The following is a 144,179-nucleotide window of genomic DNA, read 5'->3' as shown; positions in this document are numbered from 1 at the left end:
TGCAGCCTTGCTGGTTGAATATTTTGCAACTAAAACACTTTATGACTTAAAATGAACATTAGAAACGTTTATCTAGAAATGTTGCAGTGCAGTACAGTGAAGGGGGCGAGGCTGCAGGGCGAGCTGTAATCCCAGAATGAGAATGCCCGCCCTCCCTCCCTCCCCGGTGCAAACATTCACAGATCAATACCCTCCAACCCTCTCATTCACTGTCCCGCCATCGACCCACTCTCCGAGTTAATCACATGATACTCTAACTGGTAACATTCAATTTGTTCTAGTTACTCAGCCGACCTAATAAAACGATTGATCACAACTCAAAGCGCCGTTTTAATTAGGTGCAAGTTAATTAACATTTTAAATGAGTTCCCCTCTTGACTGGCACGTTCGGTCATCGCTTTGATTTTTCCAATAATCTGTTAGACAATAGATAGGATAAGAGAAGCAAATACAAATTGAATTGGTGTTAGAATAATTGATTTGCCGAGGAAGGGGGATGAGAAAAACATTCGGAATTTATTTCTGTTAAGTGGAGTTCTGCCTCCTTCTACCTGACGCCTCATTAACTGCTTTGTTTCACAGTGCGCTCCCATTAAGGGTTTAATTATGCACAGATAGATGTGTCAACTACCATATTCCTATTGTATTAATAATATAGTCAATCAAGGTGTAATTAGAGATACTTATGCAAGCAAAATTCTGCACAGCACGCATCTTCAGTGTACACACATGATGCGCACATAGGACCAGATAAGCTAAAAGACCGAGTTCAACAGGTGTTTGTGATTTGCACACCGACTTTGCGACCAATCCTTAATTTTGCAATGTCACCTACGTAGCATTAGGTCGCGTTGCAACATCTCCAGTCAGAAGTGGGGGACAAAATGAGCTGCCTAATTAATTTTAATTAAGCAGGTTGCTGTTTCTAACTATGGGGGGGAGGAGGGAGGGGGCTGAATTTGATTCAGAAGAATTGCATTAAAATTCTGTCATTTGGCAATATTTTCTTAGCACAAAATGCTCCCTTACATTCAAAATGGATGCAAGGATGCATTTTTGCGCTACGAAAATAGCGCAGACAAATACCACTCAGCACCCCTGCGTACTCTGCAGTGATTACTGCAGAGTATCTAAGAGCGCCATCACCAAGTGGTATGCAGTGGTTTCTAAAAAATGTTTTCTTGTCAAATCTTTTTTATTTCACCCCCAGAACAGAGAGTAGCAATAAGGTGACTAGTACACAGCGTTAAGCCTACAACCCAACAGGGCCGGCCGCGTCATGGCATGAGAAAATGCACTAACATTGACAGTGCTCAAACTAAATATTTGTACACAGCGTTTCACCTACAACCCATTAGGGCCGGCCGCGTTATATTCATCCAACGGGCGCCGTGCAGTCACCGCCTAAGATGACCCGGTCCCAAGACCATTTGTAACCATTAAACCAAAACGGTTAGAACTATAAGACCACGGGGGTCTAAACTTCAATAGAATGTCAGCAAAGATGACAGCAGAGCAGAGAGGACAGTAGGAGGAAGCAAAGAGAGAAGACTAGGAAAGAAAAGGGTCTCAGAGCGCCGCGAAGAAGACAGAGGGGGGAGAGGGAAGGACATCGTGCCGGCCAACTGAGCAGCTTGTACCATTGACATTATTCGAGGCCTCACACACCGGGGCTTTACACCAACAGCCTATCTGGGTCAGGGGGGACCACTGCATCCTCCACTAATCGCAGCGCCTGGAGCTTGGGGTGCATGTGGCGCGCATGCTCTGCTGCGCATAAATACTTCACCAAAGGTTGCCACACCGCTTTGAAGCGTGCGTCTCGGGCCTGCAATCGAGCTGTGAGAAGTTCCATTGTCATGACATGCCAGAGGCCCACAAACCACGCAGCAATGGGTGGTGCTTCCGTCTTTTTCCAGTATAGAGCAATGAGCTGCCTAGCGGCTACCAGCATTTGAAGCGCCAGCGCCCAGTCGCTCCGGGTGAAGGCCTTCAATCCAGCAGGCTTGACACCCAGCAGTAGCGTGCTAGTGGCTTCAGGCAGAGGAAACCCCAGTACCCCCCTAATGTGGCTCAACACCTCCTTCCAGAAGAGGGTCAGCGAAGGGCAGGTCCACAATATATGTAAGAAATCCCCAGTCGCAGACCGACACCTCCAACACTCAGGGGAAGAGGCCGGAAACATTTTATGCAACCGCTGCGGTGTGTAATACCACTGAGTCCTCATTTTATATGCATTCTCCTGTTGTGATATGCTACGGTAAATTTGGGGTATAGCACGCCATAGTCTGGACCACTGCGCCGGAGTGATGTCTACGCCCGAGAGGGAGTGCCAGCGTTGCTGATATGCATGGGAGGGCGGTGTGTGTGGGTGCTATAGAATCTGATACATTTTGGAGATCAGTCCCTTCGTTTCCGTAAAGGAGCAAGCTAACCGCTCAAACGGAGTAAAGGCGCGTGTGGCTGCTTGATATGTGTCATCTGCCAACACCCAATGTTTGAGTTGAGCGTATTGCATCCCGGCCTCGGGCGGCACTCGGAATTCCTCCCTGCAGTGGGCGAAAGTCTTGAGGGAGCCTCCATCAAACAGGTCCGTGAGTACCCTACAGTTGCCCTGAGGCCACTTGCGGAAAGCCCCAGTCCGATGAGCCGGGGGAAAACTTGGGTTCCCTTCGATAGGGGTGTGTGGTGACGGAAAGGTCGTAAGGCCCTTGCGTACCGCTATTCTGTCCCAGATCTCCAGCACCGTTTTCGTGGGCACCGCCAAGTATGCGCTCGGAGACCGCCCCGCCCTAGGCTTCCACGCCAGCTCCCAGATGGTGCGCCCAGTCACGGCTCTGTCCATGTGTAGCCACCCCTTCTCGCTCTCTGTTACACCCCATTCTACTATAAACCGAAGGTGTGCAGCCCAGTAGTACTCTACCAGGTTAGGGCAGGCCAGACCCCCCCCGATCCCAAGGCACCATCAGAAGCGAGGCCTCTTCCCCCCCAAATGAAGTTGATCAGGTCTCGCTGTAGACCTCTTATGTTATGCAGTGGTATAGGAGTAGGAAGACACTGAAATAAATACAGGATTTTGGGCAGGATGGACATCTTGATTGCATTGATTCTGCCCAGCCAGGACGGCACAAGCGGTTTCCACCGCCGCAGGTCTTCAAGGACCGATCGTCGACACTCTCTCCAGTTGGCTTGCGTCCAGCCGTCCAGCGAGGGGGTCAATTGCAGGCCCATGTACCGGATGTGTTGGGTCGACCATTTATAAGGGGCTATCTGCTCTAAATAGGGGATTTCTGATTGCGGGATAGTGAGGCTGAGTGCCCAAGACTTGTTGTGATTGATTTTCAGGCCAGAAGCACGTTCAAAAAGGCACAGCGCTGTATGCACTGCCGGCAAGGACTCTCGGGGCTGTGTGAGTGTAAGGATGAGGTCGTCCGCAAAGTGCGCTACTTTGTTGTCTTGGCCGCCTAGAGGGATGCCATGGATATTAGGGTCCCGCCTTATCATATCCGCTAAGGGCTCTACTGCCAGGGCAAATAATAGGGGCGAAAGCGGGCAGCCCTGCCTGGTTCCCCTCCCAATGTTAATTGGCTCCGTGAGCTGTCCGTTAACTCGTATCCTGGCTCGCGGTGCAAGGTACGGAGCCATGATCCTAGAAATCATCTTCGGGCCGAGCCCTACCCTGTGCAGCACCGCCCTTAGGAAGGACCAGTCCAACCGATCAAACGCCTTCTCCGCGTCTAGCGAGAGAAGGCAGGCTGGGATCTTCCAGTGGTGGGCCTTCCCCCCAGGTGTGCAACCCTGCGCACGTTGTCCGCCCCCTGGCGATCGTGAATGAAACCCACCTGATCAGGGTCTATCAAGCCCGGCATGTGAGGACCCAATCGCTTTGCTAGCAATTTGGTGTAAATTGCAAAATCCGTATTTAGTAGAGCAATCGGGCGGTACGACGCGCACAGTGCAGGATCCTTCCCAGGTTTCGGGATTAAGGCAATTTCCGCTAACCCCATGTCGGGGGACGGTCCCACCTCGTCCGTAAAGGAGTTGAATAGAAGTAAAAGGTAGGGGCCGAGCTGCGCCTGATACATGCAATACAAGGATAGAGGAAGCCCATCAGGCCCCGGTGTTTTCCCCAGGGGAAGCTCGCGGATCGCCGACGCTATCTCCTCATGCATGATCGGTTCCTCTAATGTCTCCGCGTGGTGAGGGTGCAGCGTCGCTCCCCCATACTGCCCCAGTGCTTCCTCCACCAGCTCCGAAGGCGGTTTCTCTTCTGTATACAGTGCCATATGATAGTCCCGAAAGGCCCGACACGTATCCTTTGCCGCCGTGCCTCTGGACCCATCCGGTAGTTGAACATTCGCTTTATGCGCTTTAGCGGCTCGGGCTCTCAGCCTCCTCGCCAGCAGCCTCCCACCTTGTCCCCCCCTTCAAAATACCTTTGTTTCAGTGCCTGGAGGGATTTCTCCGCCCTATTTGCGCGCATCAGCCTGAGCTGCCCTCTAAGATTAGCTAGCTGTCATCTCGATTGGAGAGTTGAACAACCCTGATCCTGCATTTCTGCCTTCTTCAAGTCTCCCGTAAGCTTGTCTTCCAGTGCTCGCGCCTCGCGCCCTCGCGATTGAGAGGGATGTGATATGTCCCTGTATGGTTGCCTTGAAGGCGTCCCAGACCACCGAGAAGGGCGTTTATGGCAGGTTGTTATTCTCAAAGTAAGAGACAATGGCCCCCCTAATGTCCTCAACATCTGTCGCGTCCCGAAGAATACTCGGCCGGAGACACCATCTCCGTTTCCGGGAAGGGCATGCAGCCGGGTCCTGCAGTAGTAATTCAACGTGGGCGTGGTCGGAAAGAGAGATGTCGGACATAGCAATCCCTAGAGCGTCGCGGATGAGATCACTAGAAACAAATAAATAATCTATGCAAGAGTAGGATCGATGAACATGCGAGTAGAACGAGTACTCCCTCTTGTCTGAAGAGAAGTAATGCCAACTGCTTCGCAGAGCCGCCGACATTGCCCCCGCACCACTGAAGGAGCTCTCACTCCGCTCCATCTCAGGGCTCCATACCAAGTTGAAACCCCCCCACAATGAGCGACAAGCCTCCCTGCGGCACTTGCCCCCCTAGAAGGTCTCGAAGGTAACGGTCCTGCGCCTGATTAGGGGCATATATATTACACAACGTGATGCTGCGACGCCCAACTTCTACACCCACTCGAAGAAAGCGTCCATCACCACCCCGGAAGGGCCTGTCGTCTCCCCGCCTGATGCCAGCCCTGCACAAGATCGCCACTCCCGCTGTCTTAGTGTCAGCCGCAGCCCAAAACTGAAGCGGGTACCTAGGGTGCGCCATGCGCGCAGTGTCAGCCTGCAAAAGGTGTGTCTCTTGGAGAAATATGATGCAATGGTTCTGCCGAAGAAGATAGTGCCATACCTGCTTACGCTTGTTGGGCGAGTTAAGGCCTTTCACGTTAAGCGTCAGGACCTTCAAAGGGCTAGGTGTGTTCACTGCCATATCAGGATCTTATCGCTAAACAGCCACACTCTCTCAACATACACCCCGCATACCCCATGTGCACCATAGTCACGCATTCGCACAGTCCCACTCCAAGCCATCAACCAGTGCCCCCACCCCGCACTCTCCGGGAAAAAGAAAAGAGAGAGAATACAGAATAGGAAGAAGCAAGAGAAGTAGGAAAAGAGAAGAGAAATAAGGAGCAGCCAAAGAGGCCACTCATCGGTACACAACAACTGCGGCCAACAGGGCCTCACTACACTGTCCCGTTACAGAGCATCCTGCACCCACAGGTTTGGACGCGCTCTGGGATGTAACTCCCTGAGGGACAGACTAAGAGGGGCTTGTGGCGGTCTTAGAAAGTCAAAAACCAAGGAGCTCCCGCAAACACTCCACCTTGCACATCGGGAGCCAGGGTAATGTGAGAGGAGCCGCTTAGATGTGGGGCCCCCCATTTCCAAGAGGGGAAATACAAACGTCCCGTAGATCAAGGTGTTGGGGAGCGCCCGTCGTGCTCTTCTTTATCCCCCTCGAGGGACCGAATATGGGCTATGATGTCCTGCTTGGCCTGTGAGGGCGATCGCTCAGCACCGGAAGGTGTATGATGTTGCTGGCGTACTGTAGTCCATGAAGGTGCAGCCGCTTTCCTTTCCGGCCTATGAGACTGAGACGGGCTCGCCGGCGGGGTTGGCGGCAGTCGGATGAGTTGGGCCACTTCCGTGTATGTCCGTATGACTCTACGCTTGGATTCCCACTGAAATATGAGTGCAAACGGATGACCCCATTGGTATACGATGCCCATATTGCGCAGTTTTTCGGTCACCGGCCGGAATGCCTGTCTCCTCTTCAGGGTGTTGGGCGCCAAATCTTGAAAGATCTGTTTTCTGTGTACCTTGTAGCGTAGGTCCGGTTTATCCCACGCAGCTTTCCAGATCGCCTCTTTTTCAGTAAAGAAATGGACCCTCGTCAGAATGTCTGGAAGAAGTACTGGTCGGCCCGCCGGGCCAGACACACGATGCGCCCGGTCTAAAGCCGGAGGAGAAGCGTTCTCGTCCCCCCAAATCTCATGAAGGAGCTGCGTCACGTATCCCATGATGTCCTCCCCTCTTCTCCAAGAGGAATCCCCCAGATGCGGAGGTTGTTGCGGCGACTTCTGTTCTCCAAATCCTCCTGTTTCACTTGGAGCTCAACGTTCTGTTCCTCAAGGCCCGCCAGACACTGCCATAGGTGTTCCTGGTCTTCCGTGTGCGTGTCCATCATCCGCTCCAGCCCGTTTACGCGGTCCCCGAGTTCCGTGACCTCCCTCCACAGCTCCTTCACACACGTAAAAACAATGTCAAGCGCACACAACCTGCATAAATGTTCAACAGTTAAGTTTGGTATTCATTCAATGGAAAGGATAGGATCAAACTCCAATGTCTTTGACTCGTAAGGTGTTTTATTCATTCAATTTAAGTATTAATTTCACAAGAAAAACCAGCCGACACGTGTTTCGTCAACACCGGGGTAAACCCGTGACTCTTCAGGGCTGTAGGGTATAATGATGTGAGCTGTGTCGTCTGACCGGTGATAATTCTGACCCGGTCCTAATCGGGTATGTGCGAGGGAGGACGCGAGGAGGAGGTGCTTCTAAGCGTCTCAGTAGTCAAGGTATTTGGGAAAATCCGACACCGGATGAGCGATCGGGGGGCAAAGGGAAGCAAATCCGCTTGCCCTAGCCTTTGAGCTTGTGGTCGTAGTATCGAGGAAGGAAGATGTCCTTCACACACGTATGCACCTCAGTACACAGCAATCCTATCTCCATTTTCAGTTCCGACATGAAGGTGGACATGAATGCCTGGGTCACTGGCGGGGACTCTTCAGCAGTCCGTGATGACCCTTCCCCGGCTGCCGTCGCCCCCGCCTTCCCCCACATTGCTATGACAGTATTGTCCTTGGGGGCTGCAGACGACTCAGCTATGTTCCCTTTATTGGAGCGTGTCATTGCCAGTTTCAGCCGCTTTCAGCCAGGAGGCACAATTACTCCCCACTGTGTCGTAGAGGGCAGATTAGGGCACAGAGGGCTATTCAAAGGACCAAGCACGGGGCTGCACCCGCTCCAGCGCCCCCACTACACAACAGCCCAACAAATCCTCCCCTCCACCCGCAGAGCACAAGCCTGCACCGCAGGGTCACTAGCGCCGCTCCCAAGAGCCCGGGGAGTGCAGGGTCAGAGGAAGCGACCCGGCCAGTCACCACTCCAGCAAAAAAAGTCACCAGCAATGTCCCTTACAAGTGTGTCCAGGCAGCGGTCATTGCCCGCCTATATCTAGACCGGAGGCCTTGCCGCTATGCCCCCCAGGCGCCCCACCAGCTGCTACTCCAAGCACCACACTGACCAGCCACCCACCTAGAAGGTCAGGAGTCCACAGGTAGATGGTGAGAGACAGTCTACGTCCACTCCACCCTAAGGTACGTGCTCCCAGCCACCGGACTCACAGGGCAATCCCACAGTCTCAAAGAAAAATGGCGGGCCGTGCTTTCCACCGCCACCCTGCTCGCTGGGTCCGCACTGCTCACCTTGATGGCCGACGCCGTCTCAAGTCGCGCCCAGGGTCAATGGTGCTTCGGGGTCCGGACCTCTCTTGCAGTAGGCGCTCGCCGCTCCAGGCCCCCTCACCACTGAGCAGGGGCCCCAGAAAGCCGCACACGCTGCAGGCCTTACGATGCCCCAGCGGCGGGGGCCCAACTGCCCAGCCACCACCGTAGCGCCCACTGCCTGAAAGATGCCCCCAGGTTCGTGCGCCACATCAGGAGCCTGTAAACTGACGGATGGTGGCTGTTAAGAATTCACCAGGCCCCGGGACCGGGCCACTGCTGGCAAAGGCCCAGGTCGCCAGGCACCGCGACGGCTCCCTCGCCGGCTCCGCTACAGTCAGCTCTCCACCCCACACTCCAGAGCCGCCTCTGATCCACACCACAGCACAGAGAGGAGTGCCGCCGTCTCCACAGGGGCCCCCAAGCGCCCAGACCGCCGCCGCCAAACCTGTACCTCAGGGTCCCAGGCTCACAAAATGGCGGACCGCAGCTCTCCCGTCTCCCTCGCCAGTCAGCCTCACAGACCCAGGTCCGAAGAGTTGCCGCTCGGTCGTGCCGCTCAGACCCGCCCCGCCAGCACCGCCCCAGCGCTACCACTGCCTGCAGAGAGGGGGGGGACCGATCGGGCAGCCGCTCCACTCAAGGCCTCCAGGAGAAAGTCTCAGGCCGATGTGCCCGCGGCCGCGGTGTCCAGTTGTCACACTGCGCCGTCTCCAGGGGGAAAGTGCCAGCAAATCCACGTGGGTGCTCCAGCAGGGGCCCCCTTCAGCACCGGAGCCCCCACCGCCACAAGCAGCCCTGGGCACACCGCCAGCAAAGGTTCGCGGTCCCCCCGGATCCAAGCAGCAGCCAGAGGTCAGGGAGAGCTTCAGGTGGGAGAAGATGGCGGCCCCCGTCCGAGGTCTCCAGGCAGCCCCAGCCAGTCAGCCACTGTACCGCAGGGAGGGCCAAGTCTTCTTGTTTCCCGCAGCAGGACCTCCGCAACGGGCAAGCACCCCCGGGGTCATGCACCGGCGCCCGGCGGGCCTTCCACTCGTCCTCCACGTACTGGATGGAGCCTCAGAGCACAGGGCTCAAGATGGCGGCCGCACTGTTAGGGCCTCTGCACCGTCTCCGTCCGTCGATCACTGTCGCTCCCCGGGGGCATGACCACTACGTCGCTCACAGCCCAGGTATCAGCAGGGCACCGGCACCTCCCAGGTGGCAGGTAAGAGCCCCCAGCTCCGCGATAATGGCCTATGTAAGCGGTGAGCGGCGGGAGCTCCTCCGGAGCACGTCTCACCACATCGCTGTCCAAGCCACGCCCCCTTCTACATTTTTTAAAACACATTTCCCATAGTAATGATTTTACTGGCCAATTTCCCAACGTGTGACTTTATTTTGCTATGTGCATTGTTCAGTGTTGCTTAGGACCATCGATTCCTTTTTTGACTTGAATTTTAAGATGTTTTACATTTTTATGTGCTTTTATGGCTGTAATAGCCGAAATAAAGTTTCAAGAATGAATGAATGAAAACAATGTATATCACTCAGCAATCACTGGAGAGTATGTAAGGGCTCCGAGGGGTATGCATTGCTGTGCTGTGCAGTGTTATTTACACAGGATCGAAAAAGGGAGCCGTCCCTCTATGTTTAAAAACCATGGCAGATTAAAGTTTAATCTGCAGTGGTTTTTAGACATAGAGAGATTGCTCCCTCTTCCCACGCTGTTTAAAAATCACTGCAGGGCATGCTCCTACGCGCCCTTACACGCTCTGCAGTAATCACTGCAAAGTATGAAAGCAGGTGGATGGATCTGTATGCACTGCTGTGCATACCCTTCGGCACCATGTAAGGGCACCATGGGGTATGCCCCGCTGTGATTTCTAACCCTTAAACTTTAATCAGCAGTGATTTTTAAACATAGAGGGGCTGCTCCATCTTCTAGTATAATTTAGATCAAATTTCCTACAGACTAATTCTGCCATCGAAGAGGTGGAAATTTATCAGAAATTCCATGTTACAAGAGGTGGAATTTCACTCGCAATTCCATGTTATAAAAGTTAATGCTGTTAGAGTCATCTTTTTGCCCTGTTTACCCCCATGTTTGGCTGAATTATACTGGTGGTAACTGACTCTGACTATACCCTGAGCTCTGGTAACTAGTGCCAGGGCCAGTGCTGTGTTTAAAAAGGTACATATAATAGGGTACTCTTAGAATTTGCAATCACTGATCCTATAAGTCCCAAGTAGATAATATGGCCAGGTGGTGCAATCTACCTATAAATCTCTAGTATATAATGGGGCATGGAGGTTTAAAGGCCCAGCAGCTTTCCTGCACTTGCATGTGTGTTCTGCTGTACACCTTCTGTCCTTTTAAAGGCAGTCCTGCTGCAGCCTATCTTTTAAAGTAAATTCTCAGCATTGGTATTGACAGACACTCTAAGTCACTAGTGCCTGCTGTAATTTTAAAGGCAGCCTGGCTTTGCAGATTGTTTTTAAAAGTAAATTGTGTGCAAATTCGACTTTGGTGGTATAGGCACTTTAAAAGTTATAATCTACCTTATTTCTACATATTAGGCACCCCCAAAATCTACCCTAGGAGTCCCAGTGGTGGGGGACCATGCAACTGTAAGCAGGGATGTTATAAAATATGTTTTATATGCCCTGGTGAGGGAAAAACTGCCAATTTAATTTTTCCCCATTGTAGATACTCAGCTCCAAAGGCTAACATTGCAATATTTTATTTAAGTATAACTATTGCTAGGAAAGAAAGGAACATATAATTCAAGGACTTAAAAGACTGGTATTGATAAATTCAACAACTTGCAGCAGTTGAATTGATCATAACAAGTACAGAAGAGAATTTATAGAACATACTATTCTGTATGCCAAAGTCCAGTCTTCTGGCGGTCTCTGTTGATTGGTCGCCTTAACAGGCTTAGCCACACTTCTTTGATTAGGTGATAAGTGGCCTGGCTGGAACAGAGGTTATCTGATGGAGAGAGCTCTGAAGCAGAGGACAACAGGTCATACAGAGGGGCTGATAAATCAAAATGAGCTCAAAGGGAGACAAGATCAGTAAGCAGTAGGGTTTGCCAAGCGTACCTATCCTCATATCCTGCGCCGACCCAGATGGCAGGCTTAGGTCAGGAATTTGAGGAAGTTAGGCGTAGGAGTGCTAAAGGAAATGAGCCACACTGTGGGTTGGTTTAGCCAGCTCTTACTCCTCAGGAAGGAAGTCATCCATGTTGGATTTTAGAAGTGCAGTGCTTTGTAGGAAAAGAAGATACCGCACTTTGGAGGAAGTTGCCAAGGTTTAGGCTGGCACCCAGCATCTCATTAGAGAGAGGTGCCCTCTGTTTGTTGCCCCAGAACACTGAATAAATATGTGAGAGCTGCATAGTCTCTCATATCTGCTGCCTGAAACTCCAAAAAGGAGAAGGACTGCTGTGCTGCAATTTGGACCTGCACCCAAAGGCCTGCCCTCTGAATGACTGCAACCGCTGCACAATCTGGAAATACAGCCCTGAGGACTGTTCTTTGCTTCAAGAAGGATTATGGAGTGGACACCCCGCAAGATACAGGTTAACAGAGCTCATCTGCATCATCTCTACCAAGAGTCTCCATCCTAGAGTCCACCCAGTGGACTTTTAAGGATTTGTCCAGGTGCATTGAGGGGATTGTAGTCCAGTCATCCCAGAGACAATCTAGGAGATTCCAGCCCTTTGGATCTGTGGTTTGGACACTTGAACCTACAAGAAGACCTTCAGGAAGCGCCTCCTAAAGTTTGCAGAACGTTTGTGAAAAAGCTCCATGAGGTGACCGACCCGACATCAAGAGTCAAGCCAACTACCTTCAAACATGACCTGCCCAGGATTTCAGGTTTGTCCCACTGAAAGCTCTGGCGCTCCAGACTTCTAGGATTTGACCAAGGCCTCGCACAAAGTCAAGTCGGTGAATCCTCACCAAATACGGCCTTCTGTGGGGGGTCAAGCGACTTCGGAAGAAAAAGCTCCAGAAAGGTTTGTAAGTGTGAAGGTGAAATTTCGAACAATCAATCAATCAATCAATACATTTGTAGAGCACGCTACTCACCCGTGAGGGTATCAAGGCGCTGACAGGAGGCGGGGTGCCACTACTGCTCGAATAGCCAGGTTTTGAGGTTTCTCCTGAAGGTGAGATGGTCCTGGGTCAGTCATAGGTGTGCGGGGAGGGAGTTCCACGTCTTGGAAGCCAGGTAAAAGAATGATCTTCCTCCGGTGGTGGTTCTGCGAATCCGTGGGATGGCGGCGAGGGCGAGGCTGGTGGAGCGAAGCTGGCGGGTGGGAGTGTAGAACGAGAGGTGGTTGTTGAGGTATTCGGGGCCCTTGTTGTGGAGTGCTTTGTGTGCGTGGGTGAGCAGCCTGAACGTGATCCTCTTGCTGACGGGGAGCCAGTGCAGGTTTCTCAGGTGGGTGGATATGTGGTTGTGGCGAGGATGTCGAGGATGAGTCGTGCAGAGGCGTTCTGTATGCGCTGAAGCCGTTTCTGAAGTTTGACTGTCGTTCCTGCGTATAGGGCGTTCCCGTAGTCCAGTTGGCTGGTGACGAGGGCCTGGGTGGCCGTCTTCCTGGTTTCGGTGGGGATCCATCGGAACATCTTTTGGAGCATGCGCAGGGTGTTGAAGCTTGAGGACGAGACTGCGTTGACCTGCTTGGTCATCGTGAGGGAGGAGTCCAGGATGAATCCCAGGTTGCGAGCGTGGTCTGTGGGTGTTGGTGCCAGGGCCTCCTACTTAGTGTATCCAACCAGGGCTCCATCGCGATCGGCCTCAACCTTTGACTTTGTCACTGTCAAGTGTGACCAGATGTCACAGAGTGGCGCTATATGTTTTTAAGCAGTGTAAAGTGGTTAATCTTTAAAAATTCATATCTCTGGTTCCCTACATTGGGTGTTTGTCATTTTGGTATCTTGTTAAAGATAACAATATTTCCTATATTTATAGATTGGTGTAGGATTTTATTGTGTGTTGTGTCTTACGTATTTGATGTATTGTTTTTTTTATACTTTACATACCTGTCTCCTAACTTAGGCCTGACTGCTCTTTGTCAGCTACCAAGAGTTGACCCCGGGGCAAATATAATGAGACCTTTACTGTACTTTATACTGGGTTGGTGGCCTTATTGTCAGTGGTAAGTTCATACTTACCCCTGCCAATACCCCACTTTTCAACAAATGAGTAATTAGTAAATTCCTCTGATTTAACAATTTCGCCCAAGCCTATTTCCAACCCTGGGATTGAGTACAAACGCTGGGATTGTGGCCTGCAAGGAACTGCAGACCACTATTACTGAGTTTACATTCCCAAAAAGTACTTTTTGTTTTTAAAGCACCCCATGTTCCTTAAAGGAACTGGTGCCACTTTTTAAAAAGTGTTTCATTTTGAGAAAACATCAGGGAGCAGACAGCTGTCCAAGGCATGGTGTTGACAGGCATGAGGGGAGCTCTTAAGGTTTCTTCAGACACCATTGCACACTTCATTCACAAAGGGTAAATTGTCCCAAAAGGACATATTCCTCCTTGTGAACCAGTTGCCACCTCCTTTGAGGCGTGGTAACCGATCAATGGTTTCGGACTACAACTGTGGTTGCAAACCGTTCCAAATCACAGTTCAAAGGAACACCCTTTTCACATCCTCCTAATTGCTATAATACATTTGAGATATCCCACCCTTCTCTAGAATTCCCTTGAAGACTATGGCTTTCACTGGACTAAACTCTGGAGACATCGTACCTGCGGGCACATGGAGCGTGATGGCTTATTGAAGTTGCAGGTATTTGTAGAATTAAGTAGAGTGAAGAGAGTAAATGTGCTGCAAGTCCTGAAAAGAGCGTAGGTGTCCCCCAACGAGACATCCCCTAGGTGTGTGATCTCAATCAGGTCCCATCTTCTAAATCCTTTCAGTGCCGCCACCTCCCCCAGCCTGGTGCCTGCATTAGGGGTGTTTGCAGTGCAAGTTTTGCGTCCCATTGTGTGAATCATAATGCCGAGCACCATGCGAGCAGAGCTGCTCGAGTCACTGCCCGAAGAGCATGAGGGACCAGGGAGCCATACAGCATCTCCTGGATCCGGGAGAACCCCAACTTTGCAAGCTCCAATTGATACACCAGGTCGGTCCATTCCTCAGAGAACCAGTCGAGTGTCACGAGAAGGCGAGTGGCTATGTACAAGAAGAAATTTGTCATTCCCACCCCCCTATTTTATGGGGCTTGTTGGCAGTGGATAAGGGCCATGTGTGGTCTGTAGTTTCCCTAACAAAAATCTGTGGTCATTTCATCCAGTTGCTGCAACCACCTTCTTGGGAGGTGGAGCAGGAGGTTTTGAAGTATGCAAAGGAAGCGAGGAAGAACCATCATTTTGAACAGGGCTATCTTTCCCAAGGGAGTCAGGGGGAAAGATTGCCACTTGCAAAGATCCTTCTTCATTCACCTAACCAAGGGGGTGATGTTCAGTGACCAGGTGAGTCCTTAGAGGAGCGCCGCCTCCCAAATTCCTAGGTACTTTTAACTTAAGGCATCATATGAAGATGTCTGTTTGCCAGTCCATACAGTCCTGTAACTCATGGAAGGGCACCAGAGTTGATTTGGCTGGATTCAGACGCAGGCTGATGCAGCTCCGAATAACTGGAGGATACAGAGGCATGGGAGGCCGGATTTTGTCGGGTTCACAAGGAAAATTAGGATGCTGTCAGCGTATAGGGCAATGTGGTCCTCATATGATCCCTGCCATTGACATCACTGCATTTGTGCGTCGCATTGGATAAGCCGGGTGAGCGGTTCTATTGCCAGGGCAGAGAGGAGGGGAGATAATGGACATCCATGTCTCGTTCCCCGATGAATTGGGAAGACCCCCGAGAGGACACCCTTTATCAGGACCCAATCCAAGGGGTTAGAGTAAAGTACCAGCTTTTGGAATTGTGGCCCAAATCCCTCAATTTGTAGTACGCTCCCCAGGTACCGCCAGTCAACCATATCGAAGGCTTTTTTGAAGTCAATAAACAGCAAAGCCATATACTGGGAGAGGAGATGGTGATGGTGATGGGCCAGAGCCATGGATAGGCATTGCAAGCAATGCCCCATACTGGTACAGGGCACAAAGCCACATTGATCAGGGTGTACTAGGCTGTAACCCTGGAGTATGCGGAGTGGCACTCCGTGGAGTTCTACAGAGTGAAAAAATAACTCAGTGGAACTCCACTCCGCTCTGCCACAGTCCCACCTAGAATAAAAAAGATTAAAAACCCACTTACCTGCTCTCTGGTGGTATCTGCAGGCCATCCTCCACCTCGCCGTGGTGTCTCTCCTCCTTGCTGCCTCTGTCCTCATCATTGCCAGTCGCAACCCCCTATGTTTTACGTCTAGCGTGGCCTGCGCATGTGCAGTCAATGCAAGACTTAAAATGAGGTTAAATATAGGGGTTTGCAGCATCAGCAATGAGCAGGTGGCGGCGAGGAGGAGAGACACCACGGCGAGGTGGGGGACAGCCCGCAGACACCACCAGAGAGCAGGTAAGTGTTTTTTTCTTTCTTTTGGCACAGGGGCTGAGCTGCATACTCTTCTCCGCCACGGAGTCGAAGTTTTGCATCAACTCCGCTTTCCCAGCAAAGTGCGGAGTTGGTAAAACTCGGCTGGCGGAGCGTAGTACGTTGCCTGCCCTTACTAGGCTGGCAAGTTCTGGTTTAAGGTATGTGGCTAGGATAGTAGTGTATATTTTGACTTCGGTGTTGATAATAGAGATCGGGCAGTACACCGAACATGACGCGGAGGGGGGGTGTTTTAGGGTTGAACACTACTGTGGCCAAGTCGGTTTCGGCTGGGAAGGTGCCTGTCCCTACCACTTCCTCATTGAGGGTATGGAGGCGTGGCACTAAGGTTTCCCTAAATGCAGTGTAGTATTCCGCTGGGAAGCGTCTTGACCTGGTGTCTTCCCAGACGCTGTAGACAAGACTGCAGCTTCGACCTCTTCTAGTGTAATGGGCTGGTCTAATTGCTGTGTCTCTGTATCAGACAGTCGTAGAAGGGGAACTTCCTTTAAGAACTGGTGGGTGAACTCTGGGTCTAGGCGTTGTTCTAATGAATAGAGGGATGTGTAGTAGCATGCAAAGGCCTGTGCGATAGCTACAGGGGTGTGGTTTGTGTGCCCTACCGTATCCAGAATCTCTGGAACTATCCTATTAGCAAGAGGGAGGGAGGCCAATCAGCGAAACATTTTTTATCGCCCCATCCATAGACCCGTGCTACTGAGGACCTCCACGTTTGTTTGGCTGACTCAAGGGATAGGTGTTGTATTTCCTATTGTAGTCATTCTAGATGACAGCGGTCAGCTTCGCCGTTCGCCAGAGCAGCATTTTGCTCCAAGCGAAGGGCTTGAACTTCCAATTGGGAGAGGTGCTGTTCTTGTTTCAGTCATTTGCACTTAGGGGTAGGCCTTGGCCACCCACTGTGTAGTCTGGGAATCTAACATCCCCTCGTTGCACTGGAAACAATGCTTGAGTTCTTCCCCAATGGCCTGTTTATAGTCCCTGTCCTGGAGAAACCTGGCGTTAAGTCTCCAAATGGGGTGCAAAGCAGAGGAGGGGAGAGTGGTCGGATATTAGCGGGGCACGGATTTGAATATCAGTGACTATGCGACAGTCGGGAGTGGGCATACCTATTAAGTCAATGCGGGATTGAGTGTGGCGTGCGGCAGAGGTGTGGGTGTATTGGAGTGTTTTGGGATTCCATATTCACCACATGTTGCATAGTCCCAGTCTGGATGTACAGTCTGCAAGGCGTTTTAGCGCCCTGTCTCCTATTGCATCACAGCTGGGTTTTTTGGACTGCATTGAAATTGCCCTGATCACAGTCAGGCCCTGGGGAAGAGGAGATAGGAGCTCTCCAGTGTCACGAAGGGTGGTTTCAAGGGTTGCTGGAGGCACATAAAGTGAGACTATGTTGAAGACAGCATTTCCCAGACTCCCAGTGAGAGCTACAAACCGGCCCTGAGGATCCCTAATCTCACAGGAAATTGTGAAGTGAAGGGAGCGACGCAGGAGAATCGCCACCCCGCTGGACCCTCAGGAGAAACCCGATTGACAGGCCGTTGCATAGCCCAGGCATGCAAGAAAGGGACAGCAATCCCCAAGAAGATGTGTTTCTTGGAGTAAGAGAACATCTGGGGTGGATCTCTGTGAGTAATTTAGGAACGCTGTATGCTTGATCTTATCTAGGAGCCCAGCGGTGTTCCAGGAGAGGACTTGAAGAGGTTCTCCGCTATAGTATGGTGTAGTCGTGTCAGCTGGGTGTGGGTAAGAGGTGGCGTCCACATTTGTTCTTCAGTGGACTAGAGCTCCCAGGGTCAGGGGATGTCCATGAGTGTCTCACTATATCATAGAGCCAATGTGTGTGGGGACCAAGAGTGTCATGCCAAGTGTTACACTAAATAAAAGAACTATAACAACTATATGAATGTCAGTTCCCAAACCCACCCCCAACCAACCCTCCACCCTATACTTCTTGTTAGGCAGCATCTGTCACTCGATGACAAGAACTCAAAACAAGGCTAAACTATTAAAGCTATGAAAAATACATGAACTAAGTTAGGAGCGGAGTGGTGGACCCCTCCACATTGCAGGCTTTAACACATATCCAGTGGAGAAACAAGGATGTCAAATGAGTCTTTATTAAATCTTCGGGTTTCAAGAAAGGTCTGTATCATCAGAGCCGACAGCAGGGTGCGTGAGGGATTGTCTGCAAGATGATTCAGTCTCAGTGCTCAAATTTTGCAGGCAGCTTGAAGATTTGATGGACCCAGGTAGGTTGTTCGGTCTTTGCATGGTTTCAGTGGGCGAGGCGATACCACTCTGCAGGCATTGCATCCTCTGCGGGAGCGGGTGCACTGCCGGTGGGGTCTACTGCCTTTAGGTATTGCCGACTGTGGCAGGAGAGCGGGTGGACAGGCATTCATGTGAGGATTGAACAGACTTTCCTCAGTCACCTAGGTCCATGCTGATTCGGGGGAGTCAAAGAAGTGGGTTTTATTCTGGAAGACCACTCGGCCAGGAATAAAAGTCTATATTGAAGTTTGAGGGCTCACAGCTTCTATTTCACCGCAGTGTATGATCTTCTGTGGTACAGTCCACGAAGATCATCACTTTGTTGCCCTGATAGGACAAAGTTGATTGGGAGCAGGCTTCTTGCAGGATGTCGTCTCTATCCTTGAAGTTGAGAATTTTGGTGATAATTAGTCTGTGTAGGTCTTCAAGTGGTGGTTGTGGTGCAAGAGCACGTTGGGCCCACTCCACGACTAACAATGCAGAGAGGCCGTTGACTGGCATCCAGGACTTGATCCAGGTCTCTACGAAGGTTGCTACTTGCTCGGGTTCCACTCCCTCAGGGATGCTAACTAATCGGAGGTTATTTCGACATGAACAATTCTTTGCATTTTCTGCGTGCGTGTGTAGTTCATTAGTGTGGGACAACAGCCGCATGACCTGCTCTTTCAGGTGGATCACGTCATCTTCCACCATGGACAGGCGGGATTCGGCTTCCGTTATACTGGCTGTAGCATTATGGAGGTCTTACATTATAGTGGCCATATCTAACCACACTTCCCCAATTTGTTCTCCATGGAGTCTTGTGAAGATTGTATGGCTTGTACAATCACTGCAAAGTCTCCTTCTGGGTGGGGGGCCCTGGTGAGTGCAGTTTCTCTAGCATTGGTTCCACTCATAGTATATTGTTCCATATGGGTTTGAGATGGGGGCTGCATGTGAATATATGCACACCAAATTTGCCCTAGGAAAATTAGGCCTAGGAAAATGAATTCCATAGTAATAGTTTTTCAAATTGTGCATTTTAGAACAAGCCTTAATCACATAGTGCATGCAGAATACATTGGGAGTATCCCTACACAACTGCCCTATTCGTCCTTGGCTCTCTCTGCAGGGTTATCCCCAAACATTTTACCTTCACTTCATTTGTTTTCTGAATTTGCTGTTGGTAGCGTTAGGCCTCTGCACGTTACCACTGCTATCCTATTTGTCCCTTTTTAACTTGGCTCTCTCTGTGCGGTTATCCCCAAACACGTTGCCTTCATTTCTCCTGTTTTCTGAATTTGCTTTTGGTGACATTAGGACTATGTGCACTGTGCACTTTACCACTGCTAACCAGTGCTTAGGTGCTTGTGCACTCTCCTTAAAACATGGTACAATTGGCCTGCACCTGATTGTCACATTTAATTTACTTGTCTGCCTCTGGTATATGGCACTGCATGTAGCCAGAGACTGTAAATTAAATGTTACTACTGGGCCTGCAGCACTCATTATGCCACCCACTAAAGTAGAACTTTATAACATGTCATAACATGTCTCAGGAGGGCTATTGCAGCCTGTAGGGCAGTTTTAATCTGCCAATCCGACATAGCAAATTAGACCTTTTGCCAGGCCTAAGCCTTCCTTTGTAATACATATCAATCATCCCTTAGGTGGGCCCTAAACAGCCCGCAGGGTAAGGTGCATTGTATTTAAAAAGTGGAAAATGCGTTTTTAAGTTTGACAGGTCCTGGTACTGGAAAATCCCTATGTTAATTTGTCACTACTGTATGGCCTACCTCTCCTATAAGAAAATGTTGGGTTACCCTATTATATTTAATAAGCACTAATGTTTGATTTGGAACAGGTAGAAATATTATGTTAAGACTCAGATGAACTGTAATTTATTTAAAATCCTCTTCAATTGTAAAGTCATTTTTTGTATTGCACTTTTGAAAATACCACTATTAATACATTTTGTAAAGTTGCCATTTTCCTGCCCAAAAGCTACTAATGATTTCTAATAGTTTCTGGCTGACTGTGCCTGTTAGTTGCTCCCCCATCAAGAATGCATAGTCGGCCCTGGCAGTGAACAATAAGGGACTAGCTGTGGGCAGGATGGGCCATCCAGCCAGGATGGTTGGGGGCAGGGCTGTTGCCTGCCCAAAACACATTTCAAAGGGCTTGCCTCCAAGATGTGGAGGTAGCCTAGAAAATTCCCCCACTTCAAAGGATATCACTAGGTATAAATATTGCAAAGCCTTTGCACAGGCCAGGAGGAAATGGATTGTCCCAGTATGTAAAAACCTGGGATTCTCCCATTGCTCACACGCATATAGGGTCTTTAAGACTGACCTTTCTGGCTATATAGTTTTTGCACTAGCTAAATATTTGGGGACTGTTTGGCACAAGAGAAGATATTTTTTAGCTAGGGATGAATGCTAAATGTCACTTTTAACTTTATGACATCGTCAAAATGCAGTATGTTTAATGGCTGGTTCTTATAGTTCGAACATTGGTTTTATATGTTTTAATTTTTTTAATTCTATTACCTGTTGTTTCATATGTAATGTATTTTGTATCTTTTATGGCACAAGTTGCCGAAATAAAGATTATGAAACGAAAAACTAAACGTATAAATATTGGCCCCTGAACCACCTTCCAATATACTCCTGGACCTGGACAGACATTGCAGAGCAAGGACTTCCTCGTTCTCCAGAGGAGTGCCCTGCTTCTTGAAGCTTGCCTTGTTCCCCATATAACTGTCCTGCTGCTTGAGGCTTGCCTTGTTCCCCAGAGGACTGCCCTGCTGCTTGAGGCCTGCCTTGTTTTTCAGAGGACTGCTCTGCTACTTGTGGCTTGTCTTGTTCCCCCAGAGGATTGCTGTGCTGCCTGAGGCCTGCCCTCCTCTCTCGAAAGGAAGACTGAACCTACTCTCTTCATCCCAGGCTAACCTGAGTGACTCCAGTAATCAGTTGGCTGACCACCTGTTCTAAGCAACTGCACCAGCCTGAGCCCTGCTGAAGTGAGTTCCTGTTCCACAAGATGTACCTCCAAAAGTTCTGGACCCATGATTGGCATCTGTTGAGCTCCTCCTGAGAAATGCTGAAGTTTTATACTCTTTGCGCCGGACTTTGAAAATGTAACTTTTTCAGTGGGACTAAGCTGGTCCCTGTATTTGGCCTGCACTCCATCATGATCAGCCTGAAATTGTAACTTTTCCCCAGTATAGCTCGACTTGATGTCTGAGAGTGGTGCTTTCTGCTTTTACATGCTATGCTTACCTCGAATTTGAAATTGCATAGCCCTGGTTCTACTAATTGGATTTTTGTTGTTCTGGGCTCATTTTATTACTAAACCCTTTACTTGATTGTTCTAAATTGGGTTGGCATTTTTCTTGTGTTGTGTTTTCACTTTATTACCATTGATTTACTGCATACATACTTTAAACATTGCCTGTAAGGTAAGCCTGACTACTTTTGTGCCCAGCTACCAGATGGTTAAGCATAGGTTGATTGAGTGATATTCGTCGCTCACCCTGACAAGAACTGTGGTTGTTGCCTGAGTGGGGCTTCCTTTCCCTCAACCAATAACACAATTTCTGACATTGGTTTTCAGTGGTAGAATCTAGTACTTGTATTTGTGCAGTGCCTTTCAGTGATTTCGTTTAACACTAAAACTCCCTGTGAATACCCTTATACCAGATTGAACCATTTTCAAATTTTTCTTGAATTACGTTTGTGCTATTTCCAAAATCACATCCATTCTACCTGACATTTTGCAATTGTAACTCTACCTGCAAACATGGAGTTTGAGCTGAACAACCTGGAGAGCTACATGGTGGCTGAGCCCAAGGGATTCCGTAGGAGGTGACAGTTACAGACAACACCACAGGAATAGAAGGATGAAGAGGCTATGTAGGAAGAAGAGGAGGACATGATTAAGGAGGACGTGTGGAGAAATCCAAGGCCCCCGAGAAGAAGGTTCCACAGGAGTGAGGTCAACTGCCAGATCCAGAGCAGGCAACAACATCACTTCCTGCAATCTGTTCCCAAAGGAGCTGAAAGATAGCAGAGCTGAAAGGGAGTTTTGGCTCCAGCTGACCAAATGGAAGCAGCCAAGGAGTAGGCTGCTACAAAGAGGGCTGCAGAGTAAGGTGCTACAAGAAAAGGGGAAGAGGAGACTGCTGCCCTGAGGGCCTTGGGTGAATAAAAGGCTGATGCTCTCAGGGCCTTGGGAGAAAGGAATATGATGTTAGCTCAGGAAGTGAGTGTTAAAGAGCTGGATATAAAAGCAAAATAAGCCTCAGAGTTCTGCAGCAATAATGGTGGGGATACCCCAATACCTAGTAGAGAAAGGAGGGTCCACACCCCAAAGACCTTGTGCCTTACATTGTTGTGGGAATGATAAGAACAAGTGGTTTGAGGCTAATGAGGTTGCCTTGGAGATGCACATGGTCCCTAAGGAGAATTGGGGAGCCCGACTCTGGGGGCATATTCCCAGTGCAGGGAAGGATGAATTACTGTCCCTACGAAAGGGGGGCTGAGGTTCCTTGGTTTTCGACTTCGCTCCGTATTCAGCCGCTATTTTGTGATAACCGCCATTTTGTGTTGCCTTTACTCAGGCAGCACGGCGAACGCAGTGTTTTTGCTTTTCTAGCTGTTATGCGTCTCCGTAGCTAAAAAGTAAACCCTTGTCCTTGTTTACGAAACCGATGTCAGGGTATTGCCGAGTTCGTTAATCCATGTCTAGACTGAATAATCCTTGTCTTACTCCACTGTTTGGTCCCACCATTCTTTCTTACTTTAGCTTATTTGACTGGCCTTCGCTATTCTCTTCGTGTATTCTCCTATTACGCAAATTATCCTTTGAAACACGCAAACATGTTCTACCACCTGCAAATTGAATTACGGGCACTAGTGTTGATTAACTTGAGAGGAGGAGAGCACACGGGGTCTGAAAGGAGAGCATGTTTAAGATACTTGATAGCTTGTTTTCGAACTTCTCTTATTTGTCAATATTGTATGTTTTGGGAGTAGCCATTGTAGATATGTATACTATAAGAGTCTGTGAGCCACGGAATTAAGTGGCAGTCTCCTGAGAACCTACCCTTGTTGTACTTCTGGGACAACTGTGCTTAGCTGCAGCTAATAACCCTGATTTTCTACGCCTAACAGAGTGTCTCGTGTCTCTGTCCGACAAGGCAGGTGAACCCGGGGATTTTAGGCGTGCCCTGCGCCCCTGAGCCCATAAGGCCCGGTTCTCCAGGGCAGGATGAGATATCCCCTCATGAAGTATGCCCTTGTCAGGAAGTATGGTCTCATCCCTGAGAAGTATTGGCAGACATTTATGGACAGCCAGAAGCTGCCCTATTAGTTCTGGATGGATTGTGTGCATCATCTATGCAAGGCACTGTATGGTTGGGTGAAGGGCAGTCATGTGAGAGATTACTTCCTCCCGCGCTCGCTTGGTGGCTGAGGTGATTTCTTACACGCGCTCACTGACCTAATGCTATTTTAAAAATCAGAAATTGGAACGCATTTTATTGTGACATTTTAGCCTGTGCATTGCGGTGATTACAACTGTATTTGCGCTCCTTAGCGCTCGCCTTACCTGAAGGGGCTTGCCTGAACTCAGTGACCTGTCCCACCCGCCCTGGTCCGACGCGGTAACTAGTACCGTTGCGCGGAGGGCGTGGTGGGTAGAGTCAGGCACTTCCGGTTTGGTGGGTCAGCGTTCTAGCTGCAGGCGGCGCACCAAAGGAAAGCCCGTCTGTGCCCGTCCGTGGCCGGCTGGGGCCTGGGGCCAGGACTCCTGCTCGAACTCTGGTAGACCTATGCTACTCTCGTCAGGAGCTACTTGATATGCGCGTGGGTACTGAGTCCAATTGCATGCATGTTGGGGATCTCGATGCCGATGGCCCCGGGAACACATGCAGATGCTGTGGTTACTCACTTATTTAAACAAGACAAGGAAACCCAGGGCGCAATATGCTAAGGACCTTGGGTAGGTACTTAATTTTCAAAGACAGTGGTCCTTAGACAGGAAGAATTTTTTTAAAGGAAATGAATATAGACCAGATGGAGCTATATTTTTTAAGAAATGTCCAGCCGGACAATTTAATATCTTGATGAGAGTAATTAAACAAGCAATAGGACACAAAGTGTGATAGAAGTGGGACACCAGCCGATGTCCGACTAACACACTAAGGGAACACAAACACAAGGGAAAAGTAATAGGCAATATCAGGTCATCTGAATATCATAAATCATAAAACAGATAATCCACAGTATACACATATGCATAAAAATTGTTTGTCAGCTATGCATTTAGTGCATTTAGGTCGACGACGTTTCGAACCATGCAAAATATTGGTTCATCCTCAGGACAGAAAATAGTTGCCTAAAGAGTTAACAGTTTTGCCCACTGTGCGGGAATCAATATGCCACACAATAACAGGAAAAATAAGAAGAAAAGGAAGACACAAAAGAAGAAAACATGTCAGTAAATCAGACCATTATTACAACTGCATATACAATGCAAGACTCAACCAATGCCCACGTATCGGCGGCACCGGAGTGTGATGCATGCAGGGCACAAGCAGTGAGCTGGAAGTCATGGGAGAGAAGTGGGTGGCACGGAGTCCCGAAGGGAATCGGACTGACAGGTTTAATTGAAAAAGGGGGGAGGAAGTGAAGCGGATCGCTGAGATGACCTTGTGAGTTGTGACCAGGGTAAATAACTCTACAGGAGTGTGCCAATAAGAAACGGTGTGGGATAAATCTGAATGCTGCGTAGCAACCGATGGCTTACCAGTGAAGTGAGGCTGATAGGGATTCAGCACAAAACTCAGTATAGAGCAATAATATGGGGAAGGGGAAATTGAGATTGGATCAGTGAAAACAAAAATTGAAAATGGCCATGGAGTCAGTGGTCGTAAAAATGAAGGCAAAAACCTTACCAGTGGGTGGGTCCGAGGCTGTTAAGGAATTAATCTATGAAGAAAGATAAAAAGTGAGCTGGGTGTCGAAAAATGCACACCGGGTGAAAAGCAACCGCTCGACTAATTATGCTTACCAGTGGGAAAATGCCCTTGTTGGAAATTCTGTCGGAAAGGAAATGAAGATGGAACATTAGTTCCGAGATAAGCTGACGGATCGTGTCAGTAGTCTTGATCCTGCCACGGCACCGCCTAAGCTTACCTGACAATATGGTACGCAGGTCCACAATGGGGGTCCTTGCGAGCGTGAGAATTCTACACGGCTTGCACTCCACAGAGTGTAATTACAATAAGGATGTCAGTCGTGATCACATGGGGGCTGGGGACCAATAGGAACGGGGCCGAAAATGTCGGCCATTTTGGGTTGGGTACAACTTGCGAGAGGCTGCTGTGATTAAGGGGTGAATGTGACGGCCATCTTGAGTGTACTGGGGCAAAAAGGGTCCACAGTGTAAAATAGAGCATATAAGTGCATAATCGCTCTAAGAATCAACAAATACATTTCATAATACCAACATGATCAAGACACATATTTACAAGGTCAACCAACACTCACAGAAATTTTTTTTTTTGTAGTGACATGAAAAAACTGTGTGCAATATAGAAAGAAATTAACAATAGAAAGTTGAATTAAATCGAAATAGACCAGTCAGAGTCATATACTCCTATACAAGAGTCAGTAAACCAGTTGAACCAAAGGACATTAGAAAAGTTCCATTAAGCAAGGTTGTCGCTAGGGCCTAGATCAAGGAGGTCCAATCCTCGGTGCGATTCAGGCCAGTGTGCAGACTCTGTGTCTTCAGTATCCAACGTAGTTCCTCCTTGTTTAGTAACTGCTGTAAGTTACCTCCATGGCTGGGGAGTCTAATCACAGAAATAATAGTCCATTTGAAGTCCATTTCAGTGTGAGACAGTTCAGTAAAATGATGCACAAGAGGAGCATTGGGAGTCCTGCAGCGTATTCTACTCCTATGTTGGCACATTCTTGTCCGTGCCTTCTGGGTTGTCTGCCCTATATAGATCATAGAACAGGGACAAACAATGGCATAGATGGCATTTGTACTATTACAATTAGAAAATTCCTTACGCGCATACTTGATATCATTGTGCGTGAATTCCTTGCCTTCTATAGTACTATCACACATAGAACAGTTGCCGCTCTTGGCATGCCCAGTGAGTCTCGGGAAACCCCAGAGTGTGTCAATTGTGGTCATTTGTTCAGTAGCAGGTAATGCTGCGCGCACCAAATGATCTCTCAGATTCTTCGACTTCTAGAAGGCAAACAAGGGTTTGTCTAATTGGAGTTGGCCTGCATTCAACACTGGCCAGTGTTTTTTGATACTCTTAGTAAGAGAATTGGATGCTGGCGAAAAAATGGTCACACAGACCAGCCGGTTCTGTGCTTTTTTGGGGTCCAACAGCACTTCCCTGGGGCAAAACCACGCTCTTTTGAGTGAAGTTCTTATCAGTCTGCGTGGATAGCCTCTAGCGCTAAGTTTGACGCTAAGTATTTGTGCTTCCTTAAAGTAATCATCTCTAAGGTAGTAATTTCTTCTCAACCTTAAAAATTGTGAATAAGGGAGGGAATCGCGGAGCGCTCTGGGATGGTTGCTCTTGTAGCTTAACAGAGTATTGCGCTCCGTGGGCTTCCTGTAGAGGCTGGTGATTAGTACGCCCTCATTATCATGTATATTAAGGTCTAGGAAGGGAATGCTGTAGTGACTTGTGGTTAAGGTATAAGTGAGACCACTGCAATTACAATTAAGCCAATGTAAATATTGGGGTAAAAGGTCATCAGAGTCATTCCAAATCATAAAAATGTCGTCAATATACCGCTTCCATAGGGCTATACCACTATGGAAGGGATTAGACGAAGTCAGAATACGTCCACATTCAAGGCTGTCCATGTAAAGTACAGCCAAGTTGGGGGCAAAGAGAGCCCCCATGGAGGTACTTTTGATTTGGCCGTAGTATTGACCATCAAACAAAAAATAATTCTTAGATAAACAAATTTCCAAAAGTTGTAAAATAAACATTGTAGGTATGCGATGGGGTCTGGGACGACAGTTCAAAGTGTCTTGAATGACCAGCATTGAATCATTCTGTGGTATATTAGTATACAAAGACTCCACGTCCAGGGTACAAAGTACACTAGACGTGGAGTCAAAAGGGCACTCTTCTATCAGGTTGATCATGTGCATACTATCCCGTATATAACATTGGGTAGCAGGCACAAAATCCCTAATTAAATAATACACAAAGAGACCCTAAGGTTCTAAAACCGATCCGCATCCCGATACGATGGGACGGCCAGGGGGATGTTCAGTATTCTTATGCACCTTCGGTAGCGTGTAAATAACCGGGGTGCGTGGGGATCTGGCATTGAGAAAGAGATGTTCTTTTTTACTGAGAAAGCCAGAATCTAGCCCCTCCTTGGTGACCAACTGTATCAGGTTCTGTATCTCAATAATCGGATTTTTTGTAAGTTTAACATAATGTGCAGGGTTGTTTAATTGTCGCAGAATTTCTGTTTTATATGTATCAAGACTTTGCAAAACAATTCCCCCACCTTTGTCTGCCGACTTAATGATAAGTTCAGAGTTTTATTTAAGGTTAAATAACGCTCTTTTCTCATCCAATGATATGTTATAGGGGATGAAAGAATGCCGTTTCTCCAAAATGGAGAGATCCTGCAAGACAAGTTTTTCAAATGTTAAAATTTCTGGAGGCACCATATTGCCAATGGGTGAAAAAGTGGAAGGTGGTCGAAAAGGAGTGCTAGATACTGGTAAAGGTTTAGGATGGAGTAAAAAAAAGGCATGTAATCTCAGTTTTCTGAAGAACCGTAGTAATTCAGTCTGGACATCCAAATAATTCGGACGCACAGTTGGGACAAAAGAAAGGCCCTTACTAAGTAGCGACAATTCGCTGTTGGAAAGAGAATGACGTGTGAGATTAAAAATAGGCAAAAGGGCATATAGTGGTCCTCAAAATTATAATCAAAGACCTTGGGGGCCGCTATAACAAACGCCAGACATTGGTTGGCTTTTCAGATACTTTCGGCCGAGTCATCTGACAGCTCTGACCAAGGTGGAGCACCTGGCCCCTCCAATAGACCTCCTTTTTTATCCCGAGGCCAAGCCGATCCGCCCAAGAGAGGGAAACTCAAGCAGACACAACGGGGCCCCTACCCACCAGGCGAACGCAGCACCAGACGCCAGCATTACCAATGGTAGATCTACAGCTCGCAACTTCCGCTAATAACATGCCTACCCCTAATGACTTAACTAATTCCAACCTTTTGCCTATTTTTAATCTCACACGTCATTCTCTTTCCAGCAGCGAATTGTCGCTACTTAGTAAGGGCCTTTCTTTTGTCCCGACTGTGCGTCCGAATTATTTGGATGTCCAGACTGAATTACTACGGTTCTTCAGAGATTACATGCCTTTTTTTTACTCCATCCTAAACCTTTACCAGTATCTGGCACTCCTTTTCGACCACCTTCCACTTTTTCACCCATTGGCAATATGGTGCCTCCAGAAATTTTAACATTTGAAAAACTTGTCTTGCAGGATCTCTCCATTTTGGAGAAACGGCATTCTTTCATCCCCTATAACATATCATTGGATAAGAAAAGAGCGTTATTTAACCTTAAATCAAACTCTGAACGTATCATTAAGTCGGCAGACAAAGGTGGGGGAATTGTTTTGCAAAGTCTTGATACATATATAAAACAGAAATTCTGCGACAATTAAACAACCCTGCACATTATGTTAAACTTCCAAAAAATCCGATTATTGAGATACAGAACCTGATACAGTTGGTCACCAAGGAGGGGCTAGATTCTGGCTTTCTCAGTAAAAAAGAACATCTCTTTCTCAATGCCAGATACCCACGCACACTGGTTATTTACACGCTACCGAAGGTGCATAAGAATACTGAACATCCCCCTGGCCGTCCCATCGTATCGGGATGCGGATCGGTTTTAGAACCTTTGGGTCTCTTTGTGGACTATTTCATTAGGGAGTTTGTGCCTGCTACCCAATGTTATATACGGGATAGTATGCACATGATCAACCTGATAGAAGAGTGCCCTTTTGACTCCACGTCTAGTGTACTTTGTACCCTGGACGTGGAGTCTTTGTATACTAATATACCACAGAATGATTCAATGCTGGTCATTCAAGACACTTTGAACAGTCGTCCCAGACCCCATCGCATACCTACAATGTTTATTTTACAACTTTTGGAAATTTGTTTATCTAAGAATTATTTTTTGTTTGATGGTCAATACTACGGCCAAATCAAAGGTACCTCCATGGGGGCTGTCTTTGCCCCCAACTTGGCTGTACTTTACATGGACAGCCTTGAATGTGGACGTATTCTGACTTCGTCTAATCCCTTTCATAGTGGTATAGCCCTATGGAAGCGGTATATTGACGAAATTTTTATGATTTGGAATGACTCTGATTACCTTTTACCCCAATTTTTACATTGGCTTAATTGTAATTGCAGTGGTCTCACTTATACCTTAATCACAAGTCACTCCAGCATTCCCTTCCCAGACCTTAATATACAGGATAATGAGGGCGTACTAATCACCAGCCTCTACAGGAAGCCCACGGAGCGCAATACTCTGTTAAGCTACAAGAGCAACCATCCCAGAGCGCTCCGCGATTCCCTCCCTTATTCACAATTTCTAAGGTTGAGAAGAAATTGCTACCTTAGAGATGATTACTTTAAGGAAGCACAAATACTTAGCGTCAAACTTAGCGCTAGAGGCTATCCACGCAGACTGATAAGAACTTCACTCAAAAGAGCGTGATTTTGCCCCAGGGAAGTGCTGTTGGAACCCAAACCCAAAAAAGCACAGAACCGGCTGGTCTGTGTGACCACTTTTTCGCCAGCATCCAATTCTCTTACTAAGAGTATCAAAAAACACTGGCCAGTGTTGAATGCAGGCCAACTCCAACTAGACAAACCCTTGTTTGCCTTCAAGAAGTCGAAGAATCTGAGAGACCATTTGGTGCGCGCAGCATTACCTGCTACTGAACAAATGACCACAATTGACACACTCTGGGGTTTCCCGAGACTCACTGGGCATGCCAAGTGCGGCAACTGTTCTATGTGTGATAGTACTATAGAAGGCAAGGAATTCACGCACAACGATATCAAGTATGCGCGTAAGGAATTTTCTAATTGTAATAGTACAAATGCCATCTATGCCATTGTTTGTCCCTGTTCTATGATCTATATAGGGCAGACAACCCAGAAGGCACGGGCAAGAATGTGCCAACATAGGAGTAGAATACGCTGCAGGACTCCCAATGCTCCTCTTGTGCATCATTTTACTGAACTGTCTCACACTGAAATGGACTTCAAATGGACTATTATTTCTGTGATTAGACTCCCCAGCCGTGGAGGTAACTTACAGCAGTTACTAAACAAGGAGGAACTACGTTGGATACTGAAGACACAGAGTCTGCACACTGGCCTGAATCGCACCGAGGATTGGACCTCCTTGATCTAGGCCCTAGCGACACCTTGCTTAATGGAACTTTTCTAATGTCCTTTGGTTCAACTGGTTTACTGACTCTTGTATAGGAGTATATGACTCTGACTGGTCTATTTCGATTTAATTCAACTTTCTATTGTTAATTTCTTTCTTTATTGCACACAGTTTTTTCATGTCACTACAAAAAAAAAAACAATTCTGTGAATGTTGGTTGACCTTGTAAATATGTGTCTTGATCATGTTGGTATTATGAAATGTATTTGTTGATTCTTAGAGCGATTATGCACTTATATGCTCTATTTTACACTGTGGACCCTTTTTGCCCCAGTACACTCAAGATGGCCGTCACATTCACCCCTTAATCACAGCAGCCTCTCGCAAGTTGTACCCAACCCAAAATGGCCGACATTTTCGTCCCCGTTCCTCTTGATCCCCAGCCCCCATGTGATCACGACTGACATCCTTATTGTAATTACACTCTGTGGAGTGCAAGCCGTGTAGAATTCTCACGCTCGCAAGGACCCCCATTGTGGACCTGCGTTCCATATTGTCAGGTAAGCTTAGGCGGTGCCGTGGCAGGATCGAGACTACTGACACTATCCGTCAGCTTATCTCGGAACTAATGTTCCATCTTCATTTCCTTTCCGACAGAATTTTCAACAAGGGCATTTTTCCGCTGGTAAGCATAATTAGTCGAGCGGTTGCTTTTCACCCGGTATGCATTTTTCGACACCCAGTTCACTTTTTATCTTTCTTCATAGATTAATTCCTTAACAGCCTCGGACCCACCCATTGGTAAGGTTTTTGCCTCCATTCTTACGACCACTGACTCCATGGCCATTTTCAATTTTCGTTTTCACTGATCCAATCTCAATTTCCCCTTCCCCAGATTATTGCTCTATACTGAGTTTTGTGCTGAATCCCTATCAGCCTCACTTCACTGGTAAGCCATCAGTTGTAACGCAGCATTCAGATTTATCCCACACCGTTTCTTATTGGCACACTCCTGTAGAGTTATTTACCCTGGTCACGACTCACAATGTCATCTCAGCGATCCGCTTCACTTCCTCCCCCCTTTTTAAATTAAACCTGTCAGTCCGATTCCCTTCGGGACTCCGTGCCACCCACTTCACTCCCATGACTTCCAGCTCACTGCTTGTGCCCTGCATGCATCACACTCCGGTGCCGCCGATACGTGGGCATTGGTTGAGTCTTGCATTGTCTACACAGTTGTAATAATGGTCTGATTTACTGACATGTTTTATTCTTTTGTGTCTTCCTTTTCTTCTTATTTTTCCTGTTATTGTATGGCATATTGATTACCGCACAGTGGGCAAAACTGTTAACTCTTTAGGCAACTATTTTCTGTCCTGAGGATGAACCAATATTTTGCATGGTTCGAAACGTCGTCGACCTAAATGCACTAAATGCATAGCTGACAAACAATTTTTATGCATACGTGTATACTGTGGATTATCTGTTTTATGATTTATGATATTCAGATGACCTGATGTTGCCTATTACTTTTCCCTTGTGTTTGTGTTCCCTTAGTGTGTTAGTCGGACATCGGCTGGTGTCTCACTTCTATCACACTTTGTGTCCTATTGCTTGTTTAATTACTCTCATCAAGATATTAAATTGTCCGGCTGGACATTTCTCGTTGTTACTCACTTAGCCACTGGAAGATTCTCAGAGGATTCAATAGAAAGCTCAGTTGCGCATTAATCGATTGTAGGTCCCTTAGGAAGCACAGTATGGAAGTACGGGATCTACTTGAGGATAGCAAGTTAGATATCCTTTTCGTCACCGAAACCTGGTTAGACGAAGATTCGGCCCCTGAAGTGCTGGAAGCTCTCCCCCCGGACTATGGAATACGCAGGTTAGACAGACCTTGAGGGAGGGGGGGGGATTGCGGTTATTCATAAGGGCGATATTGAGTGCACCATTGAGACCACCTCGGTATCTGATAGCGAAGCGGGCACTTTTTCCATAACTATCTCTAATAACTACATAATTAAAGGCCTCCTAGTGTATAGACCCCCTGGAAGTAGTAGCCAGTTTGCTGCCAGACTCATGCAAAATATATTATCCCCGGCCATGCGCTATGAGAAATTCCTGTTGCTTGGAGATTTTAATTTACATTTTGATGATGCCTCGGGTACCCTGGCCCAAGAGGTTCGCAACGAATTGTTAACCCTGCAATTGGTTCTGAAATCTGAATTGCCCACACATCGGCTCGGACATATATTAGACCCCATTTTTTGTAACTGGGATACTCTTAAAGTTGATTCCCCAGAACCAATGGTCTGGACTGACCACTTTTTGGTGCCATTTCAGATCAACTGCTCCATGAGAATTAACCTAGGGAAAGGGGGTGGCACTTCTAAGAAACAGAGGAGATGGGCTAGGTTTTCCCCTGCAGATTTTAGGGCCAGTTTGCTGCAGGGGGGCCACCGGAAGGACTCGGCTCAACCATTGATGGGGCCTGCTAAGCATTAGACCTTCCTATCCAGGCTGCCCTTGATGAAACTGCCCCTTGGTCTAATAGGGGACCCACGCGGCGAACTAAATCCGCAGCGTGGTTTAACGATGATTTAAAAAGGGCTAAGACAGCCTGTAAGCGTTATGAAAGAATTTAGAGACAGGGGTACCTGCCAGACCATGAGAGGGCATATAAATTGAGGGTATCATGCCTTGATAAGGAAAACTCGTGCAGCCTACCACACTGAGCGGATTGACAAGGCTGATTGCTCCACTAAAGAACTTTTTGTAGTATATAAGGAGTTATCCTCACTGGCCTCTCTTGAAGAACGAGTGGTGACTTCTGTGCAATCTTGCAATCAGATAGCCGACTTTTTCCACAATAAGGTGCAGGATATTTACTCTACTTTTCCCATTACGGCCAGAGCTTGTTCCGGTGGCAAAGTGAGGTTGATGGAAAGACCTTTGGTCACAGACAGTCTGTGTGCTTTCATGGCCCCGGACATAGACCAACTGATTAAAGTGGCCGGAGGTGTAAAATCTGGCTCTCCTAGAGACCCGGCCCCAGCCAAATTTTAAGAGGCAACATGGAGACGTTAGCGCCGTATGTCAGGCATCTTCTTACACTGTCTTTTGACTCTGGTAGGGTACCGACAGTTTGGAAACAAGCGGTGGTACTCCCACTTAAGAAGAAACCACAGATTAGTATAACTCAAATGAGTAACTTACGGCCTATCTCACTCCTTCCCTATATTTCTAAAATAGCGGAAATATTGGTTAATCAATGACTTTCGGCTCTTATTGAAACTCACCAACTGTTACATCCCACTCAGGCAGGTTTCCGCGCTCTCCATTCTACGGAGTCGGCGCTACTCTACTCCACGGAGATGCTGGCGAAACATGTGGATGAAGGTCAGACAGCGGCACTGATTCTCCTTGATCTCAGTGCCGCGTTTGACACGGTGGCACATCACACTCTGCTTCAGCACCTGAGGGAGGGTGGAGTCGTTGGTAAAGCGTGGCAATGGCTGGAATCCTTCCTCCACGGGCGCAGTTTTTCCGTGGAGCAGGGGCCCCATAGGTCTAGGGCTATTGCCCTGAACCAGGGAGTCCCGCAGGGCTCCAGTCTGAGCCCCACCTTATTCAACCTCTATGTTGCTCCGGTGGCATTGATCACGGAGAAACATGGGGTTGATGTGGTGACTTATGCTGACGACACTCAGCTGGTTGTGGCTTTGTCACAGCCAGCTGAGCAGACAGGCAGTTGATTTGCGTCTTGTCTCCAGGACCTGGCCAACTGGATGTCCAATAACTGTCTCAGGTTAAACGGGGACAAGACGGAGGTGCTAATTGTAGGCAAGTCTCCGTCTGTTTGGACATCTGCATGGTGGCCCCAGACCTTGGGTCCTCTACCCGAACCTAAAGATCAGGTCAGGAACCTAGGCATCTGGATGGACTCGAAATTATCTTTCGAGTATCATACTAGACGTGTAGCTGGAACGTGTTTTGGCATTCTCCGCTGTCTGAGGAAGACGCTTGACTTGCTCCCTGTGTCAGCTAGGAGGGCCCTGGTCCATGCCCTGGTTACTTCCAGGCTGGACTACGGGAATGCCTTATATATGGGAGCCAATGCGAGGTGTCTCCAGCGACTGCAGCATATTCAAAATGCTGCCGCACGCCTAGTATTGACGCTGCCTAAAAGATCTCCCTCCAAAAAGGCCTTGGAGACGTTACACTGGCTGCCGATCAGGGAGCGTATCCAGTTCAAAGTCCTATGTATTGGCCATCGGATCGCTCATGGGAATGGCCCTAGTTTCCTGCGGAACCTGCTCACACTGTACAAGCCCACACGGCTTCTGCGGTCTGAGAGTACTGGCTTAATGTGCATCCCGAAGACCAGTAGGGCTAGGATGGGCGGCAGATCCTTTCGCCTTCTGGTGGCCCGTAGTTGGAATGCTCTCCCTCTAAGACTTCGTACAGAGCCTTCGGAAAATGTCTTCCGCAGGGAAATTAAAACATACTTGTTCCCAAAATATTAGTTGCATTAGCTTTGTGAGCTGTACTGGGGGGTTGCTTAGGCCACTGAATAGCGCGGGACACACGGGCTAGTGTAACCAGGCGCTGTATAAACTCAGAATTATTTATTATTACAAGGGGCTGTACAATCTGATTGCCAGAATCAGTAATTGTTTTACAGAGCTATGTTGCTGGCTTAGTACAAGGGTACACAATAAGTGGTTCAGGTTCCACCCAGGTTCCACCCAGATGAGTGAGGGGGAGGTCCAAGGAAAAACAGACAGGTCCCAGACTACGGTCGGGGAGCATTATCATGCCTCTTCTTAAAAACAGAGTGGAGTTTCTGGTGGGCAGTAGCCCACAGTGTCACATTTCCAGTCTTTTGCTTTGAGTGTCCCCTGTTAGGACATAAGCAGGTGGACTCGGTCCGTCCTAAGAGACCACCCACTGGTGGGAAGTCTACAGGGTGACCAATGTGGCCGTAGGGGGAAGTAGTCTCCAGGGGCAGGTTGTGGAACATGCCCTAGTCTCCCTTAGTTGGGAGATAGTCTCAGGGTGAGCTTGTGATACCTGAGGGTGGGAGTTGCAACTCCATCAGATCACAGTAAATAGGACCTTGTCACTGCTCTGATGGATACCAATACAAGGCAGACCATGGTGGAAGAAAGACTGGTGTCCCTAGATCACTACACCAGGCATGTATTTAGGGTAACTCTGGCCCATGGGCAGGACTTCTTCCCTCCTATGGCTCTGTTGTCCCTAGAATGGTGTAGGGAGGTGACCCATAAAAGGATCATAGTTAGTCCCCATATGCCCATTAACTACATTCTCTGGAATAAGCTATCACCAGTATTGGAGGAGCTGGGAGGGACAGCCGCCACGGCACTCTGAAGGCTCCAGATTCTGGGTGTACCACTTCCAAACTGAGGGTACATGGGCCCAGATAGAGGAACATGAGGCAGGTAAGTTCCCCTCTGGACGTCCTGACTTGCCAGGCACCTGTTCAGCCTCAGGGCACAAACCCTGGGCTGAAAGGCCAGTATCAGGTTACCACCCCTGAACTGGTGGGAGGGAGGGTGGAAGTAGGGTGCCTAACTGCTAACATTTGTAAATGGGTAGCTGTTGTTCCTCACTCCGAGAAACCTCAGAGGTCAAAGACCCTCAAGAACAATTAAGGGACTCCTTGCAAGCCCTAAAGCTGGCAGTGAGGCCTGCCCAAGGCTTGGGACCATTACCTAGGTGTGGATGGCCTGGAGCCTGTCTCCTGACACTGACAGCTGTTAATGGCCTCTTTCTGTTGCTGTTTTTACATAAGACCTTGAAATCCAAATCTCTGGTTATAATGGTTGGATATCTTTTGTTCTGGTCTTATTCTGTTGAAATTTCTATTGGGACTTTTCTTCTGTTGTTCTTTTACTTCATGACTATTGATGTGCTGCATACATACATTACACATTGCTCTAAGTTAAGCCTGACTGCTTTGGTACCAAGCTATCAGAGGGATAGGCACATGTTAATTTAGTGACTTTTGTGGTTCACCGTGACAAGGATTGTGGTTAGTGTCTGAGTTTCCACCCCACCCCTTCAACCAATAACCCCATTTCTTACAGTCCCTCCAATGGTCAGAAGCCTAGAAAATGCTACTGAGCCCTTCTCTCTGCTATAGTGCATTGCAATACTGGATGAAGTGATCATCCCATGGAGAGTGCAGCAGTAGGAGATACAGGATGTAACATATTATGTTACATTATTACCATGGTAAGTCACAAATATGTGACCATAGCTCTCCTTACATCATTACCATGGTAAGTCACAAATATGTGACTTCTAGACTGGAGCACCCTAGTCCTGTGCAGATTGGAATGTACTGTGTGGTGAACATGAAAGTTGTGCAATTTCACCTTAGCTAAAATGCCCTGACTGTGCAGAAAAAAAAGAATGGAAGAAAATGTCTTCATTCAGGTGAAATTTCGTTTGTTCTTTAGTCTATCCAGAACAAGATTCAATTCAATTGGCAGAAGGTCTTCTGACAGAGTGGATGAGATAAAACCAGCAGCTTGCCAGACACAATTTGTAAAAGGGAAACAGTTAGTTCAGTCTATTGCTAAAGATGCCAATGACACTAAGCTGGGTTTTACTACTGTTGACAAGAACACTAGACTGAGCTGCATCCTTCACATTGTTTGCTGAATAGGTGCACAGATTAAGCTTTATATTCAATGTACAACCACATCAACAGCCTCTAGCTCTCATACTGTAGTCTAGTAAAGGAATTCCTGTTTCAGTTTCCGTGAAGAAAGACCTAGATGTACAAAGGCTAAGTCTTAAGGAATCAGGAGCTAAATGTACATAGACTTCCGTTTGCAATTTCCAAATAGCAAATGTTTGCGATCTGCTATTAGGAAATTGTAAGCAATGAATCAGGATTCTTGTACAGCTTGACTACTCACCTTATAGGGTCTCATGGTGCTGAGTGAGGGTGGGTAGGAGAATTTTTGGTTCAGTAGAAGAGCCAAGTCTTGTGGTCCTTCCTGAATTGATTTTTAGTAATCACAAAGGTCCACCTCGGAGAGGTTTATTGTGCATCCTGTTGGTGTTGGAATACACATGATGTGTTAAAATACCCCTCACACACCAAAAGGGCCCTTGGTGTCATGCTTCATCATCGGGGTCTTCCCGCTCGTCTACCGAACGGGGCAGTGCTGCGACAAGCGACTACGCTGGAGCACCTTTTGAGTGAAGGTGCTATGTGAGTGAGTGGGAGTGAGTGTCAGTAGGGTCAGGGGTGATATGGTGATATTTAAAAAATACCTGGCCTAGTGTAAAGAAAAAGTATTTATTAAGCACTGGCTGGTATTATTAAAAAACGTGATGTCGGAAAGATTAAGCTGGTTAGTGTGCTAGCTTTCCTGTGCGGGTCAGACCCGCACAGGAAAGCTAGCACACTAACCAGCCAGCCAGCCAGGTATTTTTTAAATATCACCATATCACCCCTGACCCTACTGACTCTCACTCCCACTCACTCACATAGCACCTTCACTCAAAAGGTGCTCCAGCGTAGTCGCTTGTCGCAGCACTGCCCCGTTCGGTAGACGAGCGGGAAGACCCCGATGATGAAGCATGACACCAAGGGCCCTTTTGGTGTGTGAGGGGTATTTTAACACATCATGTGTATTCCAACACCAACAGGATGCACAATAAACCTCTCCGAGGTGGACCTTTGTGATTACTAAAACTTTGACAAGAGGAGGACGTGCCCACCTCGGTGCCTACCAGCACCACCTCTTCCATCCCCTTTTTTGATTCTCTCTGGTCCCCCTTCCTGAATTGAGGCAGAGATTGTGATTGCTTGAGCTGGAGAGGCAGGGAATTCCAGCTCTTCACAGCGAAATTGGAGAAGGATCTATCTTTAGTCATGGACTTGTGGATTCATGGGATGGTGGCCAGGGCCAGTTGGGCGGAGCGGAGATGTCTAGTGGGAGTATAGAAGGAGAGACAGTGGTTGAGGGAAGCAGGTCCAGCTTTATGGAGGGCTTTTTACAACAGTGTGTTTTACACTTAGCGATTCCCAGTGGGTCACAATTAATCTATCTCATTAATATTCATGATGTAGATCACAGTTTGTGACCCATTGGGATCTGCTAAAAACATAGGGAGGGTGACCTGCTGGGGCCAGCAGACCATCATGTCATTCAAATAAAGCAACATTTTATTTTTAAATGCAGTCCATTTTTCTTAAAGGAAAACAGGACGCGTTTCAAAATAAAAATAAAAAGTTTTCTTTTCATTTTTTAAGAGCAGACACTGGGCCATGGGATCACTGCTTGCTCCTAAAAAACGTTTTTGCAGACATTTAAAGAGGGGAAGGGACCTCCTGGGAACTTGTAGGTGGTAAATAGGACTGCATTTCTGTTGCAAAACATTCACACATGCCACTGCAAGTCACTGTTAGGAAGGGACGCCCTTAACATGCCCCTTCCTAATACTGAATCGCTAACCAATTTTGTAAATTGGTAACAGGTTTGGTACATAGAAAAGGCATTTTTCTGGTTACTAACTGCCTGTTTCTGACCTGAAAAAATGTATGTACATTTGGCGCCAGGTACTCAAGCCAAGCAATGGCAGGCAGAGAAAGGCAGATTTCTACCTTTCCCTGTGTATCAAAAACTTTGTGCTTGATTGAGGAAAATAATCTTGGCTTAGGAGGTGAAAGGTGTCTGAGAACAACATTTATTCCTTGACTTTTTTCATGAATCTTTGAATCAGAGTAATCAAAGGAACGATGTGCTGGAACCTTCGGCAATCCACCACAAATCCAACATCAGGCTATTCTTGTTGATCCAGGACCCAACCTCATCAATGTGTGAACTATTTGAAACTGATGTTCTAGTGAAATTCAGATGTCTTTTGTTGGGTTCCTTGAGGTCTTGAGGATTTCATAATGGAATTTCCACTCGAGGCAGGGGTGAAGATGCATGGCAGGGCTGTTTTCTTTCTGTTGGGACAGGAATTGGCCCTACATGGTAAATGGACCTGACACCTGCCCTGATTGCCCATCTGAAAGTGAAACTGATACCCTTACGTTAATTGTGGCCCTGGTGTCATGCTAATCTAGCATGTGCACAGAAGTCTGTGCCTGTTCCTCAATTTCAAGGTCTATGATCAGTTTTGTGACCTAGATAAGTCCACAAAGTGTGCCATCATAGTAGCTAATGGACTACTGGCCATGCCCTTGGTGTAGCACATTAAAGAGTGGTAGTAGCACACCTTGTTATTATAATTTATAGTGTTACCAGACCTTTTTACCATATCAGTGTGAGTGCAGTCCACTGACTTCACTTGTGTAAAGTTTAGCTGTGATGTGAAACCCAGAACCTGATCTCATGTGCATGTCAAGTGTGTGTCTATGTTTGTATGTATGTGTGTGTGTGTGTGTGCATGTGTGTGTATGTGTGTGTGTTTGTGCAGTGTATATGCAGCTCATTTATGGTATTGGGAAACTGTGAGTTATGAGTCTAGTGCTGGAGTGAATGGAATCGATTTTGGATGACCTGCTTTATCATAGTGCAAGATGGCAGAAGAGGATAGCTTCCCCGGGCAGTTGTGCATGGCCTACATTCCTGTTTCTGGAGTGGGGACTCATACACACAAGTGAAGATGATTCAGAGAAGGCTACCTTTAGCAATTCCATGAGGATCTTTTTTAGCAAAGGACTGCTGGTTCTTCCTCAGCATTGTCATATGATAGATGATAGAGTTCTGGGTGAGACTGTAGTTTCTATTGCTCCAGGTGAGACATTTTCTATGTGGGCCTCCTGTTTTGTCTGTCTCTGATTTCTGCTTCTGGAACTCTGATCTCAGCCAGGTGCAAAGAAACCACACTTCATCATGCCCATGTTTGGGATATTTCTATTGGAGTCAACCCTATTGCTTTCTACTGTAAGGGTCATGAAAGGGCCAAGGTTGTACCTGGGGAGCAACCTGGCAATGAAAAACAACATAAACCATTTCTCAACCAGTGGATCCACTTAACCTTTTTCGAAGCTATATAAACAAGTGGGGTCCAAATCACCCTGTTGGCTTTAGGTCCAGGTTCCAATTACCAAAGAAGTGACTGCTCCACAGACTACTCAAAGGACCACTGTGTGATCAGGCCTGACAGCTTGTCTCCCAGGGGTGAGAGGACATCACATGTAGTCTACTTTCGTTTGGAGATGCTGAGGGTATGCCAAAATGCTTACCTTCCTTTTGAGAATGGAAAGGACTGTGTCCTGATTCTGTGGGTACAGACACTGTCCATGGGGAGAAGCTAGTATGTTCCTGATGCTTTTGGCTATCATTTTTAAGTAACCTATTCCTTTCTTATTTATGAAGAGTTTACCTTTATATTGTAGCATGTCATACTTTCTTTGGGTTTGTTTGCTAAGTTAAGGGGCAACTTGGCTAATATATTGCTCCATTCATAATTGTTGGTATAGTTGCTCTTTTCGTAATTCTTCTATAACTTTTTATAGTGTAGGTTTGGATCTGCCTCGTGTGGATTGGAAGCACCAATTCTTCACAATTCAAGCATGTATATCCTCAAATGACACAAAGGCACAAAGTATACCTCAAATAGTGTCTGTTTTATTTCTCAATTATCTTTATCACAGATCACCATATTCAATGTTCCATTAGAGAAAGGTTGCTCCAAAGGGAGTATGAAAAAGGGGAAAGTGCTTGTGACGTAGGACAGATATAAAGGAGGGGAATCCAAAAGAAAAACTAAACAATCAGTTTCACATTCCAATGTTTCTAGTCAACTGGTCATGGTTCACAGTGGCACCAGTTTTACATGAAGGCCTGTCCCTCGTGTATTTACAAGTATTTATTATTGTCTGATGGCGCAGAGAGTTTAATCATCTGTGAAACGGGCAGGGCTGGGGTGATGTCAGGTACAGGCTCACTAGGGGAGAGTTGTTTACGTTTCGACCCTGGTGCGTAAAGGGTAATTTATTCCTCTGCAGGTGGGTCTTCATCAGGACAGAGGAAGGGGGCAACTTTTGGATTCCCCTCCTTTGGGGGGAATCATTTGAGGATATACATGATTGAATTGTGAAGGAATTGGTGGTACATTAATGATACAGTGGGAATTCTATATGTACCTGATATATTTTTACTTATTGAATGCTTCTCACAACTAAAGTGTAACCTTAAGTAGTCTAGGACCATTGTTTTCTATACCAAACGTTACCCAGGTCCTTGGACTTTTGTGGGTCACCCCATTATATTGTAATGGTTAGTGTGGATTGGAAGGCATTGTGCCATCCTTCCATTGCATTGTTTGTTTTGTCTTCCTGTGTCAAGGTGCTGTCATAGACATTCCACCAGGGTATTTGGAATTTAGGTTGGCATCTGTGTCCAGAGAGATACAGTCTGCGAATCCAAGTGGCTTCGAAATAGTCCATTAGGAGACTACGTTTGTTGTCATTTTGTTGGCAAAATGGCTTTCTATAAGAGTTTTGGAGGTGTCTCTACATACTTTCATTGAATTGAAACTAACACCCTTGTATAGCTTTGTGGGTATATTTTTAGAATAGTTTGAATCATATCTGAGAGGATGGTTTGGGACACATTTGAAGTTCCCATCCAACATCCGGGTTTGACATTAGCTAAGTTTCATTAAGGTGTTTGATGTAGAGAATATTAGAATTGTTTCTCATTATTTAGATTGTCATGTAAAAGGAAAGGCTCCTCATTATGTGTAATTATTAAATGTTCAGGTATGTCTATGTGTTGGTATCTTCTAGGGGCAAGTGGGTATCATTGGTTGCTTGTTTAAGTCATGCAATTAAATGTTTTGAAGTGGAACAATGTAGTAGTTGCCCTGTGGTAAATAAATAATTAATTACCGGTACTATTTTTGAATACATTGAATAAAAACAGATAGCTCAATAAATAAGAGACAGGATTCGAGGTATCTGAGTCTAACAGGCTTTAATCAGGCATAAGGGAAGGGACAGGAACGGGATAGCCTGCACGGAAATAGAATGGATGGCAGCTGCCATGCCTCATCGACAGGGCAGCATATATATAGTATCATACATTACATTACATTGCATACAATAGGCGTAGCAGTAGGCGTAGCAGTCGCGAAAGATAAGGACACATTGATGGAAGAAGAAGGCGTGTACAGGGCGTGCACTGAGACATGTGATGTGAAACGTCACAGAAGTGTCATAACTGGGGTGGAAACATGGAGGGGGCTACCTGAGCAGCTGGGACCTTTAACCTAGTGGTGCGCGCAAATGGGCAATGACGTGTTACCAGGGAGAACTGGGGGCTATGACTTCTGCACTGGAAGAGGAGACTAAAGTCTACGGTGTCAGGACGACATGTACCTATGGCATATCTGGTATCTTGTGTTTGGAGTACATGTTGATAGAAACTAAAAGTTATCAGGGTAGAGGCTACTTGACTCTAAGACTGGTGCATGCATCTATTCTACATGTATTGCGTGAGCTAGGAATATTAATACAGTATTTCTCCTGCATGGAGACAGAAAGACTAGACCATAGCTGAAACTGTTGATGCGGTTCAGTAGCTTAGGAATGCAAAGACGAGAGGCTGGACTGATAACTAGAAGCATAACATACTCTTGGCAGACTGGCAGGCAGAGCCAGGCCGGGCCGGGCACCGCGCTGCGCGGAAGTAAGTGAAGGGTCAGGGATGCAGGTGGGGGCTGTATCGCTCCTCGGAGAGGGTTCAGGAGACTGGAGCTTGAATCTGGCGTCCGGGCCCTTTTGAGGCCTAGGAACGGGGACAATTCAATGAATTAACGTGTACACTGTAAATCGTGGTAACATAGGCCTAATACTCGTTGCTTTCACGAGAACTGGATACTGGCATACTAGAGTTGGATACAACTATAATTGCGTCTTTAATCGATCATAGGGGGATACATATGCATATTAATCATGTACATATAACATAGGATGGGGAACACGTAGGCACATATAACATGGCAAAATTTACTTTTCCACATTCCCTCCTTGTGCCCTACGTTTCCATCAGGAAACATCAATATTCATGATACCATCTATCTGTTCATATAGCATCATTTGCTCGTCTCGAATTGTCCTGGAACGGGACTTAGGACTAGGAATACAGGATGTAGCACACAAGCCGCAAATCGCAGGGCCACATTGTAAACAGAGGCAGCAACTGAATATGATCATTACTGCTATACCTATAAATGACAATACCTTCCATCCCCAGGCAGATATGATACTCCAGAGCCAACCGGACCATGCCTGGATCTTGGTGTAACTGATGGGCAATTTTATGAAGTCTGGTTATAGCTGAATATACAAACGGTGCGTTATTAGGAATGAAAATGCAGCAACTAGATCCGATGACTCTACAAGCTCCTCCCCTATCGGCCAGTATGACGTCAAGGACGAGACGATTTTGGAGCACGACAAATCTAATGGCAGATTGCTCTTCAGTTAAATTACCTAGAGCGGAAGTAGTCTCATTCACTACTGCTTCAAGGGTTCTGGTTAACCTACATATTAACTTACTATTCTGGACAGGACCTATGAAGAAAAAGAAACCTTTATTGAAGTCTTGATATTGTTCTAGAGTAGTTTCAGTTTGATCGACAATTGGGGACTCAGTCTCCCTTCTATGTCTAACGTGTACTAGATGTGTGTTTCTGTGATAATCGGATGGGGCTAGAAAAACTGGTGGCAGTAGGAAGGCAATGTAACAAGTTCCATCCCAATCGAGGGGCAGACGAACATATGCGGTCTGACCACAAACAAAATAAGAATGACGTGAGGCTTTGAAAATAGATTTCCCACTGTCACTATACTCGACCACAGTAGTACAATCACTATGTCCTACATGTGCGGAACCATTCTTTCTGACACATAATTCGCCTTTGACGGGTAGGACTGAAATAGCAGGCAAATCTGGAGTAGTATCGGACTGAACATTCAGAACCATAAAATTCGAGGAATAATTACCTAAATCATATACTTCATTTTCTAGATCTAACCCTGTTCTATGGGAAAGACCTTGCTTGTCTGGGAAACATGTTCGATTCAGAAGGGACATATCAATTGAGGATGACGTTAATGTGGACCATGCTCCACACGAACCATTGTGTTAAAACGGATAAGGAAAAAGTGGCAGAACTCCCTTCGGTGTCTGAAAAGGGGGAAGTCGACCACACACCCAACAATTAGTGGCATTGCTGGTCTGGTGAGAATAATGTAACATTCTGATAAATGTGTTATTACGCATAGCAAGACGATAGGATAACTCGTGAGGAGGCAGGTCACTAAATGTGTGCTCTACTGTAACATTAGGAAACATATGTACATGTGAAATAGGAAAACATAAATGAAAAGCATAACTTATGCAGGTAACCGTAAGACTCAGAAACATAAAAAATAACAGAGTAACGATGCATCTACTGCAAATATTCTTTTGATAGCGTATTCTCTTAGAGTTTTGACTAACTCTCTCACTATGTGGGTCTATCTCATACATGTCAGGAACCTGTCTAACCGCTTCACCCGAGAGGGACTTAAACAATTAAACTGTCTGACTTGCTAGACCTCAACTTGGCTTTATACTCCTGCTGCAGAGTTTTCTCTAACAGGGGAAGTTTAGAGTCTGTGTCTGGACAGTCCTTAAGAACGGGGCAGTCTTTGATAAATTTCTTTGGCCGTAATCCATGGAATTTCTTGATGTGGCTGGTATGTACCCAGCCCTTGCGTCCCTCGAGCTTGACTGCGGTCCTTGTTGTTAATAACACCAACTTGGGCTCCTTCCAGCGGGGCTCCAGCGGACTTGAACGATCGAAGTTTCGAACCAACACGAGTTCACCTGGAACGACTTCGTGCGGTTTCACTTGAGTGTTGTCTGGAAAAGCAGCGGCAACCTGTGAACGACAAGAGTGTAGGGCAGACATCAAGGAAGCTAGGTAATCTGTCAGCATATTACTGGAAACGTCTGTAATCTTTCGGGGCATAGGTGTACCCCACATATTTGGAGGACGGCCGAATACGACCTCGTACGGGGACAGACCTGATCTGGAGTGTGCAACCATTCTCATATAAAAAAGGGCAACTGGCAGTGCTACCAACCAATCTACGCCTTTCTCTGCGCATACTTTTGCAATGCGGATTTTCAGTGTCTGATTATGTCTCTCAACTAGACCAGCTGCTTCGGGGTGCCGTACACAGTGGAACTTCCACTGGTACCCTAACAGAAGGGATACTTGTTTCATGAGTTCAGATGAGAATGGCTGGCCGTTGTCTGAATACACGACCCTTGGTAAACCATAGCGGGGGAAAAACTCACGAACCAACTGCCTGGCAGTGGTCGCGGCTGTGTAATCTGGAACTGGATATGCTTCTGTCCATCTGGACAAAGCGCATACAACTACGAGGACATACTTGAAACCTCGACATCTCTCCATCTGAATATAATCCATCTGGAGGACTTCAAAAGGGTGGTCAGGAGGATGAAATCCACCTTGTTCCACCGGGACACTTTTACCTGGATTGAACTGACAACAGATCATGCAGGTACGCACTTTCTGCTTGGCTGCTGCTCGTAAATGCTTGTTGAACCAAATGTTCTGGATACTGTCTAACATGGCCTTTTCTCCTAGGTGTACTGGACTATGTGCGGTATTAATAATGACTTGAACCATTGAGTCAGCGAGAAACCATGTGGCTTTTCCCTTCGTCAACCATCCCTGATCTGTCTGGACCCCTCCTTGTTCGGACCATTTCTTGATTTCATCTGGAGTGGCATGTGACTGTATATCTATTACATCTTGTGTAGGGTCCTTAACTGTCATACAAGTAGTCTGATCTGGAATGTGTATCGATGTCTTGTTAACTGGAATGTCTGGAGTCTGAGTTGTAAGCTTGGCTGTACGATCTGCCAGGTCGTTACCCTGGGAAATGATGTCAGTAACTTTCGTATGTGCTTTGCACTTCATAATGGCGATAGCTGTCGGTAAATGTATTGCATTTAACAGAGCTTGAATGAGGAGACCATGCTGAATCTTGGTTCCATGAGAAGTCATGAAACCTCGTTCCTGCCAGAGCACTCCAAAGTCGTGTACGACTCCGAATGCGTAACGTGAATCTGTGTATATGTTAACTTTCAGGTTCTTGGCACGTATACAGGCTTGGGTCAGAGCGATGAGCTCTGCTGCTTGAGCAGACAGGGTATCAATACGGTGTGTTTCTATAACTTCAGTGTCAGTAGTCACTGCATACGCGGCTACTAGTTCTCCTGTACTTGTTCTCATACATGAACCATCCACATAAAGTGTCAGGTCGGGATCTGGTAATGCAATATCTGTCAAGTCTTGTCTTGGCTTTGTCATGGTGTTAACAATTTCCACACAGTCATGTGTGGCAGTATTTGAAGTAACTGACGGTAACAGTGTAGCTGGATTTAAAACGTTGCAGCGTCTGATTTCTATGTGTGGCTGGAACAGTGTCAGTTCATAACCTGTTAAACGTGCAATTGTCAAGTGCTGAGTCTGAGTTCGGTTTAAAAGAACTTCCACGGAGTGTGGAACTTGTACTGTCAGGGAGTGTCCTAACACTATGGAATCACTTTGTCTGATAGCTAGAGCTGTGGCTGCAACTGACTTGAGGCACGCAGGCAGAGCCTGGGCCACTGGATCTAATGTGCTAGAAAAATAAGCACAGGGCTTGTATTGTCCTGCTTGATCTTGTGTGAGAACAGATAATGCAGTACCATCACGTTCAGTAACAAAAAGTGTAAAAGGCTTACTATAGTTTGGTGTTGCTAGAACAGGTGCTTGGCATAAAGCTTTCTTTAATTCATTAAAAACAAGTGTATGTTCTTGGGTCCAAGGGAGGACAGTCGATACGGCTGCCTCCTGTGTCGTTAACTGTATCAGTGGCTTGGCTAGATATGCGTACTGAGGAATCCATTGTCTACAGTAAGAAGTGAGGCCGATAAAAGCTCGTACCTCCTTCTGAGTTTTGGGTTGTGGAAGATGCGCTATTAACTGGATACGGTCAGGTGTCAACTGCCTACCCCTCTTGGACAGTAAGTGTCCCAAGTATACCACTGCTGGACACAGAATTGCAATTTGGAAGGGGACACCATATGCCCCATCTCGGCCAGGAAATACAGGACTGTAAGTGACGCACACTCGCAGTCACGTTCAGAACGGGCTGTGATCAGTAGATCATCGACATACTGGAGCAGGGCAGTGTCAGTTGGCATGTGAATATTGTCTAGTTGTCTTTTAAGTGCTTGACTGTAAATGCTAGGACTTTCTGTGAAACCTTGACGAGCTCGTGTGAATTTATAGCTTCTTCCATTTAAACAGAATCCGAAAAGGTACTGGCTGTCTGGATGAATGGGGACACTAAAGAATGCGTTCTTGAGATCAATTACAGTAAAGAACGTGGCTTCAGAATCAATGGCTGTCAATAGGGAATAAATATCTGGGACTACTGGGTACTAGGGTATGATACACTTATTAAGTTCTCGAAGGTCGATCTCTAATCGATAAACTGGAGGTGCATTTGGATCAGTACGTTTCAGAATCGGAATGATAGGAGAATTACATACATTGGAGTCAGTTTCTACAACCACTCCTTGAACAATAAGCTCGTCAATAATTTTGGATAAGGCTGCTACAGCCTCAGGTGGCAATTTGTACTGTCTGATTCGTGGTAATACAACACCTTGTTTCAGAGTGACACGATAGGGTGTAATGTGCATACAACCTACATCAGTTGGACCTTGCGCCCATAAATGCTGTGGTACATTCAATAATCTTGGATCAAAATCACGTAATACATAATGACCTTTAAAATCTCGCAGGAACAGTCTTACTCCCTCTGGGGAGCAACAAATTATGGCACCTAATTCTTTCAGTGTCTTAATGCCTAATACATTTTCTGGACATGACTTCGTGAGTAACAAATCAGTAGTTCGGGACAGTGGACCAACTTCTAGAGTAACTGGTTTCGATATTTCATTAACAATAGGCTTTCCTGAAAATCCAAGGGAAACATTTCTTGAGCCTGAGAGCGGAGCCCCTGGAACCTCGTCATGACTGATGGTAGTCCTACTTGCCCCTGTATCAATCAGAAACTTTCTGTCTTTCCCTAATACTTGACTGTGTACATAGGGACCCTCTTGATCTACAGGAATCTCGATGAGAGGCAAGCCTACCTCCCTCTCTAGGCTGTTTCATGAATACGGCTGATAATCTGGATACTCTGTCTGTGCATACTGGTACATCTGCTGTGTAACATGCTGTGTTGCAGCGATAGGCTGCGGTACTGTAACTGTCTGTTGTGCGTTCTGCGGTGGCTGGGAAGTCTGTAAAACTTGTTCTTGTCTAGGCGGACGCGGTCTCTCTTTGGTCTTACCAGTAGCTATGTTGTGTTTCAGAACTGCACATTCGTTTATAAAATGACCTTGTTGTTTACAATAATTGCATGTCCCTTTAACGGGAGCTGTAGGATGACTGGCTTGATTCGGACCCCTCTTCTGACTGTCTTGCGGAACAGATTGTGCAACTAGTACTTTCATTTTCGTGTCTTTCATATGTCTTCTTTCATGCTCCTGCTCTTCCCTGATTCTGTTCTGGTGATACTGGAGCATCTGGAGCATCTGTGACGGAGTATTAGCTTGCCAAGAACTCTCGACTTTCAGTACTCGATTTTTAACTTGTGGACTTGAATTCTCGACTAGTTTGGTAACAAAAAGATGAGGGTACGATTCACTACTTGTTTTCAGACCACTATTAATAATGAAACATTTCTCGAATCTAGAATAAAAATCACTAGTATCTTCGTCTTGTTTCTGTTTACAGGCAGAGATGGCATCCCAGTCTTCCTTTTTCGTGGCTAGTAATCTGGGCAAGACTTGTATTAACAGTTCGGGCAAAACTTTAGCTTTATCCCCAAGACCGGTACCTGGTACTCGTGTGTTATCTTCGGCTTCTAATGCGGACCAATCTATCTTTTTCTCTCCCACCTCCCATTCTTTTTCCTTGAGTTTTTCATATATGCCCGCAGGCAACAAGACCTTTAACATTTTAATGATATCAGGATACGTGTATTCTCCCATACGGAGCATGTCTTTTAGTTCACGGTGAAACCCTGCTGGATCTTTGTCGTGACAGGGGATTAACTTTTTCATTTCCAAGAGTTCTATTTTCGTGATAGGGGTGTAAACAAATACTCGTTCTAGACCCCCACCCTCTTTCTTGACTGGATGCACTTCTCGTAACGGATTCTGTCTGTCTATGTAGAATGACTTCCTTACTGGGGGTGGAACGGGAACAAAATGCGGAGTCAGGAACGTACTGTATTTGTGGCGCTGTTCTAGAATGACATTAATTAAATCGGTACCTAGACCTTTCCATCTGTACTGGAGTAACTCGTTCAATACATCATGTAAAGGACCTGGATCAGAATGCTGAACCTCATACAGTGTGATGAGGTGCTGAATCATATACATACCCACCAGACGCTGCTCGGCTGGGGGCAGTTTCAGGAACATTTGTGCCACGATTTCATCTGGAAACGTGGTAGAATCACTAGTCCATCGGACTGCTGATCGGGCTAGTTCTTGTTCAAGCATGGTATTAAGTTCACTATAACCTATTCGTGATTTCAGAATTTTATCGGTAGCTTGGAATACTTGCTCAAGAGAACATTGTTCTGGCACTGGAGGAGGAAAACTTTTCTTGTAATCTGGACGTGAATGTCTGTCGGAAAGTCTAGTTCTACCTACATACGCTATTCTGTCGGGATTCTCGCTGTCTACCTCTTCACTTGAAGAGTCATTCTCTTTCTCGGCTATTTTCCTTGCTTTCTCTTTTTCGTGTATGTCTAGAATTTCCTTACGGATTTTCCTGTACATAGCGTCTATACAATTCTGTGTCTTGTGTTTTCCCTCGGCTATATTATCACTCCACTTTGTCAGGACTTTCATCTTATCTTTATCTTTCTCAGGATAGTCTTGTTCTCTTATTAAACAGTTAATCAAAAACTGTAAAATCAGATGTTGAGTCTCGACTTTTCTGTGTGCCATAGCTTCGTGAATACTTTCTGGATCCTCCCCTGTACGGATAAAACGATATATTCTATCTAGATGGTCCTTCATGTCTGGCAGAGTAACCAAAAAGGTGGTAACTCGTCGTAAACGTACTGAATACAGTATATTGTAATCGTCACCTGGTACTGAATCATATACGCAATCAGTAAGGTATTTCTTGAGGGCTGCGTACGTAGAGACTTTCGGTGTACGTTGTAACGCTGCTTCTCTCAGCGTCATTCGTTTCGTTTGAGGCGGGGTGGTAGGAGCGCCTCCCGCCGCCCCTCCTGGGCTAGAGTCGTCAGGTAATACCGGACGTGCGGGTGCTGGTAACGTGACTGGTAAAACGGGTGCATTTACTGTAGGCTGGGCCGGGGGTACATTAACTTGGTCCCCGGGACCAGTGGCTGGAGGAACAGGGATTACATTATTAACAGGGTGCTGAGGTTGAACAGGCGGAATATGATTTGCATATTCTGGGACTGTATCATCCAAATAGGACGAAAGAAAAATTTCAGCTGCGGTCAGTTTATGACGTAGCCTAGTCGGGACCAATGGTGGCGGAAAATTACTGGATGCTTCCGGGGTTGCCTTCGGCAAGCCCTCGGCAAGAAGAGGATACATGCCCCTTATAAGAGCATTTCTCTGTCTGTCTGACTGTTCTGCTCTAACTCGTTCACCTTCTTCTAGAAGTTCCCTTTCTTGGGCTCTCTCTGAGGATTCCCTACTTAACTCTGTTTTTCTGATTTCTTTTTCGGTTCTTCTATGAGATTCTTTGCGCCATAACTCGATGGCATCTTTCTGGGACTGTCGGGCTTTCTTTTTCCATAATGCCTCTTCTACTCGCATGATGCACTCGGCATCCCATGTACCTGATACAGGCCATCTATATTTCTCTTCTAGATCCTTGGTATAGTCGACCCATAAATCTAAATACAATATGGCACTTAAGCCATGCTTATGATACATAAAATGTCCTGGACTGTCCCTAGGCGGGACAGGAACTGATTCTTCGAGTAACCCTTTCCGGGTTCCTATCTGACGTAACTTGGAAAACAGAGGCATTCTAGACTTGAATCCAAACACAATACAATACACGATAAACACAGTAATGAATAGCAAAACAAATCACTCATACCACGACATTGAAAACACATTAAATAACATTAATAACAGTTCGAACAGAATACTACCTGATACACTGAAAACAGACTTACTAGAATTACTGGATGCACTGCTAAAACAGTACAGAACATACCGGTCCCATAAAGAGACACGTCGGACCCGTATCCACCTAGGTGAATACTTCGGACTGGATCTGTGTACCCAAACCCATCGGACCAGAGACAAATTAATTGACCCTGTCTAGATACTACCCCAGCAACGGTACTCACCGGGCAGCAAGAAACTGGAAGGCCTCGGACTGGACTGGACTGCTACGACGTCGGACTACGAACTTCGGACTTCAGTTACAGGTGGGCCTCCGGATACCTCGGACCTTGTACTCTCGGCTTGGGCTCTGGTCGGGACTCGTCGCATTCCTCACCGCCTCGTCTGGATGCTGGGCCGCAGTCTCCGTCTCCTCCGTGGGCCTGAGGGATACTTGAAGCAGAAATATCTGCACGTGCACGGTATGGTTCCGTCACGGCTGCAGAGGGTCAGGGGGCCTGCGTGGCTTCGCCGGCGCGTGGGGAAAGGGCAAGTCCTGTTCGGGCGCCATTATGTGGTAAATTAATAATTAATTACCGGTACTATTTTTGAATACATTGAATAAAAACAGATAGCTCAATAAATAAGAGACAGGATTCGAGGTATCTGAGTCTAACAGGCTTTAATCAGGCATAAGGGAAGGGACAGGAACGGGATAGCCTGCACGGAAATAGAATGGATGGCAGCTGCCATGCCTCATCGACAGGGCAGCATATATATAGTATCATACATTACATTACATTGCATACAATAGGCGTAGCAGTAGGCGTAGCAGTCGCGAAAGATAAGGACACATTGATGGAAGAAGAAGGCGTGTACAGGGCGTGCACTGAGACATGTGATGTGAAACGTCACAGAAGTGTCATAACTGGGGTGGAAACATGGAGGGGGCTACCTGAGCAGCTGGGACCTTTAACCTAGTGGTGCGCGCAAACGGGCAATGACGTGTTACCAGGGAGAACTGGGGGCTATGACTTCTGCACTGGAAGAGGAGACTAAAGTCTACGGTGTCAGGACGACATGTACCTATGGCATATCTGGTATCTTGTGTTTGGAGTACATGTTGATAGAAACTAAAAGTTATCAGGGTAGAGGCTACTTGACTCTAAGACTGGTGCATGCATCTATTCTACATGTATTGCGTGAGCTAGGAATATTAATACAGTATTTCTCCTGCATGGAGACAGAAAGACTAGACCATAGCTGAAACTGTTGATGCGGTTCAGTAGCTTAGGAATGCAAAGACGAGAGGCTGGACTGATAACTAGAAGCATAACATACTCTTGGCAGACTGGCAGGCAGAGCCAGGCCGGGCCGGGCCGGGCACCGTGCTGCGCGGAAGTAAGTGAAGGGTCAGGGATGCAGGTGGGGGCTGTATCGCTCCTCGGAGAGGGTTCAGGAGACTGGAGCTTGAATCTGGCGTCCGGGCCCTTTTGAGGCCTAGGAACGGGGACAATTCAATGAATTAACGTGTACACTGTAAATCGTGGTAACATAGGCCTAATACTCGTTGCTTTCACGAGAACTGGATACTGGCATACTAGAGTTGGACACAACTATAAATGCGTCTTTAATCGATCATAGGGGGATACATATGCATATTAATCATGTACATATAACATAGGATGGGGAACACGTAGGCACATATAACATGGCAAAATTTACTTTTCCACATTGCCCTATTATATGTTTGGGGGCACTAGTAGTATATCTTTCTGGATTATGCTGGTGGGTTCCTGGGAGCTAGTGCTTGCCTCTCTTATATCTTGCACTATTTAGCTTACTTCTATTTCTCTCACATTTGGGGTGTGGTTGCGCTCTCTTACATGAATTACAACATCATATGTTATAGTTGCTCCACTGTTGCTTTTAAATAATATTTAGTACATCTTAACTGCTTTCCTTTCTGTAAAGTGACCAATTTGGTAGGTTTTGTTATTGTATCTGTAAGTAGTGTAATAGTATAAATATATTATATGTTTTAACTTTTGCACGTTTGTTATTAACATGTTAAAAAATGCAATTAGTAATATTTTGTATACTTACTTTTATGTTCTGTTGAAATGTTTCACAGTTTTTCAGCTTTTCTGCTGGGGGTGTTTTAACGTGTAGCAGGTGCTTTATTTTCTGTTGAATGAAAAAATGTAAATTATATTTTAAATGGTACTTTGTTGATAGTTTGAAGAGGTTGAGGTCGTTAGCTTTATTTTTGTTCTCTTTTTGGGTGAGTTTATCATTTGTTATTTATTTGTGTATACTTACCTTCTTATATCTGTTTACTATTTTGTGATTGTTGGTATTTTCTGGCAGTTTGTCGGTTTTCAAGTAGTAGATTTTTTCTTTTAGAAAGTCTATGTAAAAAGATAACAGTTGGAGAGTGGGTTTATATATATTTGCTATTTTCCATTTGTAAGTTTCATAACAGTTATGGTTTAGTTTCAATATAAGTATTACTTACTTGATTATGTACTTGTTCTGCTGTATATTTTTCTTCTTTAATGAGTATCCTCGTCTTGCAGCCTTTGTCATTTTATGAAGTATATAGTTGTTTAAATTAATGTGCCTTTTATATTGTTGATTTATTTGTTTAGTTGATTTTATTGGTTAAATGTGTGTATAGTTTTACATTATTGGTTAGTTTAGAATAGTTTGAATTTTTTTGTCAGTTGAATCATTCTATGGAAAACACTAATTTAGGTTTTACTTTTTATGTACAATATATAGTTTAATATTTTTGTTCATATATATATAATACATTTTATTCATTTCAGGTTGGCTTGGATGGTATTTTACCAATCCAAAGCTGTAATGTTGTGCCTGGAGTGGTAAATGGCTTTTGTCGTTTTACAGCTCGGCGTGGATAGCACTGTGCTAATCCTATGCTTAAAGACTTTGCTGTACAAATGGCAAAAGACTTTGTCCATTTCTATCTCGGCATGGATAGCACTGTGCTAATCCTATGCTTAAAAACGTTGATAGAAAAGCAGACATTTGAGGTGAGCAAATTTAGAGTATCGCTGGTGTTGAGGGTGCTCTATACAGGAGCTGTCTTCCACCTAAACTTGGGAACTACCCAGAGTTCTCTCCTTCTTTTTAGTATAATTTATGCGTCACTCTATGCCAGCAAGGGAATTGTTTTGACTTACACTGGGTGCTTCCTTGTGCCTGGACAAAGCTAAACCTCTCTGAAGAGCTGTAATGACAGCGAAACACATGTCAGGGGTTGCTTTTATTCATTTCAGGTTGGCTTGGATGGTATTTTCCCAATCCAAAGCTGTAATGTTGTGCCTGGAGTGGTAAATGGCTTTTTTCATTTTACAGCTCAGCGTGGATAGCACTATGCTAATCCTATGCTTAAAGACTTTGCTGTACAAATGGCAAAAGACTTTGTCCATTTCTATCTCAGCGTGGATACCACTGTGCTAATCCTATGCTTAAAAACTTTGATAGAAAATCAGACATTTGTGGTGAGCAAATGTAGAGTGTCGCAGGTGTTGAGGGTGCTCTATACAGGAGCTGTCTTCCACCGAAACTTGGGAACAACCCAGAGTTCTCTCCTTATTTTTTTTTTGCATATATATATATATATATATATATATATATATATATATATATATATATATATATATATATTTATATCTATATACTCACACACAAACATGAGTAATATTCAGGTTGGTGTTTCAATGTTTGCTGTGAATACTACTATTTTTGGCGGTTTTATTGTCTATATTTTAGATAAGACATCTCTAATGAGTAGCTCCTGAGTTACTGGTAGCTCTTCAGCTACCAGTCAGTAGCACTCCTTTGTGCATTCCATCCTTCTAAATTGAAACGTTTTGCTTGGTTTAATTAACATATACATGGCAAAATTTTAATATTTGGAGAAAAATTGTTGAGTTTTCAAAATACATTCAAATGTAATTTTGAGTGGTAAATCATGTGCGGAGACTTTTTACTAATATGATGACATTTGCGCCACAGGCACTGTGTTTGTCACATATTACCTATGTATAGGTATTCCATTGACAAAGCATTTTTTTAAATTACTGCTAGCAAGCCTCCTGATGCACTGATGTTACCACCCGTGGTAAACGTGGCCATGGTAGTTTCTATTGTAATCTTGTCTGGTGTGGTCACTGTTGCAACACTAATAATATTAGTAGCTTCCGAAGATTTTCATTTAACACAAGTAGCTCTTATTACATAAAATGTTGGAGACTCCTGCTTTAGATATATACATTTTTGGGGGTGAAAAGAAAATATTTTGCTGATGCAATGTATTTTTATTTAATTTAAGTTTGTATATAACATGTTTTGAGTTTATTTAAAATAATTTTTATGTGAGAGGTGTTTTTAAAATATTTTTATTAATAATGTCATAATTATTTTAGTGTTCAAATTGTACTTGATATTTTGTGAATCAATATTTTTGACATATTATATGTTTATTTAAAGGTAACAATATTTTTGTTTCCAGTATATTTGTTGTTGACTCAAAAATCACTCACAACGGGCTGGCTTAAGCTTCAGGCACATCATACCCTGTTTATAAATAGTAAGTGACCTGTGCATTCACTTCCAGAGCTTGCCGCAGTTAGGCTCCACTGGGATCCAGGAAAACCAAAATCTGTTGAGGGAGGAAGGTGCACCAGGAATGTTGTCAAAGTCGTCCACGTTAGTCCAGCAGTTTTCTTTATTGATGTAAACATTTAAAAGTGGCAATCAGCCAATGTGTTTCGCTCCTATGAAGGAACTTCATCAGGGCTTCAAATATAATGTGAAGAATTTCATCTGAACGCTCATTTGATGCAGTTCAAGAGAAAACCTCTGAAAAAGGGTCTACAATAACTCATCCAATCTCCTGAAATATCAGGTAGAAGGATATGCATCTGCTCACACACGTTGCAACTTGGGTAAATACCACACAATAAGGGTTAACTGTATTCTATCCAGTTTCCTTGATAAGATGCGTCTGTGTATAGATCAACTGGAGCCGGTTCCAAGATATTTGTTTTCGATGTGTGTAAAAATATTTCTAACAATGATATTTTTGGTTTTTATAGTTAAGTACACGGAGCAGATATTTTTGTTATTGATATTTAATTTCCAATAGTTTTATCTTTTGATATTTTATGGATCAATATTAATGTCAGAGATCCCAGTTAGATATGTGTACTTTTTGTTATTAATTTCCTTGTCAGATCAGGAGGACAATGACAATAACACAGATGATGAGCAGGTGAATAGTAGGATAACCTTCTAAAAGAAAGGAGAATAAAGAGTGAAACAATTATGGTATTAGTCCGGACATGACTTTAAATACAGTCACCAGAACAGATCCACTGTTCTTAAAAAAGTGTACAATACCAGTTGTTGTTGGTGAATTAAAAATCATATGAGCAATAACAGCAAAGTAAGTCAGGTATTGTGGCTATAACAGCCTTTGAATCTTCTAAGAAGTTCCAGATGTGTGCAAGATATAAGGTTCTGCTGCAAAAGTCAAAGGGACTGTGCTAATTTTGTCAAAATGTGTGCCTCTTATATCAATACTAGGCCATGGGACACTCTTGGTTACATGTTGATGTGGTGGATTTAAGGTTCTTTCACAACACTATTGTTTTAGAAACAGTAATCACAAAAAGATGGCCACATTTCAAACCACAACAACAGATATTGGTTGCCATTAAACAAGAACCATTATTCAGTAGATCAGGGTGTTTTGGTATGGACCAATTTGGAGTAACCTATAGGGCACAACTTAACGCAGGCTACAAAACATTGCACATACTATGCAATGAAATTGTATTACATAAATGAGAATTTCCTACAGCAGTGGTTCCCAAACTTTTTTGACCTGTGGCTCCCTTGACCTAATCGGCAGTTGGCTGTGGCTCCCCGCCATATTTTTTACCGGTGGGCGGGATGTAAGCCTGACCTCGGGAGTACTTCCTGTTGTCTTCCTTAAAGTAACTGGGACGCAATGAAGGTAATATAATCATATTTGTAACAAAATAAGAAGATAAAAGTTGTTTAATAACAAGTGCCACCATTGTCTACGTACAGTTTGTTCTTGTGCTTGAGTGTCTGCCATTTATTGCAGTATTATACCTCTACTTGTACTTTGTACGCTTTTGTAACTTGCACACATGTCACTTTTTCCTCCTGTAATGTATCTTTTGCTACCTCTTATATTTTGTTTGCTCACGTTACTGCCTCATGTAACTTAACGTTTGCTTTTGTAATTTGGCCACTGGCTGTTCATCACGGCGCACCCGGGTGCCGCGGTGCAAACTTTGGGAACCGCAGGGTTACAGCCTTCACACGCAATGTTGAACCTGCACTCCTGTCATTACTGTAGACAGGAAATATTGCACTAGCAGCCTGGCGTGTCCGGCTTGTAACAGTGCCAACAGCCCCCTGCTTCAAGAGTGACTTAACGGCATAATCACTGGTGCCATGGAACACCAAACAAAACCCAACCTCTGCATCTCTGTTGTGGGAGACCCACAACAAAGGAAAAATCAGTGGCTCTCAGTTTAAATTAAAAAAAGGAAAATGCTTCTAGAGTGAACGACAAACAGGATTAATTGAGAAACATCAGAGGCTCCACAAAAAATTCTCAGAAGCAGGGACTCTGACCAGTGGAAAAGGGCAGGATACACAATGGCACTGATAATCATCTGGTATAATTTAAGTGAAAAGATTGGTGCTGATCAATGTCATCTTAGGACCTATCAAAGGACGTGCTCCCTGCATGCACACAATGAAACACCAGCAAGTTAATACCATGCCCAAACTGCAGGATACAAGAGAGGTAGACATGACACCCCTCCAGTGCCAGAAAACAAGAAAACCCCAAACCAGGTACTGGAGAAAGACACCTACTAAAAGATAGACCGTCTCGAGGCCATAGAATACAGAGCACATAAGGTTTCAATTACCATGCAAGATAGAAAGTTAGTGCAGGCATCTTAAGTGAGAAATGGAGAGGCTGACAGCTTCAGACGAATTAATATTGGGGATGTTTAACATTACAGCAGATGAGATAGCCAAAGATGACAACTCCAGTTCTTTGTAAAGTTGCCAAGACTGTCAGCTTTGTGCAACTTTTCTTGCGGGTAAAACATTCAACAAAAATGAGAAACGGGTGCAAGTGATTCTGCCACCAATTACATTCTTTCCCACGAGATTCTCTCACAAAAAAATAACGTTTGCAGGACTTTTAGTGTTGTATATTTGTGTGCGATTTCTCGCACACTCTATGTGTAATTGTCCCCAACAATGTATTGTCTCTAAAGTTGTTAAAAAATGTGTTCAAAATCTTCTTAAAGTTGGCAGAAGCAGACTAATGGATAGTTGCCAAATGCTTTTCTTAGAGATGTAACTGACTTTGGTAATCATAGATTTAATAGTGGCAGGCAACCTCAGCCAAGTCTTCCTCTTCACATTTCAAGTTGAGGTAAACATAATACAGTTACTAAAGAGTTTAATGCTGATCCGGTTTCTTTACAGTACTGTTGGTTTTTCCACGGCATGTGGTGTACTGGCATATACATTACATAAAATCTACAGAGGAGTTATCCGAGTGGGAAGAAACGACTCGAGACGGACGGACTCACACAATGCATGACCAACACAAACCTTTGGTGAGGTGAAATGTCGATGCGGTGCTCTGCTAACCACCTGTGAGAGTAATTCTGAGAGCTTAAGTACGACGCGTGCCTGCATACGTATGCACGGATTCGTATGGCGGCAGTGTGCTCGGCAAAACCATTCTGAAGGTGGCATTTTAAACCCCCCGCATGTTGGGCTGCAATTACATGCCCCACATCCTGCGTGGCGGCGTGGCGGCGTGGCGCCCCTGGCTGCTCATCACGGCGCACCGGGGTGCCGTGGCGCACACTTTGGGAACCGCAGACCTAGAGGTTTTCTGCAGCTGTAGGCACTGATAAACATAGGGTTATCTTCATTTAAGCACATTAATGAAAAAGTACATTTAAGTGCAACAAATATATATCCTAAATATTTGCATTTCTGACTGTCATGAAAATTACAAGTTTTAATAGGCAGAGAAATAATGACTTGTATTAACCATGTAACTGGTGGATGTTCAATAATTGAAAACTGTGTTTCTTCCATTTGTTCGATACTCAACAAAGTATATGTGTGTTCCTTTTTATTGCCTACCATATAATCAGATCTAAGGGTTGTTTGTAAGACTCAATTTAAATGTGTTATGGATCTTAACTGAGCCTGCTCATGTTATACTAGACCCAGATGTCCTTTAAGAATATCTGAGGCTGATTTGATGTTGTTTAATGAATACACTCTTTTCGAAAGCGTCTACATACCATTGTCAATAACTTTAAAAATTGTTTGCAGGTTTTCTTCTTCTATCTACCTAAGTCTCTCTGAAGATTCTTTTTCTGAGCACTTACACCTTCATTATAAATGGCATATATTCATGTTTCCATGAATCACTTATTTGTAGTGGGTTGTGGTCTCAAGAGGAAATCAGAAAAATCCATGTTTTCTTTAATTAAGGACAAATACTATTTCACTGCCAAAAGATTGGAATATGCCAACTATCATTGGCAGAGCTTGCCCACACTATAGCTGGTAATGACTACAGGTATGTGAATGCTATATCACGGGTCAAGGGTATTAGCTTTAGGACCAGGGGTGTTGGAAAGAAAACAACACATGCAAGTATTGAAATCATATGGCCATAAGTTTAAACCTTTAGGATGGAACTAAGAGGAATTAGAAGTTCCATTCTGGACCAAATCCTTTATTTCAGAATCTGAAATATTTATTTGTGATTGCCAATTCATAAAGAAGTTTAAACTAACTTTTGGTAATGAGGGTTTCTTAAGGGCTTTCATGGCTCCAAATCTCACACAGATAGTTTGCTGGATAGTTTTATTCTGAAAAATAATTTGTCTAGCTATAATGCATTCTCAAAATACAGTTTGTGATATAGCCAAATTTTGATTAAATTAATTTGAATGAATCAGTTTATTAGTAGTGATTATATTTTTCTGGAGTTCTTGTGGACGTTTTGAAAAATAATGAGCTAAGGGCAGTCACCTGTACTCACTCTGAAACTAAGTAATTTGTCTTCAAGAAATGTGGGTTACTATTAAGAGGCGGAGCGTCACAATGTTCCCACTGTGTGCCGTTGTATGTTTCCCTAGAATAAGTAGTTCTATGTATGTAATAGTGTGCTTATTGATAAAAACAATTACATTTCAATGCATTTAAATAAGGATCTGAATTGGTCAAGGTGGTATATGCCTGCAAATCAGACAAGCCTTTTTTTTACAGTCTCTTTGTCCTTGTCATCAGAATTAGAACCAAGAATAGTCACGTCATCCATTGAATACTTCAAGACAAATGGTAATTGTAATGTCTCAGTCGGTTCTATGATTTGATATGGAACCTTTTCCCAAGCTATGCCCTCGGGCAGAGCATAAGCTACAATGTTTGCAGTGTAGAGATCTCTTCTAGCTCTGTTGGAAAAGAGATGTGATTGGTGTTCCCAAACCACAGACTGTGGAATAGTTCTTTTAGGGCCAAAATGTCCATTCAGTAACAGTAGAACTGAGATCATCGTTGTCAGCCAGATGGAGAAAATAAACACTCCTATAATGATCCACACATCGGACCTCTGTGTAGATTTGTTCTCATTGATCATTGCTCCTTGAAAAGACATCATCTCGATAGATGTTGACTCTTGTGGTGGTTCATAGTAACATGGTGTTCTGTTGAGCATTTTCAACTGTAGAGATGGCAACATCAGATTCATCTCTGAAATCCATTGCTCTGTGTAAAGTTGGAGATGCAGTATGCTCAAATATGCTTGGCTGGGTACTCAAACAAGTTATGTTACTGCTATCTTTTAGGGGTAGTTCATTCAGAGTTGGTAGAGGCTGAGACTAACCGTGGAATCCTTCCTGGTGTACAGGATGGTCTGCTGTATAGTATTGGTCACAGAGTACTCTTTCACATGGTTAATGGACACCTGTAGGTTTCCTTATTAACCAAAGGAGGAAGAATGACAGGTTGTTTGCCTTTTGCCTTTAACCCCAATTACTGGAACATTTGGTCTGGAGGATGGTTCAAAAGCTTATCTGTCGTGAATCTTTTCACAAACAAAATCCCCAACTTTAGGGACCCGCCCATCAGCAGCTGTAAAAACCTTCTCTTAGCTGGTGGTGGCTTTAGAATGTTTTACATTAGATGGCTAGTCTGTGACCTCTTGGACACTCTGTAAGACATGCAAATGTTGTCCCAGGTCAAAGAAAATTCATACACCAGCTCAGGGCTTTAAATGGGTCAGGGGCTGTTGGTGTTCAGCACTGGCAGTTCTCAAAACCAGGTGCTGAGATGGGTCCGTATCAGGCCCTCCATTTTTGCCCTCACCCTCAGCATGAAAAATATGTGAACTTGGCGAGGTGCCACCCTTCCCTGGTTTTTGATAGAACTTCAAAGAGCCTGCTTTGTCAGACACGATCAGCAGCTGATAGTTATCTGAAAGCACACGCTGCAGAATCTGTAGATGGCAAGTGGGGTGGTAGGCAGAACGCAGGCTCTAAATATAATACATATGCAGTGATTCGCTGAAATAGCTTCTGCTGCTCAGTTTTTTAAAGCTTCTAGAAAGTTTTCAAGCATGCAAAAAATACAAAGTGATTTTTCTGCAGTTATTGGGATATAATGTTCACTATAACTGATGTGCAGTTCTGTTGAGTGGATCTTTTGCTTTCTAGGTCATCACACTCTGCAACTATGATAAACCTTTAATTCTGATGTCTTGCATTTGCTGACATACAGAGCAATGGGGCTTTGTCAGAACAAATACATAGCATTTCTAGCCTCTCACACTCTGCTATCATGAAGCCACCTTTGTCTCACTGACTGCTGTGCCCCCCGGGGGGTGCATTGTCATTGCTGCTTGTACCTCATGCAGTTATCTTAGCCCTTCATTCAGTACTATTGGTTTCTCACTTGCCCATGGCTGCCAAGGATTTCAGAATGAAATACAATCTTTGGGTTAGCTATTAGCCATCACATCTATGCATAATATCTTCAAACCAGTATTCCAGTACCTTCTATTAGGCCACGCTCATCATTACAGAGGCAACATCCCTTTAAAGGAAGCTCAGTTATATTTAATGGTGATGCCCCTTTTGAGACCGTGTCCACCTTTTTTACCCTACTTAATGCATTGGCCATCTTCTCAGGATAGTCTAGGCAAGGTACATACATGGACACTCCAAAGAGCACCTTGTATGAAGTGCAAACTCCCAATACTTGTATGGCCAACTTATTTAATTCTCTATGTACTCTATACAGATTATGGTGCCAACTAAGATCTGAACTTAGTATCCTAACAGTAAAGGCTTATTTATGCATGGCATTAGTATACTCAATTGATCAACTGGACTCAACTAAAAATGGATTGCTGACTTGCAGATAAACTACCAGAGCAGACATAGCATACTTGTAAACCTTGGGGCAAATGCAGGACCATTATCTGAATGGAATGAATGAACTGCTCTGATCACTACCGGATACTGAAAATCGTTTACGATTGTTTAAGCACTTGCATTTCTCTGTGGCCACACCCTTAGGAATCAAGAACATTAATCAATTGCTTCCAATTTATGCTTATGCTATATAAGAAAGTATTGGGCCATTATGGTCCAAACAAACCACCATAAATTGGGTATTGGAGATGATGAAGGGAGTTGGTAAGGGTCTTCTAAGTGTAAAATGTTTGATCTGTTCACAAATATAGCATTGTCTAACACACACCCAAGTCTGTTCATATAAACGGCTATCAGTGGCGTTGCTGTAGCGTTGCTACTTTTGTATTAATGCCAGCATGGACGAATGCCACTCCCTCATGTACTTCCCTGATTGAGTTTAATCTAGAGACAGCTTATAACGAATTATAATATCTCCCCCTCCTGGTGTAGTAACCACAGGAGTCTTAACTGAATTAAGGGTGTAGGAGTACCTTAGTAGGAAGGCTCACAAGAGGCTTTCTGTCTTTTGTGGAGGCCTGAATTGCTGCTAATATATATATATATCGATCTTTGTCTGAGATCTACTTGGTAATGCTGTATTCCAGCCTTCGCAGCTATGCCAGCCGCACAGTTCCCTTTGGTGTGAAAGCCATCACGTGGTTTGCCCAAAGTGTGCATCATGTGCACCAATAGAAGATCATCTTGCATAACAGCTACCTTTTCCAAAGCTGTTTAATGTTAATAGAGTTCTCTCTATGAATCCTTGAATCTATTCAGGCATAAATGTTTCAAATTAACATTTGTTCCCTTGCACAGAAAAAGATGACTCTAACACGTTTAGTGTGAGAACTGACGGGACAGCCTTCTGTAATGCAAACACCAGAGCATTTTTTTTGTGCAGTGCTATCACCTAAGATTTTAGTGTGGACATGCAGCCGATGGAATTCAACATCTTTCACTACACATTTCACTGTTATGAAGGCTGTGGAGTGCTTACATCTTGCTCCTACAACTAGTTGAGCAGATCTGTTCATATAGAACACACTCTGATATGAATCAATGGGTTAGACTTTTGGAGTTAGAGTGACATACTGTTTATTTTGGAGAAAGATCATGTATGAATCATCGGATCACACTAAAACTTTATATTCGCTGCACTTAAGTAAAAGGCCCACTGCACCCATCTCAGTGTAGACTCAAAAATTAGGAATGCTTGCCTTAGTGGCAGCCGCTAGGGGGTTGTAACTACCAAAACAATCATCCCCCAAGGGGAGCGACCCTTGTCCAAGTGAGTCACTCCCTGTAATCAGCAATATAAATTATTCTCTGGCTCCTAGTGGGTTTTGACCCCCTGTGGGATGATCTGACTACAAATAGCAGAATCAGCCCAGGGGGGGAATAAAACAAGGAAATAATATGTGCCCAGGGAAACAACCCTTCCTAAGGGGTCACTCCCCCAACAATCACAAAAAACATCCCTGGTATCTGCTCCACTATCACAGCCCCACCTGCAATCGTGGAGAAGGAATTCATGCTCGACAAATGCAGGGGGACCGTCCTTTCCCCCTGTGTCTGTATTCCTGATAATCCCCTCCCCTAAAGAAGGACTCATCAAGCACAGGTCCTCTCCCTGGGTATGCTTGAAATAAATGGCTTCCAGTGCATCCCTGGCTGCACTTGATTATGTTGGCGCACTGTGAGTGCACCAATGTCATCAGATCATCGAGGGGGAGGTCAGGTAGCAATAGAAGTGCTTCCACTATTGGGGGGAGTGGCAGCACTTCCCCCGTGGGTCGGTGCCAGGACGTAATGGTTACATCCTCTGCACAGCAGTGCCACATCTGAGAACATAACCATTATATTTGTGGCACCAAGCGGTTAATGAAAGGAAATTAAATGAAAAAGACACTTATAAAGCATGGCTACCTGGAGGCCTTCCAGCGCTAGGCATGACCAGTAATTAGAGACACAAACATTAGGGGAACAGAAACGTTTTCCGTTGTTTTCGAAAGGTATAGTGGCTGGGTTCCCTGCGGAGATGGAGTGGAAGTGCATTCCAGAGCTTTGCAGCATTGAGGGAGAAGCGTCGGCCACGGCTTCTAGACCTCTTGATCCTCAGGGTTTCAATTAGGCTGATATCATAAATTATATATATATATTCTTTTAAATGTAACCATCACCAACCAGGAAATTATAAAACAAACTCAATCTCTCACATAAATTAATTTCAACACATAAACCAAACAATTGCAAATAACAATGACATAATATTTACACAAACAATATAATATCATATTTCCCACCCCAAAGAAATTAAATAAATTAAACGTACTGTTTTGTAGCTGCAGATCTTTTTTTGTTTCAACTTAATAAAAAATACTAATTACCCAAAAATGGGAAAAATATTGTCCAAATGTCCCAAAAATACATAAAATAAAAGAGTACAATGGAAATCCCTTGAAGCAATCTAAAGTATCTTGGAACCATAAAAACATGGATAAAAAGCTTTTACAAAAAGTAACTATCCAGTAAAAACAAAAAACACAATCAAAATAAAAAGCATTGCTTTAAATTAAAACAAAAATTAATTCCTTTTAAAAAAAAGATAAACTCCCAATCTCCGTAGGACACATTCATAGACAAAAAACTGTTAAATAAATTACAAAACCCACCCACAAAACATATTACAGTTCCAAAAATACATATACATCACAGTTAATAATCAAAATATAATTAACATAGCATAATTTAACATAACATGAAAGAATACTGCACGAAAACCCAAAACTACAACCAAGTGAAAAACACTAACACTAATGCAGCTAAATATAAAACAAAAACATAAACACTACTATAACTAAAGTCTAAACCTCCTCTCTATGCCCTTACCCTGAATACCCCTTATAAATCCTTAAAAAAGGACATATCTGTTCCAATGAACAGCAGCACCTTACTGCGACCTGGTTCCGGGAAAATGGACTAATGATAACACAAATAGATTACACAGTAGAAGGCAGGGGTAAAAAAAGTGGCTGCCAAAGTAAATTAAAATGAAGACTATCTCCCAATAGAAATGAATTAGAAATATTGTGAAATGTTGAACAAATGTATAAAAAAATGATTTAACATGTCAAACTTGTCAAAATAATTTGTAATTTATAAAAAAAGTATAAATTGAATAATAGTATAAAATATATACAAGTATTTATTATATACCGTTAAAACGATATTAAAAATAATTATATAAAACAATGTATTAAATACTAAAACATTGTTAGCGGTCTAAATGCTGCGAGCTCGGTGGTCGGACAAAAGTATTACAAATTGTGCGGATTGCATTTGGGAAGACAGCTGCAGAACCGCCGACACTGCCAGAACACTGCAGACTGCCAGGGTCCTGTTTGAGGAAAGGCAGCTGCCATACGGTGGTACAGGGGAGTTTCACCGCTGTTCGTATTACGAACTGGCTTTTCCACGAGCTGACCACGGCGGTGAGACCGCCAGCTTCATGTCAATTGAAACAAAGGATTTGGGATGCATACTCCCCCATTTCTTGTTCTTTCAGCCGTAGTTTGGCGTTGATCCCCTTCTTCAGGTTCCCCATTCACAGAATCATCTTGAATCCAAGAATTACGACCTATTTGATGCGATGTACAGGTGAGTCCCTTTTTGTACCATATACCCATTGCCTCAACTGCCCACATATGGGCCCAACACCAGGAATGGGCAGATGGTATTTTTCCACATGTATCATGCAATGCTCACACAGGCATCGATACATCCAGAAAAATAATCACCACCACTGCAAAATCTCTGCAGCCACACCACAGTCACTGCGGTAAACTCATAATACAGTGGTCTATAGACCACTGGCACTGCGGTCTCCTGGCAGTCACTGCCATGGTTTTCGGACAGTCTGACAGCCAAACTCGTAATAAGACCCTTAGACTCTAAAGGGGTAATGTTTACTTTACCAACTCCAATATACCCATATTGGAGAATGTGTTGGACACCTAAGGGGAGACATTTACTAATCCCACTCCAATTTAACCATATTGGAGGAAGGTATAGGCACTAAAGGAGAGGTATTTACTATTCCCACTCCAATTTATTCATATTGGAAGAAGGTATAGGGCATTAAAGGAGTGGCATTTGCTATTCCCACTCTGATCTAAAGTAAGTATGGGCGAATTTTGCGAATTCGCGGTCCGCGAAATCGCACGAAAGCGAATTTGCGATCCGCAGAATTCGCGAATTTGTGCAAATTCCTTTTTTTTGCATGTTCGCACGTTTTCTTGCTTATTCGCGGACCACTTGCAGCGCACCGACCGCGAGGTTGCCCATGCGCTCGTACATGGGCGCGGCCATCTTGTGCGCGTTGCGTATTTCCGTTTCCGGGCGCTATTGGCAATGTCGCGTTGTGTGCGGCGCGCTATTACGAGTTTGCGCGTGTTTTTGTGTACTCGCGGGGGAAAAATCGCGCGAACTTACCCACGCGGTCCTCAATGGGCGCGGCCATCTTGTTTTTCATTCATTGCTATGGTTCTGTGCATGCTTTCTAATCCTCCTTTCATCTGTGCAATCCTTTGTTTCTTTGGACTTTTTTAAATCTTTTCTACTCTATATATATCCCTCTTGTTTTCTAGATCTATATTTTGTGTTTTTTCAACTTTTCGTTACTTTTAAAGCTACTTTTTTAAACTTTTTTTTCTTTACTTTTTCCCTATTCTTTCCTTTTTTTTTCTTTCTGCTGCACAGGACCATGGCAAAGGGAGCCGGGAAGAGAAGGGGAAGGGTCCCGCACCCCGTACCCGGCTCCCTTGCGGGCGGTTACGAGGGGAGGAAGTGATGGCCAGGGAGACATTCAGCGCAGTGGAGGTGGCCGCAGTGATCTTTTATGTGCAGCGCCACCTCCCAAAGACTGTGGCAGAAGGGGGCAGGATCGCGGCAAGGTATGGCCTCCGGGAGTGTCGCCAGCTGTGGGAAAAGGTGTGCCGGGCCATGCGGAGGGAGTCAGGGGTCTGGCGCACCTACCAGCAAGCGACGCACCGGTGGTCGGACATCCTTGACCGCGAGCAGAACCTGCTCCACCTGCTCGGTGTGGAGATCCCTGGCCTTGGTGAGTAGCTATTTAATAACTACTTTGTTTTCTTCTGCTCTGTGTTATATTGCTAATATATGTTTTTCCCGAAGAGCAAGAATGCTGCCAATTCGATTACATTGCAGGTAAATTAACGTTTAAATAGCTTCTGTGATTGCAGGTGCTCGCCTGCTCAGTGGCGTTGCTACTATGCTTACTTGTTTGCAACTTTGTGCTCATTTGGCCTGAATATGTATGAGTGTAGTACTTTACAGAACTGCGTAATGCTAGAGAGACTAGAGACTCAAGTCTAGTCCTTCCTTTGTACTCCTGCTGCCACTAAGAGGAAGAGATAGTGATGGATTGATAGTTTCAGGTTGAGTATATTATGACTTGTTATTAGTAGTAGTAGTAGGACATTTTTTAGTGCTCTGCAATCATGATGACGGACTGCGTCTGTCACGTCGCGTGCTGCTGAGTGCTGGCAGTCGTAGTAGAACCTTTTTGTTGTTGGTTTAGTTAGTGATTTACATAACTTTCCAAGAAGATGGTCTGCGAATCCAGCAATACTGTACTAGTATCCTCCTAGTTGACCAGATCAGATAGGTCAATACATGTAGTGCAATTCTTGCTAATTTGTTTCCCCAAGATAATTTAGGATTGTGGTCAAAGAAATCAAATATTTTCAAAAAACAATCATCCATGTTTGTGTTTATTTCATGATCATCAGCACCTCCTAGGGGCAAGAGGACAGCACCACCCCATACTCCGGCGGAACAGAGTGGACAGGAGGAACGGTCCACTGCAGGCTCTTCTGCTGGCCCCAGTAAGTAGTTCTGTTGTTAATATAATTATACTTCCCTAACTCTATTTTTTACAAAATAGTCTTTGATCTCCTTGTACACTGTTTCTACATTCTTATCCTGCCTCTCTACCATCACTCTCTGTGTTAATACTATTTACTATTATTTCTGAGTCGGTCTGTGTAGGTAGCTAAGCTTGCCTAGTCGGCAAACGGTGTTAAACAAAACTCTGATCCAGCAATAGCTCTTGGGGCACTCAGTGCAGTCCTCTGGGTTGCCCTTGCTGTCTATTCCAGTCTTCTTAATGTTAGTGCTTTGACAATTTCCAACAACAAAATGTCAATGTCCACCAAGAATAAGCTAGTAGTTGTCTTTTTGATTTGATAGTAGCACATACCATACCGCTAGTGTTTCAGGCACTATTCTGCACATACAGAAGTATGGACAAGAGAAATAGGACATTGTTGATTATAGGTGCAGTTCGACTTTCCACATACCTCAGTCAGAAGTAACTGTGCGGGACTCGGGAGCCCTCACCTTGTTGGAACTTCAAGTCCTCCTGGTGGTGATGAGGAGCAGTTGGTTCTGTCTGTAATTTTAAAAATGTTGCACGTTAAAGAGCAAGCATTCATCAGTTGTGCCAAAAAGAGTTGCATGTTATGGCTAAGCATATAAGTTAACACCCTCCCCAAAACCGTGACTTCTTTTCACTCCCAATAATTAAAATTTGTTTAACATTTTCTCTTCCATTACGAGACGAAGTAGGGGGTGGTGTATGGCATCTAAAAATATGACATGTTTTTTCTAGGCGTCACAACATCTGATGCAGCACTTGCCACCACCTGTGACGGGGCCAGCAGCGTGGAGGGGTCCACTCAAGTGGCGGCGCCACCAGGAGGAGCTGAGGGGGATGGCTCAGCAGCAGCGGGCGGTGGTAAGTTATTATTATGCTCCTTACTTATTGATATTTTAGAGTAGGCTCGCAAAGAAGTGTATGATGTACTATACAGTAGGAAGTACACTACTACAAGTTAACTGTACTGTTAAGAACAGTTACTGATTTAGAATTACATTTTTTTTAGCCAATCACGGACAAGACAGTCACCCTTGACTTAGCAATAGCATTAGCGGTGGTAGTTCTCGAGTAAGCAATGGCCCCCTCTATTTGACTTCAAATCAGCTGGGAAACTTTTATCGTGAAGCCAAGTCATATCAGATGAACTTGAGGGATGTGATGAACGAAAAGGGAAAGAACTTAGGGTCAATGGAATGACGAGCGAGTCGTAACATTTATGACTAAAGAATGATACGTGTTTTTGAATGCAGGCAGAGGTGGCTGATAGGAAGGAATCAGATGCATGGCTGCTTGAAGCAAGGATGGTTGGAGGAGAAAGAAAAAATTACTGCCTGTGTGGGTCAATCAGAAAATTCATGTGTGGTGTGCATTGCAATATATCATTTGGGTGAAACTCAAATGCAAGTCATGAAGACGGTGGTTTACCAAATAAAATGAAAAGGGTGTTATTTGGTTGTTGAGAAAAAGTAAAGTTGTTACAGTTGAGACATTAAGAAGAATGATAGACGTTTACTTTGGAAGCCTTTATGGTATCTTCTTCCTCATACATAGCAGAGGTATATGTAGAGCAGACGCTCAGTGCATGAAGAGTGTTACTTTGTTCGAACAGCATGTCCGTGCCAGAGTAGCAAAGCAGAGGAAGTCTAAATACTACAAGTTGTGATTGTTCTGAAACTCTCCCTTGCCTAAAGTAACAGTACAGTAGTTTACTTTGCAAGCACAGCATATATTGTGTATGTTTTGTTTAGTTGACAATTATATCAACACAACTACAATAATGACCTAGGTCTAGGGCAATCAATTTCAATTGAGCTGGGGTATCACATGTCGTAATCCATTACAAACAGCCTCCCAATCCTTATGAATGTAGGGTAAGGTATACGCCAGTCAGTAGCCCACCTTTAAAAAGCCCGTCCCCTTATCTAGACAGAGAGGAAACCCACACCAACATGTGATTGGAAAAAATTGTGCAAAAGCAAGATAGCACCTCACGGGCGCACCACCAATGGGACCCCTGGTAGGTACTCACCAGGACGGCCCTGTTATCATCATTGGTGCCATCTAGCTTAAAAGAAAGGTGTCCAAGTGAAAACAACTGTGTTATCAGTGATAAGTGCAGTGGAGACAATACAAGTAACATATACAGTGATGTCACACAACATATAACATACAACATAAAACCACGCATACAGCACTCACAGATAACTTTATTCTTGTTCTTTTGTGCTGGTTGCGTGTATTAAAAAAGTGAATATGGCCACTACCTATAGAACCATATTCTACTTGGCAAGTACAGCACTCACAGATAACTTTATTCTTGTTCTTTTGTGCTGGTTGCGTGTATTAAAAAAGTGAATATGTCCACTACCTATAGAATCATATTCTACTTGGCAAGTAGAATATGGTTCTATAGGTAGTGGCCATATTCACTTTTTTAATACACGCAACCAGCACAAAAGAACAAGAATAAAGTTATCGGTGAGTGCTGTATGCGTGGTTTTATGTTGTATGTTATATGTTGTGTGACATCACTGTATATGTTACTTGTATTGTCTCCACTGCACTCATCACTGATAACACAGTTGTTTTCACTTGGACACCTTTCTTTTAAGCTAGATGGCACCAATGATGATAACAGGGCCGTCCTGGTGAGTACCTACCAGTAGTCCCATTGGTGGTGCGCCCGTGAGGTGCTATCTTGCTTTTGCACAATTTTTTCCAATCACATGTTGGTGTGGCTTTCCTCTCTGTCTAGATAAGGGGATGGGCTTTTTAAAGGTGGGCTACTGACTGGCGTATACCCTACCCTACATTCATAAGGATTGGGAGGCAGTTTGTAATGGATTACGACATGTGATACCCCAGCTCAATTGAAATTGATTGCCCTAGACCTAGGTCATTATTGTAGTTGTGACTTCTTGAGTGGAGGGCGACCTAGGTCTCTAACTCCCTCTTAGCTCCGTGTTGATGTGGACAATTATATCAAGTCAAGTCCCTTCCTCCGGCAATTATGGTTACCACACTCACTCCCTATGTTCATAATTTTCTTTCTGCTGTGTTAATCATGGGTGGACTATCGCTGTTGTTCACTCAATCTATCAGAATAAAGCACCTAAAGTCATGCATCACATAAGCAAAGAGATCATGTGATCAGATGGAGACATGATCAGAAATGAATAATCTTCATTTTCCTTTTGTAGTACTGAAGGCCCGGGGAGGGGGGCAGTGCGAAATATAAATTACATTGAGCAGTAGCCCTTGATGTAACCGAGTATGGCCAGTACCACCCCTATACAAAAGTAAGAGCTTCCCTATCCCCACCTGCATATACTGCTTAAAGTAATGCATGCAAGTCTGCGTCATCATGGCTTGTGTCTCTTTTTCTTGGGAGCAAGCTGACTGAGCTGGCTTTATGCCGGCTACCACAAGTTCACGTACAAGTAATTTCTTTCGCAAAAGTAGAGAAAAAAAGACGAATACTGGTGTACTCTCTGACTATGTATTGAGTCCATAGTGCTGCCTCGTAGTAGAATTCCTGAAACTCCCACTGTTACAGGCCTACAAAGACGGCGGGAAGATACATGCCAAAATGTTATACTGTGCTTGCAAATTGCTAGTGTTACTGTGAGACAACTTTCTGTAGAATTATTTTGTGTTATTGTTAAAGAGTATTGGTTACATTATTTTTCTTTCTTTCTTCATATAGATGCTCCCAAAAAGCTCACCAGAGGGGAGATGGCTGTCCGGGCCAGGGCCCGGAAGATGGAGGCATTTCGAGTTGAATATTGCTGGCTGTGGGCTCGGGAGAATGAGGAGGGAACGTCACCAACCTCCTCCAGCACTGCCACCGTGTCCAGCAGTCAGCAGCCTCCATCCCACCGCCGGGCTCGGACAGCCCCCCGCCGCCGCTCTGCTGCAAGACCATCAGCAGCTGGTCCCCTCAGAGCCTGGAAGGCACGTGTGCGCCGCCTAAGCCTAAGAGTGGACTACCTGGAAAGCAAGGTGGACGACCTTGAAAAGCAACTCCGGTACCTCCGCAAGGACCACCTGCCCAAACACCGCCGGAAGTGACTGTGTCCCTTGCCCCTTTTTTAAAGACTGTTGGGGGGGTGGGAATTGGGAGTTGGGGATTATTTATTTTTGGACTACTTCAAATGGACAATTGTTTGGGTTAGGGAGGGGTGGGACTAGTTTATTTTTTGTTAGGGGAAATACAATATTCATTTTACATACTTCAACATAGTGTATGCTTTGATCTTCTTTTGTGGGGTGGTGGGCGGGAGTTACGTCACGTTTGGTTTTCCTCAAACTTTCCAGCATGAATTATCTAAAACGTCCAAAAATGCCACTAACAGAGTTAGTGAATGCAATTGGCCTACTAGTACTTTACTTGTACCACTATCAGTCTCTCCTTCACATCCTAGCCCATCTTTCTACCTCGCCAAAATGCTTATCTTACCTGTGATTCGTGTTTGAGAATAGAGCTAGGCACAGCGCTGGCTGCATGGCAAATGGCGATTACACCATCCCGGACCGAAATTCCGTTGTTGTGGTGTTAGTAGTAGGAGTGGTACTATACTAGCAGTAGCAGCATATGAAAAACAAAGTAAAAAAATTAGACATTGAGTGGCCTGAGAGGAGTATTAGAAGGAACACTAGCCTAAGCAATGCTGAAGATAAGTATGGGGAAAAAAGAATTACATGGATGATTATGGCTACAACAAGAACAGTGACACAGCAGCGTAACACAACAAGTCTTCTTGACATGTAGGAGGATGATGTTGACGATGGATCCAATCGATGGCGGGCATGAAATTCAGAATTTATTTTAAAATACTCATTGTTGTTTTTTTACCCAGAAATACAATATCCTAGGGTTCATCTAGCTGCCTTAAAATTGAGTTGAGGAGGTTGCTTGCACCTTATCCTCCCCAGCAAGTGTGTCGAATTATTGTTGCAATTTGCTCACACCTCAATGAAAATCACACAGCCCGGGGGAAGAGGGTTAGGGTTTGAAACTTGGATGGGAATGGGGTTTGTGGGTAATGTTTTGTGGAGAAAGGAAAAAAAAACACAGCATGGACAAACAACAAATGAAGATAAACAAATCTTTGGATACGAAGCTATTCATAATTCTTTTAAGGGAGATAAAGGAAGTGCATGCACTACTGCATGCATGAAGTTGTTTGCTAAATGGATAGGTTTTTGTAAAGTAAGTAGTACTTTCTACAATGTACTATGAAGAAACAACAATGTGCCAGTACAGGGCTGCAGTAATTACGTAATTTCACTTGCCTATCTGCCCTCAGAGAGAAGAACCACTTCGTACATTAAATTAGTTTAAAAAATAGCAAAGAAAAAAGTATACAATGGCTGGAGGGATTAATTGAAGCAGAGAGCAAACAAATGCACAGTGTCACACTCACAGTAGTTCACAGCAATAACATTACTTAAAAGATAAGTCGAAATGAAGATGGATACTGTAACTGCATGTTCTTGTAGTTGTCCTGTTGAATTTGGGAAGTTGCATGCATCCAGCCATTCCTCTTTCGCGGTACTCCTCCATTCCATCTGACGCTCCGCCAATCAATGTTGGGGACCAGAAGACAACTTGTCCACTGCCTGCCTGGCGGATGCTGAATTGCGGGTCGCTAAGCCTGAGGTCATCCTTTTTGTCAATGCACAGGGTAAAAGCCGGCCTGTAATTGTTGATGGGAAAACAGGAAGTGATATTAAAACACCACGGAGAAAAAAATATAAGGTACGCTGTGTAGTGCAAAAATAACACTTTCAGTTTCAGAGTCGACAATATTACAAAACATACAAGCATCATTTCGAAAGTGCGTACTCTGAGTCTCCTTTTCAAGGATAAATAAGTGTGGGCGAAATTTGCAGATCTTTCCCCTCAAGCTATGTGTAAAGTGTAAACAGCGATTTCAGAACCCTAACCCTAACCCTAACTCTAACCCTAGGCCCTAACCCCCCTTTTTCACTATGGATTTTGTCAAAACTACTTGATTCCGATATTAGACTAGGCAGCTAGGCCATAACTCCCCTTTTCCACCATGGATTTCCTTAGAAACAAATGCAATCAAAATTAGGCATGCCCAGCATTGCTCCGAGACCCCCAAACCCCCCCCCCCCAAACACCAGGAACCCCCCCAAACAGCCCCCCGTAAACAGGCAAGTGAGCAAAAACGGAAAAACTTTTTCACTATGGATTTTTTCAAAACCACTTGATTCCGATATTAGACCTTCCCAGCAATGCCCCAAGCCCCGTCAACCCACACGTACAAAAGTACAAGACCCCCAAACAGGCAAAATGCAAAAATACAAAAACGGGGACTTAGAAATATTTAGGCCTAGTTCCAAAATCACTCCATGCGCGCTCTGCAGCTAGGCCCTTACTCCCCTTTCCAACAATGAATTTTCTTCAAACCACTGGCAACCAAAATTAGGCATGCCCAGCATTGCTCCAAGACCCCCCAACCCCCTCCCAAACAGCCCCCCGAAAACAGGCAAGTGAGCAAAAACGGAAAAACTTTTTCACATTGGATTTTGTCAAAACCACTTGATTCCGATATTAGACCTTCCCAGCAATGCCCCAAGCCCCGCCAACCCACACGCAAAAAAGCAGAACCCCCCCAAACAGGCAAAATGCAAAAATACAAAAACGGAGACTTAGAAATATTTAGGCCTAGTTCCAAAATCACTCCATGCGCGCTCTGCAGCTAGGCCATAACTCCCCTTTCCAACCATGGATTTTCTTTAAACCACTTGCAACCAAAATTAGGCATGCGCAGTATTGCTCAAAGACCCCCCAACCCACCCCAAACATCAGGAACCCCCCCAAACAGCCCCCCGAAAACAGGCAAGTGAGCAAAAACGTTAAAAAATGTCGCCATGGATTTTGTCAAAACCACTTGATTCCGATATTAGACCTTCCCAGCAATGCCCCAAGACCCGCCAACCCACCCGCAAAAAAGCAGAACCCCCCCCCCAAACAGGCAAAAAGCAAAAATACAAAAACGGGGACTTTTTATTTTAAATATTTAGGCCTAGTTCCAAAATCACTCCATGCGCTCTCTGCTGCTAGGCACTAACTCCCCTTTCCAACCATGGATATTCTTCAAACCACTTGCAACCAAAATTAGGCAATGCGCAATAATGCTCAAAGACCCCCAAACACCAGGAACCCCCCAAACAGCCCCCCGAAAACAGGCAAGTGAGCAAAAACGGAAAAACTTTTTCGCCATGGATTTTGTCAAAACCACTTGATTCCGATATTAGACCTTCCCAGCAATGCCCCAAGACCCGCCAACCCACCCGCAAAAAAAGCAGAACCCCCCCAAACAGGCAAAAAGCAAAAATGGAAAATCTCATACTTAGAATATTTTCAGCCTTCTTTCAATTCTGTCCAAACGCGCTCTGCAGTTAGGCCATAACTCCCCTTTTCCACCATGGATTTCCTTAAAAACAAATGCAATCAAAATTAGACTGTGCCAGCAGTGCTCCCAGACCCCCCGACCCACCACCGCAAATCTAGAACACCCCCAAAGAAACCCCCAAAAACCTGCAATACTGGTCTATTCAAAACATGGCAAATTGCGCTGTTCACAAAAAACACAAAAAACAAACAGCAATTGGTTTCAACAGAGACAGACAGCCATTGCTGTCCACTGCATGCCATCTTCTCATTATTCATTACCTGTTCTACTTTTTGTCCGCATCTTCTTCGGAAAGTGAGGGCCCACAGGGCAGCCTCTCCTGTCAATTTCAGAAGTAAGTCTGTCAAAAATCAGCAAGCATTTAGTCAATCAGTAATTTCAGTCCCACTTGAGGTGACTCGTCTACGAAGACAAAGTTTATTTATTCTCCATAATCCATCCATCTGCCTTGAGGGAAATGGATAGGGGGAGTCTGGTGGAGGAGGATAGAGGAGCATGATTGAGTTGTGAACTTGTGAACATCAGGAATGCAGACTGCGGCACCTTCAAATCAATAAGGAAAATAAGATGAAGACAATGCTGGTGATGGACTTGTTGTGATTAGGTGATTAGAGTTTTGTTGTGGTAAAAGTTGCAAAACAAAGAAAGACACACAGGAATAAAAGTGAATAAGGACTGAAAAAAAAGGAAGTAATTTTCAGGCCTCGGTGTCAGGGAAGTAGAGCTCGTCCTCAAAGTCTATGAATTGTGACGGGAGTAGGTCAGGTGACAGAGAAGAACTTCCGTCGGCGTCACCTAAGTCGGTGTCCTCTTCTTCCTGCGTGCATTCATGTATCGGGTGGTATGAAGTGCTGATTCATCTTGATTATTGTTAACCTCTCCACATTTTTGGGCGAGAGGCGGGTCCTTTTTGAAGTTACAATGGAACCGGCAGCACTGAAAACACGTTCAGAAGACACGCTTGCAAGTGGGCAAGACAAATAATTTAGAGCCAGGTTGGTGATCAGTCGCCATCCATCCCTTTTCCTATACCAATACACCAATGGGTTCTCATTAAGACAGACCTCTGTTGGGTCATCCAGATAGGCCTGCACCACTGACTCAAGGCTCTCCAGGGTTGCTCCACTTTGCGTACAATGTGTGGCCTTTGCAGCAGTGGACCGAGCAAACCCATGCTGAGTTAGCCAATCTGCTTCGACAATATTTTTTGGGGGCCTGGTGCAGGTGAGGATGATGATGACACGGTTGCTGGTGTCGTTAACGGCTGTGAGGGAAAGTGACTCACTTTGGCCATGGATTCAGAAGTGGAACTTGACACCGGATGGCCTGCTGATTCAGTTGTACTTGTGCTGTCTCCTTGCAATTTCTGCCGCTCTTTTTTTAACTGAGTGGCTGACACAGCGAGCCAATGTTTGTACTTTGAAACATCTGCTTCATCAAAAGGAATTAATGCTTTGCTGGCCACTGCCTTTTTGTACCGTGGATCCAGAATAGTGGCACAAATGTAATGTCGTTCTGTATGTATGTTTTGAAGCCTTTCATTTTGAAGTAGGCGCCTTAATAACTTCTCCGCCAAATCATATGCTTCTCGCTTTTCACCATGATCTCTGAACGTTGAAGACAACTCCTTCAATTAGTGCTCTAGCATGACCAACAATGGGATAGCTTTGCCCAAAGAACAGTCCTCCCTGCTGACTTCACGCGTGAAGACCTCAAAAGGACGCAGCATGTCTGTCAGGCTTGCAATTAGCTTCCATTCCTCCAACTCTAGCCTCATTTCTTTCTGAGTAGAACCCAGTTTATAGACATACTCATTTATTACCCCTCACTGCTCAGACAGACGCTCAAGCATGTAAAAGGTTGAGTTCCAACATGTTGCCACCTCCTGGATTAGTCCTTGGTCTGGCAGTTTACGTTCATGTTGAATGCTCCTCAGCTGCTTCCGGGCCTTAAAAGAATGGCTTAAATGTGTGCAGATTCTTCGGCAGATGGTCAGTAATTTGCAGACTGTGTCTTCTTTTTCAAGAATTCTTGCACCACGATGTTAATACTGTGCACCAAACACGGCACTCTGAAATACCCACCATCAGTCATGGCCCTAACTATATTACTGCCATTATCCGTGGAAACATAACCAACCATGCGATTTCTTGGATGCAACCATTCATTGACCTTCCTGTTAAACTCCTCCAAAAGGTTACGGGCAGTGTGAGATTTCTCCAGGGCAAACATGCCTACTGTTGCATGTATGCGAGTAGCTTGAAAAACTGTGTCTGTGTGAACACCTGCAGATAGCTTCTCTTTAACCCCCGCAAAAGAGACCCAGTGTGCGGTGATGCACATGTAATCAAGGGCTTGGCAACTGGTCCATATGTCTGTTGTCATGTGGATAGTGTGAACAGCACTCTTCAGAATAGCTACGCCAATCACCTCCAGCACGTCTTGATGTAGTGCTGGAACAGCAACCCTTGCAAAATAGGACCGTCTAGGAACCTTCCATTTAGGGCAGACTGTTGCCACAAATTCAAGAAAACCCACCCCTTCCACGAAAGAGAAAGGGAGAAGGTCCAGCGCTAGCATTTTAGCCAGGTTTGCGTTATACAGACGTACCGTTGGGTGGTTGCGTTCAAATGCCGCATCCAACCAAAACATGCTGCTAATGGTGGGCTGGACCGTTTTACGTGATGATGATGATGATGATGATGCAGACTTCACACCAGTTAGGCTCATTGATTTAGTTTTTTGCATTGGTGTCTGTCCCAGACTCTTAGTGTGCCTCATACATGTTGCAGGGGTAGAGGGTGTGGGCGCTACCACTGCAGTGCTGCTGCCAGGGGTACTGGGTGTACCAGAAAAAATGTCAGTCGGTTCTTGACTTCCCCCTGCATAATCATCCCCTCGTCAGCATCGGATGAAATGTCAATGGATACATTTGGATCAGTTCTACTTTGGACTTCCTCGATCTTACTTAGGTGCGAAAACCACTGGATAGGATGGTGTTTTTTGAGATGACCTCTCTGGCCTCCGGTACCATAGTTGGTACCAAGCTTACCCCGACTAACTGATACTTTACAAATCGAACAAACGACCATGTTTTCCGCCTTTTCGCTAACAGTAAAGAAGTCCCAAACTGGGGACTGGAGATGTCTGCTGGTGGTGGAGGTGCTACTTTGACTTTCAATGCCAGATGAAGTGGAGGATGGGCATGGCTGAATTCATTTATGTTGTTCACTTACAGCACCACTACTTGAGGTAATGGAGGTCGAGCTGGATGGAGGTTCCAGCCGGACCTTCTGACGAGAAAATATGGAAGCTGTAGGTCATTTTGGTGTTGTAGTTAACTGCGTTGGTGCTGGTACCAGTGCCACGCCGCCCACATCCGGCTCAGCAGACATTCGAGCTAGGGTGAAAATGTTTGTCTGCTGCATACCCGCTAGGGCTGGAGTGACGTCTGTGATGACTGGGTCATCATCGTCAGACTGTTCATCAGCAGCAGAAGACACCACTTTTTGTTTGTCATCATCACCCATAAGTGGAAGCCTTGCAGGAACCTTCCTTTTAGGCTTAGCTACCTTTGTCGGCTCATGGCGTGCCTCACTCTCAGACTGCATTTGTGGGTTTCAATCAGGATCACGGTCATCAGAATGAAGGGGGCTTGAAGAAGAACTTGTAGTAGTAGTAGCCCTCCTTGACCTTTTTCTTGCTGGGGATCTGGAAGACAATGGATCAACATCAGGAGGAGTGGCTGCCTCGGATGATACCTTCGCTTCAATATCAATTTCCTGATGTGCCCCTACTTCTGGAGGAACAAGCGTTGTAGGCAGTTGTGCCGCTCCATGAACCTCTAGTTGCACCTCTCCATGCACCTCTCCATGCAACTCTCCTTGCGCCTCTCCTTGCGCCTCTCCTTGCGCCTCTCCTTGCACCTCTCCTTGCGCCTCTCCTTGCACCTCTCCTTGCGCCTCTCCTTGCCCACGAACTTGTGCTTGTACTAGTTGCACCTGTGGTTGTCGTTGCGGCTGTGGTTGTTGAACACTCGTCAGCTCAGTTACACCCGGTGTTGATTGGTTGGTACTTTCTTGTGATGAGCCAACATCACTGGTCGATGGTGATTGAACAACCAAAGTGGCTGCCTTTGCGGAACTCATGGGCTTGGGCCTAACTTGGCGTGGTGGCAATGAGCCTAATGAAGCGGAGGTGCTGCTTCCAGCTTGGTCCCCGGCGGACACCGCTGCTGCTGCAGGTGTAGTTTTTTTTTCTTTCAAAAAAGGTATCGGTGGGCACACCAGTCTCCTTGGTAGGTGGTGCCACTTGCTTCTTCTGCTCCTTCTTACTGGCAGTGGCACTGGCAACTTTTTTCGCTGAGGTGCTACGGCCACCTTTCTTTGGGGCCATCTTCTTCAGATGTCAGAACAGCAGGCCGCAGTTGCACGAGTTGCAGAGTTGTCTTGTCTGTGGCCACACATGAGTCACATGATGTTGTGCTGCACACACCGCTGCAGGACTTCTTCCTGGCACTGGTGGTTCTCTTGAGCACCTAAAAGCAATGGAAGCCAGAGGAACATCAGTTAAACACCCCAAAAAGTCAAAAAACACACAAAAATCAACGCAATCCAATACCATCCATGCCCTCAATGATGTTTAAATTCAAGAGGCCCCACACAAAGCCTTGCTACATGCACCACTCACTACCCCTGGGCATAATGGGTGAAAGCAGGGCAGGCTGGGTGCAGGCCTATGGCTCAGAGCACACTGCCTGGCTTCAAAATGGCCCCTTGACCCCCACCACATGGCCAGTCCCTGCCTGGACCAGGCCTCAAAATGGTCCCACCCACATGGCCAGGCCCCAACACCACCCCAAAAAGTCGAAAAACACACAAAAATCACCACAATCCAATGCCATCCATGCCCTCAATGATGTTTAAATTCAAGAGGCCCCACACAAAGCCTTGCTACATGCACCACTCACTACCCCTGGGCATAATGGGTGAAAGCAGGGCAGGCTGGGTGTAGGCCTATGGCTCAGAGCACACTGCCTGGCTTCAAAATGGCCCTTTGACCCCCACCACATGGCCAGGCCCTGCCTGGACCAGGCCTCAAAATGGCACCCACCCACGTGGCCAGGCCCCAACACCACCCCAAAAAGTAAAAAAACACACAAAAATTGCCACAATCCATTGCCGTCCATGCCCTCAATGATGTTTAAATCTCAAGAGGCCCCACACAAAGCCTTGCTACATGCACCACTCACTACCCCGGGGCGTAATAGGTGAAAGCAGGGCAGGCTGGGTGCAGGCCTATGGCTCAGAGCACACTGCCTGGCTTCAAAATGGCCCCTTGACCCCCACCACATGGCCAGGTCCTGCCTGGACCAGGCCTCAAAATGGCCTCCACCCACATGGCCAGGCCCCAACACCACCCCAAAAAGTCAAAAAACACACAAAAATCACCACAATCCAATGCCATCCATGCCCTCAAGGATGTTTAAATTCAAGAGGCCCCACACAAAGCCTTTCTACATGCACCACTCACTACCCCTGGGCATAATGGGTGAAAGCAGGGCAGGCTCGGTGCAGGCCTATGGCTCAGAGCACACTGCCTGGCTTCAAAATGGCCCCTTGACCCCCACCACGTGGCCAGGCCCTGCCTGGACCAGGCCTCAAAATGGCCCCACCCACATGGCCAGGCCCCAACATCACCCCAAAAAGTCGAAAAAACACACAAAAATCACCACAATCCAATGCCATCCATGCCCTCAAGGATGTTTAAATTCAAGAGGCCCCACACACAGCCTTGCTACATGCACCACTCACTACCCCTGGGCATAATGGGTGAAAGCAGGGCAGGCTGGGTGCAGGCCTATGGCTCAGAACACACTGCCTGGCTTCAAAATGGCCCTTTGCCCCCCACCACATAGCCAGGCCCTGCCTGGACCAGGCCTCAAAATTTCCCCTATCCACATGGCCAGGCCCCAATACCACCCCAAAAAGTAAAAAAACACACAAAAATCACCATAATCCATTGCCATCCATGCCCTCAATGATGTTTAAATCTCAAGAGGCCCCACACAAAACCTTGCTACATGCACCACTCACTACCCCTGGGCATAATGAGTGAAAGCAGGACAGGCTGGGTGCAGGCCTATGGCTCAGAGCACACTGCCTGGCTTCAAAATGGCCCCTTGACCCCCACCACATGGCCAGGCCCTGCCTGGACCAGGCCTCAAAATGGGCTCCACCCACATGGCCAGGCCCCAACAATACCCCAAAACGTCAAAAAACACACAAAAATCACCACAATCCAATGCCATCAATGCCCTCAATGATGTTTAAATTCAAGAGGCCCCACACAAAGCCTTGCTACATGCACCACTCACTACCACTGGGCCTAATGGATGAAAGCAAGGCAACCTGGGTGCAGACCTGAGCACACTGCCTGGCTTCAAAATGGCCCCTTGACCCCCACCACATGGCCAGGCCTTGCCTGGACCAGGCCTCAAAATGGCCCCCACCCACAAGGCCAGGCCCCAACACCACCCAAAAAAGTCGAAAAACACACAAAAATCACCACAATCCAATGCCATCCATGCCCTCAATGATGTTTAAATTCAAGACACCCCACAGAAAGACTTGGCCCATGCACCACTCGCTACCACTGGGCCTAATGGATGAAAGCAAGGCAACCTGGGTGCAGGCCTGAGCACACTGCCTGGCTTCAAAATGACCCCTTGAGGGGGCGGAGCGACGGAACCGCCGGAGCCGCGAGGAGCTGCAGGGAAACGCCGTGCTGTGTGCCACGTTGTGTGCCACAGAAACCCCCTCATTGTGAGCTACTGTAGGGGGGTATCGAGTTGCGATTGCAGTTATCGCGAATTGCCTTAATTACCGCCACTCCCGCTCATTGCCGGTTTCTGCTGGGTGTTGCCTCCGACATCAGGGGTCTGCTAGGCTCCGCTGGGCTGGATTGGATACTGACACGGTCATGGTTTGAGGCCCGGTTCCTGAGCTGCCGACGCGAGGAGAGGCGAGAGGCGAGACGGACAGGCGACTGGAACAGAGCAGGACACAGGACACAGTTGACAAATAGTCAGTGACAGACCTTGAGGTGAGACTGACCCGGGAGCTGTGATTGTGATTGTGGTGGTGAGAGGAGTGGAGGAGTGAGGGGGCAATCAGGGTTTTTAACCAAGTTCTGCGAAGCTCCCCGGCCCCACCCTCCTCCTTAGCCCTTAACAGGTAGCTTCCAGGCTGTTTCCACAAACAAGGACTGTGCTGAGAGTCTCACAGTCCAAAAGCGTGAAGGGACTGAAGGATTTAAAGGAGGCTAGTATATAGTACCCACATAGAGCGCAGTACTACTCCTTCTGACCTATCTCAACTTACCCTCTATTTACCCTCTTCCTTTTTTGACGTGGATTGAATAACTTCTTGACTCCCCTTGACTCGAGCATAGAGACGCTGTTTGCCTGCCGCAAGCCCTGGGACATTGCCATTTTCAAGGCTGACTTTGGGATCACGGTGTGAGGATATTGCACGGGCGTGTAGCGGGACTGCGAGGACCAGGGGGCCAAGTACCAGCTCATCGGCCGCACCTGGGTTGTCTTCTCGCTCCGCCCCTTCGCCCTTATCAGCGCCTCGCGGCCCCCGCTCTGCTGGTGCCGCTCGAGGCTAGAGACGCTGTTTGCCTGCCGCAAGCCCTGGGACATTGCCGTTTTCAAGACTGACTTGGGATCACGGTGTGAGGATATTGCACGGGCGTGTAGCGGGACTGCGAGGACCAGGGGGCCAAGTACCAGCTCATCGGCCGCACCTGGGTTCTCTTCTCGCTCTGCCCCTTTGCTCCACCCCCTCCCAGTCCTTCATCCGTTAATAGGAGCAACCCCCTACGCGCACGTGGGACGCGCGCGGGTCCAAGCCCGGGCCAAGGGCGGGCCCGTTTTAGCCCGGCATAGACCAATTAAGACCGGACCGGGCTCACCCCTAAGCCCCTCTATTTTATGCTACAAAGCCTATTTTTGTATGATTTATATTTTTAGTACCAAGTATATGTATACTGTTCCCACATAAGTGTCAAGCGTTTGGCTGGAACTTTTATATCCCTATCTAGGAAAATGTCTACACGAGGAAGCAGGAGTAAAACTGCTGCTGAGGGGGGTCAGATAGTAGGTCCCATAGACAATTTTCTTATAAAGGCGAACTCTTTTATTGATCAAGGAATTGCCGAACTAGAACGCAGAGTTTCTCAAGATCTAGCTGTCGCCCTTCAAAAAAGATCTTCTCTGGGCCACTTTGCCACCGCCAAAACCCCTGATCTGACTAGGATACTCCCCTCGATAGAAGTTCGCGCTGACGTGCACAGTCTACCCAATGTGGTGGACTTATCGGCATCGGAACTTCTGTCCGACTCACAGATTAGCCTGGAGCTCGAAAAAAACCCAGATTTATCTTTGCACACTACACCAGAGGTCACAAAACAGCTGAGGGGTAAAAGGGAGGGTGCTGTTAAGAAAAGAAGGAATCAACAAAAATCTAAAAAGGGCAAGAAAACACAGGAGTTATTTAAGCAAAAGGGAAATAACCTAAATAACCTTGCACAGAAGAAGGGGGAAAATAGAACAAAAAAATTCATTAGAACCCGTAACAAATAAGTCACCGGGAAACATGACCATCGATGTTCCAATTATTCCAGTTGGGGGAGGAAATGAGATTGAGATAGGGGCAGATAATCAATTTCTAACCAAAGTGGGTGAGCTAATTAAATCATACCTCTTGCCTTTAGAAACTAGTTTGCTACGCATTGAAAAACAGCTAGCTGAATTAGTAAGTGCCTCAAAGGGGAAAAATCCACTAATACCGGGAACACTAAAGCCAGGGGGACCCAAATTACCCACTAAGAAACCCGTGGCCCCACAGATAACAAAAGCAGTGGCTGAAGGGCAAACTGTAACATCGAATTCCCCTGCTGCAGTAGTAGTAACAGAGAAGAAAACTACTGAAAAACCCAAAGACCAGGCTGTGCAGGATAGAGCGATTAATAATACCATCGCAGCGCCCATGAGGAATGACAACAGAGATGCGCATAGGACAAAGCCTTGCAGCAGATTTCCCGCTAATCTCCCCCCTGAGGCTAGTCCCTTTGTGGTAGTGCTGACCGGTGTTCCGGAGTTGTCCGATCCCACAGACGAACCTCCTTGGGCATTAATGAATAAGGTCCGATACTGGCTCAACAAGAATCGCCCTCTACCATCCTATTGGTCAAGCCAGATTTTAACGGTTCGCAGACTCCCTTGGGTGGGAAATGGTAAGAAGTTGACTGAGGGTGACTGCATTCTGGTCAACTTCAAGGATCCCCGCACAGTGAATCATATTTGTTCTTGGGGCCCCCGAAACTTGATTGAAGGTATAGACACAAAACGTCTTTCCTTCTTTTATCCTTCTGGGACCTACAATGACTTAGCTGATGAACAGAATTGGCATAGAGTAGGCCACCGAGCGCTAGATAGAGAGTGGGAGGATTGGGGTGGTAATTGCAACAGATACCCCACCAGGGTCGATTGGGGAGGTTACCCCACTAAATACCCTACTCAAGAACCATCTTTTAGAGATAACTGGAGAGGTATCCCCACCCTGAATAGATATAGCTGTTTAGAGATGGTGGACTGACCACCAATGTCAATTGGGTGTCAGAATGGTGACTGGACGTCCACTGATTCCACCTTGCCACTGGGCGAAAGAATCATCTCTCGGGCCGTACAACCTATCCCATCAGTACCAGGTACTATTCCATTGGTAGAATCCACTAGAGCTGATGTGGTAACCCAGGTACAAACAATAACATATACGGAGGATTCAGATAGTATGACTCGCGGCAATTTATTTCGCTTGATTTCATGGAACATAGCCGGATTCTTACGGAGACTAGAGGACCCGGCATGGTTAAAATTTGTGGGATCCTTCGATATAGTCTGTCTCCAGGAGACATGGAGCAGGGGGTCTCCCGGTTTGGATGGTTACCAATCGTTTAATGTTCCTGCGGAACCCTCACAATCTGGAAGAGCTAAGGGTGGCCCTATGACAGCCATTTCTGTAAAACATGATAGAATAAAAACTGATTCACTGGTGACATGCCCTTGGTTCCAATTGCTTGTGATCAAGGATTTATTCTTGGTCCCCTTGCTTTTAATCAATTGGTACTATAATATATTCAATGCCCAAAATACTGTGGTTATACAAAAATTACAGGACGAATTAGTTAAAGTAACAAATAGCATATTTCCTTTGTTTATTATGTGGGTTGGCGATTTTAACTATTGTTTGTGTAAGTTCAGTGGCTCAAGAGTCTGTGGCTTGGTTGACCTAAATGATGAGCCGCTTGCACATTTTAAGCATTCAAAGCAAGGCGAGGCATTAAATAACATCATAATAACTAATGACCTCTGTGTTCTAGATATGTCCAGTTTTTCAAGAACTCCAAGTATCCCTACTTTTCATGGCGTGGGAGGTCAGATGAGTGTTATTGATTTTGCTTTAGTCTCAAGAAAATATATGCACCTCATTAATGATTTTGAGATCCAGGCTAACCCAGCGAGTGATCACAATCCACTCATTTTGAGTCTGTGCCCTACCTTTAAGAGAATGCAGGTTGTGGAACATCCAATTAAATTTAGTCAGAACCAGGGGGTTACCATAAGGTGGGATAAGGTGGATGCAAAACTCCTAGAGCGGGAGATCTTTAGGACAAATAAACAAAGGCTAGAAGCCTGCTTAATGCCTTCAAACGAGCCAGAGCTTATAATTGATAACTTCGAAGCTCTTTTAGAAAACGTGGCATCCCATCTTCTGAGACCTACGAGAGGAAATACGGGTAATATCCATAAATGGTTCGACTCAGAATGTTCCAGAGCACAATCTAGCCTAACGAAGGCATTACGTCAAGTGCCTCGTGACAGGGGTTTGGTTAGCACTGCAAGGAAAACGTATAGAGATGCGATCACCAAACGAAAAAATGACCTAAAAATTCAGGCATGGGATGATCTGGGCAGAGCGTCGGAATTAAAGGATAGTCGACTCTTTTGGGAGGTTATAAACCGCCCCTTCCTAAAAAGTGAAGATAAGGACTCCCTCCAGATACACATCCCAGGGGATATATGGGAGGTACATTACGGGGGTATCTTTAATCCTAAGGGGGCTCCACTCATAACTAGCTTCAAGGGGCCGCCCGATATTAAGTGGGAATCTGCAAAGGCGCTTAGCCTCTCTTTGACTCTTCCTGAGGTAGAGACCGCACTCAAAAAGGGCATAGCACTGAAAGCCCCAGGGCCGGATGCGGTGCCCTTGGACTTTTTTAAACATAACATGGAGGTGTGGGCACCCCTTTTAATATTATTGTTTAAGGCAGTTGTAGTAGGTCGCATTCCGACATCATGGCAAGAGGCGGTATTGGTCCCGATATTTAAAAAAGTCAACAAATGTGACCCTTGTTGTTATAGGCCAATATCTAATGGGCAGAGTGATTCTGTCTCATTTAGAAACCTGGGCCGAATCTAATGATATTATTGTTGAATCCCAATACGGTTTTAGGCGGGGTAAGGGGACCACTGAGCAGTGCCTAAATCTGGCGCTGATCATGGGTAAGTACATGAGAGCCAAGCGTGGGTGTATCCACCTGGTTTTCATGGATTTATCCAGTGCCTTCGATACTGTTTGTAGGAATAAATTATGGCAAATGATGGAGTCTATGGGGTTTGAGGAGCCATTGGTCACATTACTTCGTAGACTACACGCTGCCACTACAGTAAAGATTAGATTTGGGCCTACAGGGGAGATGACAAAACCCCTACCATCAACTGAGGGGGTTCGTCAGGGGTGTATACTGGCCCCTTTTCTGTTTCTGGTGTACACCAATGGGTTGGAAGCCTTTTTGTTGAAAAGCTGTGCTGATTTCCCCCGGGTAAATGGTAAATGTATACCGATGTTATCGTACACGGATGACACGGTTTTAATGACCCTAACTGCAAATAGTATGCAAACCTGCTTAAATGCTTTTGACGCCTTTATGCAGGGGTTAGATCTGAGGGTCAATTTCGCTAAGTCATTCGCCATGGTCTGTGGCCTGAAAGGGGTAAAATCTCGCAGGCTCATGGTGAGGGACTCGATTATAGCGAAAGTTGATAATTTTAATTACCTGGGGAACCTATTTAATAAAACCTTAAGTTGGGATTTGTTAATATCAGCGCGTGTGCAAAAAGCTACCCAAACTGCTGAGGCCATCTTTCGTTTTTCCAGCAAATTGGGTCAGAGGCCGGTTGCAGAATTAAAATCCCTATATAAAGCTAAATGTATCCCGGTTGCAACATATGGCGCGGGTGTATGGGGTACACAATCCTGCAATAACATCCAAATTATGGAAAACAAGTTCATAAAACGCCTCTTATGTGTTCCAACAAGCACCCCTAACATCTTTTGCCACACTGAGGCGGGACTTGAATTTGTTAATGACACCATACATGTCTCCCCCTTGCTGCTTTGGTCTAAGGTTTGGTGCTCTGATGACCTAAAACTTACCAAGGAAATATTACAAGATTGTCTTAAACTTGAGCATTTTGATAAAATCCCATGGCTACTATATGTTAGGGATACCCTTTTTAAGATAGGTCTGGGCCATATCTTTTTGAAAGTTGAGACTATCGGTGCTGATACAAAGCATTTAATTAAAGAGGCTTATCGTTCAGAATTAGGCATGCTGCGAAATAGTGAGAGCACGGTCTACCATAGAGGAAGGTTGCTTCATCAACCTTACCTATCATACATAGGGCAGACACAATGGTGCTTTTACTTAACCAGGTTCCGTTTGAACACATTACATTTTCTATTTGCATTTCCACAGCAGGTGGGCTGGTGTGAGAGTCTACCCTTGTGTGCTTGTAACAACAAAGTTTCTCAAAATACTCTCCATCTCATACTTTTTTGTTCCCTGTACAAAGATCCAAGGAGCAGATTCATTAAACCAATTTTGTCATCATTTGGATCCCGCTTTTATAAAGAGGGATATGAACACTTACTCTCATTATCAACCCCAGCAATATGTAATGCTGTTCTTAGTTTTATTAGAGTAGCACTTAGCATTAGAAAGCGATATTAACTACTGACAGGGATTGCTGTTGGTTTTGCATTTGTCACCCGAGTAGGATGGGTATGCTCAGACGTGAGTCCCATGCTCTCCACACCACTGGAGTCAAGCTATCCTGGCTGAAGACGGCTGATAGCCAGAAACCGGTCCTAGGATGCTTGATTCCGGTCCAGGAAAGACATGGCTCAGCAGTTCGGGCTAGACTGTTCCCATGAGGCACAGGGTCAAGACTGATTTGCATATGGCCATGTCTGAACTAGGGTGGTGTGGAGTGCAAAAAAACGATGGATTTAGGCCCAGATCTCTGTACTGGGGTGAATGTATGACATTGTTCTGCATTCTGTCCATCAACTGTTGGTTTTGCATTTGTCACCCGAGTGGGATGGGTATGCTCAGACGTGAGTCCCATGCTCTCCACACCACTGGAGTCAAGCTATCCTGGCTGAAGACGGCTGATAGCCAGAAACCGGTCCTAGGATGCTTGATTCCGGTCCAGGAAAGACATGGCTTGGCAGTTTGGGCTGGACTGTTCCCTTGAGGCACAGGGTCAAGGCTGATTTGCATATGGCCATGTCTGAACTGGGGTGGTGTGAAGTGCAAAAAAACGATGGATTTAGGCCCAGATCTCTGTACTGGGGTGAATGTATGACATTGTTCTGCATTCTGTCCAGCAACTGTTGGTTTTGCATTTGTCACCCCGAGTGGGATGGGTATGCTCAGACGTGAATCCCATGCTCTCCACACCACTGGAATCAAGCTATCCTGGCTGAAGACGGCTGATAGCCAGAAACCGGTCCTCGGATGCTTGATTCCGGTCCAGGAAAGACATGGTTTGGCAGTTCGAGCTGGACTGTTCCCATGAGGCACAGGGTCAAGGCTGATATGCATATGGCCATGTCTGAACTGGGGTGGTGTGGAGTGCAAAAAAACGATGGATTTAGGCCCAGATCTCTGTACTGGGGTGAATGTATCACATTGTTCTGCATTCTGTCCATCAACTGTTGGTTTTGCATTTGTCACCCCTAATGGGATGGGTATGCTCAGACGTGAGTCCCATGCTCTCCACACCACTGGAGTCAAGCTATCCTAGCTGAAGATGGATGATAGCCAGAAACCGGTCCTAGGATGCTTGATTCCGGTCCAGGAAAGACATGGCTTGGCAGTTCGGGCTGGACTGTTCCCATGAGGCACAGGGTCAAGGCTAATTTGCATATGGCCATGTCTGAACTGGGGTGGTGTGGAGTGCAAAAAACTATGGATTTAGGCCCAGATCTCTGTACTGGGGTGAATGTATGACATTGTTCTACATTCTGTCCATCAACTGTTGATTTTGCATTTGTCACCCCAAGTGGGATGGGTATGCTCAGACGTGAGTCCCATGCTCTCCACACCACTGGAGTCAAGCTATCCTGGCTGAAGACGGCTGATATCAGAAACCTTTCCTAGGATGCTTGATTCCGGTTCAGGAAAGACATGGCTTGGCAGTTCGGGCTGGACTGTTCCCATGAGGCACAGGGTCAAGGCTGATTTGCATATGGCCATGTCTGAACTGGGGTGGTGTGGAGTGCAAAAAAACGATGGATTTAGGCCCAGATCTATGTACTGGGGTGAATGTATGACATTGTTCTGCATTCTGTCCATCAACTGTTGGTTTTGCATTTGTCACCCCGAGTGGGATGGGTATGCTCAGACGTGAGTCCCATGCTCTCCACACCACTGGAGTCAAGCTATCCTGGCTGAAGACGGCTGATATCAGAAACCTTTCCTAGGATGCTTGATTCCGGTCCAGGAAAGACATGGCTTGGCAGTTCAGGCTGGACTGTTCCCATGAGGCACAGGGTCAAGGGTGATTTGCATATGGCCATGTCTGAACTGGGGTGGTGTGGAGTGCAAAAAAATGATGGATTTAGGCCCAGATCTCTGTACTGGGGTGAATGTATGACATTGTTCTGCATTCTGTCCATCGACTGTTGGTTTTGCATTTGTCACCCCGAGTGGGATGGGTATGCTCAGACGTGAGTCCCATGCTCTCCACACCACTGGAATCAAGCTATCCTGGCTGAAGACGGCTGATAGCCAGAAACCAGTCCTAGGATGCTTGATTCCGGTCCAGGAAAGACATGGCTTGGCAGTTCGGGCTGGACTGTTCCCATTAAGCACAGGGTCAAGGCCGATATGCATATGGCCATGTCTGAACTGGGGTGGTGTGGAGTGCAAAAAGACGATGGATTTAGGCCCAGATCTCTGTGCTGGGGTGAATGTATGACATTGTTCTGCATTCTGTCCATCAACTGTTGGTTTTGCATTTGTCACCTCGAGTGGGATGGATATGCTCAGACGTGAGTCCCATGCTCTCCACACCACTGGAGTCAAGCTATCCTAGCTGAAGACGGATGATAGCCAGAAAACAGTCCTAGGATGCTTGATTCCGGTCCAGGAAAGACATGGCTTGGCAGTTTGGGCTGGACTGTTCCCATGAGGCACAGGGTCAAGGCTGATTTGCATATGGCCATGTCTGAACTGGGGTGGTGTGGAGTGCAGAAAAACGATGGATTTAGGCCCAGATCTCTGTACTGGGGTGAATGTATGACATTGTTCTGCATTCTGTCCATCAACTGTTGGTTTTGCATTTGTCACCCCGAGTGGGATGGGTATGCTCAGACGTGAGCCCCATGCTCTCCACACCACTGGAGTCAAGCTAACCTGGCTGAAGACGGCTGATATCAGAAACCTTTCCTAGGATGCTTGATTCCGGTCCAGGAAAGACATGGCTTGGCAGTTTGGGCTGGACTGTTCCCATGAGGCACAGGGTCAAGGCTGATATGCATATGGCCATGTCTGAACTGGGGTGGTGTGGAGTGCAAAAAAACGATGGATTTAGGCCATATCTCTGTACTGGGGTGAATGTATGACATTGTTCTACATTCTGTCCATCAACTGTTGGTTTTGCATTTGTCACCCCGAGTGGGATGGGTATGCTCAGACGTGAGTCCCATGCTCTCCACACTACTGGAGTCAAGGTATCCTGGCTGAAGGCGGCTGATAGCCAGAAACCTGTCCTAGGATGCTTGATTCCGGTCCAGGAAAGACATGGCTTGGCAGTTCGGGCTGGACTGTTCCCATGAGGCACAGGGTCAAGGCTGATTTGCATGTGGCCATGTCCGAACTGGGGTGGTGTGGAGTGCAAAAAAACGATGGATTTAGGCCCAGATCTCTGTACTGGGGTGAATGTATGACATTGTTCTGCAATCTGCATTCTGTACATCAACTGTTGGTTTTGCATTTGTCACCCCGAGTGGGATGGGTATGCTCAGACGTGAGTCCCATGCTCTCCACACCACTGGAGTCAAGCTACCCTGGCTGAAGACGGCTGATAGCCAGAAACCAGTCCTCGGATGCTTGATTCCGGTCCAGGAAAGACATGGCTTGGCAGTTCGGGCTAGACTGTTCCCATGAGGCACAGGGTCAAGGCTGATTTGCATATGGCCATGTCTGAACTGGGGTGGTGTGGAGTGCAAAAAAACGATGGATTTAGGCCCAGATCTCTGTACTGGGGTGAATGTATGACATTGTTCTGCATTCTGTCCATCAACTGTTGGTTTTGCATTTGTCACCCCGATTGGGATGGGTATGCTCAGACGTGAGCCCCATGCTCTCCACACCACTGGAGTCAAGCTATCCTGACTGAAGACGGCTGATAGCCAGAAACTAGTCCTAGGATGCCTAATTCCGGTCTAGGAAAGACATGGCTTGGCAGTTCGGGCTGGACTGTTCCCATGAGTTACAGGGTCAAGGCTGATTTGCATATGGCCATGTCTGAACTGGGGTGGTATGGAGTGCAAAAAAACGATGGATTTAGGCCCAGATCTCTGTACTGGGGTGAATGTATGACATTGTTCTGCATTCTGTCCATCAACTGTTGGTTTTGCACTAGATAGCTCCATGCCTGAGACTCAGAGCAAAATTGACTGGTTATCGAAGAGAAAGGGTTTCTTCAAATCCAGCTCTTGCAGAGCATGTAAATTTGGAATCAACGTGAGGGAGGTACAGGATGCTTTCTCCCTAGATTTATATAAACTTAAAGGATTCTTTACATGCAAAACAGAGTTTGCTGTCTACATTTTAGAATGCACTTGCCATTTGAAATACATAGGCAGCACTAAATTACCTGCTTTTAATCGCATTTTACAGCACTTACGTGCTATTGTCAACTCAGACTCCAGTTACGCTGTGGCACGGCACTTTAAATTAGTGCATAAAAACAATCTCAAAGATTTAACTTATTTTGTGATTGATGCCGTACCAAAAGACATAAGAGGGGGAAACCGAGAAAAAAAGTTGAGACAACTGGAAAGTCAGTACATTATGCAGTTTGACACCAAAATGCCAATTGGATTAAATACAGGGGAAGATCTTTACAACTTTTTATAATAATATTAAAGACTTTTATGCTGCTATGTACAAGACACTTTAACTTGCTGATGAATTATGAATAATCTTGATTCTATTTTTTCTGTAATGGGATAATGTATTATATGCTATTTATCTTTAATCAATTAAAATGAATTTTTGTAATTTTGTATTAATATAAGATCTTTGTATTAAGCCTTTTTTATCTGTGTGGATGGTTCTATGTGGATTTTTTAACCCATTTTTACTGGATTTTAGCTGGTTTTACTAGGCTCTAATTTTACTGGTTTTTATCTGGTGTCTATGGGTGGGAAGTCTACAGTTTTGCTATTGGCACAAGATATTTAAGCTGCTTTGCACATATTATATCAGCTGAAGTTTGCTGAACGACTTGTAAAAAAAAATTGGACAGTTATCTGCACTTTATATATGCACATGCCACTTTTCCGAATTTAACTAGCACTTTACAGTATTGTTATGAAATCATGGGATTGATTATTTTACATGTATAATTAATAAATACTAGTTACAGGATGAGTTGAAATGCAGTAATTTTAAATCACTTTGGGTTAACACTATTTTTATATTTTCTGTTCTAATCATACCCTCATAAAATGAAGCAATTAGTCTTTGGGAAATGATGATGTAAGTGTTGGAAAACGATGCAAACGTTAAGGATAATACATGTATTTCACAATATGATATTGGGCACTTGCCCTTCATTTATCCAGTTTTCCAGTTCGGTGCTCATGTCCTGACCACTATGATCGACAAATGCCTCCTCAAATCTAGTAAAGAAATCGGAGACACTCTCGTCTTTCTTTTGCTTACAAGCCGATAATTTGTCCCAATTTACCTTCATCGCTGGCATGAGCGTTTTCATAAGCGTAATAATTTTCTGAGGCAGATCCGTAATCAACTGCTCAGGCTTAGCCCCACCAACTTGTCGTCCATCTGCCGCTACTAGTGTAGCCCAGTCACCACCTAACTCAACTAAATGATTCTCTTGGCGAATTTTCGCCCAAATCGGTTGTGGTACGACATTGCCAAACAGCATGTCGATGTCCGCAAGATTCATAACAGTAGCGTCTACCAGTTGAGACAACTCTTTATAATAACCTGCCGGATTCTTGCGTGGATCAGGTAAAGATTGTTTCACCTGCAACACTTCTGATCGCTTCCATGGGAGGTGTATCCAAACTCTCTGAAAGTATGGTGGAATCACAGGATTAGCTTGCGGGTCACCTGGCATGTACACTGGCGGAACCTCTCTCATAGGATACTGACCAGAGTTCGTTTTCTGAGTATCGGAATCGTCATCAAACGACACTCGAGAAAACACTGTGCACCGTAAGGCTAATAATCGCTCTAATGCACGTCGTACATCTCCACCTACGATCATGCCGTTCGAAAATTGGCTCTGAAGTTCAGTCATATCGGGCGGTACATTATCTAAATCATCATTATACCATTCTTCTCTCAAAAAGTTACACATTTCTTCAAACACAAATCTCTGAGTGGGCTCATTAAACTGAGAAAACGTATCAAAGACCACGCGCGGCGGGTAGTTAGCAGGGTGTCTTATCCATCTACGCGCCATAGTTACCAACGTGGCACTATCCCTTCCACCAGGGATTTGACTGCGCCTCTGAGGAGTTTCAGAGACATCGGGTCGAAATAACGATCCAGAAAGTGGGGAGTAAAGAGTAGCGACAGTATTAGGGATACGATTACGAACAGAGGGAGAAAAACAGGAGCAACAACATTAGAAGTGAACGTAGGGGCAGCAGAGGTAGCCGGGACGGCTGAGGTAACAGGAACAATTGACTGAGGGGGTACAGGCAAAGGAGCAGTAGGAATAGGACCAGGTGGTAGGACAAACGCAGGACCAACAACAGGCTGACCAGCAGCCGCTGGAACTACAGGAGGAACTACAGGAGGAACTACAGGAGCTGTAGCACCCTGTGCATAAGGAGGTGGCGATTTCATCAAATACGCTAACAGAGGATCCTCCTTCGAGTCCTCTTCTGTCTTATCAAGACTAGTTGATAATACCGGATAACATTTGTCTATCCTCATGTGATGTAGTCTAGTAGAAACTTCTATTTCTTTTTCTTCTTTATCTCGCTGACATTGTTGTACAACTTGCATTATCGGAACGATACCTTCTTTACGATTCTTTTTAAGCTGTTTGATTTCTTTCTGTTTGGCCTCTTTACGCCACAACCGAAGGGAATCAAACATAGCTGGCCTAGCTTTCTTCTTAAATAATTTAGTTTCTAGATTATCTAAAATCTCCATTCCAAAACTTCTGTGTGGTGGCCAACTAAGGACACCATCCTTTCTCGTATAACGGACCCAACAGTCATTATATATAATAGGGCCCACACCATGTCGACTATAGAGCTCATATATCGGAGTTCCAACTGGAGGTATCGCACACGAGTCCTCCAACCGGGAATCCTTGTTGCAACATTTGAAGAAACCAATGAAACCACTACGGCTAGGCATCCTGCACACTAACCAAGTATCAAACTTCAAGGGTTACCAAAGTACTAAATCTTCGTGAAAGACAAAACCCTCGGTTTTTGGCAATTGCAACTGTCAAATAACAACTAAGGACCAACAACTAAGCACCACGAATGCAATGGAACCATGCAAACAACTAAGCACCAACAACTAAGGACTGGGAGCGACCCACAAATACTTAACTGAGAGCTCGATGGCGTCACCAGGAAGGCCCGTCTATCGTCTCGCCATACAAAGGACTACGCCAGGCACCAAAACAGGTTGACAGTCAGAGCATCGGTCCGTTGCAGCCGTCAGGAGGCGGGAATCTTCGCGGGAAAAATCTTTGGACCACTTATTTCGACAACAGGATCGATGAAGCGGGGTGCACCTTTTCCTCGGAGATTTCACACGAAGTTCCTCGCAATCGTCAGGGTTTGGACCGGTACCGCTGATGTCGCCCCACGTTGGGCGCCAACTGAAGGACTGGACTTTTAAGAACCAGCGGTGCCAGGGAACAACACCTGAAACCTTCGTAGGATACCTGTTCGGCGCACAAGTGACAGAGACACGGGACACTTCCTTCGGCGTCAAAGATCAGCGTTTATTACTGCAGGGATGCAAAAGTCATGGGAAGTACAACAGAGTGTAGGTTCCAAGAGTCGGCTTCAAATTGCAAATGTGCGTCGCTCCTTTTATATACATTTTCAGCATTCAATAACGTAACGAACAAAAGGTTACAGCTCAGTTCCCACAATAAACTTAAAAGGCTTCATTCATGGTGTCGGAAACCCGGAACATAATCACAGTAACATTTGTCGGTTCCCAACTGTAAAAGCACATTATCCTGCTGCTATGCACATTCCACTCTAGTTGTAAAAGGACGAGAGTAAGAGACAGGAACAGGTGCAAGGAAGTCAGACAACAGAAGGAGAAGGAGTGTGGAGGTTGTATCGGAAGCGTAATCCCAGGATCAAAGGATTCGAGCCGAGCGCATGCAAGGCTGAAACAATAGGCCAACGTGGGAAGATTACCCAGCTGCGGAGACATCTGTCTCTGCCGTGTCATCCCCCAGTCTCGGGAATCACAGGGTCATGAGGCGGACATTTGCCTGTTCGCTGACTACGTGAGGGCAAGAAACAAAATGGATGCCGTATCTAAAATGGAACCCGAGGGTTCAAACTGAAGAACCTGTAAATAAGACGAACCCTTCTAAGTAGCGTAGCGAAAATGCGTACACCTATTAATCTCGTTATTTACGGTTCATAGATACCACCCTCGCTAGCATCGTAACGGTTCTCATTGCTCCTCAGCCTGGAAATGTAAAATCACTTCTAACCAGAATAAAATGTTAGTGACTAAAGGAAATGACGTTCAAGCAAGATTACCATGTAAAAAATGTGAAAAAAAGCGGACGGAGGCATACAAGTGAAAAAGTGCAAAGTGAAACAATGCGAGAAAACGCGAAACGAAAACCAAACAAACTAAGTAAAAATAAGATATAGGTTCGGACGTGTGACAGAATGTCTGCTATAGAATGGTTGTGAAACCCTCTGATATTTATGATGAGTAAAGCTGTAAAACCCAAAAGAAATAAGCTCTGAAATAGGTCAATGATTAACACAGGGGCAGGGAGAAATCATACAAGGGTGGCAACCCCAGAAACATGCAAGCAAACTTATAAATAACAGCTATATTCCAGTCTCTCATTAAGCCCTTTTGGATGGAGGGCATTCAGTCTGTGCATCCAGTACAGTTCTCGTTGTAATAGAAACTTTTTGTTGTCTCTCCCTTCTTTGTAGTTAACAACCGCTAATACCATGAACCGGATTTGGCTGACGTTGTGAGCATGGTTTACAAAATGTGATGCCACACTAGATTTAAGATTTTTCGTGCGAATGTTACTTGGGTGTTCTGTGAGTCTTATTTTAATTTTCCACTCGGTCTTCCCCACAAATGGCAAGCCACATGGGCATTTCAGTAGATATACCACATTGGTGGTATCGCATGTGGCATTCACTCTGAGTTTGATCAGGGACCCCAGGGTAGGGTGTTGTAATGTAGTACCTTTGATAATACTATTGCAGTTGCCACAATTGTGGCAGGGTAATGTCCCCTTATATGTGTCTTTAGCAATGCTTTTGCGATGTTTCAACAATTGTTGGATGTTGTTAGAACGTTGATAGGCAACTATAGGGAAACTTTGGAAAATGTTATTGAAATCTAACTCCAATTGTAACAGCTTTCAGTGTTTTCGGATGGATTGTTTAATTTTAGTACTTTGAACAGAATATTTTGAAACGAATACGGGGCATGTATCTGTAGTCTGTGCTTGTGTTTTAACTGCCAGTAGTTGTGAACGATCTTTAGTTTTCTCCCTGTTTTCTGCCAATAGGGTAATACTGAGTGGATAACCTCTTTGGTTGAATTTGTTTATGATCTTTGAACAATCTTCTTTGAATAATTCTTCCGTCAATGCAATTCTTTTAGCTCTCAAAAGTTGTGAAAATGGTAAATGTTCCTTCAAGCTCATTTGATGAAAACTTCTGAAGTGTAAATAGTTGTTGTGGCTTGTAGCCTTAATGTACATTGAAGTCTCTAACCTGTTTTCTACAATTCTGATGTTAACATCTAGAAAAAAGCGATCTGAGACTGGCTGATGGTATGCATGAATTGTATCCTCTCATTAACTTTGTTGAGACTGTTGATAGCGGTCAGGAGTTTGATTTCTGAACCTTTCAACACTAGGAATATGTCATCAATGTATCGATGGAAGTGCTGAGGTGTTCTTGCCATTCAGGATTTGAAAGAATGTGATCAGCTTCGTATTGGTGCTAAACAGATCCGCATATGGTGAAGCGGCGCATTTGCCCATGGCTACTCCCAAGAGTTGGATGAAGAATTTGTCTAGGCATCTAAAGTAACTATGATGTCACTGTTTAACAGAGCTGCTTCCATCGCTTGTAACCCCAGGTTGTGGGGAATAGAGGTATATAACGCACTTACGTCGATGGTACACAAGTAAATTTGTTGGTTAGGTTCAATCTCGATGTTATTGATTTTTCTTAAAAAATCTGTAGTATCTTGAATGTAGCTCGGCATACTTTTTACACTGGGTTGAAAGTGTTTGTCAATGTAGATACCAATCGGTTCATAGATGGAGTTTTGAGTGCTCACTATAGGTCTACAAGGCGGTTTGGTAGCATGCTTATGAATTATAGGCACCATGTATAGGTATGGAATTTGAGGATGGTCTTTAACCAAGAATTTTTTATCCCGTTCTGTGATAACTCCCAAATGTTCAGCTTTGTCAATCAGAGTTTGCAAAACGTCTTTGAATTCCACCGTAGGATCAGAGTTGACTTCCATATACAATGAGATATCACTCAGGTGCGTCAATATATTTTCTGTGTAGAAGGTGGTATCCAGAATAACTAGAGCACCGTCCTTATCGGCCTTACAAATCGTGACTTTTTCATTAGCAGCCAGCTGAGCGAGGGCCTGGCGTTCTTGATAGGACAAGTTGGATTTGTGATGTCTGTGATCTTGGAAGATGGTATGTAAATCCATTTGAACCATGATTTCAAAAGTATCTAATATCTTGTGGCTTACTGGTGCCAGAAACGTGCTATTTGGTCGTACGTCCATGAGGGTAACTGAATGTTCATGAAATTTGGGTTCACATATGGGATGTATGACGTTACAACGCATACTTTTACAACGCCTACCTTTACATCGCAAGTTTTACAACGCATACCATTATAACGCATAATGCTTTTGGGCGCTGGATAGTGAATAGTTTAATTTACTATTCCAACTCCAGTCCCCGTGGACACTAGGGAAGGTTATTGGATAGTAAATTAACCTATTCCCTATCCTAGAGCGCCCCCAAGCGCTATGCGTTGTAATAGTTTGCGTTGTAAAAGTTGCGTCGTAATGGTAGTGCGTTGTAAAAGTTTCGTTGTAAAGGATGTTTCCCTCACATATGTTCTCGAAAAAGTGCCTGAGTCTGAGTGATCTCCTAAATTTGAAGAAACAGATCTGTGACTCAAATTCGTTAGATTGGTACGTTGGGACAAATGAGGTGCCCTTTTGTAACATTTTAATTTGAATAGCACTTATTTTTGTGTTCGAAATATTAATCACTACGTTTTGTGACTCCTTGTCGATTTCGCCACCGATTGTTGCATATCTATTCAACTGGGTCCTCCTGGATCGACGGTTTGGTCGGGCCTTGTCCTAAAAAAGGAACCTGTGTCATTTGTTCTGTGTCGGTGGTCGTGGGTTAACTCTCTGTTTGTGGAGGAATCTGCCGTGGTGTCCCTCGCTGAGACCGATTCACCTTCTATTGATCTATTATTGTAAGGTCGTTGTTGTCTTCTAGCAGCATATATTTCGGCCCAATTGTAGACCTCACCTAATTTGTAGTTCACGGTGTCTCTTTTGAACTTTCTCAATTTTCTTTCGTGTATCTGTCTAATTGAGAGTTGATGTCTTCTAATGTATGCATTCCCCATCTGATCATGGGTTTTAGCTATTCACCAGGCCATACAAAACCTCATAGAACGGTTGTTACATGACGTGGTGCCAAATGATTTATTTTACATCCGCTTCCAGGGGCAAGGTATAGACAGCCCCTTGTTCACCAGACAAATGCCCCGCAATGTGTTGGACGCTGTAGAATGTTTAGAAAATCTTTCTAAACATTTTCAGAGTAAAACAGAAATAACAGCATTTGGGACCCTCAGAATAGTCACCCTCATTGTTCAGGATTACAAAGAGAGTGTTTACAGACCATTAAAGAGTATCTTCTACTTTAAAGTCATTGACAAAAAAAACTGTGGTGGTTGCTCAACTTTAACACCTGCACAACCAACACATGTCTGCTGGCTAGCATCACCGGGTTACCAATGGATCGCATCACTATCAATTTGGTCATCCTGCCTGGAGCGGTTAAAGCCCATGCTGCACTTGTAATACCTCCCAACAGACTGGTAGGCTTTGGAGAACTGGGTCTTTTTGAAAACGACTTTGTTCTCACTGTAAAAGTTCTTTACTACAGCATTTCATGGAATTACTTCATGTCCGGAGAGACTGTGAAACATAAGACGATTTACATTCTCAATCATGAAAATCACTTTCATGGTATCTTGAACCTAAAGGGTTTCCCAGAAGCGAAGTAGGTGTGCACCCATTGTGATCACATCTACAACAAACGGACAGCTTATCAGGTTGAAATGCAATGTAAAATGTGTCAAAGAGACGGCTTCATCATAGTCGCTGATCAGAAGGTGAGATGTCCTAGATGTAATCTATTCTGTAACTCGCAAAACTGCTTGAGCAAACACTCTGGGGTTATTCAGTGCATCCCTAAAATAGACTGTGCGGGTCGTGGGTGGTACACAGCCGCAGATCACGATTGCAAAGGCAAGAAATGCCCATGGTGTAAGATGTCTTTTCCTTCAGGAACAGATCACATGTGCTACATGACTAAAGGCAGACCCAGACTAAAGCAGAAGACTACATAGTGTTTGATATGGAGTATAGCCAAAATTCCAGAGTTCACCAGCATAACTATATTTTGGCACACCATCTAACTTCCAATGAAAACTGGGAGTTTGAAGGCCCATCCTGTGTGAATGAATTCCTTAGCACATTTATTCAGGCAAAGTTCAAAGGGTATACCTTGATGGCCCATAGCTCAAAAGCATATGACTCGTTTTTATTTTGCAAAACATGATTAGTGAAAACATGCCTGCAGAACTCATCATTCAGGGCTTAAAACTGATGCTGTTAATGGTTGTACCTTTACATTTAAGGTTCATAAATGAAATTGAGCAAGTTGCCAAAACCTTTGGTTTTCCAGGTTGTAAAGGTTATTTCCCCCACTTTGTTTAACAACTGGGTGAATCAGTATTATGAGGGTCCTATGCCTTTGCCCGATAGCTATGGTGTTGAGTATATGATGCCGTAGGAGAAAGAGAGTGTTCTATATTGGTATGATGAAAAACACAAAAAGAAGTTAGATTTTCAAACTGAGTTGAAGGCTTACAGTCAGGTAGATATAACGATCTCGACAAAAGCTTGCAATCTCTTCATAGACGTTACAGTACAGATAAAAAAACAAAAAAAGGTTCTGAAACCCAATACCGCCAAGATGACAAAATCCATAGAGTGCATCGACCCGTCATGTTGGCTTCCATGTCAATGTCTATCTACAAGCAAATGTTTTTACAACCTGAAAGCATAGCTCTAGTGCCGCCAAACCTCGATAACGGTAAACAGAAGTGTTATTCTACTCCCTCTATTCATTGACTCATGTATGTCTCTCACAAGGAAAACATCTGCATGCAACATGCCTTAGAGGGTGGTGAATACTGTGTGGGCCCTTATTTCCTAGATGGGTATGCTGTATTTAATGATGTGTCGACGGCCTTTGAATACAATAGTTGCTTTTAGCACGGTTGTTCCCACAGCTACAAACCCCACGAGTTAAAAAACCTTTGGGTACACTATTTGAAAACTTGCACAGACATACTCAGTTAAAGTCACAATATGTTGAAAACTATGATTTTGTTCTGAGCTCCCTACTGGATCAAGATTGGCTAGATATGTTAACATCAGATGGGGAACTCTGCTCCTTCATTAAGAACCATCAGTTACATGATCCTTTGGAGCCCTGTGACGCCTTATTTGGGTTTTGAACAAACACAATACAGTTGTGAGAGGGTGATAAAATACATTAGTACAATTTCACAAGTCTGTATCCATTTGTAAACAAGAAAATGTTATACCCCTTACGTCACCCCAGCAACATATACACGGACTTTAAAGCCATAGACAAATAATTTGGATTAGTTAAATGTCAAGTCTACCCACCCCTGAGGCTTTACTTCCCTGTACCACTATACACAGAGACCAAAGGTAAGCTAATGTTCTTCTTGTGTCGAACATGCACTGAAAGTAAGGAGACTAGCGAGTGCCACACGCCACATTTGCGCTTAAAACACATCCGTATGGATTTTCTGCATGCCTTCTTGTAGTCATAGCGATACTTTGAATGTGAGATATATACTTGCACCATGCAAAGCCTAAGCATGTAGTCTCACCTGGCTTTGACTATATATTTCTTCACAGTTGTCCCTTCCCATAGTCACCGCCGTACATCAATGGGAGTAATATGTGCATCGTGTGTAGCTGAAATATGAAGTCTCACCTGGCCATGACTTTGTATTACCTCACTGTGTGGCCTACCTACCTGATACTCAAATTGGTGGCACCAATAAAAGATTGCATTTTATGTTGCTTTTTTATGTGTCTCCATACATTTCTTGTCCTGTCTCTTTTTCTCCACAGGTTTTTTATTGAGTGTCCATAAGTATACCAACACTGACACACAGTACCACACACCTTAGCAACTGTGTTGGATAATCACATTCATGTGGCGTGATTTTTTGCCACACACAACCACTCACTCAGTCCTGAAGAAAGCCCTTTCAGTTTTTTTGATGGGCTTAAAACATGTAGACCATTAGTTGACAACTAGGAAAAAATCCCTCCACTAGTTGCCACACCTGTTTTTAACAATATCCTGAGCCGTCATTAATAAATTTATCAGACAAGGATGATGAAGCATGACACCAACTAGGTTTTCCTTTCTTTCAGTGAGTTCGTCCACATTGTTTAGCTTGGTATATTCTTGAGACCCGTGTTCATCATAGTCAACCCCAACAGACAACAGTTAGTCAAGCAGTGACTCAATTCCTTATGGGAAAAATGTTTACAGTGTATAAACTTGTCAAACATGACCAACATCACGGATCTTGATGAACTGTTTAAATATCTTTTTGTGGCATATTATGAAGTGTCCAGCTGCGAGTTTATCAATGATGAAACCGCAGCGCTGTGTTGGAAATAAACAAAAGAGTACCCCACAGGTTGTGACAATATAAACATCTCCATAGCCTGTTTAACAACCGCTCACGCTGCTGAGAGCTTTACAATGTGATGAATAAACTTCAGGAATGGTGTCTGTATCACGATACCTACTCTTTTTTTGTGAGAAAATTAGGAGATGAAGATCCCCAACTCAGTAATTCTCTAGGCGATTTGACCAGTGAGCTAGAAAAGGATGAATACATAGTCCAGTTCACGTCATCTGGGCCCAAGACCTATTCTTACATAACTTCTAACAATGCAGTATGTATGAAAGTCAAAGGCATCTCCTTAAATGTAAACAACAATGTAAAAATCAATTTTAACAGTCAAAAGATCTGGGGAGTGAATACCCCTAGTGATGTGAAAATGAAAAAACAATCATTGTAAAAAACCTACCATGATCCGGTCCAAAAACTCTAATGTATGGTTATTAAAGGTGCACTAGAGTCTCACAACCCTGACTATGGACGCCAGGTTTCAGAACCCATTCTCTTGTGTTTTAGCAGGCCCGTCAAATTGTGGTAAATGCTATTTTATAAAGAAACTATTAGAAAATGCTCCCAATGTTTTATCAGAAACCCCAAACAATATTGCTTGACTTTATTTGTGCAGGCAAGATCTTTATATGGAGCTATCCATAAGGTTCTCACACATCAAATGTATAGAAGGCAATCTGAATGATAATACATTGTTACCTACAGGCCTAGTAAACATGGTGATTGTATATGACCTTATGAGCAAAGGTGGGGATCACATTGAGATAGAGAATGCTTTTAGTTAACACTCACACCATCACAATCTAGGCATACGTTACATCGTGCAGAACTTGTTTTACAAAGGTAAGATTAGCTGTTCTATAGCTCTCAACACCTCATACCTGGATTTATTTGAAACCCCCTGAGACAAACAACAGAAATCCATTATAGCTAAACAGATGTAGCCCAGAAACACCCAGTTTCTCTTGGAAGCCTTTAACAATGCTACCAAGAAACCCCACTGTTACTAAGTGGTAGACTTAAAACCCAAAACTCTAGAAGACTACAGTCTGCGTGCTGGTATTTTCCCACCCATTCTCCCCGTCGCTTACACACTTAAAATCAAGCACAAAGTCTATAAAATAATCATTCAAGAAAATCCTGCAACATTTACATTCTAGACCTTAAAATACCTGGCACTGACCATGTTGGCACATCTACATCGAAATCTAGCCCTCCTAAAAATGCTAGTCACAGCTAGCCCTCAGCAAGGAAGGCCATCCTCTGTGAGGCTTTGAACAATTTCTTGACTGCCATTTCAGAAATCGCTCTAAACATCATAAAATGTAATGACCCTATATCAGAGCACTAGTTCTGTGTTTTGAAGAAGCACTTCTTATCAAGAAGCTCAGTAATAAAAAGGCTTCCCTCATTTCTGAGAAGAAACTGGCCAAGCAGTCGGAAAGTTTTAAAAGTTTTTTTTGTCAGACATAGATATACCGCTAATTACCAGCCTCCTACTTGGGTGCTGATGTATTCTGCCCAAAAGATGTACTTGGTACCACAGTAGCAGCTGGAACAGTTGGGGGCATCTATGGGCGATGCCTGGGATACCCGTAAAAATGAGATGCACCTGGAAGCCGAGATTAAAGACATTTTGAACAGTACTGATTAAAAGCTTTACAACAAAGCAGGTCTTACTCCAGAAAACTTTTTAAAATATTACAGGCAGTGGAATGCTGAAAAAAACAGGTTGACTCTATATGCCCCTGATTCTGAACAGTCTACATCACCCCTTTCAACATCCTCATACATCATTGTTGAAGTACTTAAAAAGATATATAAGTCAAAGGTACAGAGGAGCCACCAAATGTTTCTAAGTAAAATGTTAGCTTTTAAAGATGTCTTCATGGAATGAGTGAAGCGAATTCCTCTACAAAAATAAACCAATTGTTGGATCCCACACATACCACCTAGTCAAAGGTCTTTCGCACCCCAAAACACTATTTCTCCAGAAAGCCCCCAAAGGTTGGTAACAGTTTCTGTGAGCCTCTGCAGAATTCAGCATTCCTCTGATGATCATCAGTAATGCTGAACACAGGCAGCTGCTTGACAGTTTGAAAGATCCAACTTACAGCCCCCAAGTACTCCAACACCTATAGCTGTTAACCCCCTCCCTTAGATGCCCTTTCTTTCCCCAGATATCCCCCTCTTGGAACACCGAAGCTCTGCCTCTGAAACCTAAAAAAAAGACATTGTCCAAAATGAGCACATGGTTAAATGTATGATGTTTCTTCTGTCAAATTTTGAACCTATGGATATGTGTGCACGTGTTTGTGTTAGACCTGGCATTCTTTGTGTGGTCTTCCCCTGTATTATTGCCTTTGCCTCCTGTGTTTTTGCTGTGTGCTGGACTTTGTTTTTGCTGGGCTAGATACTTTGGGCACTTTGCCACTGCCAATCAGTACCAAAGTGCAAGTGCTCCCTCTGTAAATTGTGAATGTGAATTGATGTTTCTATGAGTTACTTATTTGACTTACTACTAAGGGGCTGATTACGATGCTGGACGGACCCGAGTCCCTATAGCATCGTTCTGGAACTGGAACCAAATGGCCTTCAGTCATCTGATCCATTCCAGGAATTAGGATGCAACCGAACCCTGTTTAGTCGCAATCCTATACTTTGCTTTGGGAGCATGCAGGCTGTCATTTGGAAAATGCTAAGTTGCAGTTCATCCTGAGGCAGGCACCTCAAGATGCCCGCCACCAGGCGCAGGAATCAATGGGGTGGCACCATAGGTGCCCCTTAGGTCTTGCACTCATGGTGGCCCTGCTGGGGGCCCCCAAAGCTGTTTCCCACTGCCTTTTTTTGTGCCATAAAGACTTGTTTGACTGTAAATTGTGAATGTGGATTGATGTTTCGATGATTTACTTGTTCGACTTACTACTAAGGGTCTGATTACGATTCCGGATGGACCCGAGTCCGTCCAACATCATTCTGGAACTGGAACCAAACGACCTCTAGTCGTCGGTTCAATTCCAGGAATTAGGATGCGACCAAACAAGCAATCCTATACTTTGCAATGGGAGCATGCATTCCGAACGGAATGCATGTTCTCATAGGAAAATGCTAAGGTGCAGTTCATCCCGAGGTAGGCACCTCAAGATGCCCACCACCGGGGGCAGGAATCAATGGGGTGGCACCATTGGTGTCCCTTAGGCCACCATTCGGTGGCCTTGCACTCATGGTTGACATGCTGGGGGCCCCCAAAGCTGTTTCCCACTGCCTTTTTTTGTGCCGGAAAGGCCAGCACAAAAATGCAGTGGGAAACTGCCATCATAATCCCTCTGCCAGAAAGAGACGGCCGGGGGATTACTGTGGCCCTTCCGAATGGTGGACAGGCTCTCCAAGCCCGTCGTAAGCCATTCGGAAGACTGGTTCGGATTCCTCAAAATGGCTCGGTTAGAATGGAATCAAAATCAGAGAATGCGATTCAGGCAGGAGGGCTACAAACGATGGTCGGAGTCCTTCCTGCCCGCATTGTAATCGCCCCCTAAGTCCCTAGTACAGTGCACAGTGTGTGCCCAGAGTCTGTATGTCAAATGCTGCTAGTGGGCCTGCTGCACTGATTGTGCCACCCACACAAGCAGCCTTACGAAAGGTTCTCAGTCCTGCCATTGCAGTGTCTGTGCGCAATCTGCTACTGTCATGTTGACCTGCAAATGTACCCACTTGCCAGACCTTAACCTTCCCTTTTCTTACATTTGAGTCACCCCTAAGGTAGGCTCAAGGTACCCCTGTGGGCAGGGTGCCGTGTATGTGAAAGGTAGGACAGGTCCGGATGTGTGTAACATGTCCTGAGACTGAACTACAGTGAATTTCGTTTTTCACAATTAAAATGCTATCTGTCCCATAGGATGGAATGGGAGTTTATTTATAACATCTTATAAATATAAGTTCCCATTGGGAAAAGATAGAAAGGGGGAGTTTAGTATGCCTGAACTCAGAATATAAAGAAGCATCTTAAGCAAGGATGATTTTTACATTCTGTTGGAAAGTATGTTTTTCTTGCTTAGCCATTCTGTGTACATCTGCTGGCTTGTGGTTGACTGTCTGGATTTGGAGGGACAGGGGTTGGGGATGAGCATTCACTGTGGAGGTTGAGATGTGTCCTCTCCTGGATGAGTCAGGGCTGGGCAAAATTGACAGGACTGCATTTAGAGTAGGGGGAGGAGATTACCTTTCACCTGAATGGGAGTGGTCTGCCTTACACAATGCTAACTCCAACTCCTGCCCGGAAGCTGGATCAGAGAGGATAGAACTGGTTTTGACTAATCACAGAGCCTCTCTGCCACAAGAGAACAAAGGAAAATGCTGTATAAATATTGGGTCCCAGATCCCAGAACTTTAGATTGCTTCTGGACTCAAGAGGAAGCTCTGCTGAGGAGAAAAGCTGGGAAAGCTAAAGGAGAAGTACTGTCCCTTTGCTGTGTGCTGTCTGGGGTGGGCCTTCAGTGGCTGTTTCTGCAAAGAAGAGGACAGAGACTTTGCTGTGTGCTGTTGGCTGCTTTTCCTGCTTGAAGAAGATCTCCAAGGGCTTGAAGAAGGGTGAACAGACAGAATATCAATGAAGAAATATCAAGTGTCATGAATATCAAGTCAAGAATATCGTGGATGGAACATATTGAAGCAAGTTTTATTGTTGTAAAAAAATATTGATTTTTGTTTCAGTTAGCAATATCGAATTTGAAAATACTGATGTTAAAAATATAGTTGAAAATAATATTGACTATTTGCAGGTTTTTTTTTTCATAATGTTTAAAATATTTGTTTGTATTTTAGTAGTCATTATTTTATATATTATATATATGTAAGTTTTAATATTAAAAAGTATGTTAACGTTTTATCTCTTACTTTTAGGAGCAGGATGTTGGGCTTATCTGGGATAAGAGTGGGAAATAATTTAAAAATAAATTTGTTTAAAGTAATATATATTTTTACATTTACAATTAGTTTAATTAGGAGTGGGATGTTGGGTTAATAAGGGATAAAGAAAGGGAGTAAATTAAAATATATTTGTTTATATTAATAAAAAATGTTAATTTTTATTTATATTTTTAGGAGCAGGATGTGGTATTTTTAGGGGCTAAGGATGGGGAGCAATTTATAATATTTTTTTTAACTAATGTTTCAATTATTTTTTGTGATTTATTAATGAGAATAAAAAAATGGAAAATTCTAAATATTAATAAAAAAGAAATTACATTATATATTTTTTTGAGGTGTAGATATTTTTATGTAAAAAATGTATAAATTCAAGAAATATTAAAAAAACTTCAAATGTTTTTTGTTTACATTTTTTCTATATTTCTTCGTATGTATATAATATTATTTCTTGTTATATTAGTTCAGTAAAATTATAAAAGTAAAATTTATATTTTAACTTTTAACTTTTGATGTTATATGTGTTGATAAATGTATGAATTTTTGAAATTTTTAAAATGTTACACAGTAATATATAGATTTTTTGAAAATAATTTGATATGTTTAGATTGTAAAATTATGGTGTTCATTTTCAATAGTTCGAAAATATTAGTATCTTTTTTTCAAACTTAAATTTTAAAACAATTGGGCCATTTTATCAGAACTTAGTAAATACTTTTTTGGAATTGTTTATTTTGTTTTTAAATGACCTAGCACTTTTTTTAAAATTTGTATTCAGTACATTTTAAAAATGTAAGTTATGGAAAAAACAAAGCATTACAATGATAAACATATTGCCCAAAACATAGCACATGAAGAGAAAAAAACTCAGCAAAATAAGGAGTCTGCAGGGCGTGCTAAAACAAAATCACATAAGTAGAAAACAGGAAAACGAATGAAGAAAAGGACATAGAGGTAAACAGAGCGGCAATTCAGCCTATCCAATCCAGTCCGTAACAGGAGCCCAGATTTTCCGTCCCGTTTCTTGCCTTCTTCGCCCTTTTAATCTATAAACTGCTATTTCCATATTATATATTGCCAACAGCCGGGATCTCCAGTTTATAAAGGTAGGGAAATCAGAGCTGATCCATTGAGAGGTAACACCAGATCTTAAAATAGACATAGCTATAAATAAGAAGCCTTTTTCGGGTTTACTTTGCCATGGCAATTTTGCGATTGGTCTACCCCCAAAATCACTAGGCCAGGTGTTAGCCTCAGAGCTTTTCCAGTAATCTGAATAAGAAAAGTTTCGATATCTTGAATGTATTTAGCAAGCATGGGGCAGGAAAAAAACATGTGTAACGTGTTAGCAGCTAAGGTTCCACATCTACAACACAAGTTCCCACGATGATTAGACCATTTAGAAATGTTACCAGGCGTTTAGTATAAGTCAAAGACTGCCATGTAATGTTGGGCCCTCAGACTACCAGTTATCAGTATCTGGTTGGCCAATTTCAGAGATGCAGACAAACCAGTATCATCTTGCCCAAACTTCCTTTCCCACTTTTCACTTTGAGTAGTCAGGTCATCAGGTAAGTCAGAGATGAGCATTTGGTAAATTAACCCAATCCTTGACTTTTTCTCTATAATTCCCACTAGAGGAATTTTCCGAAACTCATTGAATACTACTGACGTAGATTTTAACAAATAGCTCCTATTTTGTAGATACTTAAAGAATTGTCTAGTGGGGAGCCCATATTTGCCTTCAGATCAGATCAGAGAAACAGACAATTTGACCTTCATAGAAAAAATCACCTAATACTTTAATTCCTAAATTACCCCAGCTAAAGATAATAGATCCTGGAATATTAAGGGCAAGAGGCCATGGGCCAGCAGAGGGGTGTGTGCATTGATAGTTGAAATACCTAACCGGCGCCACATTTTTCTCCAGACAGAATAAGCTCATTGGATAATTTTAAATTTCACTTTCTTATAATAACTTGGCTTGAAAATGCTTACTAGACATGTACAAGCATCTTCACCAAGTAATGTCTCACAGATTGCAGGTGTAGCAAATTCCGGCACTGTAGAACTACCCCCTGATATTAATACTCCCATGTGTTGTAACAATGCAGCCCAGTGATAGAACATTAAAGACGGTAGACCCCAACCACCCCTTGATCTAGGAAGTATCAGCCACTTCGATGCCCTTCTGTCTTTATGGTACCCCCAAAGAAATCTCGAGCATGCCGTTTCTGCGCTGGAGATGTACTTCATCTGGAATTCAATAGGAATAGTCCTGAATAGGTATAGAAATGTAGGGAATATTGACATTTTTATTGCATTGAAGCGGCCATGGAGTGAGAGATGTAAATGATCCAATCTCTCCAATGTCTGGTTTAACTCTTTAATAATTGGCAAGATGTTAATTTCTGGTATCTTCTCTACTGCCGCGGTGATTTTAACACCCAGATAAGTGGCAACTGGGATTATTGGAAGCCCTACCGGTTTTAAAAAATCCGAATGTATAATTTGGGTTTTGTCAGCATTAAGACGATAACCAGAAACTGCACCAAAGAGCTTGGCAGAGTCAAAAACAGCCGGAAGAGCAGAGCGAGCATCCTTCGTGAAAATGGCAACATCGTCAGCATAAGCAAATGTTTTATAAGCCACATCTTTAACCATAGCCACCTGCATCCTCGGATTACTATCTAATTTGTTCAAAAAGGGGTCAATGTAGATTGAAAATAAGAGCGGGGAGCAAGGGCACCCTTGGCGAGTTCCTCTGCTAATGGAAAAGGAACGTGACTCTTGTCCTGAGATGCGAACAGAAGCCTTTGGAGACATATCTAGGGCTTGCATGGCTGTAATAAATTCTTGTGGGAATCCCTTGATTCTTAACAGTTGCTAAAGAAAGTCCCAAGAGACCCTGTTGAACGCCTTTTCGACGTCCGCCAGGATCATTGCCAAAGGTTGTTTACAGACCAGAGCCCAATCAAATAAAGCGATTGCCTGCCTGTTATGATCTGAGGTGTCCCTGCCAGGTATAAAACTGTGGTGGCGAGTAGAAACTAGGGGGGTAATAACCCTTCCCAGCCTGGATGCAATGATTCTTAAAAAAGGGGCAAGATGGCGGCTGTGAGGACGGCTGAATGAGATGCCCTCCTTCTCTTTGCCACTGAATTATCTGCTGGGCTATGAAGGACTTTCTTGCTTGTGCGCCTTACATGGAATGGAATTGAGTGGAACTGAGCCCTTACCGAGGCTGGCCTTACGGACTCAGGCCCAGATGTAGGTAAAATAGATTTACCGATTTTTAATTACCGAATTTTACCGATTCGGTAATTAAAAATCGGTAAATCTAAGGGGTGGATATGTAGGTATTCCAGATGTGCTGGAATACCGATTCTGAAGAATTCGGTATTTACCGATTCGGTAAATACCGAATCGGTAATGCCCATTCATTCCTATGGGCTTTGAAGCCCATAGGAATGAATGGGCATTACCGATTCGGTATAAGGGTGCAGGGGGTGTCACTTTGACACCCTCTGGCACCCCCAAAACAGGCTCGGGTGCCATGTGGCAGGCATACATGCCCTAAGGGCAGGTCTGGTCTGCCTGTCACATGGCATAGGTGTGCATGCACACATGTGCATGCACACCGGAATCGGTATTTTACCATCAAATTGGATTTGATGGTAAAATACCGATTCTGTAAGGCCTCTGGGACTCTGAAGAGTCCCACCTACATCTCGGTGCCTCAGAATCGGTAAATTTACCGATTTTTTATTTTACCGAATCGGTAAAATTACCGAATCGGTAATTTTACCGATTCGTTAAAATAATGCCCCTACATACCATTTCTGAAATACCGGTCGGTAACGGTCGAAAATACCGATTTTCGGCCGTTACCGACCGACCTACATCTGGCACTTAGTTACTTACGTGGATGATCTGGCGGTACCGATCTTGGCTGTGGGGCACTCCGCTCCCCTTTTTTCTGGCATCCTGGCACCGAGTGAGCTGTTGAACCGCTCTAACAGCTGATTCACCGGCTGCCGAGTCGCGGCCGTCTCTGTCTGTGATTATGCCACCAAAAGCCTCCTGCAAAGGAAGTTGGGGTTGCAGTTCAGCAGTGACTGTGGCAGGAGCCCTGGCAAATACTCCCGGGACCGACTCTGCCACTGAGGGTTGGGCTGCTAATACCACGCAAGTAGCCTCTGTTGCGACGACGGAGCCTGGAAAAATCCTACCACCGGCCGTGTCAAGCAGACAGTGCCCGTACTGTATAAAGTGCAGCCATTGAAGACTAAGGCAGTATCTGGCGCCTCTGTCGGGGTCAGAGGTTCCGGTCCATCGAAATCCCCTGTCTCCATTTTGAGCAGCAGTGCTGAGGTGCCGATTGTTCGTGGCAGTACTGAGTCTCCTTCCATGCCCAGTCTTAAGCCGGTAAGCAAATCCTCCCAAGGGATGGAGTCTGCAGTGTCTGCCGTGCCTAATGGTGAGGTAGTAGGTGAGGCAGTAGTGTAATATTTGGATTTTGCTGTGACCGCTTCCCAGGTTATAACTGGTACTGACATAGTTATTGCTCAGCAGAAGAGATGCATGCTGGTAAATGAAGTCCCCTTTGTAGAAAAACAGGATGTTGAGACCCCGGTCACACTTAAAATGGGTGTCCCAAAGGAAGATCTGGACCTAAATAGAGATGATGACACAACAGATACGTTTTTCTCCTTGTCAGACGTTTCTAACTCATCGGGAGAAGAAGATATTCAGGATAACGACTGGGCCAAGGAAGGCAGTGACACGAGTAGCCTTCACTGGGATGCCCACGATTCTCAGCTGAGCCCAGAGACTGTTAAACAAATTAAAACAATTTCAATCTGCCCCACTCTGACTGAGGAGGCCACTGGTGGGATGTCTTGGGACTATTCTTTTTCACCAGGCATGGGGAGCTAAAGCATTATAACAGATGGAGCAGTGCCTAGTAGTACGGGTTTAACTATCACTTGCCCTGAAGAAATCACGCTATCAACCATCTATCAAGTGAGGATGGATCACAGGGAGGAGTCAAGGGCAGAAAGTTCTCGCACACAAGGGGCATGTAGGAAACTTCAAAATTCCATCCACAGGATTGCCAAAACTTGTTTGGATTTGAATTCAAGAATAACAGAAACAGAAACCAGGATCTCTCAACTTGAAGACGACTTGGCCTCGCAGAAATCTAAGGTGGAGAATATGCAGCTGATTAAAGACGATACCTTGCTCAAACTGACTGACCTTGAAAACTTGGCTAGGTGCAACAATATAAGAGTTTTGGGTATCCCGGGGGGGCAATAAAGAGCTAATGTCCGCTAATTTGTGGTTGAACTCTTCGAGGAAGCCTTCCCTGATCTCCCTCAATGGGATTGGAAGTCCCAAATCCAAAGGGCACATCGCTTCCCATTCAATCAACGCAATGTAGGTGGTCAGTCAGACAATCGCCCTCGTGCAATCTTGATCTCCTTGAATAACTTCTTGGCCCAGGAATCCCTGTATGACTTGGCTAGGCCTGATCGGAAAAGAGTCGGGAAAGGCTGTAGCTTCTTTGTGCATCCTGATTTCTGTCAGAGGACAGTCGAACTACGTTGGCACCTAAGGCAATTGATTCCGGAATTTCAGTCGAAGGGCGCTCAGGTTTTTCTTTTGAACCCTGCTAAACTAAAGGTGATTTATAGAGGTCAGACTCACTTTTTTCAATCAGAGATTCAGGCCAAAGAGTACCTACTTTCCATGATGGCAGGAGAAAATCCCTGATCTTATTCTTAGGACTACCAATGGACTGTGGAGCGCTTCTGCTAACCCTCGGATTAAGTGATGGGGCACTTGGCTTTTCCCCCTTGCCTTTTATTTTGGCTTTTCTTGCAAATCTCTTGTCTTTCCATTCTTATGCTTAAATAACTGTGGTCCTTTGTTGCTTCTATTAGCTAATGTTTTAGGTTCTTTTTTTTAGTGCAGCAGAGAGAGTATGGGGGTTTTCAGCTCTACATCACCAGGGACCGTTGGTCACTATGCCCTTAATGTGGTGGGTGGGTGTAAGGGTAGGGAGTGGGGTGGGGGGGTGGGCAAGTGGGTGGTTGGGGTGGTGAGTTTGGGGCACAAACAGTTTTCTTACTAAATTGTTATGTCAAACAGAAGAAATTTTCCTAAAGTGCTATGTGTTTAACCTAATTTTTGGCATTACACGGTTAATCATAGATATAGGTTCGATGCACGCGGGTCTGGGTGTCACCAGGCTGGCTTGGGTTGCTTTTAAAGATGATGGGTAGACATGACTTGATTCGGATGTGTTCTTTAAACTGCTGTGGGTTAAATGATAGGAACAAAAGGGGGCTCTTGGCCAACCGTATCAGACATTTAGATATTGATGTACTATGTCTGCAGGAGACTCACATTTCTTGAAACAATTGTGCCTGGCTGTTGGAAGTGGGTCTTGACCTCATCGCCTGCTCGCAGCAAACTACAACTGTCAGGGTTGTCGCTATATTGGCCAGGCCAGGCACCTATGTTTCTAAGCAAGTGAAGGTGGATAATTTTGGGTGGTGGGCGATTGCTGATATAGTAGTCAGGGGCTCACCATATACTGTCTGCTGTCTGTACGGCTCCAATCTTAATGACCCTGCCATCATTAATTTCTTGAGCATCGAACTTGCTTCGTGGCCCTCTCCCAAAGTTCTGTACGGAGATTTTAATCTCCATTTAAGTTAAAATATCGACCTATATAGTGATACTCCTTATCTTGGGAGAACGAGCAAGATGTTCAAAGATGTTCAAAGCAGTTTGTTGGCTTAGCCGTGAGCAAGCCGCGAGCATGCCTTGGTTGATGTCTGGCAGAGATTACGGTTGACTGAACCAGCTCCCCACCATAAATTTGTACACCTAGATTACTTTTTTATTTCAGATTCAATTCTTGGAAGGGCTTTGTGTGAGTTACACCCCAGAATAGTCTCGGACCACAATCCATTAAACTCCCCTACAGTGGCCCAAGACCAGCCAGGACAACTTGGACATTTGAGCGCAGATTATTGCTTGATGACGGGTATCGTAGTCATATGAATACTTGGATAACTGTTTTTTTCCAGATAAACAAGGGTACAGCCCTTGAGATAATTGTTTGGGACACCGTCAAGGCAGTGGTGAGGGGGGAGACTCTTAGTTTTTCTCTTCACTGCCAGAAGGTAATCAAAGAGACAGTTAATGGCTGGATTAACCAGCTTCGAGAAATAGAAAAAGAATTCACCCAAGTCATTGATGACCAGGGAAAAAGGCAGGAGCGTCAACGACAAATAGCAATTTGTAAAAACAGAATACATCAATACTTTGGGGAAGAGCTTACTGCAAAGTTCATCCAATATAAAACTGACATCTACGAGTACGGGGAAACACTGGTAGATTGCTGGCCAAAAGACCACAACATAAGGGGGGTGGTAAATCGGATCTGTTGTATTAATGATAAAAATGACCTTACTCAGGATCAGCCGGATAAAGTGCTTGAGGTGTTTCAAGAGTTTATGAGACATTATATTCTTTAGACAAGGACGCTAAAGTTGACTCAGAGGGGGACACCTAGGTGACTATATGACAGCAAAGGTTCCATTGGAGCAGCTGGATGTGCTTTCCTCTCTGATATCAAGGGAAGAGATAGAATTAGTGATAACTTCACTGGCAGCGGGGAAGGCAGCTGGGCTGGACTCACTACCCCTGGAATTCTACCAGACATTCATCAATATCCTCTATGGGGAACTCGAATCCCTGTTTTTATTGGCTCAGAGTGGTCGGACACCAGATTCTTGGCATAAGACCACTATTGTAGTCTTTAAGATGAAGGACAAATCGGAGCTTAGTCCTTCGTCCTATCGGCCTATTTCCCTAATTTGTGCTGACAGTAGAATTTCTACCTAGCACTTTTACTGAATTTAGTTTGAGGTTGGAATAGTAAATTTAAATGGTTTATTATCCTGCACTTTCCTTGAGTTTAGTGAGTTTGGAGTTGGAATAGTACATTTAATGTGTTTTTTATTTAGTACTTTCCCTGAGTTTAGCTGGTTTGTAGTTAGAATAGTAATGTTTTAAGTTTTATTATCCAGCAATTTCCCTGATTTTAATTGTTTTGGAGTGGGAATAGTATTTTTTAATTGTTTATTATCCAGCAATTTCCCTAAGTTTAGTTAGTTTTGAGTTGGAACAGTAAATGTAATTGGTTTATTATTCAGTACCTTCTCTGATTTTAATTGGTTTGGAGTTGGAATAGTAATTTTTTATGGTTTATTATCCAGCACTTTTCCTTTTTTGAGTTGTTTTGGAGTTGAAATCGTATTTTTTTAAGTTTTACTATCCAGCACGTTCCGAGTTTTTTTTGTTTTGGAGTTAGAATAGTAATTTTTTACGTTTTATTATCCAGCACTTTCACCAAGTTTAGTTGTTTTGTATGTGGAGTAGTATTTATTTAATTGTTTATTATCCAGCACTTTCTCTGAGTTTATTTACTTTAGAGTTGGAATAGTAAATGTAATTGGTTAATATCCAGCACTTTCCCTGATTTTTGTTCGCTTGGAGTTGGAATAGTAATTTTTAATATTTTATTATCCAGCACTTTCTATGAGTTTAGTTAGTTTGGAGTTGGAATGGTAATTTTTAAAATGTTATTATCCAGCATTTTCTCTGAGTTTAAACATATATTATATACAAAAAAGGAGATGTGTGTGAGTTTATTGTTAATTTTTCTGTTCACAATAAAGTGTATTTATTGTAGATATTCACAATAATAATTTTTTTATGCAGTATTATTTTACATTCTTTGTAATTATTCAAAAAAAATTTAACACATTTTGACGGTAATTAGTATACATTATAATGCGTACAACATTGTAACATATATTTTGAGTGTACATTTACAATATAACTAATATATTGTTAACTACATTTAGAATTGTTTTAACAATTTAGAAACATTTTACAATTGTATCCAAATACAGTTATTCCCCAGTAAAATAAGTATCTTTTTTATATTTTCGGTATAGACTTTTAAGTTTTGTGATATTTTGTTTACTTTAAAGAAAACAAACATTTTAGTACATTTGTTATTACATATGATTCAATACATATTAGATTCTTTTATTTTTGTGATAAAATCATACAATATGTATTTTACAATGTTATAGTTTGTAACTATTTTGGTTTTTATATAGTATATTAAATATTATGAATTTCTATAAATAATATGCAATATATTAAATAACTTACAAATATGTTTCAAAAATATATTTTTGTATCACGTATTTCTTTTTGTTAAACATTGTCATATAGTTTGTACATCACAGTAGTCTTTTGATAATTGTCTATGTTGAAAACTAAATGCATCACACAAATATACATTCTTAATAAATATTATATGTAATGTTTTGTAATAATATAGTATTTCATATATATTTTACATTTTTTGTAAAAAAATCTATATTTTTTTATTATTTTCTCATAATATAAAAAAAAATATATATATATATATACATATATATATATATTCAACACAGGAATCCCCCAATTCTCCGGATTTCCAATAGTAAAGAGCACTCAAAGCCAGTGCAGCGTAAGTTCGCCAAGTATTTTATTTTCAGAATTTCTTCTGCAAATGCAGTGTGTAATAGAGATCAGCATTATGCTCTATACCATTGTAAGATGGCCGCCACACAAGCATGAATGAAATGATGAACTCTGTGCCTTCTTTTATGTTGATGTATATAAAAAAAAATTGTGTTGACAACACGTGATACATGATTACGAAGGGTGTGTTTAAATAACGACTAACACAAACGCCAGCTTACACTGAAGAAGGCGGCAACGCCGAAACGCGTCTGTAAGCTGACTCATCTGCAGATGAAATTCTGAAAATAAAATACTTGGCGAACTTACGCTGCACTGGCTTTGAGTGCTCTTTACTATTGGAAATCCGGAGAATTGGGGAATTCCTGTGTTGAAAATACATCACGCATTCCACTGTGCGGCAAGAGGCACCCGTGGACGAGTGGAGCGGCGGTGGGTGGAACCTGCGTGCCAAAAAAAAAAAAAATATATATATATATATATAAAGAATTCTTTTAGAATTCTCCATTCTTGTCTATGGACAGGTAGCCTTTTTAAAATTTTTATTATGTGGCCTTTTTTTCTATTTGCTCACTTTTCTATCTATCTATTTTGTTTTAAGGTCATTTTGGAAGAGGGAACCTCATGGTTGGGAGCTGTATTTAGTCGCTTAAGGTCATTTACTTTTAAGGTAATTTTAGGCCAGGGAGAAGCTTGTGGTAGTGTAGTTAGGACTTGTTAGAGTGTTAAATGTCTGTTTTTTGTGTAGTATGGTGTTGTTTTGGTAGTTTAGTGTTTGATGTTATTTTTAAGTGTGGTAGAGTGTTATATAGTGCTAGTTATGTGATATTTAATTATGTTATATTGTATAAAATGTTGTAATTAATGTGTGTGGGGTTTTATGTGTTTATGTGGGAGGGTGTTGTTTTTTAGTTTCTTTGAAGCAAATTACTTTTTTACATTTCCTTTTATTTTTCAGGTTTGTTGGAGCATGTTTTTTAAACTAACTTTCGGGGGTTTGAGGATTTTGTTTTTGAGAGGATTGCATCGCTGAGCCTTTTTTCTACAGTTGTATTTTTAAAAAAAATTGGGGCTTTGCTTTTTTAATGGTTTCGTATTTCATTTTAAATACTATGGATTTGTTTGTTTTTGAGGACTATCTACTGCTACAAAACTGTAAGTTATTTTTAATTATTATTATGGTGAGAAATGTTTTCATTACCCTTTTGTTTGCTTCTTTCTTTTTATATTTTAATAATTGTATTATGTCATATATTTTTATATACGTCTTTGTTTATTAAATAACAATTATAATTAAAAAAGAGTAGAACTATGTTGTTTGATTGTTTTGTAATTTTTGAATGCTGCATGGTGTTTGCCATTCTCTTATTTTTAAAGAATAATTTGGCTATTGTATCTAAATATTCTAGTCCATTGGTGTTTGGGTAGAGTCTAGTTTTGTACTGTGGGTATTCGTACATTGTTTTTGTTTGTTTATTAAGTTTAGGATCTATTTAAGTTAGGGATTGTTCTAGCCTTAGTTCTTGATAACTTTTTTCTTTTTTATGGCTTCTATTAGTTTGTGAAAAGTTGGATGTACTTTTCCTATTGTGGCTTGCAAGGCATTATGCAATCCTTCTACTGTGTTATTTGTTTTAACTTTTTGTGCTGGGGTACTTTTATGGACATTCCACCAGGGGATGTGGAATTTGGGTTTTCTTCAATGTCCTGATCTTTATAGTCTTCCTACCCAGGTGTCTTCAAAGAATTCAAGCAAGGGTGTTAATTTTGCTTTGTTGGCTGAATAGAAAAGACTTTCGATAAGTACATTATAGTGGTTTGCTACTTATGTCTTTGGCACATAGGCTAGGGCAATTAATGTTTTTAATTGGTAAGCAAAATTGCTGCTTGTTGCATATTCTATGCTGAGGGACAATTGTTGAGATGTCTCCATATATTTTGGTTGAATTGATAATAGCAACCTTGTATTGATGTATGTGGATACATTTTAAAATTGCTTGGATCATAGCTTGTTCGAAATCTATTATTATTTTTTGTGGGAAGTAGTTTTCTGGTTGTTTAATTATTGTAAGAAGTTCTATATAGGTAGTATTTTGTTTGTTGGGGAGTAGGGCGTTTATGAAAGGGATGTTAGTTTCTTCATATTCAGTATGGATGGTATAAAGCTAATAAAATGGTTTAGGACAGATTTAAATGTCTCATCCATCATCCAAGTTTCACATTGTTTTAACTTTTGAATGTTGCTGGCAAAGATAATTCTTTTTTCATGACTATTGTTGTCACAAATAATGAATGTTTCATCTTTGTGTGTTACGGAGTATTCTTGTAGAATTTCTACTTCAGAGAAAGTTTTGGGGGGATTTGAGCAGTAGATCATTTAGTTCTGGCTATGAGGTGTTTTAGGATTAGAATGGAGGGTAATTGTCCTGTTACATGTTCAGGAACAGGGGTTAGCACATTTTAAAAGATCTGTGTGCTCATTTGCTGTGAGCTGGTGCTTGTTTTTTGATGTTTTCTAAAACATCTCTAACCTCAATTTCCATGGTGTTGGGGGGTGGTAGTGTTCTCTAACATTAATAACAGTTGTTTCTATTGTTGTTGCTCTCCCATAGCAAGAATTGGAGTAGTATTTACTACATTTCTAATGTGCTTACTTTTCTGTTATTTTCTCTTGTGTATAAGTAAAGACCATGTAGCATAGAAGTAGTTTTCCTTTTCGTGAGGAAATTAACTTTGCGCCTTTTGTCATTTTCTTTGTATATCTGTGAATGTATTTGTGTATATATATAGGGGTCGATTCTGATTCGGTAAAATACCCTCCGAATAGCCGTACGGAGCTTTTTTTCCATACGAATCGTATATAGAACCGTACCCGTATGTACGATGTAGTACGATGTGTACCCAAAGCAGTTCTCCGTACGAATCGCACTGAAGACCGTACAACTCACAAATCCGTACGAATCGCATTCGGAACGTGCAGTACGCGATGTCCGTACGGATCGAAGCTGCATTTTCCGAACCCAGCAAGTAAGAATCATATGGACAACACTTCGTACGACTCTTTTTCTATGGGAGCTTAAGACGTCCATAAAAGCAGATCTCGCCTCGAAATGCATACAAAACGGACCCCCCCGGGTATGGTACGTACACCCCATGATTGCAGGGGTACTGTGCATACACCCCTAGATTTCAGGGGTACGGTACGTATGTCCCCGTGCGTACACCCCATGATCGTAGGTGTACGGACTGTAGGGGTACGGTTCGTACACCCCAAGGTATTAGTGTATGGTGCATACACCCTGTGCGTACACCCCTTGATTTTAGGGGTACGGTGCGTATGTGATAGTGTTGCCCTCCGTACAAATTGCTCAGATGCAACATTTACCGTACGAATCGCGTACTCATTCCCAGGTCCGGATCGTACTCGGTTGGTCGTACGGCATTTTTACGAATCGTACAGTTCACTGTGCGGGTCGATGTCATACGGATTTACACTTCATTTTCGTACAGTTCACAATGATTCAGACGTATTTTCTCGCAACGGATCGTACTACGCGATTCGGACGGATCCGTACGCTTCGTACAGAAACGGCTACGAATATGATTCGGTATACGGATTTGTTTCCCGCATCGGAATCGACCCCATAATGTTAATTATTTCTTAGTGAAAAGCAAACATTTGGATATACTTATTACATTTCAAAATATACTTACATATATCTTGTTTTTCTTTCCTTGTTGGATGCTTTTTGAAAGTTTGTAGGTTATTCACTGGTTTCTTTTATCTGTTGGTTTAAAAAAAAGTTCATTTTATGAAAGTGTTACATTTAGTTTGTTAGTTTCATTTAGTTAGTCCTTATTTTTATTTAGTTATTTTTATGTTTCAAAATCCTGTAGAAGGTAGTAAAATAAAAGTATTTGTTAGTTATGTTTTGCTTTTTCAATCTTTTTTTAGGTCTAGTCACTTAACTCTATAAATTAGTTACGATATGTACTTACTTTGTTTTATATATTTCGTTAATGTTGAGTTTGTAGTTCTTTTGGGAGGAAATCGTTGTTTTGAATTTTCTTGGTAGAGTTTTTGTCAAGTTTGGTCTATAAAATATAAAGAAAAATAAGTCATATTTTAGGTTAGTATGTTTACATGCTTCCATTTTTAAAATGTAGTTAAAATATTTTGTTCTTAATTTTAATGAGAGCTTTTCTGTTTAGTTGTATAAGTAGATTTTTTTGTTCTGTTGTCTGTCTTGCAAAGTTTTGTCCTTCTGCAGTGTTTGTCTGTTTCACTGTAAATTTTGTGTTAATTAATTGATTGCTTTTATAGTGTTTATTTAATTAGTTAGAGTTTTCTATTGTTTTTTGTTGTTGTAGTATTGCTTTGTTTGAAAACATTTTGGCAGTTATAATTTAATTTGTTTAATGTTGTGTTAATTTAATGTCTTTTTTTGTTTAGTAATATCATTAAATTAAAATGTATTAATGAGAATTAAAAAAATGGGAAATTGTAAATCTTACTAAAAAAGGACATTTTATTTTTATTTGAGGTGTATATATGTTTATGTAAAAAATGTATAAATTCATAAAACATTAAAACGAATCAAATATATTTTTGTTTACCTTTTTTCTATATTTCTTTGTATGTATATATTATTATTTCTTGTTATATTAGTTTAGTAAAGTTATAAAAGTTAAAATGTTAACTTGTGATGTTAGATGTGTTGATAGATGTATGAATTTTTGAAATTTAGAAAATATAAATAATGTTGGGAAATATAAAAATATTTAAAACATTTTTAAATTAAAACATTATTAAATATTTAAAAAAGAATTGGTAATATTGTACTTCATAATATATAGATTTTTGCAAATTATTTGATATTTTTAGATTGCACATTTATTTTGTTAATTTTCAAAAGTAAAAAAATATTAGTATCTTCTTCTCAAATTAAAATTTAAGAAGAACAATTGGGGCATTTTCTTCAAATGTAGGTAATTGTTTTTTGGAATATATATTTTTTTAATTACCAAGCACTTTTACTGATTTTAGTTAGTTTGGGGTTGGAATTGTAAATTTAAATGGTTTATTATCCTGCACTTTCCTTGAGTTTAGTGAGTATGGAGTTGAAATAGTAAATTTAATTTGTTTATTATCTAGCACTTTCCCTGAGTTTAGTTGGTTTGAAGTTGGAATAGTAATTTTTTAAGTTTTATTATCCAACAATTTCCCTGACTTTAGTTGTTTTGGAGTTTGAATAGTATTTTTGAATTGTTTATTATCCGGCATTTTTCCTAAGTTTAGTTAGTTTTGAGTTGGGATAGTAAATTTAATTGTCTTATTATTTAGCACTTGCTCTGATTTTAGTTGGTTTGGAGTTGGAATAGTAATTTTTTGTGGTTTATTATCCAGCACTTTCCATTGCATGAAAAATAAACACAACATGTCTCTGTAAAATGTCTGTAATAGACTCTCACACATCTTCCATATTAAAAACAAATTAAAGGAAAATTATAGTTAAAACAATCTGTTTAAGAATTATTCAAGATCATCAGGGCAAGACCATTTGCAGAATACCGCTGGCTCTATCAGAGGGCCCACTGAAAGGCTGGGGCCCTGGGTGAGAGCCCACTCTGCCCATGCCTTAAAACGTCTTTGCTCGGGAAACGCCAGTGCACTGTCAAACACTGTAACCTTGTCTTTATCTAAAAACAGGGCTGCCCAGTAAGTTCCTCCCATATATTGTGGATCTGTGTTGAAGACGAGCATGCAGGATCTTTTAGACACTATTTCACCAGGTATAGCATCACTTGGAAAAACACCTAAATGGTATTTCTTAGCATGTTTATGATGAATTAAGAAATCCAGAATCTGAACAGTGTCCATTTTATAATATTGTAAAGATGGTCAAACAAAATCTGCCAGGCATGGTTGATCTGAATGAAGTGGTTAAATACCAAAAAATACAACCATGTTCTCATTCATAGCCAAGAGGTGACTAAAATGTATTTCTGCTCTTATATTTCCATCTTGATCAATCCATAGAGGTCGCCATCTTACATGTCAGGGGTCAGATCGAAAGTGTAGCCCGTCCCATTTTTCTTGACACGATGACTCCTGAGTCATGTAGGTGCTTACAGGTTTATCAAAACCAAGCTCATATATTCCCTGATGAAATTAGCATCTCCAAAACTGGGTGTTTATGTTTTTTTAGAAATCACAGCCCCCTTGTGGAACAGCACCACGAAGTTGATGTCGTAGTGTTTGATATTGAAAGGGTTTGAGGTATAGAGCCCGATAAAAGACGTGTTATTGACAAAACCTATGATTATAAGTTTCAGTACTAGACCCAAAAATAGATTTTGTTGCTGGGTTAATCTGGTACCAGCTGGGATGCTCAATATCTTCAGATCTACTTCTTCAACGCCGTACTTTGTGTTCGATAGATGTAGGGTTTCGGCATCACCGCCACCATATTCAACCCTTTTCTGCCCAGTTGACTTGTCGACTGGGCGGAAAAGTGGTGGACGGTCTTCCCGTCCACCGAGGTACCCCGACATACTAATATAGCGGGGGTAAGTGGGTGGCAGGCGGGGAAGGATGTAGGGCATATCGCCACTGCCATGCAGGCGGTGGCGATCTGCCCTACATCCTAATGGACCCCTTAGAGTGTATAGAACAATCCATTAATATCGGGGCACGTAGAATCAGGCTCTACTTTGCTTTCTATATGTATTACTGTTAGTAAAACTCTTTCTAACGTTATCTAATACTAGCTGAATATTCAAATACATTTCAGTGCTTGCTATGGATTTGTTGATGGCTTCGACAACCGCTGCGATGCTGCGATGCCGAGGTAATAGTTGTAAGGAAAGCCAGCGCGGATGCTCAATGGCTCCTGAGCAAGCTTTATAGTAAATTTGGCCTCAAGCAATGTAAATGTATTCCATGTTCTTGGATACTGGATTTCGGTTAGGGCTTCCTCCCAGTCCCCATTTAGATACACAGGTTTATCCAGTTTCACAGTATAATTAGAAATGTGATTGTTGGGGGAACATGTCCTTCGAGGCGTTGGATGGCAAGGTCATATAAAAGGATGTTGTCTCCATACATATTGTAGCCTTCAGAGAGCCCCCTCTACTCACACATTCTGAAGGGAGTTGGCCAGCCCCCAACTGTTACATTTCTCGGGACACGTCCTCCATTTGACAAAGGCCTGTCTGTTAGCCCCATTAACTTTCAGTTTCAGAATCTTTTTCAACCCCATACACCCTCTGTGGGTCATCCAGTACCTTTTGTAACTCTTCGTTGTAAAAGACACCAACACCATTTTGCCATCGTAGTCCTTTAACCTGTAAATGTTTATACCTTCTTTAAGCTCCACATTCTCTACTGTAAATATTTCATCATTAAAAGTCTGCTGGTAGCCCTTCATCAAGACGCCTTTCAACTTTGAAACCCTAACGTGATTACCTTCTTTTAAAAGAGGCTTCTTTACCTTAGCAGCAAAACTGCTTCCACACCGCTAAGGAATTATCGGTTGTTACCTCTACAGGACATGTTTTGATGTTTCTGTGATAACTGGTGTTGTAAGATCTAGAAAGACCTGTATAGCATCCACTTATCCTTAGGTGTTGTAGGCTGTGAAATATCTCATATCTTAGATTTTAAAGTTCTGTTAAAATGCTCTATAACAGCAGCATTTACCTCAGTGTACATTACAATATGATGAACAGTGTGCTGTTTTAATAATTCCCTAAACAAATTGTTTAAAAATTATGTTCCGGCATCTGTTTGCAGTTTTTGAGGGGTTTGTCCTTTCCTGAAGATGGCTTTAAAGGCTGTGGTGACACAAGTACCGCTGTTTTCGCTTAGAGCTTCTGCAAAGGCATACATGGACACTACATCTATTACCATTAATATATATCAATCTCTGCTATTATGCTTGGCTATATCTTGAAGACTGATTATGTCCGCCTCCCATTGATTATCTAGCTGCGCATTAACGATGGTCGTCTCCTCTTAAAATGCCTCCTGACTGGCTAGTGGAGTGAGTACACCTCTTTCCCAGATAACCAGATCTCTACCTGCACTCTTTTTATCTGCTCATTTTCAACTACTTCTAAACAGAGCCTTGTGCTTTCAAAGCTTTGGACCCTGCTCATATCATAACAAATCTTCTTTAACCCATCCCCTGACATGTTATCAGCCCCAGCATCCCATGAAATGAAAGATTATGTTTTTGTGCAAGGGTATTTCATAAAAAATAAAAAATGTTAGCAACACATAAACAGGGCAAACTTTACTGTTTCCTGGTACATGTCTTTCTTGTTGTTGATGGACAGCTTGCTGACTTTTCATAACATATAAATAATTACACATTTTACATAACTTTTGATATTTGTACAGCTGTAAAGTCAATGACTCTAGACTGGACTTCCTGCTCAAACCTCCCATAACTTTGTACACTCAGGGTACTGATATCATTCAAAAGATCATACAATTCTCAGTGATACAATACACAACCTTTTTTTCCTGAAATAATCTTCAGTCAGACGCTCCAAGGGGATATGTAAGCTGGTCTTCAATGATAGTATCAAATCCCTCATATGGCTTTTGGATACGCTCCAGTATTCATCCATTGTAGGTAGCCACGCATTGATACATTAGTTGGCTATGCACATAGGACTGTCACACTGCATCGCCATGGGTGGCTCACCAAGCTTCAGCTAGCACAGAGTTACAGTTTCTATTTCAGCTATTCTTTCTTTAAGGAACACTTATACCAATCTGGCAATACATAGTTATTCTAGACTTAGCTCAGAAGCATCTTGCGCACCGACATTCTGATGTGTGACTAAAACGTGAGTAAGTATGTAACATTAAATAAAACAATAATAACACAATACCTGTGGACTCATCATTTTTTTAACAGTTTTCATGGGGTTAAAGGGTTGACTCATCTATTTATAAAATAAATATCGCACATACATCCTTCTATAGCCTTTTCTGCCATCCTTCTAACAAAATACGTACACAAACCATGCATATGACAGAGTTTTGAGATTTGCTCGTTCGAGCATCAGATCTCTTTCAGCTTGATCAACAATACCTTAATCATATAAATGTGGACATTTTTCTTTTCCTCGGAAAACCATACACCAACTTTAAGTTTACATACTTTGTTCGGATCTAACAAGATATGTATATGACGGATTGTTCTTGAAGTGTATGAGATGTATAGACATTTGTGTGCCTCTTGCTGCATATAATTTATTTTATGGTAGTAATAGAGGTTATAATAGTCACGTTTGACACATGCGCTCACAACAATAGCAGCAAAACCATTAACAGGTCATATGGTATTGTAGGATATGCCAGAAGCTTCTTTTTCAAAATCTGCAATATTATAGGCACAAGCACATTTCTTATGCACCTCTTTGTTTTGGATTGTGGAACTTTCAGTCTGTTTTGAACAGCATAAGCAGGAAAAATTTACAGCATTAACATTTGGCAGCGTCCCCTTTACCACAGCTCTTTCTCCTGATGCTTTCTATGATTCAAAAAAGAAAGAAAGACAGACTATTAGTTTAAAATAAAATATAGCCGGATATATGGGACAAATAAGTGTCTATAACATTTTTACTAACTTGGTCATTTTCATGAGACTTGGCTGTGGCTCAGAAATTGTGAAAGTCACTGAGGTCCATCGAGGCATAACGGGTATAGGAGTTTGTGCAACGCTGTTCCTCGATGAAAGCATTTGGAGCCGATTCCTCCGGAAACCCTATATCTTCATAGACCAGTGAGTTAGGAGCTATAAAAGATTCTTCACCATCATCCATGTCGCTGAAATTGTTTCCAGCATTTGCTTTGTTACTCGAGACTTCACTGCTGCTGTGGAGCCCCTAATAGGGGATATCAGTTGCTGCAAATCATTGAGGCTGAGCGTTTTCTACCGACTGGCAGAGCTCCTTGTCAAAACAGGTGATGTGGTGACCACCCTCTTTAGGGTCGCTCTGCTGAGCGTTTTGCTTCATTGCCGCTGGTGTCAGGCTACCATACTATCTATCGATAGTGTTCAAACCACCATCACAGAGCGTCGTTTTGATGAAGTGGCTGTATCTCTTCATAATGACTGAGCAATCTCTTTCTGGAGAGCGGCTCCTGGGTTTGGCATAGGCTGCTTAGGAGCTCCTTATAAGTATTCTAAGCATTAAAAACAAATGAGGTGTGCCCCTCTACATCATGTCACCTGATCTCCAGGGGCTCTGGTTCATCGAGGGCTGTCACATAGCCCTAACCGTGTGGTAGAACAATGAGCACATGACTAGCACATGACACAACACACATGTACCAACGCGATTATTTGGACCCCCCCCTGGTATTCCCAATAATAGAAGTGAGGTCACTTCTGGGGTGGGACAACTATCACGTTCTGCATGAAGTGGAAGGCATCTCTCCTTACTACTCTCCGGGCATTGACAGTAGTCCTGTGCCCACTCTGAGGGCATGCATGGTATGCCTCTCCAGGTCACAGAACAGATTCTGGACTCACATTACAATGGACAGACGTAGGCCTCTTTGCTGTACTAGATTTGCCTGGAGCTAGTACCAAGTAAAAAGGCTCTACCTGTTTCACATGCAGTCAGACACTCAGAGCATGTGTACTCACTTGTTTACCATTACATGGGAATTCCCATCCCAGCAGGCCTTTATTATTAGATTTTCAACTCTGAACACAAGCCACATGTAACCACTGAATTAGACATAAGTGAAGCTTTCCATATTTCCTGTACAAGTCAGACACGTATTCACATATTCTATACATTAAAATAGATCATGCAAAGTGGTCACCATCTGTACGTTAGGACGCAGTGCCATACAGAACCAGCTGACGTCACCCACAACGTCAAACCTATAGGTAAATAAATATGCTGACATCAAACTCACAAAAATCAAACCTCAGGCATTTGAAGCCTAATTTCACTAACACATAGGAACCAGGCCACATTACCTCCGGCCAGACAATAGGGCGGAACACCCTTTCCTTTACAAATAAACTTACAGCTGAGGCACAGTGAGCCCTTTTCCTTTTAGATTATCAATATCACCTTTGTTTTTGATGCCATTTTCTTTACATTTACTGCAGTGCTGCTCCTTTGTAAACAACTAAACGCATTTCCTCACTTGTTACCCACATCTGTTTTTGCATACAGAAATTGCAATGCCATAATTCGCTGTGTCACAAATAGTGTGAGAACACACACATTCATGTAGTAAAAATGTATGCATTTATATTAAAACTACAGTAATCTCAGTGAACGTGTAATTACAGCCTTGAAAAGGCCTGTGCAGAGTGGGGCAAACCACGTGTCAGGTGAGGAAACTGAAAAACATTTGGAATGTGCCAAAAGCGTAAATGTCTTCCTCACAAACCAATTAGAATAGAAAAAAATAATGTTTTTTTCAAAAACATATGAAATATTTCTTAGGGCTTAATTGCATAAAAATGCTAAGGGCAACACCAAGCAAGTTTTTTAGTCAATAATGCACGTGTATCTCAAAGTCAAGAATGATATTTAGCAACTTTACCTAAATTGACCATCGGGTTTAAAAACTTTCAATAATAAAAATAATCTTTCAATATTACATATTGGCAAAATATTATTTTAGGGAATGAATCGGGATACTTCGAAATTACTTACGTACTAAGGTCCATTTATGCTAATATACTTTAATCAGAATATAAAATAACAAAATATAATAGAATATTAAATGACTGATAGGTGTTCTGCTAGCATAAATTTTGAATACACGCTTAGTGCCAGCCAGGCGTGGTACTCAACACCTTCATTAGCATTGCCCCACGTCCTGCTGGAGATATATGCTTGAATCGGCTGGGTACAGCGTCCGTTTTATGCGCGCTGTACATAGGGTGACTTAAAACACATTTCACATATTTGTTCGTGCACCTACGTCATACGTTCCCCTAATACTTTCAGTTACTATACCTGTTTGTGCCTGGAGAGTCAACAATTAAAGGATATATCTTGGCCGATCTGCTGTGCACCCGGACTGTGTTTAAACTACAGCCCACTAAAAGGGACACTGGAGAGGCGTTTAAAAAGGACCGGCGCGCTGCCTATAAGACTTGTAGACGAGGGCGTTGCTGCCGCCGTCTGGCGGAAGAAGATATTGCCTCCCAGAAGTCTCCGAGACATTCAAGGGCGGGGACGTCATCTGCTCTCTTTCCAAGGAGTCAGAAGCTGCGCCCGAATAAAATAAATATATAGACCCAAAATATACCCCAAAAAATCAAGATCCTCTCTCTACCTAAAACCACAGGTGAATTAAACAATCTCTGCTTTATGTCGGCTGAGCGACGCAGCACTTTTCAAAGCTTGACTGAAATTTGAAATGCCCAGATTGACAGAAATACAGATGTGCTGTTCTACCTGGCCACTGCCAAAAGAAGATAACGTCTAGGAAAAAGTATTTGCAACGGTGTTTTTATCGCTTGAAACCCAGTGAAGGTTTGCTTCCGGGAAACGCGGAAGCAACATTATGCCCCGGGGACAGAGGGCGCAGGCAGACGCAGCCTCTGTCATTTTCTTCATCAATGTTCAGCCTTTTCTCAAAGGCAAAATTAACCCCTTGTTCTTAATGCTACGAAATATGACTACTTTAAAGTCGATGGCTGTATTTTCTTAAAAACGATCGCAAATTGAGTCAGACGAAAATATCACGTCTAACGTCCACGTGTATTTTGAAATAATGGTACGTAGCTTCATGTTGTGTGCTTCTCACGTGTAAGATCCGCACATATCGTTTCTGTCATGCTGGGTTTATTTTCAAATTAAATTAGCAAACGCTAAAGATGGTAAATGCCCTCAGTAAGATAAAATCTGTGATCTGTTGTTTTCCGTCTATAACATTCTTTCAATCGGTGATCTGTTTGGCAGCGAGCAGGGGGGACTCGAGGCAGTTCGGCTGTAGGGCGTGAATACAATGCATCGGACCTTTGTGGTGGTGTACACAACAGATAGATAGATAGATAGATAGATAGATAGATAGATAGATAGATAGATAGATAGATAGATGGATAGATAGATATGCCATGGCAATGAAACTAAAGGTGGAACAATAACACGTTTTTAGATTAAATGTACTAATAAACACATATTTGCATACTTATTACTACAGTACAAATGTCATATTTTTGTTCCTTATCATAGTAGAGGAAACTTCACATGAGGAAAGTACTGTACGAGTCACATGGTCGCTTCATTGTGATTATTCATTAATTCACAAGTGTAACCACTTGCATTCTGCATTTGGTTAAAAAAAACGTCTTTAAAACAAATACACATTAAAAAGTTGCCACGCAGAAACTATGTATGAAGTTGTGCCGAGCGCCATCTGCTTTTTAGTTCTATTATTGAGACGGTGGGACTTCATGCCCCACTCAAAGCTCCATTTCTTGTGCACCCTGGTTCTTCCCTATATTCAAAGAGGGTAATAAATAGTATATGTGTGCATGTGCAGACATACTATATATATTGTTTCCCTACCAGTGAAAATAAATGTTGTCTAATAACATGTTAATTAAAGCAGTTGTAGAAACAAACACAGAGCCAAACATGTATTACTACAGTGCAATGTTCATATTTCAGTTTATTATTACAGTGGAGTGACCTTGGCATGAAAAAGACACTGTTTACTGCGTCACAGATTGCATATCCCAATTGCTCTACACAAGAAAACAACTCTCCTGAAATTGACTAGGCCCCTTTAATGTTTTTTTCTCTTCTGATCAAATATAACCCCTTGCATTCTAACTTTGGTAAAATACATTTTTTTTAACAAATACACAAACAGTAGTCGCATTGAATGAGCCATATGCCCAGATGTGAAGAGTGTAATATGATGTTTACTACCATCACGAACAACCAAGGGCTTTGCCTTTCTTTTGTGTCAACCCCCAATACTCATTAATAGTAAATGGATAAATACCATATTACCCTCTGTGTGTATATTTATAGTTTCATGAGTTTACTGTTACTAATAAAAAAAACAGCAGTGGTTTTAAACCCCATAATTGAAATATATATAGACGGGAAGCCCGGGCGTTTCATACTTTGGTCTGATCGCCTCCTCCCAGACCAGTAAGTCTTTGTTTTCTGTGTTTCTAGGTATTAAATAATGACAACAAACTATACCGTTTAATGAAACCCCTCTTTTCGTTCAGAAACAACTGCGGCAAAAGGCCGTTTTTTAATAAATGAAAGCACCTAGATCGGTAGGTAATTTATCAGATCTACACACGCATACTTGATACACCGGCGTGAGCATAATACATCAGGCTGACCCCCTTCCTTCGCTGAGCATGAAATAAATGCGATATTAGACTGCCCTCGGGCGCAACTGCAGGTATTACTCATGCCGGATTCGTACACTTGGCACGAGAGCAGCAGTGAGCATGTGCAGTACAACTTCTAATGTTTTATGGGCATAGGAAGGTCACTACTGTGGCATAACGCGCGCACAGCCCTTATTCTGAGGGACAACTTAACCCCGAGATATGAAGGTAATGTGATGAGGGGCGGGGACAGATCCTAGCGCCGCTCTTCTCTGCCATGTGCCCTGTGTCACAATCTGGCGTAAAGAACGGCTGCGGCTGCATGGGACACTGGATCAGGGTGCGTGGGAGCCGAAGTTTCATCTATGTTGGGGTTCGGAATGCGTACGCAAGAGTGAGCCCTTCATATCAGCTTTCCCGAGGGGTGTACTGGCTCGTATAGCTTACCAGATCGTCTAATATAATCACACCTATATTGTGAAGCGCTAGCAGGCGGCATCAAGGCGCTGCTCTGCGCTCGCAGCGGTCCCGCCGGTGCTGCTGTGACTTTACCACCGCCCGCGCGGCTCGGCAGAACGCGCAGGTTTCTTCCGTGACCTGAACTTCCAGCTCCCCCAAACCACCTCGAAACGTGCTCAGAGGCGGAGGAGTCGCAAGATCCAGGAAGCGCGAAAGGACACAGTAAAGCTGGCAGCGCAGACTCAATTCGTGGCTTCTTTTTCACCCTTCGAATTGCCTACTTAAATACAAGCGGGAAAAAAACCGAAAACACGCAAAACAAAGAGAAATAAACAATGCCTTGAAACAATTATTTACAGCGGCCCCAGATACCACATTAGGGTTGTAATGTTCTGCAGACGTCTTACGGCCCTTAACCATATAGAACCCGAATTCGAATCGGTGTTTTCGGAGTTACCGGTGTGCGGGGCGGATCGGCAATCATCCTCTCTGTTCAGTTGAATCACATCTTGAAAACAGCGAACTTTTCTCCAGTGCCCCCTCCGGCCCACGCCAACCCTTCTCCAGTGCCCCCTCCGGCCCACGCCAACCCTTCTCCAGTGCCCCCTTCGCCCATGCCAACCCTGCTCTAGTGCCCCCTCCGGCCCACGCCAACCCTGCTCCAGTGCCCACACCAATCCTGCTCCACTGCCCCTCCGCCCCATCCGCCCACGCCAACCCTTCTCCAGTGCCCCCTCCGGCCATGCCAACCCTGCTCCAGTGCCCCCTCCGGCCATGCCAACCCTTCTCCAGTGCCCCCTTCGCCCATGCCAACCCTGCTCTAGTGCCCCCTCCGGCCCACGCCAACCCTGCTCCAGTGCCCACACCAATCCTGCTCCACTGCCCCTCCGCCCCATCCGCCCACGCCAACCCTTCTCCAGTGCCCCCTCCGGCCCTCGCCAACCCTGCTCCAGTGCCCCCTCCGGCCCACGCCAACCCTGCTCCAGTGCCCACACCAATCCTGCTCCACTGCCCCTCCGCACCATCCGCCAACGCCAACCCTTCTCCAGTGCCCCCTCCGGCCCACGCCAACCCTGCTCCACTACCCCCTCTGGCCTACGCCAATCCTGCTCCAGTGCCCCTCCGCCCCATCCGCCAACGCCAACCCTTCTCCAGTGCCCCCTCCGGCCCACGCCAACCCTGCTCCAGTGCCCACACCAATCCTGCTCCACTGCCCCTCCGCCCCATCCGCCCACGCCAACCCTTCTCCAGTGCCCCCTCCGGCCCATGCCAACCCTGCTCCAGTGCCCCCTCCGGCCATGCCAACCCTGCTCCATTGCCCCATCCAGCCCACCCCAACCCTGCTCCACTGCCCCCTCCGCCCATGCCAACCCTGCTCCACTGCCCCTCCGCCCCATCCGCCCACGCCAACCCTGGTCCAGTGCCCCATCTGGCCTACACAAAACCTGCTCCAGTGCCCACTCTGGCCCCACGCCATCTTCGGACCAGTGCCCCCTCCGGCCCACCCCAACCCTGCTCCACTACCCCCTCTGGCCTACGCCAACCCTGCTCCAGTGCCCTCTCCGGCCCACACCATTCCTGCTCCAGTGCCCTCTCCGGCCCACACCATCCTGCTCAAGTGCCCTCCCCGGCCCATGCCAACCCTGCTCCAGTGCCCACCCCTTGTGGCCAGGGATATCACTGCTCCACTGCACCATCCAGAAGAGGACATCTGCTTTTATCAAACCAATATGGAACCCTGGGGCATATTATCAAGGGCCATATCGCCTCTTTAGCAGGACTTTTTCCCGCTAAAGCGGCGATTTTTTTATCGCCCTATTACCAAGCTGTTTTTAACACATGGTAAAAACCTGACTTAGCCATTATAGTCAATGGGATGTGGATTCTATGGCTAAGTCCCCACCTGCCTATTAGCGAGATTTTCCTTAGCGATAGGAATTTTATCGCTAGAAATCTCACGTTATTGATGGGATTCGCCGCTATCGCTGGATTTTTTATCGCTGTGGAGATAAACGTTGGTAATACTGCGTTATCTCCGCAATAAAATCCAGCGATAGGAGGCGATAAAAAAAATCACGCTAAGCGTGGTTTGCGATATTTTTCGCAAGTTGTTGCTAATATGCCCCCCTATTCCCTTCTAGCCTGGGGCATTGCCCCTCTAGCCCACACAAGCCCTAGTCTAGTCCCCCCTCAGCCCACGCCATGCCTGGAACAGGGACCCCTCCAGCCCATGCCATGCCTGGTCTAGTGCCCCCTCCAGCACATGCCAGCCCTGAACCAGGGCCTCCTCCAGCCCACGCCATGCCTCAACCAGGGCCCCACCCAGTCCGCGCCAGGCCTGGACCAGGACCCCTCCAACCCACACCATGCCTCGACCTGGGCCCCTCCAGCCACACCATTCCTCCTCAAGTGCCCCCTCCAGAAGAGGGCATCTTCCATTATTAACCAAATATGTACACTATTACCCTCCAGCTTGGGGCATCCCAGCTCCAGTATCCGTGTGTGCTATGTGTATGTAGTTGTGTGTAAATATATGTAGTTGTATATTATACACACATGCACACAAAAACACACAGTATACACATACAACGTATAACTCGCCATGCGAGTGCTTGTGATATATTCAGTGACGTGAAAAGTATGTGTACAATACATGTATTTTACAAAGACACATAAATAAGTGTGCATTTGCATTGATACCTGTGTGTAAACATAAATGTATATACCTACTTATATATAGGCTGCATATACTCATATCATGATTATAGCAGCGATAAATAAACATATGCACTATATATCTTTGCATAACTTGTGTGAGGACTTTTGTGTTGTGCATGGTATGTGCTCGCGTGCGCACACACTGAATGAAAAAATGTGTGAATTTGTGTGCATTTCAGACAGTCTTCACCAATACATATAGATTTGTTTGTGTGAACGCTCAATCACACAATATCTGCCCGTGTTTACGGGCATGGTTAGGTGTATACAATTGCTATACACAATTTGGTACGTGTGTCGATGTGTGTTATTCATGTTTTACACACAAAAACACACAAACCCGTGTTATAGTGAGGTTAAGCAGATGCATGTATGTGTGGGTTTGTGTATACAACCACAAGACTATCTTCGTGCATACATAAATAAATCAATATGTATCTGTGTGTGCATTGTAGGTTAATATATTTATGTCTGCATGTGTTTTCTTACATATTCACACATAAACAGATACACGTGAGCATGACTGATTTAGAATGAATGTATCAATCAATCAGGGTTGGTAAAGCGCAGCTACTCACCAGCAAGGGTCTCAAGATCGCGGAGGTGTTGGTTGATGTGGTTGTGACGGGGGATTTCTAGGATCAGTCTGGCTGCAGCGGTCTGGACAGTATGGAGTTTGCGAAGTAGTTCTTTGTTGATGCCGGCATTGCTGTAGTCCAGTCTGCTACTGATTAGGGCGTGCAAGACCGTTTTTCTGGATTCGGGTGGGAGCGATCTGAACATTTTTCAGAGTATGCAGAGGGTATTGAAGCAGGCTGAGGATACAGCGTTGATCTGGTGGTTCATCGTGAGCGATGTGCCAAGTATGATGATGAGGTTTTATACATGGTCCATCGAGGTGGGGGTGGGGGAGTTCCGAGGGCGAAGGGCCACCAGGTGTCGTCTCACACAGAGGAGGTGGAGCCATGGATGAGGAAATTTGTTTTAGATATAAAAACACATTCTATACATGCATAGATATATATTGGAGAGAGCAATACATATATGTACATGTGTAACACACTAAGAATGCTCCCTTGTGACCTATATTTCTTTTCTACAATTCAACTATGAATTCGACATGGGCTGTACATACAATTAAACCATAACAAAATCCAAAAACATATACTTATTTGTAATTCTTAACTCTGTTTATTCATTTTCTTTCTTTTATCAAAATTACTTTTATATTATTTTTTGTCATTTGAACATATCAAGTAAATATTATGAGCATGTACACATCACTTTACAATATGTGACATCTTCATATATCAACATCATATACCCCCAGGTAAAGAAACAACAAGAAAAGGCATTACAACAGACTCTCCTACAATCATACCTCTTCAACTACACTCATACTTCATTCACAACAACATATATCTGGAAAGTAGGAGTTATAGAAATGGTTTCAAACTCCATTACCATTTAGATCAACTGCATATAGCAGGATCTGAATAGCATTGATCAACGCGTTTCGGTGGTTTGAAGGAAGAATGAACACCACCTTCATCAGGACCCGCCAGATAGCAGACCAGTATCTCTACACCCAGGGGATACCTAAAATAGTATAAATACAATACATTCACAGCCCATGATTTGACGATAAAATGATATCAATTGGACCTACATGCACACACTACAATATACAGGTGTCGTGAGGTTAAAGCCATCTGTGCCACATTTCTCCAAATAGTGCAAGACACCGAAGAGTGTATCCTAACCATTATCCAACATTTGATGTAATCATCCTACCCCTACTCACTGAGGGCAGAATAAATGAAGCAATTCTTATAACTGCGCCACCAATGTTAGCTTTTTTATATCTCAAAACCAACAAAAATGTAACAAGAAAAAGATAAGATACGATAAAAACAGAATAAGAGTTCAACAGAAGCACACCATTCATTTCTCAAAGGGAAGGACCAGAAATTGCCTTTAAATTGCAATTCATCATAGATTACTTACTTGCACTGAGTGAAAGTAAGTAATCTTTGATGAATTGCAATTTAAAGGCAGTTGCTCTAAATGGTTGTGGAGATTGAAACCATTTTTACGTCACATATTGTAAAGTGATGTGTACATGCTCCTAATATTGATTTGATATGTTCAAATGACATACAAAATATTATAAAACTAATTTTGATAAAAGAAAAAAAAATGAATAGAGTTAAGAATTACAAATAAGTGTATGTTTTGGGATTTTGTTATGATTTAATTGTATGTACAGTCTATGTCGAATTCATAGTTGAATTGTAAAAAAGAAATATAGATCATGAGGGAGCATTCTTAGTGTGTTTTGTTGCTTTTCCCCTCTTGTCCCTTACCTCAAATAGTGTTTCTTTTAGAGGGGGTCCCCCTTTTCCTTTGCATATATGTACATATGTATACACATGTATAATATGTGTGTGTATTTCTTTATGTCTATGCATGCATGAGTGCATATATAAACCATCTGTATAGATACGTGCAAGGCCTATGTTAATATATACGCCCATCCACATATCTAAACGGCCGGATAGGACGTTCTATATAAAGATAAACATTTTAGGCAGTGGAATCTAGTTTGGCATATTATCCAAGGAAGGTTACAGCAACTTGACCAATCACCAGCACTCCCTTAACATTTAAGAGGTTATGACAGCTGCAGCTGGCTGCAAAAGAAATGATGCAACCTGCTGCATGAGAGCCAGGGGAAAACCTACTGCCTAGCCCCTCTCATCCACCATGCTGCATTCCCAGACCCTCTCATGCAGCGCACTGCACTACGGGCCCCCTCACATGCAGCACTCTGCACTCCAGGCCCTCACACGCAGCACACTGCACTCCGGGCCCTTACACTCAGCACACTCCACTGCAGCCCCTCTCATGCAGCACACTGCATTCCAGGGCCTCTCACACGCAGCACACTGCACTCCGGGCCCTCTCATGCAGCACACTGCACTCCAGGCCCTCTCATGCAGTGCACTGCACTCCAGGCCCTCTCATGCAGCACACTGCACTCCAGGCCCTCTCATGCAGCACACTGAACTCCAGGCCCTCTCATGCAGTGCACTGCACTCCGGGCCCTCTCATGCAGCACACTGCACTCCGGGCCCTCTCATGCAGCACACTGAACTCCAGGCCCTCTCATGCAGTGCACTGCACTCCGGACCCTCTCATGCAGCACACTGCACTCCGGGCCCTCTCATGCAGCACACTGCACTCCAGGGCCTCTCATACGCAGCACACTGCACTCGAGGCCCTCTCATGCAGCACACTGCACTCGAGGCCCTCTCATGCAGTGCACTGCACTCCAGGCCCTCTCATGCAGCGCACTGCACTCCAGGCACTCTCATGCAGCACACTGCACTCAGGCTCTCTCATGCAGTGCACTGCACTCCGAGGCCTCTCATGCAGCACACTGCACTCCGGGCCCTCCCATGCAGCACACTGCACTCCGGGCCCTCTCATGCAGCACACTGCACTGCGGGCCCTCTCATGCAGCACACTGCACTGCGGGCCCTCACACGCAGCACACTCCACTCCAGCCCCTCACACGCAGCACACTGTACTCGAGGCCCTCTCATGCAGCACACTGCACTCCAGGCCCTCTCATGCAGTGCACTGCACTCCAGGCCCTCTCATGCAGCACACTGCACTCCAGGCCCTCTCATGCAGCACACTGAACTCCAGGCCCTCTCATGCAGTGCACTGCACTCCAAGCTCTCTCATGCAGCACACTGCACTCCAGGCCCACTCATGCAGCACACTGCACTCCAGGGCCTCTCACACGCAGCACACTGCACTTGAGGCCCTCTCATGCAGCACACTGCACTCGAGGCCCTCTCATGCAGTGCACTGCACTCCAGGCCCTCTCATGCAGCACACTGCACTCCAGGCCCTCTCATGCAGTACACTGCACTCCAGGCTCTCTCATGCAGTGCACTGCACTCCGAGGCCCCTCAATGCAGCACACTGCACTCCGGGCCCTCTCATGCAGCACACTGCACTCCGGGCCCTCTCATGCAGCACACTGCACTCCGGGCCCTCTCATGCAGCACACTGCACTCCGGGCCCTCACACGCAGCACACTCCACTCCAGGCCCTCTCATGTAGCACACTGCACTCCAGGCCTTCTCATGCAGCACACTGCACTCCAGGCCCTCTCATGCAGTGCACTGCACTCCAGGCCCTCTCATGCAGCACACTGCACTCCAGGCCCTCTCATACAGTGCACTGCACTCCAGGCCCTCTCATGCAGTGCACTGCACTCCAGGCCCTCTCATGCAGTGCACTGCACTCCAGGCCCTCTCATGCAGTACACTGCACTCTGGGCCCTCTCATGTAGCACACTGCACTCCGGGCCCTCTCATGCAGCACACTGCACTCCAGGCCCTCTCATACAGTGCACTGCACTCCAGGCCCTCTCATGCAGTGCACTGCACTCCAGGCCCTCTCATGCAGTACACTGCACTCCAGCCTGTCGCATGCAGCATACTGCACCCCGGGCCCTCTCGCGCAGCATGCTCCACCCAACCTCTTTCATGCAGCACACTGCACCCCGTGCCCTCTCATGTAACGCGCTGCTCCCAGCCCCTCCCATGGGGGATGCTGCACTCCAAGCCCTCCTGTGCAGGACACTGCATTCCAGCCCCTCGCGGGCAGCACACTGCACTCCGGGCCCTCTCTTGCAGCACACTGCACTCCGGGCCCTCTCTTGCAGCACACTGCACTCCGGGCCCTCTCTTGCAGCAAGCTGCACTCCGGGCCCTCTCTTGCAGCAAGCTGCTCCCGACCCCACTCACACAGCAGGGCGCCTACCTGGTCCTCCTTTGCAGTGGGCATCACCAGTGACACCGCCCTACCCCCATGGAGCACGGTGTGCCCCTGGGCCTCCTGCGCCTTCGTCCCTCTGTGCGCTGCATGGCACAGCCCTCGTGCAGTAGGGTGCAGCATTGCCCCTCGGAGGAATCAGTGTTTGCAGCAGACGCCTCCATGCTTCCAGAAGTTGATGTGGTTTTTTTAGTGTGTGTGTTTTTAAATGCCGTTTCCATGTCATTCGCCATACGGTTTTCTCGCAGATATATTAAAAGTAACCAATTATAAGCTGGGAGCCCTTAAGTGCCAACATATGAACTGACATATTTCTCCAGCCGGGTGACATGTCTGCGCGTGGGGCAGGTTTGCCACAGATTCATGGGGTCTTAAAATGGTAATTCCAAGTAAAATAGAACTCCGAGAACTTTGAATCATTCATTAGCACCTTATAATTACTCTGCTAATTAGGTTGAACACGGCACTTAATCAGGAGTAATACGCCGGCTTGTCACTGGCACTTCCCATTACCCTGACATTCAACAAGAGACAGCGGCGGGGGCGGGGCCGGCACCGCGCGGTGCGGGCTGCAGAGAGCGCCCCCTCCCGCGCCGAGACCTCTCTGCAGCAGCCAGGGGCACTCACCCCTTCCGTGCAATGGCACTCAGTCACCTGCCTCAGCCGAGAGAACTCACCCCTCGCCACTCAGTACCCCTAGTCCCAGCCTACGGCACTCACCCATTAAAAGCTGAGTTCACTCAGTGCACCACTGCCCCAGCTGAGACCGCTTACCCCTTCAGAGTAAGGGTCACCCAGCCAAGAGCACTCACCTCTAGGTCACTCTGCACCCCATGTCCCAGACTACGGCACTCACTCATTTAGAGCTAGGGCAGCTCAGTGCACCTCTTCCCCAGCCCTTTGTCACTCAGCACACCCCATACCAGCCAAGGGCCCTCACTCCTTCAGAGCAAGGCATTCAGTGTCCCTCTGTCCGCACTCACCTATTGAGGGCAAAGGTCACTCATTACCCCTGCCGCAGCCAAGATGACTCACTTCTTGAGAGCGGAGGTCACGCAGCGCCATGCTCCCCAGCCTGGGTCACTCATTCCTCCAGGGCCGAGGTCCCTATCGCCCACCCCTCCCGAGCCGAGGTCACACAATCCCTCAGCTCGAGCCACGAGCAGCCGCCACTCCGGCTCAGAGGGCTCCTGGCACCCACCACTCAGACAAGACCACTCACCCCTCCAGGGCAAAGCTGCTTCAGCCTCCAGCGCCGAGATCGCCCCGCACTCCCCGGGCTAAAAACACAAAGTCCAAGGCGAAATGTCCTTCCAGCGCCTGAGAAGGCGAGCAGCAGTGCCCTGGGTATTGATGAACATGTTATGTACACAAAATACAATATGAGGCGCTGTCTAAAATCATGATTATTGTTCTTATTGTTGTTTCTAGTTGCCTCTGGACACGGCACCCAGCAGGCCTGAGTGGGAGTTTGAGTGAGGAATCTTTCACTTCAGTGTGCCGCCAAGAGACCAAGCCTTGTTCATATGAGCGCTACACTTCCAGGAGTGTCTTTGGCGCGTTCCCGCTGAAGAGCGCAGTTCACAATATCTGTCTCTGAGTTTCTGTTCATATATGTGTACATATGTGTTAGTACATGTCTGTATGTGCATGCGTGTGTCTGTGTATGTACGTTTGCATGTGAACGCTGATTATTCAATGAAGATATATTTGTCACACGCATTGTAATCGTCTCGCTCTTCCGTAGATCATCTTCTTTGAACTTCGGGGCGTGGATCTGCGAGGCGAGAGAATGATGTTGAAACTCGTACTGAGACGGAGAGCCAAGCTAAGCATTATCTGCGAGCGCGTATTCCTTTTTATAGCAGCGCCCAGAGCCATCGTCTTTGCTACAACAGTTCATTAACAAGTGCATGTGGCTGGGAGAAGCCGTCGCTCTCTGACTGACATTCTTACACGCCGGGCCTCAGTCACACTGAAACACAGTGGATCTTTCCAAAGACCCACAGACTGCTATTTGCCGCTCCCTTTGTTTACTGTCCCTTTTCATCTGCTTTCTTTCTTCCTGGCGCTTTCTGTGGCTTCCAGCTTTTTAGTCCTCGCTTTTCTTCCTTCTCCTTGTGAGTCTTTTCTGGCGATATGTATGTTTCATTCTTCTCATATATTTCTCTTCTCCCGCTTTTCGTTCTATTTCTTCATTTTTATCAATTCTTTCTTTTTTTTCTCTTTATTTTTCGGTCATTCTTTTTTCATTTCTGCATTCAAACCTTTTTCACCTTTCGTTTTTTAATTATTTTTTCCAGTTTCTGCTGCTTCCCGGTGCTAATGGTTCCTATAGAAATTTAAGATAAGATGCCCACACGACCGACCAAAAAGAGAGCAGCCCTGCTCAGTAGCGGCTCGGTGTCAGCGAGGTGATGGGCGGCCGGTGATTGGCTGCTGGCGCGGTTCGTCACCGACTCCACGCACCTGGGCACCAATTGGCGCGCGGAGGCGCAGTGGGCGCGCGCGGGGCTGGGCTGCGGGGCCGGGGTCGGCCTGTCCCCGGTGACGTCACGGGCGGCGGGGACTGGAGTCGGTGCGGGGGAGGCGGAGGC

Source organism: Lissotriton helveticus, chromosome 1_1 (genome assembly GCF_964261635.1).
Source record: "Lissotriton helveticus chromosome 1_1, aLisHel1.1, whole genome shotgun sequence".
In the NCBI taxonomy this organism is placed as follows: domain Eukaryota; kingdom Metazoa; phylum Chordata; class Amphibia; order Caudata; family Salamandridae; genus Lissotriton; species Lissotriton helveticus.
The sequence above is the reverse complement of the archived record's forward strand: the minus strand, read 5'-3'. Positions refer to the sequence as shown.